The sequence below is a fragment of the Magnolia sinica genome, chromosome 10, assembly GCF_029962835.1.
Source record: "Magnolia sinica isolate HGM2019 chromosome 10, MsV1, whole genome shotgun sequence".
In the NCBI taxonomy this organism is placed as follows: domain Eukaryota; kingdom Viridiplantae; phylum Streptophyta; class Magnoliopsida; order Magnoliales; family Magnoliaceae; genus Magnolia; species Magnolia sinica.
The window spans coordinates 28,099,634-28,243,812 of record NC_080582.1 but is presented as its reverse complement, the minus strand read 5'-3'; the positions used below and the strand labels follow the sequence as shown (position 1 = coordinate 28,243,812).

Sequence of the window (144,179 nt, the reverse complement as noted above, 5' to 3'; positions counted from 1 at the left end):
TTGACTTCCCATTCCAGAGTGAAATGAGAAACAAAATCACCGGGATTGATCGTGAAATGCATAGAAATGACCTTGAAAATCTTTGAACTGGGGGTTATTTTAAAAATCCAAATATGATGGGACCTTGAAAATCTTGGAATTTTAGATAAGAAAAAAAAAATTAGAACATGATGGGACTCATGACAAGAACACATCATTATGGGCTATTGTGCTAAGCTCATAATGAGCGGGCCAAACTGGAAATTAAGCGGGCAAACATGGATATGAGCAGAAAAAACTAGAATTTCAGAGGGCCAAATTGGAAATTGAGCGCGACAAACTGAAAATTGAGCGGGCCAAATTGGAAATTGAGCGGGCCAAGCTGAAAATTGAGCGGGACAAACTGGAAATTGAGCGGGCCAAACTGGAAATTGAGTGGTCAAACATGGAAATAAGCGGGACAAACTAGAATTTTAGCGGGCCAAATTGAAAATTAAGTGGAACAAACTGGAAATTGAGAGGGCTAAACCGAAAATTGAGTGAGCGAACATGGAAATGAGTGAGACAAACTAGAATTTCAGCAAGCCGAATTGGAAATTGAGCGGGCCAAACTAGAAATTGAGCGGGCAAACATGGAAATGAGCGGGACAAACCAGAATTTTAGCCAGCCAAATTGGAAATTGAGCGGAACAAACTGGAAATTGGAGAGGGCCAAACTGAAAATTGAGTGGGCAAACATGGAAATGAGCGGGACAAACTATAATTTCAGCGGGCCAAATTGGAAATTGAGTGGGACAAACTGGAAATTGAGCGGGCCAAACTGAAAATTGAGCGGGATAAACTGGAAATTGAGCAGGCCAAACTAGAAATTGAGCGGGCCAAACTGGAAATTGAGCAGGCAAACATGGAAATAAGCGGGACAAACTAGAATTTCAGCGGGCCAAATTGGAAATTAAGCGGAACAAACTGGAAATTGGAGAGGGCCAAACTGAAAATTGAGCGGGCAAATATGGAAATGAGCGAGACAAACTAGAATTTTAGCTGGCCAAATTGGAAATTGAGCAGAACAAACTGGAAAATGGAGAGGGCCAAACTGAAAATTGAGCGGGCAAACATGGAAATGAGCGGGACAAACTAGAATTTCAGTGGGCCAAATTGGAAATTGAGTGGGACAAATTAGAAATTGAATGAGCCAAACTAGAAATTGAGTGGGACAAACTGGAAATTGAGCAGGCCAAATTCAAAATTGAGTGGGATAAACTGGAAATTGAGCGGGCAAAACTGAAAATTGAGCGGGCAAACATGGAAATGAGCGGGACGAACTAGAAATTGAGCGGGCCAAAATGGAAATTAAGCGGGACAAACTGAAAATTGAGTGGGCCAAACTGGAAATTGAGCGGGCCATACTGGAAATTGAGCGGGATAAACTGGAAATTGAGTGAACCTTGCTCAATTCTTCGGTTCCCTCGCTCAACTCCCAAGTTCCCTCGCTAAATTTCTAGGTTCCCTCGCTGAATTCCTAGGTTTCCTCGCTCATTTTCTAGGTTCCCTCGCTCAATTCCTCGGTTCCCTTGCTCAATTTATAAGTTGCCTCGCTCAATTACTATGTTCCCTCACTCTATTCCGAGGTTTCCTCGCTGAATTTTTAGGTTTCCCTCGCTAAATTTTTAGGCATGATAATTTGAGATATAAATGGCCTGTACAGCAGCTGCTTTCTTTGGTAGAAACTGCACCTATATAAGAAAAAAGAAAAGTGTAACAAGAAAAAGGATGAATCGGTGGATATAGGAAGCATACTAGAAGAATCACATTACTGCACTTCCTATTACTCATTGACTACAACTCAGCACTGTAACCTAGTTGCTGTTAGTACCTCACTGGTTTCAAATGGCTGATTTGAATTTAGAAGTATACCAAGGGCAATTTGACAATGAGCAAGTTACAACTTCCACAATCACAACACAGCAGGAATTCTGGTTAGGTTAGGTGAGGTTGGTACAATGGCTTCACTTTGGGCTATTTGGGGGGAAAGGAACAATTGTTGCTTTTGTAACCTCCATAGTTCAGTTAGTATAGTTGTAAGGAGAATCAAGATTGATTTAGCAGGTTGGACTTCCAGCTCTAAGTCAGTCGACGCTTGTAAAGTTTTTGCTTTATTAAAATTACAATTCTTTGTGCCTTCCTCACATAGGCCATTTATAAAAACATGAATCCTTCTTAGTACGACACTAATTACACGTTGAATGGCTAAAAGTCCCTCTCTGAAAACTTCCAAGAAAAAGCACCAAACCAATACCAACTTTTAGCAATTCAACTAACAACTTTCTTACACTTCTCGGAAAGTTCAAGTTTAGTACTTAACCACTAACAACTTCAAGTTCCATTCTCAAACCCAAGACTCATTGCTAACCAATTATAGACCATAATCTATCCCCAAATCTTCTAAAAGACGCCAACATGCAGGTTTCAACCACATTCTTCCAGTCATTCCCATTCACATAGATGATTGAGTAAGATAAACAATTACCACATACAATCCCCATGGTTAGCATTAAATCACCAACAACTTCAAATCTCATTCCTTAAATCCAAGACTCACTCCCAAACAAATTAAACAACGAATATTAAAATCCCATCTCTCAAAAAAATTTAAAAAAAAAAAACGTCCAAGAAAATGATGATTTCCAATTTCTAAAAGAAATCATTCAAAAACAAAATAACTACCAACTCAAAAGTCTCAAACAATTCTCGCGTTCAGTATTAAACGACAAAACAACATTGATTCCATTTTTGTTTAAACCGATACTCTCACCACCACACAAATGACACAACAATGCCAACAAGAACCATCTCCCAAAACTTACAAACAGTTACAAGTTCAAATCTTTAAAAGTACAATGGCCTCAAAAACCCCCATGACCACTACTAGCAACAACTTTTCCACTCCCAAATTCAATACTCTCACAACCAAAATAATTACAAACCAACCACCCAAAGATTTGAATGCGGGGTTCGGGGTCGACCAGGTAGGTTGGACAGGGGTTCAGGGTCGACCAGGTGGAAATGGCATTCACACCTCAATTGTAATGTGTTTTCTTTTATGTTTGTATTCTTTTGGCTTCGGCCTCTCTTTCAATACAATATTCCACAAAATTTTCTTTTTCATCTCATGCCTACGACAAGTATCATTTACAGGTTACAGACAAACAATCATACGCTATCAATTTCCTCCAATGTATAGTGAATTTTTACAGACAACCTATCAATTGAGCGAGAAAACCTAGGAATTGAGCGAGGGAAGCTAGAAATTGAGCGAGGGAACCTAGGAATTGAGCGAGGCAACGTAGGAATTCAGTGAAGTAACCTAGGAATTGAGCGAGGTAACCTAGAAATCGAGCAAGGGAACCTGGGAATTGAGTGAGGCAACCTAGGAATTCAGCGAGGTAACCTAAGAATTGAGCGAGGTAACCTAGAAATTGAGCGAGAGAAGCTAGAAATTGAGCAAGGCAACCTAGGAATTGAGCAAGGCAACATAGGAATTGAGCGAGGGAACCTAGAAATTCAGCGAGGTAACCTAGGATTTGAGCGAGGGAAGCTACAAATTGAGCGAGGGAACCTAGAAATTGAGTGAGGCAACCTAGGATTTGAGCGAGGCAACCTAGGAATTGAGCGAGGCAACGTACAAATTTAGCGAGGAATCCTAGGAATTGAGCGAGGGAACCTAGAAATTCAGCGTGGGAAAGCGAGACAACCTAGGAATTGAGCAAGGCAGCGTAGGGATTGAGCGAGGCAACGTAGAAATTCAGCGAGGAATCCTAAGAATTGAGCGAGGGAAGCTAGAAATTAAGTGAGGGAACCTAGAAATTCAGCGAGGCAACCTAGGATGAGTGAGGCAAGGGAAGCTACAAATTGTGTGTGGGAACCTAGAAATTGAGCGAGGCAACCTAGGATTTGAGCGAGGCAACCTAGGAATTGAACGGGGGAAGCTAGAAATTAAGCGAGGCAACCTAGGATTTGAGCGAGGCAACCTAAGAATTGAACGAGGGAAGCTAGAAATTGAATGAGGCGACCTAGGATTTGAGTGAGGGAAGCTAGAAATTGAGCGAGGGAACCTAGAAATTGAGCGAGGCAAGGTAGGAATTGAGCGAGGCAACCTAGGAATTGAGCGAGTGAAGGTAGGAACTCAGCAAGGCAACCTAGGAATTGAGAGAGGGAAGGTAGGAATTGAGCTAGGCAAGGTAGGAATTGAGCGAGGCTAGGAATTGAGCGAGGAAAGCTAGAAATCGAGCAAGGCAACCTAGAAATTGAGTGAGGGAACCTAGGAATTGAGTGAGGCAACCTTTGATTTGAGCGAGGCAACGTAGGAATTCAGCGAGGCAATGTAGTATTTGAGCGAGGCAATTGAGGGAACATAGGAATTGACGAAGAAAGCTTCAAATTGAGTGAGGGAACCTAGAAATTGAGCAAGGGAACCTAGAAATTGAGCAAGGCAACGTAGAAATTGGAGCGAGGCAACCTAGGAATTGAGCGAGAGAACCTAGAAATTCAGCAAGGAAACCTAGGATTTGAGCAAGGCAACCTAGGAATTGAGCGAGGGAAGTTAGAAATTGAGCGAGGAAAGCTAGAATTTGAGCAAGGGAACCTAGAAATTCAGCGAGGCAACCTAGGAATTGAGCGAGACAACGTGAAAATTCAGTAAGAAAACCTAGGAATTGAGCTAGGGAAGATAGAGGAAGCTGGAAATTAAGTAAGGGAAGCTAGAAATTGAGAGAGGGAACCTAGAAATTGAGCGAGGTAACTTATAAATTGAACGAGGCTATCTAGGAACTGAGGAAAGGAAGCTTGAAATTGAGCGAGGCAACCTAGAAATTGAGCGAGGGAACCTAGGAATTGAGTGAGGCAACGTAGAAATTTAGCGAGGCAACTTAAGAATTGAGCGAGGGAAGCTAGAAATTGAGCAAGGAACCTAGAAATTCAGCAAGGCAATGTACAAATTCAGCAAGGCAACCAACGGATTGAGCGCTAGTTAAATCATCAACAAAGATGAGAACGACTTTTTTGAGAGACTATCAATTCCCTTCACTTCATGGTCATTTCCATGCATTTCACGTTCAATTCTAGTGATTCTGTTTCATTTCACGGTTAATTCCCTTCACTTCACGATCATTTCCATGCATTTTTTTTCTAAACAAACAAGCTAAAATATAGGACAACTACTCCATTACAAGTCGTATTTTGTATCAAGCATTTTATTTGGGAGAGGGAAATCCAGCATATCTTGTTAGCTTGAGGGGAGGCATTGGAATTTCTTTTGCCTTCAACACAAATGATCTGCACTCAATTATAATTAATTTATAAGGAACTTATATATTAATCGGGTTCGTGTTGGGCCAGGCAACCTGAGACCTCAACCCGAGCCCAACCCAATTTTTATCGGGTTGGTGTTTGTTTGGCCCAACCCCAAGACCAAACTCGATACATCCTGCCCAAGCCCAACCCAATGTCGGGTCGGTCACAGGTTGGTCGGGTTGAGCCCGCCCAACTTTTAGCCCTAAAATCATATATAGTACGTTAAGTAACTAATTTTGGTTTAGAAGATATTCTTATTATATGAATAAAGAAAGAAATGAAAAAAAGAGATAATTTTTTTATATGCTTATATATACATATTTATATAAATGTGTTAGAGAAAAATGTAGGTAGAATAAAATTCTCCATATAAAAAAAAAGGATACGGATACGGTTATAGCTATAGTTATAATCCATAGCCATAGATCGGGGGTGGAATCGCTGAATCCGCGATTGATCGCCGATTGGGACAGCGACTTGTGGTGGAATCGCGGGAGCTGCGATGGATTGTCGATCTATGGGTATGGCTACGGTTATAATCCGTAGCCATAGAAAACCGTAGCCATAGGTTCTTTCCTCTCTCATTTTTTTTCCTTTTTTTTGTTGTTGTAATCCCTACCGCCTTTTATGAGTCCTATCATGAGGTCTGTGTTATATCCAAACCGTCCATCTATTTGACGAGCTCATATTAAGGCTTGAGACGAAAAATAAGATAGATCTAACTATCAAGTAGACCACACTGTAAAAGGCAATGGGGAATTGAACGTCTACCATTGAAACCTTTTTAGGGGTTATAGAAGATTTGGATCATTATGAAATTTGTTTTTCTTCTTCATCCAGGTCTTTGTGACCCTATGAATGAACTTAAACAGGGAGGATTTCTCACAAACATCACAGTGGGCCCCCAAAAAGTTTTTAATGGTCGACGCTCATTCAACACGCTCAGTTTCCAGTTTGTCCCGCTCAATTTCCAATTTGTCCCCCTCAATTTTCAGTTTGCAAAGCTCAATTTCCAGTTTGTCCTGCTCAATTTCCAATTCATGTCCCCCTCAATTTCTACTTTCCGAAATTCCTCCATTCTACAAATTCTCCAGATGCAAATAACTGAAAAATCATGAAAACATGTCATTTGACATAAATCACTATGCATGCTTCAAAAAATCAGTACAGTGCAAGGCTTGTCGATGGGATTAAAGGGTAAAAAATGTACTTTTGTGAGATTTGCTAGTCCCTGTAGGAAAAACAATTGCTTATAGTTTTTCTCTGAGTTATTGAATAAATGATTGTAATAAGATTAGTAGTGAAGTTAAAGTCTTATTTAGGTACGTTTTTCATGCATTTCTCGGTCATTTTCCTTCCCTTCATGGTTAATCCCGGCAATTCCATGCATTTCTAGTGACCTTACTGACCAAAAATGACCCATATATGGTTAGTATGAGAATATAAGTGTCCATTTACATCAAAACTGGAGTTATATATAACCCCATTTTCTCACACCTCTCTACCTTACACGAATTTTCTATGTTTTCCTAAGGCATTTCAAAAGGGAAAATAAGGAGAAGAGAAGAGGAAGCTCGAAGAAGTGGGATCCAACCAAGGAACATTGATCTCCTTTTCCTTGGGAAGACTTCGTGCGGCGACCGGGACCACAAACAGGTGAGATCCAACCCTCGACCTAGAAACCTAAACTATTGAAGCCCTTTTTTCACAATTGCTAATAGAATACGTCTATTGTAGAGATCCTTACGCCCTGCGTCGAACTCCTACTTCGAAACTGCCGACAAGTTTGAAACCTATATTACCATTTTATCGGCCCCAGAGGGCCTAGATAATGATCATGGGTTGCGATCTACGCTTAAGAACTTGTTGTGCTGTTTATTTGAAATGATTTGCAAATGCTATGTTTTATAAAATGCATTATAGTCTATGTATTCGATGAAATGCTTGATTCATTCTTGCTCATTTCTGCTCACTAATGCCTACAGTTCCTATTTCTCATGCTATGTGTTCGCTCAATCATTTATGCAATCCAAGTTGCTCAATCTAGAAGCTGCTATTTGGAATTGCAAAACTATTGTCATAGTGTACTTAAAACAAATTTGCAGATATTTGTTCCTCCTAGTGATTTTATTCCACTCTATAAACCACACTACCTCTTCCAGTGGTTCTGGGTCCCTACTCATGGCTTAGTGGTAGACTCACGCGAGTTTCAACACTAAGGTCATGGGTTCGAGTACCCATTGTGGTGTAGGAGATTGCACCGATCAAAGGATGTCTGGTCGACAGCAACGAGGAGGAGGTAACCAAGCAAGAACTCGATATTTTCGCCTAACAATGAAATGGTAATTTTCTCAGTCTGCTTTTGGGTACCCGTGTGACTTGAATTGCAAATGCTCTGTCTAAATCATGAGGAAATGGAAAAAGTTAGTAATGTTTGCTAGTATTCATGAAAAAGTAGTCTGCTGGCAATTCAGCTATATGCCTTTCAAAATTCAGTTATATGCCTTTCAAAATTCAGTTATTTGCATTTCATATGTTGCTTGCTGAAGTTATATCATCTTTGCTGAAATCTCCCAGGCTGGAAGATCCTAGCCTTTTTTTGTTGTTGTAGCCTGAAAATATCTTTGGAGGCTTCCTATCTCTTCATGGCATCCAACAATGAAATAATGACATTAAGTAAACATGGCAATTAGAAAACATTGGTTTGATGAGAGTAATTCAGCCTCTAGACGAATTGAATGTTTTTTTTAAAGACAAATTCATTACCAAAATGTTCCTAGATCTTTATTTTTATTGAACAATCGCTGCCCCTTTCTTGATGTATTTCAATTATTATGAATAAACGTGCCATTAAATGAAGGGGAAGTTTTTCCAAAGAATTGGACTGAAGTTGGTGGTGAGATCTTGTTAATTTGTATTATCATTATGTAGGGAGAAGTTTGCTTCAGTGCCTAATGGTTCAGTGGTGGTGGCTTTGCTGTGGCTGCAAGTGCCGGTGGTGGAGCTACTGAGGCCAAGAAAGAAGAGAAAGTGGAGGAGATGGAGAGATGCTCCATTGCTTTCAGAGTAATGTAAGTTATAGTTCACATAGTTGCTTTGGGATACCTAGTCCAATCCATTGATGTAGACTGTTCATCTTTAACCCTTACATATGATTCCAACGGATCACTCTTATTAGGCATTCATGACCATGCCATCCATCTTTAACAAATGCCAATTAAAGATGCCACTTTTGACTCCTGGGACAGTTTTTCCTTTTGTAATATGTTGATTTCTCTGTTTCTCCTGTGATTATGTGAATAGAGCTATTGTTACCAAACGGAAATAGTGTTGTGGCTCTATGGTAAAGTATTATCTCTACTCCATGAAACTAGAAAGTAGCTGGCTGATCTGCTTTGCAACTTAAGAAAATGGTAAGATGCTCTTTAGCTTTTGCTGGTTAGTGATGGTTTATTCGTTTCAAACAAGCAAATTAATGCATAACTCCTACTGTTGTAAATTTCCACAGGTCAAAGAGCTTTAGAAGGCAACAAGAACCATACAAACCCTCTATTCTGAGGCCAAGGTTAGCTCTGTCAATCAAATCTTGCTCCCTTGATTAAAATTTATGGAAAATAAGCGGGCTAAACTGGAAAATGAGCAGGCCAAACTGGAAAATGAGCGGGCCAAACTGGAAATTGAGCGGGACAAACTGAAAATTGAGCCGGCAAACATGGATAATAGAGATTTACTTAATAATGTATTGATATTTGTTGTACCATATATGCACAAAGCTATGATCAAGAGAGGAGACAAATGGTTCCAAATACTATCTGAAACTGAGTTAACTCGGTCAAGCTGGTTTCGATTCGCCACGCAATGAAATGAGCGGCCAAATCGAAATGGGACCGAAATGGAAGGAGCCGGGGCAACGCATACCAGTTTCAATCTCCAAGCAAGTCACCATTCCGAAACTGCTACCTAAAACCTACACAACATTGGGAAATCGAGTTAACTCGGCCATGTCGTTCTCAATTCAGTGGGCAATGAAAATGAGTTACTAAAAATTGAGCCGGACAAACTGAAAAATGCCACCTCCAGAGCCATGAACAGACCTGAACAAGGAGAGAAGGGCTAGCTTTGCCAACTTCAACTGCTCTTGGGAGTAGTTAATAAACTCTAAAAGATTGAAAATCCATTGTCCTTATACAAATGTGCAAGTCTTGAAACATGACAAATATCAAACTGATCATAGCATTTTTTTAGTTACATTAGAACGGTGCTTTGACATAATGAATACCCTGGGAAATAAGCCACTTTCAAGATACCCACCAATATAGCTTCTCCAATTTTACCAATTATAAATGGTAAGTCTTTAGAATTTTAAGAAACAAAACTATGTGAGATTACTTCATGATCATTTGAATTGGGGGCATCTAGATGCATTGGATATTTCAATTACCCGGCATTGCAATGCCTGGATGGTGTAACTGCTAGCAATTGAACATAAAACAATGAAAAGCTGAAAAGCTACAAACATAACCAAAAACAATGGCTCTTCGATATAAACACATAAAACTTGTAGTAGAAGACATAGAACATTGTGGGGATGTTCTATGCACAATGAAGCCAAAATGTGAACTATTTAGACCACCTAAGGTGGATCCCACATTTATAGGGCTAGGGTATATCCAAGATTCTTCATCAGTTATAGGGGATGCGTCTAATATAAGTTTCCAACAAACCAGGGTATATCTACCAGATTACTCAATTTTTATGAAAATGTTCATAAAACAAACATCCTAGCTTATCCTCTTGGGGCTGCATGCCTCCAGAATGCTAAAAATATCTCCTGATTGCTGAGAAACCAGTTCTGAATGGTCTCTCAGTTTGGTGTTGTATGTCTTGGAGGGACCAAACATCCAACCTTTTCTGATTCAAATCCTTTCAAATGGAAAATCAGAATAATATTGGGATACTCCATTATGAACCAACCCTATTGGTTCATCGATAAATCCGTGTCACTTCTTTGTTAATTGTGTAGTAAATTGGTTGTAGCATCTCCCGTGGAGGATTATTTTATATACATTGACGATCTCCCATGTCCTAATAAGACTCCTTAGCTCATTTGCCAGTGTTGTTTCCGCCCTTTTCTTAGGATTATATATCATATGTTGTAGGAAGAATTTCAATCCTTCTATGAATAAATTCCATCCTTGTTGGGAGTATTTGAAATTTTATTAGGGTGAGAAGTTGGGGTTCTCCATGTTCGAATTGGTTGTGTGAATAATAGTACAATACCTTATTTGCTTTTAGTGCTTGTATGTAACGGTTATGGGTTATCTACAAATGTGATGTGAAGAGTTAATCTAAATTACTTGTGTTCCTTTTTTAGCAACCAGCCAAGGAAAACGTACCTAAATAAGACTTTAATTTCACTACTAAATTATGGAGGTGTCCCAGAAGAATATTTTATGAATCTTCTGAGGAATGCTTTGAATGATGCTCAATTTCCAATTTGTCCCACTCAATTTTCCAATTTCCAGTTTGGCCCGCTCAATTTCCAGTTAGGCCCGCTCAATTTCCAGTTTGGCCTGCTCAATTTCCAATTTGGCTCGCTCATTTTCCAGTTTGGCCTGCTCAATTTCTACTTTCCGAAATTCGTCCATGCTACAAGTTCTCCAGATGCAAATAACTGAAAAATCATGAAAACATGTCCCTCATAATGTTGTTCAGTTTTCTCTGCCGCCCCACCCAACACTTACACATCTGCCATAGAAGCCCTGTCAACCGTGAATTTGGGAGTGCACTCAAGCACACCCAAAATAACCTTTTGATTCTGTATATGGTACATACGATGATCAATGTTCAGTATTTTGATTGTGTTGCGGTTTTTTAGGTTGTATTGTTCGAAGGTTGGATGCTTGGTTTCAAACCTCTACCAAATGAAGTCGTCAAAGCAGTTGACCCATAGGTTAGCCCTTGAAAAAGGGATCCAGCGCTCACATCTGTTTAATATTGTATGTGATGGTCCATGAATACTTTTGTGTTGTGCTGGTCCATGAATACTAAAATGAAGAAAAGGAAGGTTGTAAATTAGTGGAAATGTACTACACCAACGAAAGAACTATCATGAAGAGGTGGTTTGATTTTGTTCTCTGATAATCCAAGCAAGACTAAGAATGGTTATAATTTTTACTACTGATTACTTTTTGGTTTTTGTAGTTATTAAAAGACTAGAAATTTGTAGTTTTCTCAGTCTTCCATCAGACTCTTCTTAGAAATTTGTAAAAAGTTAGCTTTTATGATAAATACCAGCAATTAATGCTATTTAGAAGATTATTTCCATGCATATCACGGTCATTTCTCTTCACTTCACGGTCATTTTCATGCATTTCATGGTCAATCCCAGCGATTCCATTTCATTTCATGGTCATTTCCATGCATTTCACGGTCATTTCCCTTCATTTCACGGTCATTTCCATACATTTTATGGTCATTTCCATGCATTTTACGGTCATTTCCCTTCATTTCACGGTTATTTCCCTTCATTTCACGATCATTTCCATGCATTTCCTGGCAATTCCCGAGACCTCAACCCAAGCCCAACCCAAGTTTTATCGAGTTGCTGTTTGTATGGCCCAACCCCAAGACCAAACCCGATACATCCTGACCAAGCCCAACCCAATGTCGGGTTGATCACAGGTTGGTCGGGTTGAGCCCACCCAACTTTCAGCCCTAAAATTATATATGATACGTCAAGTAACTAATTTTGGTTTAGAAAACATTCTTGTTATATGAATAAAGAAAGAAATGAAAAAAAGAGAAAAAAAATTATATGCTTATATTTACATATTTATATAAATATGTGTTAGAAAAAAATGTAGGTAGAATAAAATTCTCCACGTAAAAATTAATAAAAATAAAAATAAATAAATAAGAAAAAAGAAAGTGCATAGGGATATGATTATAGTTACGATTATAATCCGTAGCAATAGATCGAGGTTGGTATTACGAAATCCGCGATTAATCGCCAATAGGGACAACGACTTGAGGTGGAATCGCGGGATTTATGATTGATCGCCAAATTACTGTTATGGCTACAAATTATAATCATAGCTATATCCATATCCATGTGCATATGCCATTACCATTCTGCTTGAATGTCTACCGTTGAAACCCTTTTAGGGGCCACACAAGCTTTGGATCATTATGAAATTTATTTTTCCTCTTCATCCAGGTCTTTGTAACCTTATGAATAGATTGGATGGAAAATAAATGTTATGGTGGGCCCTACAAAAGTTTCAACAATGAAAATCAATTTTCCACTGCTATGTGGTGTGGCCCAGTTGATCTTTGGATATGATTTTCCTTTTTTTGATAATTCTCCGAAATGATCTAGAAATATGGATGAACGTTGTGGATATAATAAATACATAGCTGTGGGGCCATGTAACTTTGATCTATTTTAAGCCGCTCGTACAACTCTCATTTGGAGGAGCGTCAGCGCTCGTCTTCGCAGTAAAAGTGAAAAGAAGGGGTAGTGTCGTCCTCAACGTCGCTGACGCAGTGAAAGTGAAAAGGAGTGGCGCAGTGAAAGTGAAAAGGAGGGGTAGTCTCGTCCTCAACGTTGCTGTCCGCACGTGCTAGTCTCAGTTGGTAACTTAGGTTTGTATTCCTTCGTGAAAACCGCTGGGTAAAAGGCTTTGTCTACAGTGGCCATTTTCTCTTTATAATATGAGTACAAAAATGAAGTTGATCCAAATCTCGAGTCACCGCAAAGTATTGATTGAAAGCCCACCGTTAAAAACTTCTTGGATCACAAGAGTTTTGGATAAGCTGATATATATTTTCTCACTTCTTCCAAGTTTGTACGACCTAATCAATAGGTTAGATGTCAAATAATGATTACAGAGGCCCTGGGAGGTTTTTAATGGTGGACGTTCAATCATTTTTTTTCCATGGTGATTTAGATCTACCTTAATTTTGGTATCAAGACATACAATTCTTCTAAAATGGATGGGCGTTGCAGATAAAACACATCCGTTATAGTGGGATCCACGTAGCACCGACCACTAGCCACCAGCCTAACTAGCCAAACTACGTCCAGAAATCCGCGTCTGGATTGGATTGGAAGTGGATTGCTGAGTAACTTAGTATCCTAAGCTTGCTAAGTAAAACCTGTGGGGCCTATTGTGATTTATTTATTTTATCTACTCCATCCACCTATTGTAACGTATAATTTTATTTCATAATCTCATAAATGAAGCTATAAAAATCTCAAGTGGACCACATCATAGAAAACAGTATGAGTTGAATGTTTACCATTGAAAAATTATGGGAGGCTCATAGAAGTTTTGGATCAAGTTGATATTTTACCATTCCCTTCATCTGTGTATTTGTGATCTTATGAACAGGTTGGATGGCAAATAAGCATCACCGTGGGCCATAGGAAGATTTCAACGGTAGAAATCATTATTCCCGTTGTTTCTTGTGGTATAGTATGCCTGAACTTTGGATGTGCTTCAATTTTAGGTTCAGCCACTGTAATGATATGGAAAAACGGATTGACTGTGTGGATAAACCAAATACATTCATTGTGGGCCCGACTGAGTTTACACGATAAGCGCATAGAAAGTAACTCAACACACAATCGGATTTCGTCTGGATTAGACTTTGTACCGCACACGAGGGGGGACGGATTGGCTACTCCCCCTGCCACTAGCCATGTGGGCCCCACTATAAAGTATGTCTTTTATCCATGCCGTTCATTCATTTTTACAGATCATTTTAGGGCTAAATACCAAAAATGAGACCGATATAAATCTCTGGTGGACCACACTATAGGAAAACAATAGCGATTGGATATCCACCATTAAAATCCTACTAAGGCCCACTCTACTGTTTATTTGACATCCAATCTGTTGATTAAGTCATACAGACCTAGATGAAGGAAAACAAAAACAAACAAACAAAGGTCAACTTATTCCAAAACTTTTATGGCCCCAAAAAGGTTTTTAATGGTCAACGTCCAATCAACACTATTTCAATCTCTTCCTATTGATTTTTTGTCACGAGGTCCACTCCAGCTTTCAATCTGCTCATTCTTTTTCTCATGTCCTAAAATAATCTCTAAAAGTGGATGGATAGTGTGGAAACAACAAATACATCAAGGTGGGCTTATAGAACTTGGTGATGTCACTTCAAGTCTCGCTACTCATCAACTTGGCAGTAGCTAATTCGCTTCCCTCGGCATGAGTGTAGGAGAGAGTCAATTTTTTTTGAAGACTTTCTCTCAATGCATTTTAGCCGTTGTCATCATCTCAGTCGTTAATTAACGAGATGGCCTGTCATTCAAAAACCGTACTAATGTATATGTTTTATCCACTGTCCATCCATGCGGTCAGCTTATCTTAAGGATATGAAACAGACAGCTAATTAATGAGATGCTCGTCATTCAAAAATAATAATCCATTCTTTCAGCTTATCTTAAGACATGAACCCAAAGATGAGGCAGATCCAAATCATATGTCGACCACACCACGGGAAAACAGTATTGATTTAACGTCCACCGTTAAAATCTTCCTTAGCCTACTGTAATGTTTATTTCCCATCTAACCTGTTGATGAGGTCGCGGAGACCTGAATGAAAGGAAAACACAGATATCAACTGATCCAAAACTTCCGTGGCTTCTAAATTTTTTTCACCGGTGATCATTCAATCTACATTTTTTCTTATGGTGGGGTCCACCTGAGAGTTGGATCTGCCTTATTTTTGGGCTCATGCTTTAAAATGAGTTGGAAAAATAGATGGACCGTGGGGATGAAACACATATCATGCTGGGGCCCACAGAGCACCGACCAATAGCCAGTAGCATCACTAGCCAATCCACGTCTGATCAACCATGGTGACGTTGATTAGTTTAAGGTCCTGTTTGATAAGAGCGAACAGTTTCCAGAAGTAATTGTTGATTTTTCATTACATATTTACAGTGTTTGATAGGGGTATGGAAAATGCAATGGATCTAACTCTCACATTCATCCCGGTGTTTGATACCTGGAAATATCTTGCCAGTGTCATTACAAGAGTTTCCTGAACATATATTTCCAGAGTGTTTGATAGGTTATGGAAAATGTTGGGACCCACCGAAGCACACCGAGATGAGTCAAACAAAGTACTATCAATCGCACAATCAAATCCAAACATAAACAATTAGAATTTTTCATGAAAAAAATTCTCATATAAAGCGCTAAGTATGCACTACGAAAGTAAAAATTATAAGAGAGTATTACCAATTCAAAGAAGCCCCAAATCCACTTTACAAGCTCTAAGAAATCCTTGAGAACGAATTAGAAAGCTCTACAACTCTTCTGCTTCTTCCCATATCCCGATTACAAATATATATATATATATATATATATATATATATATATATATATATATATATATATATATATAATATCACAATTGGAATAAGAAACATCCGGCACAACCAAGTCCAAACACAAATAATTGAATTTTACATGGAAAAACCCTTACGGGAAAAAAAACACGACATAAAGTGACGAGAATGCAGTATGAAAAGCATAAATTATAAAAAATAGAGTGTTACCGATTCAAACTAGCCTCAAATCCACTTCACAAGCCCTAGCTATTGTCACACCCCAAATCTAGAACCTAGACTCTACTACTTCCCAAGTCCCGAACTCAGGTCGTGACAACTTTCTCGCCACTCGCCGGACTTGGTGAACGGTTAACGAACTTCTCGAACGCCAAACCCAGCTTATGGCGGGGGATTTTATTTTTTATTTTTTTTAACGGTTAATCTAATTAGGCGGTTACATATTTTATACATGGTATCAAATCATATCCAATAAACGAACTTGTTCGACATAACACACATATAATGGTGCACCAGCTCAACAATGAGGGAGAAGATATAATAATTCCCCTATAGCTCCTGCACGCACAATGCTACTAAACATATCCTGAAAAAGTTAAATCATTTGTATAAGCAAACTACAGCTCGTGAGTCTACTACGTACCGGAAGTAAAACGCGACTTATCAGAACACTCCTGTAAAGACATCCAAAACAGCCACAGGCATATTATCAACCAAGTGTGTTATCATAGGTGAGCATGTTATCAACCAAACATAATATTGAAGTTCGTCAGGTTATCATAAATCATGTGATCAATTTTAGGCATACTACTCGGATGAACGATCATGAGTCATGAGAATAGCTAATCATCATGTACAAGATAATCAAATCTCATATTCCACCATAGAGCATACGATGGAAAAGGAACAATAAGGATGGTATGTGTAGTTGGGATGATAATACACTGCATCCCAAGTCATGGGGTTCATTACAAGGGACTTCTATCCAAACTAGTCCCATACCTGATTTGAATAGCTAGACTCAATTGGTAAACTCCTGATCTTAGGTTAGTTGCGTACCTAACCAAAATCATAGCCATTGCGAATGTGCACATAATGATTTAGTTATGTACCACCAGCCCGAGTGAATAGTGGATGCATGAATGCATGTCAAATGCTGAACATGAAAATCCCACTCAACAAGTCCACATCTCAGTACAGTTATCATCACTAAAATCATCACCTGAGTCTAGTACACTTCCAACACTGGTTGTCGCCCATCGCGTGCAAAACCAAGCGAGTGCAAAAGACTTCACTATCCACCTTGTCAGTTGTACATAAAAACCACTCGGTCTGTCGATAGCAAACCCATTTCACAAGCCGGTCAAACTTAACCTAGCATATAGCCCTCCGCACCTGGGTGGGTAAGATCAAACCCCCTTCCAAACAACTCTGACACAGATGGGAGACGCAACCTACCGCTATCCAGTCATCGTGCGCTCATGAATCAATTCAGTTTAAAAATTGGAGCATCCTACTGGTACCACAGGGTTTAGAGACTTTCACCCAAGGATGCCTGTGAAGCCCTGTAACCTCAGTAATTTCTGGTGTCCATCATCCGCCAACCACAACGAGGCTACAAGACTACCTTCTTACTGACTCTAGAGAGTAGATGTGTGTGTCACACACAGTGAAGAATGCATGAATTACACTATCCAAGGCATGCATCAAACCAGCGCGTACCGCACGAATCATGCCAGGCAACCCTGTCTCATATAGTCCCTTATGTGTCGCAAGTTGAGAGGCATATGCTGTAAACAATTGCCATCCACAACAGGTATACAAATGATGCATATGAGATATAATAATGTGCGATCATAAGCACTATGCATGAGATTTATAATACCGCATTAAGCCTAAAGTAGGGTTAAATCAATATAAAACAATGCTAACTTAAATGTAAAAGCAATGCTACCTCTAATATAAAATAAGTGTTGCGTCAACATAAAGGAAATGCTATAAGCAAACATCAGTCTAACCCTCGCACCAATCACTAATGTAATGCCACAAAGATCATTACGTGTCATACCAACATTTTATGCCAAATTATCCAAGTCATGCAAGCTTGTGCATGGAGTACATAGCATACAAGTATTCACATGCATCATCAATATCATGGCCATCATCCAACACTATCATCATACTGCCCTAGGCAGTAGGCTTCTATCATGCATGATGTTATCTTTACGTTCATAAGCATTATTTATTTATCATCATTCAAGCATAAAGTAAAACATAGTTATCTTATGCATGAGATCATCGTGACCATCAATGTGTGCATTATTGTCACTTGGATATCAATAGCATCTCCAATGTAATGATCATTAGGTAAAGCATGGTAAACAACTAACATATTTTGTCATCATATACATGTACATACTATCATCATCATTAGCATGAAGGTCACTTCTACTTCATGATTAACATAAGCAAATTCATAACTACCACAAACAACTACTCATTCATCATGAATGCATATGTCATCAATTCACCATATTTTAAATTATCACCGTAATCGATATTAACCCTACCATAATCACCATCAATTAGGTCATACCTGTCATAAAAACCAATAATTCACCATCATCATCTCAATCATTAATAGATGCGTCCCACCTAGTGTTACCCCCACATTAACCTTGCACTACGCGTAAGGTACATGATCTTATAGGTTAAGTGTGGGTCCCACGTGGTGGACCACTAAGCAAATTCCACATAGGATAAACATCCAACTATTGGGCTCTTTGATTATGTCGATCCAGTCCCATGGCTAAGTGAGCCCCACTAACTGAACGTGTAACTTCAACACATGATTGTGCCCCACATTTTACCACAAGTATGGTTAATGGGCTTTTCAATATTGATTTAACATTCATGTGGTATGGCCCACTTAGGTCTAGGTTTGGTTTATTAGTGGACAACGATCCCACACCAAGGGAAGTATATATGGATACATATCTCTAAGGTGGATCTTATAACACAACTAAGCCCCACAATTCTAACATCAAATAGGAGATAAAATTACCATCCCAAACATATAAGACTCACATGCCAACATTGCACAGATTCCACATCGTGTTCGACCCATGAACCTCATTCACACAGGGTCCTTGCTCTTGCTCCGATGGTAGACTCTTAGGAGTTTCAACACCTGGTCAAGGGTTCGAGTACCCATAGGTGGTGAAATCCCACTAAGGCGTGAGTGTGTAGTGGTGTCTGTGTGTTTAAAAAAAAAAAAACCCTCATTCACATGTAAAATATGAAGGCATTTCTATTATAACTTATATAAAACACATGGGCCCCTTTGAGTGTGGCCCAACTAACTAGTGGTAGTGTGCAAGGCACACTGCTCACTAGGCAATTGGCCTACCTAACGGCCCTAAGAAGATTTACCATGATGGGCTTTCTACTCCCATGTGTTTCTCTTGGGATTGGGCCCACTGGGCCTTGGTTTTACTTCATTTGGATTGGCCCAAGGCCGCATATGATCTATGGGAAGCAATTGGGCAGCAAGGTTGTCCAACACATGCTCCACCATGTAAAAAATCAAGTTTACACAATATACTAAGTGAGCCTTATTTGGCAGGGGTGCGGCTCATACAAGATAACCCACTTGGACCTTAATATTACTTCATTTAGGTTGGCCCAAGGACACCCATAACCCAATAGATGATATGTGGGCAGCAAGGATTGTCTACCACCTAAATTACGGGATTAAATAACACTCATTTACTAACAACACAAGGTAGGCCTTACTATATGGGGATATGACCCACACACAAAAGGCTCACTAGGATTTTGGGCCCACCACCATCTGAGAATTTATTTTCAGGGCCAAGATAATCCATCAGATAGCCTAAATTTAAACCACTTTGTCATTAATCAGAGTTAGCAACAAAAGTAGGCGGAGTAAACCATACATTGAATAAAAACATTTCAATCACCATAAAGATCCAAATGTAGCGCCTATATAGCACTTATACAATCCAAATAACAAAAGTTCATTAAATGAAAACATGAATCTATCATTTAATGGTGGAGCTCAATATGGGTCGCAAGGACCTCGTCTATCTCCTCAGCTACCCGATCTTCTCTAGCAACCCAGTGAACAGCATTGGCTCAATCTACACATGCATCAACTGATATGGTTTGATAGCGTCAATGGCAATAAGAAGCGCCCTCTAGGATTACACACTCATCATTCATAATCTAGGATAGATTGTAAGTCATGAGAATAGATATATTAAGCAGCGCAATTCATAATCATGATCATATACTCAAAAATTAAACCGATCAACATAATTTCAACATTAAAATAATAGCAATCGCAATGCAAGTGAATGTGTTTAGATAATCAAATAATCAATCATAGAAGTTTCTATTGCACCTGGAAAGCACATTGTGTATGAACTCCGTAAGATGGCTAGAAAATCAATAAGCGAACTCTCTCTACACCAGAAAATTAAAGTAACCTTCTCAAGATGAATAGAAAATCAACCTTTAAACATCTACTTCACCTGGAAATCATATCATACGTGAACTCCGCAACATGGATAGAAAACCGATAAGCGAATTTCAACTCCACTCGAAAATCATGGTACAACTGAATACCACAAGATGAGTAGAAAACTAACATACAAACCTCTACTTCACCTGGAAATTATATCGTACGTGAACTCCATAAGATGGCTAGAAAATCAATATGCAAACTTCAGCTCCACCCGAAAATCATAATACCACTGAACTCCATAAAATAAAGAGAGAATCATCATAGGAACTCCGACGTCATCCGGAAATCATATGAACTCCGCAAGATGGCTAAAAAATCGATAAATGAACTTCAGTTCCACTCAAAAATCATAACGAACTCCACATAATAACCGAAAATCAACAAGATATGTGAATATGATTAACAAGCCACAAGAGGGCATCAATATTTCATCAAAGCCATGAAGGGAAAATAAGTGATCCAAGTCACGTATGGTAAATATGCGATCCAAACCATGTAAGGTAGATGTGCGATCCAAACCGCATAAGTAAAATATGGACCATAAGGTGGTAAGCTCATGACAGGTTTCATTCATTCCATCGCTTAATAGCAAGTGGCACACATACAATTAATTAACAAATGTACAACTAAAGATAGCATGTTATCATCAAATAATTTATGCTTGTTATAATTAAAGAGAGATGTTTATCATTTAATGTAGGAAATAATTGCGCAACAAATTAACATATTCAATAATGAGGTAAGTAACTTAATGAGAGAAATCAAAGCATCATCTATGTCCAGATCGATGAATTTAAGTGGGAAGCTCAAAGGGTGAGTCCTCACCTTGGTCGCGTAACCTAATTGTGTGTCCTACTAGATAGCATGAATGCAACCCGATGGAGTCAAATCTACTCAATGATATATGACCACAACCTAAACAAAACATCAAGAAAAATAATTAGTACTTGGCTTCTAGGGTTAATACACCCAACGAAAACTCATTGAGTCAACTCTGCAACGAACAAAGGAAATGAGTTTTGATTTACTTTGACTTGATAATTTAATTTGGCAATTCGATGCAAACTCATCGCCAAGCGGCTACAAGGCTAGAGTAGGTCAGATCCAAACTCAGCCCAACAACTCCACCAAATTGACTTGGTAGGTGCACAACAGGTCAAACCTCTCACTTACCCCAGCTGGACCTAGGCCAGGCCCATCCCCAACTTGACCTTGCTGGACTCGATTTTAGCCGAGTTGACTTGGCAGCAATCACCACGAGTCCCCTCTCTCTTCTCGCTCCTCTTCCTCTCTCCCTTCTAGTTTTCTTTCTCTCACTCACTCTCTCTTTTCTTCTTCTTGTTTTCCTTCATTTCTCAGACAAGACCAGCAATGTCCAGACTCAGGCAGAGCTCGATAGCAGCTCCCCTCGACCCATCTTAGTGCGGCAGCAACAACCGCAACCCTTCATCTCTCTTTTTTCTTTTCCTTCCTCTCTTTCTCTCTTTTCTTGTTTCTCCTTCTCCTTTCTTTTTTTTTCCCAAGAAGATTTGTTGGACCGACCAACAAACTTGCAACACAATGAGTCAGTGGATCGCACTTGTTAATAGACCAGCTCGGTGCGACAACTTGCCGACAGCAAGAAAGAAGAAAATGGTCTCTTTCTTTTTCTCTTTCGCTCTCTATTTCTCGAGAGAGGGGTGCCCCAAAGGAGGCTATTTATAGTCCCCTTGACTATCTAGAGTGCTTATCAACTAACCGAGGTATTAGACATAACGCTACACTAATCTGGTTGAAATGGAAGTTGTTATCATTGGTCTCTTTTGCATTATCGAAATCCATCATTATGGATGACCACCTGATGTTATGGGCCACCTATCGAACGTCCAAGATCAACAAATGAGGCCCATCCTACGCTGATGGGTTTCTTGAGCTAAGTGGAGAAGATAATCTAGCCATTAATGGTGGATTATCAACGAGTGGTTAATCACATGATCCACAATGCGTGAATAGTGTGGATGGGTCCCATGATCACTGTGGGACCCACAAAAGGGACGGTGATCAACATGTTTGCTTGATAGACTTAAGTTTTGAGTTGCGGCGGTATCTTTAGGGTTTGCGAGATTTTTTTCCTCGGATGCGGACAAACCTCCTTGCTGCCATAGCTTGGACGACTGAGATCATCTTAAAAGAACTCTTGGAGCCAACGAATGGTGTAGATTTCTCCACAATCAAAAATGGAAAGATGCTTTCCGCATTCTCCTCTTGCCCTGACAGAGCTCCAAAACTGTTGGACATAGGCCATTGAGGCCCACTAGTGAGCAATCACTGGTGGGTGGGTCCCATAAGTTTAGGCCTCTTCCAGCCTCTTCCATTAAGAGATAGTTTTCAAATTCAAATTTGCATGAGGATGGGAGAAAGGGATAAGACCAGATAATATGGTCTCATCCAAACTCTCATTATTTCCTATATAAAGGATGAGGCTCTCTCTCGTAAATACATCATAACAAATACCGAGAGTATAAAGAAGAATAGTGGTTAGTACATAGTAATTTGTCCATTTAGCTTGTCCTTGGGATGATCTAAACCGTAGATCATGATCCAGGGCCATCTATACGATTGAATTAGAGGGGCGAATAGACCCATCTGCTCCAGTAGTAAATAGGCGGGCTGTTAGATCTAGAGCGCTAATCTTTGGCTTTGTGAAGGTTCCATATCGTGTAAACTATCAGATCTTGAGGGCTCACACTTCCGCACTTCCTATCAGTGGTATCAGAGCAACTCATCGGTGAATCTCCGATTTATTATTTTCATCACGAAAGGTAAGTACTAAAGGTGGTGCGTGCGTGCTTCGCTTTTACAGTTCCAACGTGGCACGTGTATCGAATCCCAGCAAATCATGACTTAACGGCCTGGATGATTGCAGTGGCCCATTGGATACAATCAAATGAACGGCCTGGATGGATGCAAGAATGCCACGTTGGCTTTAATCTCATTCACGTGACCATAAAACAGGATCTTTTTGTGTATGTATGAATAATGACCATTTTGACCCACACCATCGTGCTGGTGACCCACTGAAATGGATGGCGCATGTGCTGTGGGCGCAATGGACCATGCTCATAGCACATTGGAGTGTGCTTTTGAATCTTTAGAAGAAGAGAAATTTAGGACTGTGGACCCCACCTTTTAGCCATCTGTTTTTATGAAAGAAGACAAACCTTCTTTTGCAACTTAGACCTGCACGTGCGGATTACGAATTTCAGGACGAAAACACCCCTCGTTTTCACTACTGCTTTTCTTCTCCCTTTCAACTGTTTCCTTTTCCTTTCCCTTTCCACTACTACTTCACTGTCGTTGCTTTCACCCCTTTTCTTCGCACGGTTAGAAAGATTAAAAAAAACCCTTTTTGTGGGCCCCCCTTATCAACATTTGTCTTTTTCTGAAAATAGTCGGTCCAGCAAAGAAAGCACGCAGCACAGGTATATTTTAAACTCAGTTGGGCCCACATTGAATGTATGGGTATAGGAAACGGATTGGCTACTCCTCCGGTGCTCTGTGCGCCCCACCATGATCTACGTGGCTGGTGGTTGGTGCTCTGTGGGCCCCACTATGGTGTACGTGGCTGGTGGTCAGTGCTCTTTAGCCCCACCATGGTATACGTGGCTGGTGGTTGGTGCTCTTTGGCCCCACCATGGTGTACGTGACTGGTGGTCGTTACTCTGTGGGTCCCACCATGGTGTACGTGGCTAGTGGTCGGTGCTCTGTGGGCCCCACCATGGTATATATGTTTCATCCATTCCGTTCATCCATTTTGTCTGCTCAATTTCCATCTAATTTAAGGGGTTGAGACCCAAATTAGATGAAAATTTGGCTGGTGGCCCGCTAGAGGAAAACAATGGTGATTGGATATCCATCATTTAAATCCTCCTGAGGCCCACTGTACTGTTTGTCTAAAATCCAATCTGTTTTTTAGGTGATAAAGACCTAAATGAAGGCTAAAAACAAAGATCATCTTGACCCAATACTTTTATGGCCCCCAAAAAGTTTTTAATGGTCGATGTTCATTAAATACTATTTCCTATCATGTGGTCCAATTGAGATCAGGATATACTTCAATTTTTGTATAATATGATAAAATAATCTATAAAAATAGATGGACGACATGGATGAAACACATACATCATGATGGGGCCCACAGAGCACCGAACACTAGCCATTGGCTGGTGGTAGGGGGAGTAGCCAATCTGTTTCCTATAGTATATCCACGCTGTCCATCCGTTTTTCCATCTAATTTAAGGGGTTGAGCCCCAAATTGAAGCATATCAAAATATCAAGTGAATCATACCACGGGAAACAGTGGGCATAATGATTTTCTAGTTTGCCCCGCTGATTTCATGTTTCCCCGCTCAATTTCATGTTTGCCCCGCTGATTTTATAGTTTGCCCCACTCATTTCATGTTTGCCCCGCTGATTTTTCAGTTTATCTCGCTCAATTTCATGTTTGTCTCACTCAATTTCATGCTTGCCCCGCTCATTTCGGTGTTTGCCTCGCTCAATTTCATGTTTCCCTCGCTCAATTTCATGATTGCCTCGCTCATTTCCTAGTTTGCCCCGCTCAATTTCATGCTTGCCCCGCTTATTTCCTAGTTTGCCCCGTTCAACTTCATGTTTGCCCCGCTCAATTTCATGCCTGCCCCGCTCAAGTTCATGTTTCCCCTGCTCAATTTCATGTTTGCCCTACTGATTCTTTAGTTTGCCCCCACTCAATTTCATGTTTGCCCCCGCTCAAAACTTAAACCTAAACCTAAACCTAAAACCTAAATGTATTCTCAAATCCCTAAACCTAAACCTTAACTTATTCTTAATTCCCTAAACATTAACCTATAATCTAAATTAAACCTAAACCTATATTGTACACTTGTAACCTAAAATCTAAATGTATTCTCAAATTCCTAAATCTAAACCTTAACCTATTCTCAATTCCCTAAACTTTAACCTATAACCTAACTTAAACATAAACCTATAACCTACACTTATAACCTAAAACTTAAATGTATTCTCAAATCCCTGCACCTAATCCTAATCTCAACTCCTTAACCTAAACCTAAACTTGAAAACCCAAACCTAAACCCGGTCCCGAACCCGATTTCCTAAACCTAAACCTTAATCTATTATCAGTTCCCTAAGGGCCCGTTTGGCCGGTCGGATTGGAAGGGATTGAATGGCATTTGAAGGGATTGGAAGTCAAATCCCGGGATTGGCCTAGCGTGTCAAACAGAGTCGGTGATCTGAACCCAATCCCATGGATCTTAAGATAATCCATTGAGAACACCATCATTACATTTAAATCCCATCCAATCCACCCTAATCCTTTCAAATTTGCATGGGACGTGTTTGGTTTGAGGGATTGGAAGGGATGAGAAGGTTTAATCCCAGGATTGGCCGGGCATGCCAAACAACTGGATATAGCAATCCCATGGATCTCTAGACAATCCACCGACAACACCATCATTACCTAGAAATCCATGCCATCCACCCTAATACCATTCAATCCCTTCCAATCCGCCCAGCAAACGGGTCCTAAACCTTAACCCATAACCTAACTTAAACCTATACCTATAACCGACACTTAAAACCTAAACCTAAAACTTCTAACCTAAATGTATTCTCAAATACCTAAACCTAAACCTACACCTAATCCTAAACCTAAACCTAAACTTGAAAGCCCCAACCTAAACCCGATCCCGAACCCGATTTCCTAAACCTAAACTTAACCTATTCTCAGTTCCCTAACCCTTAACCTATAACCTAACTTAAACCTAAACCTATAACCGACACTTATAACCTAAACCTAAACCTGTAACCTAAATGTATTCTCAAATCCCTAAACCTAAACCTACACCTAATCCTAATCTCAACTCCTTAACCTAAACATAAACCCGGTCCTGAACCCGATTTCCTAAACCTAAACCTTAACCTATTCTCAGTTCCCTAAACCTATAACCGACACTTATAAAACCTGTAACCTAAATGTATTCTCAAATCCCTAAACCTAAACCTACACCTAATCCTAATCTCAACTCCTTAACCTAAACTCGGTCCCAAACCCGATTTCCTAAACCTAAACCTTAACCTATTCTCAGTTCCCTAAACCTTAACCTATAATCTAACTTAAACCTATACCTATAACCGACACTTATAACCTAAACTTAAACCTATAACCTAAATGTATTCTCAAATTCCTAAACCTAAACCTACACCTAATCCTAAAGCTAAACCTAAACTTGAAAACCCAAAGTTAAACCCAGTCCTGAACCCGATTTCCTAAACCTAAACCTTAACCTATTCTCAGTTCCCTAAACCTTAACCCATAACCTAACTTAAACCTATACCTATAACCGACACTTATAACCTAAACCTAAACCTGTAATTTAATGTATTCTCAAATCCCTAAACCTAAACCTACACCTAATCCTAATCTCAACTCCTTAACCTAAACCTAAACTTGAAAACCCAAACCTAAACCCAGTCCCGAACCCGATTTCCTAAACCTAAACCTTAACCTATTCTCAGTTCCCTAACCCTTAACCCATAACCTAACTTAAACCTAAACCTATAACCTACACTTAGATGGGCCTACATTGAATGTATGTAGTATATCCACGCCGTCCATCTAATTTTAGCGGTTGAGCCCCAAATTGAAGCATATCAAAATATCAAGTGAATCATACCACGGGAAACAGTGGGCATAATGATTTTCTAGTTTGCCCCGCTCAATTTCAAGTTTACCCCGCTGATTTTATAGTTTGCCCCGCTGATTTCATGTTTCCCCCGCTCAATTTCATATTTGCCCCGCTGATTTTCCAGTTTATCCCGCTCAATTTCATGTTTGCCCCGCTCAATTTCATGTTTGCCCTGCTCAATTTCATGCCTGCCCTGCTCATTTCCTAGTTTGCCCCGCTCAATTTCATGGTTGCCCTGCTTATTTCCTAGTTTGCCTCGCTCAAATTCATGCTTGTCCCGCTCATTTTCTAGTTTGCCCCACTCATTTCCTTTTGCCTAGCTCAATTTCATGCTTGCCCCGCTCATTTCCTAGTTTGCCCCGTTCAACTTCATGTTTGCCCCGCTCAATTTCTAGTTTACCCCACTCAATTTCATGTTTCCCCCGCTGATTGTCTAGTTTGCCCCCACTCAATTTCTTGTTTACCCCCCTTCAAAACCTAAACCTAAAACCTAAATGTATTCTCAAATTCCTAAACCTAAACCTTAACTTATTCTCAATTCCCTAAACCTTAACCTATAATCTAACTTAAATATAAACCTATATTGTACACTTGTAACCTAAAACCTAAATGTATTCTCAAATCCCTAAACCTAAACCTTAACCAATTTTCAATTCCCTAAATTTTAACTTATAACCTAACTTAAACCTAAACCTATGACCTACACTTATAACCTAAAACTTAAATGTATTCTCAAATCCCTAAACCTAAAGCTGCACCTAATCCTAATCTCAACTTCTTAACCAAACCTAAACTTGAAAATCCAAACTTAAACCTGGTCCCGAACCCGATTTCCTAAACCTAAACCTTAACCTATTATCAGTTCTCTAAACTTTAACCTATAACCTAACTTAAACTTAAACTTATAACTGACACTTATAACCTAAACCTAAACATGTAACCTAAATGTATTCTCAAATCCCTAAACCTAAACTTACACCTAAACTTAATCTCAACTCCTTAACCTAAACCTAAACTTGAAAACCCAAACCTAAACCCGGTCCCAAACCCGATTTCCTAAACCTAAACCTTAACCTATTCTTAGTTCCCTAACCCTTAACCCATAACCTAACTTAAACCTAAACCTATAACCTACACTTATAACCTAAACCTATGACCTACACTTAGATGGGCCCACATTGAATGTATGTAGTATATCCCGCTCAATTTCATGTTTGCCCCGCTCAATTTCATGCTTACCCCACTTAATTTCATGACTGCCCCACTCATTTTCTGGTTTGCTCCGCTCATTTCCTAGTCTGCCCCGCTCAATTTCATGCTTGCCCCGCTCATTTCCTAGTTTGCCCCGCTCAATTTCATGCTTGCCCTACCCATTTCCTAGTTTGCCCCACTCAATTTCATGCTTGCCCCTGCTCATTTCCTAGTTTGCCCCGCTCAATTTCATGCTTGCCTTGATCAATTTCATGTTTGCCCCGCTCAATCTCATGTTTGCCCTGCTAATTTTCCAGGTTGCCCTGCTGATTTTTTAGTTTGCCCTGCTGAATTCATAGTTTGCTCCGCTGAATTTCATGTTTGGCCCACTGATTTTCTAGTTTCCCCTGCGCAATTTCATGTTTGCCCTGCTGAGTTTCTAGTTTGCCCCGCTGAATTTGTAGTTTACCCCGCTCAATTTCATGTTTGCACTAGTTGATTACATGTACTTATTCAATCTAATACGAACCTAACCCATTTCATGAAGAAATTGTGACCAACTATGTTTGTTGAAGGTTTTCTGGAAGGGTGGAAACTGATCAACTTCAACAGGACTTTCACTTGTGCATGTATTATTATGGAAGTTGTCATACCTCGGCATAGAAATTCAAACGATATCAGAGGCTTTGCTTTTGTTCGCAGGAGTTCAAAGGATGAAATCGTGAAGGCAGTCCACGATCTAAACAAAGAGAGTTTTTGGGATAAAAAACTTAGGGTTCAAAAGGCAAAATTTAGGCCTGATAGGAAGAACAAAGAGGATATGGAATAGGAAAATCAAGGGACAATAATCCCAAAACAGAAGAAGGACGGCCAAAGCATAGAGGGAAAGGACATGGCGAATCCTTCGAGGGCAGTTACAACTCTAGAAAATGGTAGGTCTTTCAATGATATGCCATTTTAAACAAGGTAGGGCAAGCAATCAGTGTAGAAGAGGTAAAAGAAGGCTCTGGTGAGTGTGCAGCACGTTGCTACTGCAAAAGACCCACACATCTCATGTAACTATGCTGCAAAGAAACATTTCCAATTTGAACAATCACAAGCATGCATTCCTATAATTTGGCAATTGTATACGAACCCCTAGTGAAAAACTTGTATAGGTAACATTGTTACATACAAGTTTTCCTGTTAAGCTTATGCAAGTTTTTCCATTAAGCATTTGTATTGTCTAATTTTCTGTGGCATGGGTTATTTTTTACTATTTTTGCCACTTGCCATGCTGATATGCTAGTTGTAGACTTGCAGGCACCATTTATTTGCCTCTGATCTGAGTATATTATGCAGTATTTTCTTGTATTTTGCTTCAGCTATTCCTTTAATTTCGGAAATTTTGCAGAGGTATGAAATTGTGAATTGTGAATGGTGTTGTTGAAGTAGAAGGTGTCACCTACAGAGGATAAAGCTACAGAAGGTATTTAACAAACCTTGAGTGCTCCAATTTATTGGAAATACTTTGTTTAGGATGCTTATTATGTGTTGTTTTTTCAGAGAAAGGAGTACCAGATTTTTGGCTCACTGTAATAAAAACCAACGAAGTGGTTGGTGAGGAGGTAAATGACTCAAAAAATGATGTTTCACCAACTCGTGTTTTCTATTTCTTTTTCTTTTTCTTTCTTTCTAGTATGGTTCTTATGCTTTCCTTGTTTCTCATTTCAGATTTTTGAGCGCGATGAAGGGGCTCTCAAGTATCTCAAAGATATCAAGTGGTTCAGAATTAATGATCCCAAGGGCTTCAAGCTCGAATTCTTCTTTGATCCTAACCCATGATTGACGATGATGAACCTATTCTTGAGAAGGCCATAGGGTACTGTTATTGCTCATAACTTTCCATGACAAAGAAATTCTACTAGTTGGTCTTCTTCTTCCTATTGTATTTAATTTAGTTCAATTTTATTTCTTGCATGATGTGGAATTTGGTTGGGGTACTTATAGGACGGAGATTAAATGGTATCTTGAAAAGAGCCTGACACAGAAGGTTCTGAAAAAGAAGCCAAAGAAGGGATCAAAGAATGCCAAGCCCATCACAAAAACTGAACAATGGAATAGTTTCTTAAATTTCTTCAATCCACCACAAGTCCCGGATGATGATGATGATATTGATGAAGACACAGCAAGTTCAATGTCACTGCACGGAAGAGCAATTTGACTATTATTCCTTAGTTGCTTATCATCTCCTGTGATTTCTTTTTAACAGGCTGAGCAGCTTCAGAATCAAATGGAGCAGGATTATGATGTTGGGTACATGTTCTTTCCCTTGCATTATTCATATGTTTCTTGCCTACTTCACTCATTACAAAAGCCTCTTCCTTTCTAACTAATGATGGTGAATGCCTTTTAAATGATCAAAATGTACTTTTAGAGCCACGGGCCTTTGATCATTTTGGAGGGTGCAGGGTCTTCTCATCATTTACTTCGTGGAAACTGATGTGGATGGGTGTTTATTTATATATTTATTTATTTTTGCATCAGGTGTGAAGAAGAAAGTTGATAAAGTAATACTACTTGTGGGCAAAAGAGATGAGAAAATGACCGTAGACCTATAGCTACGGATTATAACCGTAGCCATAGATTATCGATAATATTGACCATAGTTCGATAATATCAAAAATGAATGTCAAATTGTCCAGCAACAAAACTCGAAAAATGGAAGAATTTTCGATATTATCAACATATGTTCGATAGTATCGAGCATAAGTTATTGATAATTTCGAGACATGATCAATAGTATCGATAACTAATATTGAGTAATGACCATAGACCTATTGCTACGGATTATAATCGTAGCAATAGGTCCCGTAGCCAATATATCGATATTATCTACAACATGTCGATATATCGATAATATCTCGATATATCGACATTTTATGGAAATGCAGCAAATCTTGCTGGACAATTGTCATCCAGATTCGATATTATCGACATATTGTCGATGACCAATGTCGATAATATCGATGATATGTAGATAATATCTACGTTTGCATATTTTGTAATTTTATTTTTTGTTGTGCTTTTTTTGTTTTATTTTATTTTATTTTATTTTGAGTTAGCTTGTTGTATACACCCATGTCAGTACACACCCTCCATGTTAGCCATCCCCACTAAGAATCGATACGAAGATGAATAAATTCCATCCTTGTTAGGAGTATTTGAAATTTTAATAGAGTGAGACGTTGGAGTTATGTGTTCTTGAATTTGCTTTGTGAATAATAGTACAGTACCTTGTTTGCTTTTAGTACTTGTATTTTTTAGCAATCAACCAAGTAAAATGTACCTAAATAAGACTTTAATTTCACTACTAAACTATGGAGGTGTTGCAAAGGAATAATTTATGGATCTTCTAAGGAATGCTTTGAATGATGCTCGAAATGTTCGTTCCAATAAGCACATTGCATTGAGAGGTATGTTTTGTACTTAAGACCTATTAGATGTGTTGTTGAAAGCGAGTTTAAATACACATACAACTGCCGTAAGTTTCTACCATCATAGATTTCTTAAAATTTAATAACTTCCGTAGAAATCTGATGTAGTATTTCCATATTGCTTCAACATGTTGTCATCCAATTGTTTCAGGTGAATAACCTAAAAAGTGTACTTTGGCCAATATATTCTTTAAAAACATATTTGTTCCATGCTTTATTTCTACTAATGATATTCTTGCTATTCTACTAATGCTACTCTGGTTGTCCTTATCATTCAAACATAGCATAAGAGAATTTCAACATTTTCTAAACATAGATCAGAAAAAGTATCCTGTGTAAACCAATATAAAAGTAGCAAACAATGCTTCTACACTACACATATGAAACAGCATGTTAACACTATACATATGGATAGAATTGTTAATGTTCTATAGCAATTCTCTCACAAGAAGATCCAAGTACAACATGGAAGCTCAGTTTTTCCATCTAATGCATGTGGTCCAATGTAAGATTCTGATATTAACAGCAGCAGTAGCAGCAACAGTGAGTGATACTGCAACTTTTTTCTTTCTTTCTATTTAGATAACTTATACTATACATACAGATGAAAAATCTACAGATGGAAAAATGGGGACCATTTTTTTTTTTCGAAGGGTAAGAAAAAATCCTAATAAAGATAAGTTTTTCTAAATTGTATTATATATGAATGGATGACATGAGGTGCTAAAAAATACCTTTTTGGTAAAGTTTGGCCAGTAACTCCTGGACTCCAAGGTCTTCAAAAATAACATTAACAGTTAGATGTACAACTTCCTGTCACCAAGAAACCAACAAAAGATACAACAATGGGGCTTGCAACCTTGAAGGTGGAAAAGTTATTCCATAACTTCTTTGAATGTTTCAATGTGACTTTCAAACTCAACATTTTAATTGGAAAAATAGAAACCACATTGGTGTGTTAGAGAAACATATATTATGAAATCTAAGATCGTCAGCAGGCCAAGTTGGGCTATGTCAAGTAAATCAACACTGTTTCCCGTGGTATGATTCACTTGATCTTTTGATATGCTTCAATTTGGGATTAAACCGCTAAACTTAGATGGAAAAACGGATGGACGCCGTGGATATACTACATACATTCAATGTGGGCTCATCTGAGTTTACTTAGTACAATGGGTGTGTACTGACTAACTCAGTACGCAATCCGATTACGCTTGTTACACCCCGCAATGATGTTTTATTTATAATACATCGGATTATGTATACACCAAAACCCCATATGTGGGAGGGAACTTAGACATTGAGGGAGGGAACCTAGACATTGAACGAGGCAAACATGAAATTGAACGGGGCAAACATGAAATTCAACGGGGGAAACATGAAATTCATCGGGGAAAACATGAAATTGAACAGGGCAAACTTGATTTTCAGCGGGGAAAACATGAAATTCAGCAGGGCAAATCATGAAATTCAACAGGGGAAATATGAAATTCAGCAAGAAAAACTGCAAATTGAGCAGGGCAAACATGAAATTCAGCGGGAAAAACTGAAAAATGAGTGGGGGAAACATGAAATTCAGCGGGGCAAAGTAAAAAACAGCGGGGCAACCTAGAAAATCAGCGGGGCAAACATGAAATTGAGTGGGCAAACTAGAAATTGAGCAGGGGAAACAAGAAATTGAGCGGGGGAAACATGAAATCAGCGGGGCAAACTCGAAAATCAGTGGGGCAAACTAGAAAATCATTATGCCCACTGTTTCCAGTGGTATGATCCAGTTGATATTTTGATATGCTTCAATTTGGGGCTCAACCCCTTATATTAGATGGAAAAACCGATGGACGGAGTAGATGTACTTGTTGGCCCCACTCAATTTCATGTTTGCCCCACTCAATTTTCAGTTTACCCTGCTGAATTTCGTGTTTGCCCCGCTGAATTTCTAGTTTGCCCAGCTCAATTTCATGTTTGCCTTGCTCAATTTCTAGTTTGCCTAGCTCAATTTCTCATTGGCCCCACTCAATTACATGTTTACCCCGCTCAATTTCATGTTTGCCACGCTTAATTTCTAGTTTGCCCCGCTCAATTTCTACTTTGCCTCACTCAATTTCTAATTTGTCCTGCTCAATTTTCATGTTCGCCCCGCTCAAAGGAGATCAAAGTTACATGGGCCCCACGATTTTGTATTTATTATATCCACAATGTTCATCCATATTTCGAGATCATTCGGGAGCATTATATAAAAAAAGATTCATATCTAAAGATTAACTGGACCACACTATAAAGAGCAACGGGAAAATTGATTTTCATCGTTAAAAATTGTGTAGGGCCCACCATAACAAAAATTGAGCGAGGCAAACTGAAAATTGAGCGGGGCAAACTAGAAATTGAGCGGGGCAAACTAGAAATTGAGCGGGGCAAACTAGAAATTGAGCGGGGCAAACTAGAAATTGAGCGGGGCAAACTAGAAATTGAGTGGGGCAAACTGAAAATTGAGCGGGGCAAACATAAAATTGATCGCGAAGTAAATGAAACTGACCACGAAGTGAATGAAATGGATTTTCGACCATCGACCTAATGGAATCTTGAAAAATAATTGGGTTGGTTGGCTACAGTAGCTTCTCCTACCCCAAAATCATATAAGGTACGTCAAGTAACTAATTTTGGTTTATAAGATATTCTTATTAAATGAATAAAGAAATAAATGAAAAAAATAGAGAAAATTTTTTTATATGCTTATATATACATATTTATATAAATATGTATTGGAGAATATTGTAGGTAGAATAAAGTTCTTCATGTAAAAAAATAAAAATAAAAAAATAAAATAAAAAATAAAAATAAAAATAAATTTTCCATAGAATCGCTATGGTTATAATCCGTAGCTATAGGTCCTTCGATATATCGCCAGGCTTTCGATATTATCGAAAAAGTCCAAAACTATCCAGCTGAGTTTGCCTAAAAAATTGTAATTTTCGATACACTATAGCTACAGATTATAATCGTAGCTACACTGCGCGGCCACGACCCCACAACAGCCTATGGTTTTTTATTTTTTTAATGTTGTGTTGCTTATGTGGGTCCCATCATGAGGTCTGTGTTATATCCAAACTGTTCATCTATTTGGCATGCTCATATTAAGTCTTGAGACGAAAAATAAGATAGATCTAACTATCAAGTGGACCACATTCTAAAAGGCAGTGGGGAATTGAACGTCTACCATTGAAACCCTTTTAGGGGTTATAGAAGTTTTGGATCATTATGAAAGTTGTTTTTCCTCTTCATCCAGGTCTTTGTGACACTATGAATGAACTTAGATGGGGAGGATTTCTCACAAACATCACAGTGGGCCCCCTAAATGTTTCTAATGGTTGACGCTCATTCAACACTGTTTCCTGTAATATGGTACACTTGAGATTTGGATATACCTCATTTTTGGTCGCATACCATAAAATGACCTGAAAAAGTATATGGACGCCATGGATGAAAATAATACATCATAGTGGGGCCCACAAATCATAGTGGGGCCCACAAACCACTGACCATCCGCCATTGGTGGGTGGCAGGCGGAGTACCCAATCCGCTTCCGTGAAAGGAGGGATATTTTCATCCTGAAATTCGATCCTTGCACGTGCACGTCTAAGTTGCGAAACAAAGTTTGTCTTCTTTCATAAAAACAGCTGGATAAAAGGTGGGGTCCACAGTCCTAAATTTCTCTTGGAAGAAACAAATGCGTTGATGCATGGACAAGGAGCATTGCCGCTACGGTATGAATTCACATGCTAATCGTGACACCTGTCATTAGATCCGTAAACGTGCCAATATGGCATATGTGTGAAAGATCCTTGCCATTCCAGTAAGGCCATGAATCAGACTGACATGATACATAACATACATCATGGTGGGACCCACATGAGTGAGTGACGTCACTTCGGTAAAGAGTCTCCCCACTCAACCTGTCAGTAACTAATCTGCGCCCGCTTCACATGTGCTGACGTGGTATATAATTAAGAAAGTAGAGGCATTCGTTAGATTGGTAGGATTGCTTGGTGAATGAATTATGGGCTAAAAATCCGGCTAACCCACTCATCAGGTGGGCCACACATAATTGGACGTGAGCTAAGCATTCTAACTTTTTCAAGGCTCTTTTCTATAGTTCACATGTGGTCGACCTGATGAATGGACTGGTCGGATTATATGGCTATGGTAGGATTTTCTGTGGGCCCCCCTGATGAATGGTCAAACTGGCACGTAAACATAGTCAAGCTGGCTATGCACCGCTTCAAATATCACTCAACATCGTCACTGCATGAAAACATCAAGTGAGGTGATCATAAGCTTAACCTACAAAGCTAGGTTTGGGGTACACCAAGATGAGTGCATGACATCAATACCTCCATTTTCATGCAAATAGATTTTTGGCATGTCCCACCAGCTGACATATTCTTAAAATCACGTGGTGTGCCCCACCTATTTTTTGGCATGTCCTGATTTTAAACATGTCCATTCATCCTGCTAGCGTACATTTCCTGAATGGATTGGATGGCATATAGAAACAGGGCGGGCCCCACACAACATATAGAAGATCTTTTATGGTGCCTTGTACGGGAGGTTTTTATTATTATTATTTTACACATCTCACGCCATGGTGGGATTTCGCCACCTATGGGTACTCGAACCATCAACCAGATGTTGAAACTCTTAAGAGTCTACCACCGGTGTAAGAGGAAGGACCCAATACGAGAGGTTAAAATCAATGTGTTGCGACATGTGCGCCATGTATCCTGTGCTGTGTCCATGTGCTGTGACATGTGAGCCCGTCTATCTTGTAAGGTCTAACCACAGATGATGCATCCGTGAGAATGCTCAGATCTAACTATCAGGATTCAGACGTTGAATGTGAGCAGTTAATGTATTTTCAAATCTGGACCGTTTATCAGTAACACAGAAATAATAAAATGTTTACGTCATTGGAAGCACGTGTCCATGGTCATTCACCGTGGGACACAATAGACCAATGGTCTGGATTAGAAACCTCGCAGTTTCCTGCCAAAGATATAAACGGGTGTAGATTATGTATGTGTATTACATCCAAACCCTTAAAATAGATGCACTCTACCATGATGATCTGGCAACATAATTCCTAACGGATCAAATCATAAGATGGTGTCCCACCATCCAAGTTATCCCCATCACATGGGCCCAAGTCAATGTTGGTCCACTCAATTTTTTATTTTTTTTATTTTTGCTTCAATCTTGAGCTCATGCCTAAAATGAGCTAGCAAAACAGATGGATGGTGTAAGATATAGTCTGCTTTGAGAAGTGTTGATCTAGAGATCATCAATAATTGAAACAATTATCAAACATAATAATCAATGTTGATGAAAGGATCCATCATTAACAATGATCATTAATGGTAATGATCGGATCTATCGCTAATGGACGTGATCACTAGTAATGATAGAACTCTCTTTATATCTACGTACTTTTTTTTTCCTGATGATAATGTTTATATGTGTGACATAATTGGGCTTGATATGATTAGATCTAAGTCCATTTTTCATTTGAAAATAGAATACTTAGTGCTTGAAAGCTCCCTTAATATAAAGGTTGTGCATAACTTGTGTGGGAGTTTATTCTCTTTCACCAAATGACGCATGTAACATGTAATGGAAGGTTACAAGTTATACAAATATATTCTTATAAAAGCATCAATTTCATCTTAAAAAGAGAACTTGATTGTGTTACACTGCTCATTCGGGTATGTGGACTTTTAGATCTCGTTAAGATGTGTTGACTACTTTTATACTTTAAAATTTTGAATAACACGTAGAAATGCTGATGATTAGTGTCAATACCTTACATCATAGCTAAGTAGTGATACTTGATGCAATATAGAAATGGCCACCAAAGTGTTAATTGCTGAACAACTCAAAGGACAACAATTCGACGGTAACAAATATGAAGACTGGTCCCACGTGGTGCGAAGCCTTTTGAACGAGGACGACATATTGCACACATTCGATGAGGTTCAAGATGAACTCATATTGGTTGAAAACGAAAATTTAGGAGAACATAGGGCTGCAATGACCAGCTACAATAAGTAGCGTAAACAGAAACGTTCAGCCCATAATGTCCTCATTAGCACTATGCACAAAGAACTCATACCAACGTATGAAGTGCATGACATCAATAAAGGTATCTGGGAAGCACTGACAAATGCTTATACGCAGAAATCAGATGTGAAAGTTCGGGCAATGGAATTAGAATTTCAGGAGTATAGGATGTTAGTCGGCTATCCCATCAAAGATCATATCCGTAAGTTAGAGTAGATGATTGGTACTCTTAGGAATATTGGGTGTAAATTGATGTTGGGTGTAAATTGACTGAAAATCAAAAGATAATAGCAATGCATCGTTCCTTGCCTGAATCTTGGACCCCAATCAAAAGAATTCTGAACTATACTAATTCTATTATTACGTTCAAAGACTTTTGTGGCCATTTGGTATGAGAGGTTGAAATAAATGCAATTCAGTCAGGATCGTCCAAGGCCTTTGTAGTAGAGACCCATAAGCAGAAAGTTAACAAGAAACGGTTGAAAGCATGCAAGAAGGTGAAAAATAATAACAAAAAACAAAAGTCCACAACACCTTCTCCAAATTTCAAGAAGGGGAATAGAAAGAAGAAGCAGAAAAAGACAAATATAATCTGCTTTGTCTGCGGAAATTTCGGCCATTATGCCCGATAGTGTGCCCATAAAAAGACAATAATTCATAGGTCACTAGATACTTTGTATGTATGTGTTTGTTCTGATATCCTTTCCATTGATACTATATCTAACGAGTGAATTTTGGATTTGGGCGCAACAAAGCATGTGACATGGAGTCGTCGAGGACTCGAGGAATTCCGACCTGTAGCTAAAGGAAGTTACGAGATGTATATGAGAAATAATGTTGTTGAAGACGTACTAGGGATTGACGTTTCCCATCTCCGTACGTGCATAGGACAAACAATAATCCTCCGTTATACTCTTTATGCACCAAGCATACGTCGGAATTTAATTTCTGTTTCTAAGTTATTATTTGATGGTTTTTATATTTATTTTTTGGGGACACAAGTTTCTTTGAGACTAAATAACGTCATCTTTACAAAGGAAAATTTAATTTCAGATTTATTTATTTTGGATATAAATAATGATAATGCATCTCTTGCTTTATCTGTTATGTCAAATGAAACTTTAGTATCTGAATCTCGAAAATCGCACGCGAGGTTAGGTCATATCGGAAAGGATCGTATGACAAGATTAGTACGCTCTTGTCTATTTGACTCCTTATCCAAAGTTGATTTGTCATTTTGTGAACATTGTGTGTCGGGAAAACCTCGAAGAAACCATTTCTTAAAGCAGCTAGGTTCAAGGGCCCACTAGAGATAATCCATTCAGATATCTGCGGACCCTTCAATGTACATGCTAAAAATAGATGTCAATACTTTGTCATTTTCATTGACGATTACTCGCGCTATGGATATGTGTATCTCATCTCACACAAATCTGAGGCTTTTGATTGTTTTCTTAAATTTAAAGCTGAGGTAGAAAATCAACTTGAGAAAAAGATTAAAATCCTTCAATCTGATAGAGGTGGCGAGTATACATCTGAAACGTTCAAATCATATTGTGAAAACGTTAGCATTATTCGATAATACACAATGGCTAACACTCCACAATAAAATGGTGTTGCAAAGAGAAGGAATAAGATACTATTAGACATGGTTGATCGATAATGACACAAGCCAATCTCTCTACCACATTCTGGGGAGACGCACTATTAACAGCCGTCTACGTCCTTAATAGAGACCCATTTAAATCCATTCCTAAGACCCCATATGAGATGTGGTCTGGGAGGATTTCTTCTCTAGCCAACCTACACCTTTGGGGATCTTTATAATATGTTTTGATGCCTGCTCCGCATAGAGGTAAACTTAATAATAAAACCATTGAATGCATATTCATAAGGTATCATATGTATTCAAAGGGATACGTTTTAGTTTATGAGGACCATGGACGATGGATTGAGATAGAATCTCGTGACGTGACATTCGTCGAAGATAGATACCTTGGCCGAATGAAGTAAAAAGTTTCAATAAAACTCTTTGAAATACCAGATGTATCTCAGGAGAGTGAGAGTTATACTTCTCAAAATGATGATACTCCTATAGTTCATCAGGACAGTGGGAGAACATCTTAGTAGGCTCCTGAGTTATGACGAAGCGAAAGAGGATTGATTCCCTGAAGATACTTCGATATTGAGGGGCAGACATTCTCTTACGTTGCGGTTGATAATGATAAACCTGATTCGTCTCAGGATGCATTATTATCTTCTAACTCGATCGATTGGGTGACTGTCATGGACGAAGAGATCGTATCCATGGAGAAGAATAAAGTCTGGGAACTTGTTGATTTGTCTTCCAATCGTAAAACAATAGGTAATAAGTGGGTACTAAATATCAAAGGAAAGGCATATGGTACAGTGGACAAGTACAAAGCACAATTAATTGCTAAAGGTTTCACACAAAAAGAAGGCATTAATTACGAGGAGACCTTTTCACCTGTTGCAAAGTTCTCGTCAATCCGTATGATCTTATTCATTGACGCAAGTTTAAACTTAGAGTTATATCAGATAGATATAAAGACCGTATTATTAAATAGTGACTTGGATGAAGAGATATACATGCAATAGCCCATGGGTTATGTGGACAAAAAGCATCCAAAGAAAGTCTACAAATTGTTGAAATCTATCTATGGACTGAAGCAATCTTCAAGATAGTGGTACATGAGGTTCTACTTAGCCATCACTACTTTTGGATTTACAATGAGTGAAGAAGATTATTGTGTATACATAAAACGGTCTGGAAGATCTTTTCTGATACTATCTCTATATGTAGACGATATCCTGCTAGCTAGTAATGACATGCAAGCTATTCTCGAACTTTGAGATAAAAGACTTCAATGAAGCCAACTTTATTCTTGGGGCAAAAATCATCAGGGATCGCCCGAAGAAATTTTTAAGCTTGTCTTAAGCCACCTATATACAAAAGATCTTAGAGTGGTTCAGGATGAAAAATTCAAAAGCTATTGAAACTCCTATGGATAAAGCTACCAAGTTAAATAGGAAATCGTGGCCCCAGACTGAAGCCGAGAAATTGGCTATGTCCTCAGTACCTTATATAAGCGTAGTAGGGAGCTTAATATATACTATGCTTTGCACCAGACCGGATATTAGCTATGTAGTTGGCATAGTCAGCCGTTATCAGAGTAACCTGAGACAGTCTCATTGGCAAGTCATCAAACATATATTCCGCTATCTCAGAGGAACAAAAGACCTAATGTCCTGTTGTGAAGGCACAAGCATCGAGCTCAAAGGATATTCTGATACTGCTTGGGGTAATAACGCCGGCGAGGGAAAGTCTACTTCAGGATATGTATTCTTACTCGAAGGAGGAGCTATCACAGCTCTTTCATCTATGGAGGTCGAGTACATTACATGTGCTGTACTTCAGGACTGTGTATGGGTTCGTAGATTTTTACTAGCTCTAGGTGTTGTACCGAGTCTTTTGAAGATAGACAATACTTCTGCCATTGACTTGGCAAAGGACCCTAAACACCACCAAAAGTCTAAGCACATTGAGATCAAGTATCATTACGTCCTTGATCAAGTGAGAGATAAGAAGGTCGCCCTCAGCTACATTCCTACTAAGGAGATGATGACTGATCCCATGACGAAACCTATAACCAGAGATCTATTTCAGGTTCACGTCAGGCAGATGAGATTAAGGAAAGCTTGAGCGATATACTTGTTTTTAAAACCCTTGGATCTTTCATTAATGAATAACACATTCCATCTATTCAGTATTGAACACTAATATCAACTAGATAAGTAGATCATCAGCATTTACCTTGAGATCATGTAGGATTTCTATTTTTGTCGGCAGGCCGATTACCCATTCGCACGGGTTAACCAACCTTGAATGTACAAGAGAGGTACATTTGGGATCATGTTCATACAATGAGGTATGGACTTCTCTTTATTGTGAATAATAAAGGATAAGGATATGAGTGAGTCGTATCCACCTACAATCTTTTAAGATTGAAGATGAAACTGATCAAGTCGAATAATATAATCGCACCATTCCTTTTTCATGCGATCAATATTATGGACTGAATTTATAGTCAGGTTATGAGGTTATGAGATGAGTCATACCTCATGTAGAATGACTTGCATATTGTAGACCCGACATACACTTAGTATTATCTACTTTACGACATGGATTGTAGCCATGTGCTGGGACCTTTTACCTACAGATTGCTTTGATTTGATTTAATCATTGCAACGTGCGAATAATCAATCCCGTATGTGACTCTTTATGTCTTTAGCTACCCTCCTCTTGTGTATAGGAGGATGAGAGTGAGTGTCACTACTTTAGCGTACTATGACGAAAAGTCCTTGATTGGACAGACTTAGTTACGTTAGGAAAGCGACTTTATTGATTCCAAATTACACGTCTGCATGAGGAAGATCCTGTGACAGTTACACCAAGTTTCTATAACTATAAATACGCACTTGAAGACTTATCTGCCGGCAGCATCGAGTTATTTTTATTAGACTTTTAAAAATAATATTTTTTCTTAAAAGCATATATATAAGTACTAGTTTAAATTGGTTTTAGTTGAAGTTTGTGAAAAAACGAGTTTTCAGAATAACTCGATAAGTTGGATAAGTACGTATGTTGGCAGAGTACTTCAGATCGGGAGTTAACTCCATTCGGTGTGGTCATGCAGACTAGGACAGACATTGCAAAGCTTGTGTTATTGAGTACTAATTAGATAGTCACTTAGTACTTTAACACCTGTGAGAAGATTGTGGTGATCCAACTGGTCCCACGCCTTTAATTCTTTTGATTGCAATGTTTGGTTTTGATTGTTATTAGGTAAGTTAAATGGAAAAATTCTTTGTGCCTATCCCACAATGTGATTGAGTGGGAGATGTTGGACATAGGACATTGGGGCCCACTGGTGAGCAATCACTAGTGGGTGGGTCCCATGAGTTTAGGCCTCTTCTGGACTCTTCCATTAAGAGATAGTTTTCAAATTCAAATTTCAATGAGGATGTGAGATGGGGATAAGACCGGATAATCTGGTCTCATCCAAACTCCCATCATTTCCTATATAAAGGATGAGGCTCTATCTCATAAATACATCATAACAAATACCGAGAGTACAAAGAGGAATAGTGGTTGGTACATAGTAATTTGTCCATTTAGCTTGTCCTTGGGATGATCTAAACCATAGATCGTGATTCGAGCCATTTATACCATTGACTTAAAGGGATGAATAGACCCATCTGTTCCAGTAGTAAATAGGCGGGTGCTAGATCTGGAACTCTAATCTTCAGCTTCGGGAAGGTTCCATATTGTATAGACCGTTAAATCTTGAGGGCTCACACTTCCGCACTTCTTATCAAAAACCACAACACATTAGTGGGCTAGTATGCACCTAATCGTGTGGTTGAGATAGGGAAAGGCTGCATTTCACAGATCGCCAGCTACACCACGGAAGGGATTTTCCATTTTCAAAAACAAGCCGCACGCAGCTCCTTTTGTGCTGGAGTTCCTGTACACACACGTGCACAGTTTCATGTGAGAACACCTAGGGTTGGCTCGGTGATCTCGTCTGATCATGATGGACGGTTCAGATCGTCCATTGGTCGTGATGATGGGCCACCTGACGAAGGCACGGTGATAGCTTGTTTTAAACGAGTGTGAGCGGGAAAGGAGGGAGGAAACCTTCCTTATGCGGATTTTGTCGAGTCAGCACTCGGTTTGACCGGGCTCTCTGTCTGGTGCTCAGCGACCACACATATGGTGTGTACACACGCGACACCAAAGTGGGGTCCATAGTGGTGTGTTACCCAATCCACTCCATCCATTAGATTCCTTGGGTCCAAATGGGACCTCAAGCCAAAGATCAGGGAGATCCAAGGTTTAGATGGGTCATACTCTATATAACGGAGTTATCTTACGATCTATGAAGATCTGACGGTCAGATCATTACTAAATGTGATCACTGATGATTCTTAGGGTTCTCAACCTAGTTTAAATGAAAATCATTGGCAAGTTTAGTAATCCAGTAGCCTAATCATAATGATTAAGTGATGTACATATATGGGAGTTTTTGGAGCTAGATGAACGATGGATCTGTTGATTCAGGCCTTAGAACTTAGGATAGATGGTTTGATTGGCTTACTCTATGAACGAAGACAATTTCCAATGTGTGGATTAGTTGGCTCAGGTCTTGAAGGTGGCTATGTACAGTTTAATTGTTCAAATAGATCATTATGCAATTAGTGTGATCTGATTCCCCATAATTCAGGCCCTATAGTAGTGGTATCGCAGTGGCGCGATGGTTCATATCACAGGCCAATGGATGGATGGTTGATTAATGGGAGACTGGTCTTGAATCAGAAGCTTAAGATGGGTGAACCGTGGGCAATCGAGCGACACGCTTATGCTAAGTTTGATTTAACTGGAAGCACCCGAGTACTGAAAAGTGTGGGGTATTATAATTTGGTAGCCTTATATATGGGCTTGAAAAATCACAAGATATACCTCGTTAATCATACATGTACAATTTTCTGTGAAGGATCAAACTTGGGTGCTTGGGAGAGTTTTACAGAAAAATCATGCAAAAATGACTTTTGGCCATTTTTGGGTGTGTCCAACAAACAAGTGGGGCCACCTTTCTGCAAGATATTAGGTGCCCTTGGTATTCCTATATATGGACTTCAAAACATATAAGATGAGAACAACTGATTATGTACACATAATATTTGGTGTATGGCCAAACATAGGTATTTTAATTTTTTACACAGTTTTCTACACAACCATGCTTGGCCCTATTTTTCAAATCCACTCCCTGATCATGTGGGGTCCTCTTTGGCCCAAGTAAAATAATATATCTTCATTCATTGGTATAGGTTAAAAGTTCCAAGTGGTGGCCTACTCATATCTTCTGCGTGGGGTCCACTACAAAGGCCCAAAGTTAGTACAAAACACAAATAATCATATGGTTTTTAGCAATGGGATTTGTTCCTACTTAAGACCCATTTTCCAAACACTTGGGGATCATTTCCGACAAAAAGGTGGGACATCCCATCTCACTGATATAAGAATTAAACATCCCTCATAGTGGGACCCTTAACTATAGAGTCTGAGGCCCACCACAAGGTGTCAAAGAGGCCTACATGCAATGCAGTTAGGTACTTAGAAAATTTTCAGCAAACAGAAAGTGCAAAGGAAATGAAATAGATCCAATGGCAAGTGGGGCCCACACACTATCAAACCATAGATTAGAGACACATAACAATGTGCATGGGGGTCCAAATTAGATGAACTAATAAAATGTATAAATCACAAGTGGTCTCACACCCAAGTGGGTCAATAAGAGGATGAATGTCACATCCAACATACACATCAAGTAGCACATGAAATGTATTAATCAAATCTCTATGTTCAAATTCTCTATTGAAAAATTCGATCCAATGGAGGGTTTGGGAATAAGTCATTTATACTATATATAGGATTCCAACCATACAGAGTCTTAGATTCATCTGGACTATATAAAACAATTCAAGGTATATCCTTACAGAAGTATCTATCAGTCCAGAATTTTTTAAATTTTATCTTGAAAGAATCTGATCATGGAGACCATACATATGATTATTAACTATATTAAGTTAATAAAAAAAATATCAAATGCATCTGACCGTTGGAATCACGGATATGGCTCACACAAGAATAGTCATAACAAGCTCTCAAATACATTTTTATATAAGGCCAAGACCCAGTCATCCAAACTCCGATCAAGGTTTATTATATATCATTGGAAAGCTACTTCAATTTTTTACAAATTCAACATGGTAAATATTTCTAATGTATTCATTAAATGAAGTAAAAAGGGTCCGCTTTTGGAAAATCGGAATCCTTCATGTTCTACTAGATAGCAGCTAAGTAAAGTTGATGCCACAGATGATTTTACCGTTAGATAGATATAAAATTTGGTCTAGAGTTAGCGCATATTATGGTTCATATTATCACCAAGTTTTAACTCAGATCTTAGTATATTTTTTATTTTATATGATTTTTACAAATTATCATCCAGATACAAAAACAGGATTATACATACATGTGAAGGGTGTTGATATAATGTTCATCGTGATGGACCATACTGACATGGGCCACCTTGCTAACCACCATAGCTAGTAATATATGCACCCATGGGGCCCCACACTAGTGGGCTCCACACATATTAAGAAAAAAAAAAGGAGGATGAGGATGGAAGGAGGGGTGTAGACTCACCTCAAATGGATGGAAGGCTTGATGATGATGTGTGGTGCACTCAGTCTAGGTTTGATGATGGGCCACACTTTGGCCCTACTCTCTCTCTCTCTCTCTCTCTCTCTCTCTCTCTCTCTCTTAAAATCTCATAATTTTTCTAACTATAGCAAAAGAATGAGTGTAAGAGAGTTCCTACTCTTATATAGGGAATTGAGGGTTGAGACGGGGCAAGATGATGTGGCAAGTTTATGGGGTCTCATTGGTGCTAAAAGTAAGGTGAAAGGTAGTGTATTCCATGGGTAGTGGATGTATGAGGTGGATAATGCTAAGCATACATTGGTCAAAGTGGAAGAAATTTAGGCATGCATTGGCTAATGAATGGATAAGGATTGTAGGTTGTAGGTGATGCATGGTAGATGATGAAGTGTAGTGTTGCAATTGGTTGTTTGAGTTGATGTGGCACAAAATAACACATGCATTGGATGCATGCGTAGGATGAGTAGACATGGGCAATGATTAGTTTCTAAGGCATGAGGAGAGGGGTAATGATGAATTTTGGGGTAAAACTCATTTTTATCTCATAGTGCATTGTCTTATATGTGTCAGCTCATTTTTTGTCATGTAGTAATTGTTCTATTTTGTGATCATTTCTATGTTATAGAAAGTAAGGTTTAAGCCCACATGGGGCCTAAGTCTAATGGGCCTAGCACAATAAAGGTTGCTCATGTTACAGGATGCACAATTTAGGCAATGGATTTGATGGTCGTCTCTCACTAATAGAGCGTCGGATTGACGCACGGTTTTTGCTATGGCGACCACAACAACGACACGGTTCACGTGACAGAAGCATCAAGGTCATCCAGAAAAAATCACTCAGGTGGGGTTTTTGGGTGCACTAGGGTGCAATGTATGGTCTGTCTATGGTGTAGGTTGAGACATGTGTGCGCACGAGCGGTGTGACAAAGGACCGGGATCTTACAACTATGCCCTTGAAACCCTTAGGAACGAATTAAAAAGCCATGCAATTCTTCTACTTCTTCCCAAATCTCAATTACAACCGATACACACACACACACACACATATACATATATATAGAGAGAGAGAGTATCATATAGTATCACAATCAAAATAAGAAACAAATCCCATACTTATGCAATTCTGCGCACATGCTCGATGGGACTTCGATTGCATCGATGATCTGTCAATGGCATCAAACACCTTCGATGGCATTGAGTAAGAACACCAAAACATTCAAGCAACCAACATGAATTTTTTTTGAATTTTTCTAATGGCATAGACCTTTGCTCGATGGGATCGAGTGGTCTGTTGATGGCATCGACATGCCTTGTTGCTTACAGATTTAAGACATCAACAACAATCTCTACTATGTCTTCAATATTCATTATTTATAGCTAATTATCCTCATCTCTAATTCTATCTTGCATCATAGCTCAACCACTGCTTCTCGTGTACACTTCATCTTCCATTTACACCTTCGCTAAGCCTAAATAAGTTGCATAGAACTTGAATTTCTCTGTGGGAACCACCTTTGTAAGCATGTCAGCCGGATTCACGCTCTTGTGAATCTTCTCTAGTGTCACGCCTCCTTCCTCAAGGACCTATCAGATAAAATTGCGATGCACATCAACATGTTTAGTACGTGAGTAATAAATAAAAATTTTAGCCAAATTGATCGCACTTTCATTGTCACAATTAACTGGCGGTCTCCTGCTGAAGCCCTAACTAATTTATCATCCCTCTCAACTAAAGACTTTCATTGAATGCTTCTATCACTGCTATGTGTTTTTAGTATAATAAAAGCTAAGGTGATTCCATGATTATATCCTTCATCCTAAGCCTCGAAATCAATGAGTTTTAAGTCAACTTCCTTGAGATCAACACTCTAATGAGGATTCCAACCTTCACTTTTAAGATGAGCTTGAATTTCACTACTTTTTAGAGATTAGACTCAACCTCTATAGATATATTATTATCTAAATCCTCTAGAAGACCTATCTAGGTGAATCCCTTAGAAATTATAACTTCCCATCAGTTGTAGGATATTCAACCAACCTCCCATCACCTTGGTCACTTCAAATGAGCACTACATGTAAGGTATTTGATCTTGGAGTTGAAGCTTTGCCAAAGCATCGGCATTACAATTGGGAGAGCAAACAAAAGATGATTAAAGCACGAGAGAGCATTGATCAAGTAACCCGAGACGAAGCTACAAAAGGGGCTCAATCTGATAAGTTGTCAATTATGAGAGTCCGTATACTCTCTTTTCTTATGTAGGATTGAGGGTAAGGGTTTATGAGCCAAACTCAACTAGGTTTAAGTGTAGGCATTGGCTCTTGTGTAGGGCCTAAATTTAAATTCTTGTGTAAGGCCTAAATCAAGTCCCTATGAAGGTATAACACCCCTTACTTTTCAGTACTCGGGTGTTACCATGAGGATCTAACTTAATATAAAGACAAACCCGATTTACGTGAACATTCACATATTATAACCTAAATTTGACCATTGGGGGTGATTTAGGACCATAAATTAATGCATCCATCCATCGATTTTTGAGATGGACCATCACACCACCAGATGGACATACGTTTGAGGTTTTAACCTCCTTGATAATAAAATCAAACCATCTATTGTCAACATTAAACTCTAAATCGTAAGATCCACCGTTCATTGTGTTCTTGACAGCCTAATGATCAAACCACACCTAAACCATACAAGCTAACTAATTAGTGCTCAACCAGCCATTAAATTCCCTTTAGAGTTGACTAGGAAGCCTGAATACCACATCTAGAGCCAATTAATTTGACTGTCCATGTAACATCCCGAATTATCACAGCTCTAGTACATACTTGTTCCCAAGAATTTCGAGTGTTAATAAAGTAAGGATTTGGATGTTTCAAAGTCTCATCTTAATTTTCTTTCCATTTAGATCACATCCAGTTATATTTACAAAGGTAATCATTTATGAGAGTAAAATCAATTGTATTTATCATTACATAATAGTAAGAGAATTAAATAAATTGTCAAATGCCCTCTAAATGGGAGCTTATTACATTGTCAAAGTATGCAGTGAAAATCAAATAAGCTAAATCATAAAAACTATCTTCTTATTCATACAGTATAATCTTCCACAGGGAGATTGTCCTCTAAGTCCTCATCCTGTACATTACCTGCATCATTTATACAGTTGGAGAGGGTCAATACCCTACTCGTAATGATAGTTATCCTTTAAGATTAATAATAATTCAAGAGGTTCATAAAAGTGAAATAAAAGTTCTGATACGTCTCGTACTCCGCTACTACGGGGGTATTAGTATGCACAACCAATGTATATATGATTACATGCCTAGCAAATTGTGTGTGGTTCATCATATGTAGTGATCATCACAATATGAAATATAATTCATAGAAAATTCATCTAGCCCCGCATTCTTATACTACGGAGATTCGTCGGCATGTCCAACGCTACCGTAGATTTACGTGAACACTTCGAGACGACACAACACATGAGTCGAATAAATTACGTAATACGATTTGTTCATGGAACAACTATTTACAACATCCAATCCCGAAAGTGATGTAACATGCATTGCAAATTACTTATATCGATTCGTGTACCACTATCCAAACCCATGGAATTACACGTCGACCAAGAGGGTCACCTATCCAGAGCACATTACGTTGATGATAAATATTTGAATCACTAGTTGTGATACCTCTAACACATTACTTGCACAAAAAGAAAATAAATTGAATCATGCGAGTTTTAAAATTGCAAGGCACATGCCCAAGCCTTAAAGAGGGTAGCATAAGGCTAACATAATAAAAGAAAAGAGTAGCAATAAGCTAAAGGGAAGAGTAGCAATAACTAACTCAACAAAAGAAGAGAGTAGCAAGGGCTAACTCAAAAGAGGAGAGTAGCAAGAGCTAACTCAACAAAATTGGTAAAAACACGGGCAAGGCTTGTATTCATCACCCCACATAAATTAATGAAGATCACACATAATTAAAATCATGCCTTAACCATCATTCCCAAAGGATAAATAATTGTTAGCGATAAATTAAACAATTGCAGGGAAAGAATCATAGTAACATGAAAGCGTGTAAAAGGCAAGATAATTTATATCAACTCAAATTAACGTAAGCTTAAAGGAATCCCTCACCTTAGGTCGTTGGATCATCTTCTACTAAGTTAACTGCTCATACATGTACTTTAGGACCAAATTCTACTCTAATTCACCTGGTTTGGATTGTTTAAGTTAGTTTTTAATTAGATCTAGTAAGTCTTAGGAAACTGGATTTAGATCATATTATACTCTAGACAAGTTGTGCATCGATAAGTTTCAACTTACCATGTTCAGATCCATCCTACCACCGAGTCGACCCGATTTGGTGTATTGGATTTGAAAGAAAAGGGAGAAGGAAAAAGAAAGAGAATTAGGAGAAGGTTAGATTTGAACCATACCCAACTCAGGTAGCAGCTTGGTGGGTCGTTACTCTCTGACTTCACCTTCCCTTTGCTGCCTGGCGATTGCTTGGACGCGCACCGAACTGCTTCAGCGATCCAGCAAATTTCGGCGATTTTTCAGCGTCCGTCCTTCTCTCCCTCTTCTTCTCTTTCTCGTTCCTATCTCTCTCTCTCTTTCTTTGGCCGTGTATATTCTCCCCCGTGTGTGTGAGGAGAATTATACACGGCTAGGCGATCGGATTCTCCCGTGCGTAATCTTTACGCTGCCTGTATGCATGAGGACATAACGCTGGAGTGCAATCCGCGTTTCCGCTACTTCTTGATTTCTCTCGATTTCCCTTTCTTCTTTTTATTTTTTTCTAGAGGTCGGATCGTAAGTGGTTGGGCCACCATCTGGACAACTCAAATCTCCCGATGGTGCAGGTTTACATCATCTGGAACTGTTAGCTTGTATGTGGGAGGTGGTCCCCGTTTCAATGGTGGATTAAAGTTTGGCCCATCTTCTCTCAAAGTAAGGTTTCTGGATGGTTCAGATCTTCCATCCGATGCGTCCTGGACCATCAGATTGATGGTCGGTGCAAGATTTGTCGGGCCTATTGCGATCACAAGATTTCTCCGCATGGTGCGGTGCGGCGTGAAAACCGGTGGAATGGCAAGGTTGCTGGAAGCGGCGAGTGGTCTGACTTCTCCCTGTGCATGGTCCACCTTAATCGGAATCTAGAGGGGTGGCCGATGGACGGCCCTGATTTCCCATCTTTCTATGATGGTGGCCTACTTCCAATCCGCACAGAGACGTTTTGTTTGAACATCGCAAGCGGGAAAGACAGAGAAGAGGATTCTTCCTCTTCAGGATTAGTCGGGTCAAACATGGTTTAATCAGCTTTATCCCATGGTACTCAGCAACTGCACACACTCTGTGTACGTGCACCCTCCTTGTGGTGTCTACCGGAGTGTTTCTGGTTAATCCGCTCCGACCATTAGGCTCTTTGATATACGTGGGGCCTTTGGGTTCCATGGGTATGTCTGCTCCAACGCTCAGGTCGGCCATGCTTCACAATGTTTGGATTTAATCTTGGGTTTTCTCTAACCTGACGTTCAGATTTCTCTAAATCTGGTCACCAATACTCCTATTTGTTCGTGATTGGTTTTATAGTGATCTTGACACCTATTCTTATCCGTAGTCAATTGGGTAGGTTGGCCTATGGATGAGGATTGGTCCGAGGGGAAAGTGCCCCGGTTGAATGAATGTGTGATCCCATTTATTAGGTACTTACGATGGTGTTTGGGTATTAAAAGTTCAGGGTGTTATAGTCCAATTAATAGAAATTCATGATAAAACCCAAAAAAAGGCAAACGTTGTATGACTTATTCATGTAAGATGACATCAATCTAAAATAGGTAGTGGCCCTGATTGGCTCACTAGTTGGATGAACGGTTCTGGTCGCAGGATTAGACCACAAATAGTCATCAGATCAACGATGATTGGCACTCAAAGGCCATATGTCAACTGATATGGCCCACCTGAGCTACGAATCTACCCCATCCTTGGTCTAGTGCCCCAACAAGAACAACGGAGGCCAATCAACAGAGTAGATCCATCACAAACATCCCTGTGGGGCACACATTGATGTGTGCATGTACCAGGGATGGTGCACCTATGGTACACTAGCGATAAAAACTCGATCAACTCGAGGTTGACAGAGTTTTGCCCAAAGAAGGAGGGATTCTCCTCCCTTTCTCTCTTTTTTCCCACCAACGACAAACGCTATCCGTTCGTTTGAAAACTGGGCTACCCTCTCCACTTGGATGACTGATCTGGGCCGTCCATCAGGTCCACCTGATGGAGCCGACCAAAACCACGGTGGTTTCACCTGATGGATCACGTGCATGTACTCACAAACACCAGTGCAAGAGGATGGTGTATGCAACATTTTTTAAAAATGGAAGATCCGTATCACGACAGCCTGACATTCCGCGTACATTGCCTCCTACGTCATCTCAGCCCTCCATTTGGGCATATCTTAACCCTCCAAGTTAGGGCTTCCCTCCGCTATGCTTGAGGTTTTCTCCCGTTGCCGCAAGTTGAAACCGAGCCCGTTAAGCAAAAATACTAATCACCGTTCATTTTGAGGGTCCCACAGCAATCATGGGACCTATCCACATTGTCCAAATGCACTAGATCATCAAATTGCCCATCCATTGAAAATTTGCCATGACCGAGGAGGTCATCTTCTTCGTTGGATCAGAAAACCCATTAGCTGATGATGGGGGACCATTTGTTGATCTAAGTTGTCCATTTGGTGGCCTGGGGTCCTAGGAATCCACCCCTGGTGTCTAATACAAACCATACAAGTAGTTTAAGACTGTCAAACTTAAATCATGAGGATTTACTCACTACACCGCCACTAATCAATGGATTAGCAGCCAATGATTTTAGGTGTTGTGAGAGCTATAACAGCTCATTTCCTTTCTAGGAAAGATGCCTCAAAACCCTAGAGAAAAAAAAAGGGAAACGAGAGAAGAAAGAGAAAAGAGGAGTGGAACGCCGCCCGCCATTACCGCACTAGCTCGGGTCGGGCCGACTTAGTCCAAGTGTTGTTGGAAGTGGGAGAGGGAGAACGAGGAAGAGGAAAAGGGGGATAAAGAGGGTGAGAGAGGGAATAGGTAGGGAGAGAGAGGAAGAAAGCAAAATGAGAGAGAGAGAGAGGCATTGTCTTCCTACTATCCGCTGTCGCGCCGAGTTGCAGCTCGGTCTGTCTGAGTTGGACTCTAGTTTAGGCTAAGTCTAGCTCTGTCTTGGGCAGTTGATGAGGCAAGGAAAGAAAAATGAATAAAGTAGAAGCGAGAGAGAAGAGAGAGAGAGAGAGAGAGAGAGAGAGAGGTCAGGCCCAAATCCTGCACCTAGCTGCTAACTTGCTGCACCAAATCGTCAGGTGGTTGTGCACCAATCTGACTCGACTTAGTTGTGCACGAGTTCGGTTTGGACCTGGTTTGGGTTGGAGACTTGTTGGAATTCCAGCGGGAAAGAAAGAAAAAGAGAAGAAGAAGAAGAAGAGAGAGAGAGAGAGGGAAACAGGAAAGAAGGAAGGAAGAGAGGAAGTAAACATGAGAGAGAAAGGGAGAGTTTGGTTTTGGCTGAATTCGTGTCAGGTCGTCGAGATAGGTTATTAAGTCGAGGTAAATCACAACTCACTTCATTTATTTTCACTGAGTATACTGACCGTAGAAGCCAAGTATTAACTATTTTCCTTGGTGCATGTTTTGATTGGGTCGTGGTCGCATGTTTATCAACTAGATTTGACTCTATCAGACTGTAGTCATGCTATTTAGCGGGCCACGCAACTAGATTGCTTGATCGAGGTGAGGACTCACCCTTTAAGGTTCCTACTTAAATTCGTCAATCTGAATATAGATGATGCTTTGATTTCTCTCATTTTATATCTCCTAAGCTACCTGATTGAGTTATCTTACTATGTGAATATGTTAATCTGTTGCGAAATTGATTCTTGTGTTAGATAATGGACATGTCTCTTTAATTTTAGCAAGTATAGATGATTTGATGTTCACATGTTATTTCCAGTTGTACAACCTACTAATTAATTAGATGTTTGCTACTTACAATTATTTGATGGATTGAATGGAACTTCTTGTGGACTTACCATCTTGCGGTCCATATTTGACCTATGTGGCCTTGATCGCATATTTGCCTTATGTGGATTGGACCATATATTTGACCTATTCGGCTTTGATCACATATTTGCCTTACATGGCTTAGGCCGCATATTTTCCATATGCGGCTTGGATCGCATATTTGCCCTTCGCAGCTTTGATAGAATATTGATACCCTTTTGTGGCTTTGTTGGTTATATTTGTATAAACTTGTTAATTTTGGATCATTATTCAGAGTTCATATAATTTTCGAATGACGGCAGAGTTCCTATGTTGATTCTCTTTTCATCTTGCGGTGTTCAGTCATATTGTGATTTTCGGATGGAGTTAAAGTTCGCTTATCAATTTTTTAACCATCTTGCGGTGTTCACATACGATATGATTTCCAAGTGAAGTAGAGGTTTGAATGTTGATTTTCTCTTAATCTTTTGGTGTTTAGTCATATTGTGATTTTCGGATGAAGCTGAAGTTCGCTTATTGATTTTCTAGCCATCTTGCGGTGTTCACATACAATATAATTTTTCAGGTGAAGTATAGCTTTGAATGTTAATTATCTCTTCATCTTGCTGTATTCGGCCGTATTGTGATTTTCAGGTGGAGTTGAAGTTCACTTATCGATTTTTTAGTCATCTTGTGGTGTTCACATACGATATGATTTCTAGGTGGAGCTGAAATTCATTTATCTATTTTTTATTCATCTTGCGATGTTCACATACAATATAATTTTCGGGTTAAGTAAAGGTTTAAATGTTGATTTTATAGTCATGTTGCGATGTTTAGTCATATTGTGATTTTCGGGTGAGTCATTTTATGATTTCCGAGTGGAGTTAAAGTTTGCTTGTCGATTTTCTAGCCATCTTACGGTGTTCACATACGATATGATTTTTAGGTGGTATAGAGATTTGAATGTTGATTTTTTATTCATATTGCGATATTCAGTCGTATTATCATTTTCGGGCGGAGCTGAAGTTCGCTTATTGATTTTCTAGCCATCTTACGGTGTTCACATTCGATATGATTTTTGGTTGGTCTAGAGATTTGAATGTTGATTTTCTATTCATCTTGCTATGTTCAATCACATTGTAATTTCTATGTAGAGATAAAGTTCACTTATCGATTTTCTAGCCATCTTACGGTGTTAATGTACGATATGATTTTCGGGTGTAATAAAAGGTCGAATGTTGATTATTTGACTATTTGGACATATTCACTTACATTGTGATTGCTGTTACATTTTCCTAATAATGAAACTATGTTGATTGGCTTCATTTCTGAGTATATGATCATGATTTTGAATTGTGCTGTTTAATATATATTTTCTCATGTCTTGTGATCTATATTGGATTATAAATGATGAGTGTGCAATCTTGGAGGATACTCATCACCATGATAGCCATTGACGCTATCAAAACATATCAATTGATGTATGTGCAGAACGAGCCGATGCTTTTCACTTGGTTGCTGGAGCAGATCGGGCAGCTGAGGAGTTAAACGAGGTTCCTATGGCCCATATTGAGCTCCATCATTAAATGATAGATTTCTGTTTTTGTTTAATAAACTTTGCTAAGTTTTATAAGTCCTGTATAGGCACTACATTATGAATATTTATGGTGATTAAAATGTTTTTATTCAATGCATGGTTTACTCCGCGTATAATTATTGATAACTCTGATTGATGATAAAATGCTTTAAATTTAAACCGAAAATTTAAAGGCTAAAACTCAGGTTTTTAGAAAACGAGTGGTATACTCAGGCTTCGAAAATCAAGACATTACAGTAGGCCACCAGACATGGGTGCATACGTGTTAGTTTCCATGGGAGTCCCCAACGAGAGTAAACGTAGGTCCTTGGATTAGGACCGAAGTTGTTGGTTAGCCTAAGAAAAATCAACTAAAGCCTCTTGTGAGAGCATCTGACAGGAGTGTACATCAGTAGGTTCTTCTGTAGGACTGAGGTTCGTGGCGAGCCTATAGAAAGCCTCTTGAGAGAGGCAATCCTTATGTAATATTGTAAAGGTTAGAGGTCAACCTGATTTAAAATCTCTAATAGTGAAATCTGGTACACTCATAGGCTGAGTGTGTCAACCGGGAGTGGAGTAGGGAAGCTGAACCACTATACATGCGTGTGTTTGGAATCGTATTTGGACACTTGTTTAATTATGCTTATGTGATTGAATGTTTAGTTATATATGCATGATTAGATGAATGCTAGGAATTGATAGTTAACATATCCTACACACATATATACACTATCATGTTTATAGATTAATTGTTTAATCATCATATCATTTGTAATCTATGTGATTGGACTCTCTATTAACTTGCAAGCCTTAAACTTAATTATTTTTCTTAGCTTAATTGCATGATAGCTTAAGTAAGTAATTTGGTATTAAAAGAAGGAAAATTTTAATTGATCATAATCACCCCCATAGGATATAACCTTCATTCCTTAGCTCTGTCAAGCTTATATATACGTAGTCATTGTAATCCCATTACACCATATGTGAATTTTCAAAAACATCATATTTATGTCTCATAAAAATAAAGCTAAACTTTTCTAGAGAAGCTGTCAATGAATGTGACAAAGTATAACGATCATCGTCCATAAATAATGGGCGATGACCCCCACATATCCGAGTGCACATAATCAAGCTGGCTTTTACTAACATATTTTTCATGTTTAAAAGATAACCTTGATTGTTTACCATATATGCAATTCTTACATATATTTAAATCAATACTTTTAAAGATATAAATTAAACCACAATCAAGAAGTACCTTTATACCACACTCGCTCATGTAGCCTAGGCGTGCATGTGACACGCGTTCTGACATGAATCTCAACACAGACACTACAACTCCACCTAATATAGTACTCTCGATTAACCTGTAAAGTTTTTCACTTCATCGTGTGTTCATAATAGTGAGTGTCTCTTTATAAATTTTCAGGACACCTTTGTAACCGGTGAATTTATATCTGAGTGCCTCAAGAGCTCCAAGATATATCAGATTCTTTTTTAAGTTCGGAATGTGCCTCACATCAATAAGAATATGCTCCACCTCATCATACATTCTAATGCGCACCAAGCCAATTCTAATGATCTTACCAACACAATCGTTGCCTATATGAACTAGGCCACCATTATACTTGTTGTATGTGACTACTAACTTTGATGAAGACACATGTGATATGATGCCCCATATCCAAAATCCATTCGTTACATAAGGGCCTATTTGATTTTCCGGCTCAACTGCAATTACCATGTAAATGGGTAATAATTATTTACCTAGGTAATTACCACATATTTCCCAATGCAGATGTGACAACTCACTTTTTTAACACTTAAATCGAGAAATTTACAAAATCAATGTGGGGCCCATCGTGATGTATGTGACTTATCCACACCGCTCATTTATTATGTCAGCTAAATTTAGGGCATGAACACAAAAATGAGGCAAATCCAAAGCTTAAGTGGACCACACCACAGGAAACAGTGGAAATCAAACACCTACCATTAAAAACTTCTTGGGGCCTTTAAATGTTTAGAATCAAGTTGATATTTGTGTTTTCACCTTATACATGTCTATGTGACCCTATGCACGAGTTAGATGATGAAAAAACCTCAACGTGGGCCCAGTGAAGGAAACAACTTTTAATGGTGGATGAATTAAGGCCACTGTTTCCTTTTGCGTGGGCTATTTGAGTGTTGGATCTTCCTCAGTTTTTGGCTCATGCCCCAAAATGTTCTAATAAAATAGATGGATGGTGCGGATATATCATATACATTACGTGGTGTCTATAGATTTAAGTCAACACTTCTATATCGATTTTCGAAGCAAAATTACTCTCACATTTTTAAATAAGATGAAAAAGTAATAATTACTTATTTACCAGGATTTACCTGTATCATGGAAAATCAAATAGGTCCTAAGTGTCTGACCTTAAATACGGACGTTACGTCACAACCACTCGCTCCTTCCCTGGATTCTGTTGAATTGGCCTTCCTGTAAGACCCGTGTCCTAGTCCGTACTGTTCCGTTGGCTTCCGCGGTCCTTCCGGTCAAATTTCGGCAACTTTCGCACCGTATCCGACATTTGCACGTGATCCGAAGCCAGATCCCGCACACCGACATCAGCTTGATCCGAAACTTGTATCATAGCGACCGCGTCGTTGCCGCAGTTCCAACGCCGTGACTTGCGTACCGAACCGATACCCAGACAAGAAGATGTCGATCTGCGTTTATTCCGAAGAAACACCGCGCGTTGCGGATTTCGAGGGAATCTCTACAATTAGTCCCATCAATCAACCATTAATGCAAGCCTTACCCAAGTACAACAACCCATTTCCTCCTTTTTCAAAAGTCTACCCTCTTTTCACCTCATCACTCCTCTTTTTCCTATTTTCAACAACAACCATACCCCTTTTTCAAAAAAATTCAACCCAACCCATCACCCATCACACCTCACCCATCCATATCACCTCTCTCTCTCTCTCTCTCTCATTTCTCAAATCTCCAAGCAACTCAAGCCTCTCAAACGTCCAAGCTTTCCTCTCCCTCCCAAGTGTGGTCCACCTTCTTATCTTCCATCTCAACCATCTAAACCCCATCAACCTCCATAAAAGATGAAGCTAAGGAGCATTGGAGTCTAAGGGATCAAGAAGAAGGAAGATAAGGTGGGTGATTTGCCATTATTTTAAATTTTAGGGCCCACTTGTTGGTGGGACCCATTTGGATGTATGTGATTTAATCAAGAGGGCCCATAGTGGCGGGGTTCCTCTATCTCACCGTATATCTCTCTCTATCTCTCTCTTTCTTTGTAATGGTGTGGATCCCACCAATATGTGTTACATCTACCCCGTCCATCTACATCAGACGGTGTGGCCCACTCTATTACAGGTGATGATCCATACCATCCACTGTTTAGATGGGCCCAATGCATTTTTTTTGTATATTTATATATATGTTATATTTTATAATATATATATATATATATATATATTATATATAACATAATATGTATTATATATATAATATAATATATATATTATATGTATATATTTGGTGGGCCACGTCCATGTGGGACCCACCACAAGGCATGTGTTTATCCACACCGTCCAGCGTCACTGGACGCTGGACGGGCGAGCCCCTCATAGAATGGGTATACTGGCATGGGTGTGTACTTTAAAAAAAAAGGGAATGGAGTGGTGGGCCTCTCATGCAGGCCCCACCTTGATGTATATGCATAATCCAAGCTGTCCATTTTGTTCCCCAGATCATTTTAGGCGTTGAGCCGAAAAATGAAACCGATCCCTTTTCTTGGTGGGCCATACCATAGGAAACAAGTTTCCTACCTTTGATTTACTCCATGATGCTCCTGTATATTTGAAACAGCCCAATATTGGACTCTATGGGTTTGTATCGAGCCACAGGGACTAATGGCTGGTGTGGATCTTACTGAAGCGGGCCCCGCCTGGGAAAAACCGCAGAAAAATAACTTTTCAAAAAAAAAAAAAAAACAAAGAAGCAACAGCAGCAGCAACTGCTGCCACTGACGACAGGCGCAGGCAGCGCCTGCGCTGGACGCTGGACGTCCTGACGGACGGACGAGGCAGGGCCTCACGGCCCAACTGCGGGCCCCACCTTGATGCGTTTCGACGATCAACACCGTGCATTTGATGGGTCCCCACAAACCGGACGTTCACTTCAAAAATCAGCCTTATACGGAACTTAGGTGGGCCACACCATCTAAAATCATGTAAAGACATGTCTAAACATATAAAAACACTTGGTGGGGCCTACTTGAAATTTGGATGCGGTTGAAACTTGGTCTGTACCCTCAGCCAAGTGGGGCACACATAATGAGCGGGCTGGATTTGTGGACCACATCACGGTGGGCCCCCTGTCCATGTGATATATAAATATATATTTATACATATATAAATAAATAAAATAAAATAAAATAAAATAAAATCATCACGGTGGGCTCTTGACCATCCTACAGATTGGATGTAAATAAATGGTGGGCCCAACCCACGGTACTTTGGGTGGAAAATAAACATTCCAGTGGCCCCAGTCCAGTGGGCCCTACCCTGGTCCACTTGGCCTTATGAGCAGTCGGATGGCAATAAACATTACTGTGGGCCCCAGGTCTGGGTGACCTTATCAATAAGTTGGGTGGAAAATAAACATTATGTTGGGCCCTAAGTTGGGTGGAAAATAAACATTATGTTGGGCCTTAAGTTGGGTGGAAAATAAACATTATATTGGGCCCTAGGCTGGGTGGAGAATAAGCATTATGGTGAGCCCTACTTAGAACTCACCTATGTATGTATTGTAAACCACGCCCTCTATTAGTGTGGGCTCCATCATGATGTATGTGTTTCATCCAACTGTCCAACTGTTTTGGAGATAATTTAAGGCCCATTGTGGATGCCCATCTTCATGTATTGGTGGTCTTTGTTGAGGCCCACCTTGATTTATATTAGGCCCATATTATGAGGCCCATTTGATGTACTGGAGGTCCACGGGTCAAGGCCCAATAGGACATACATAAGGCCCAATGTAGTGTAATTCCACCATGGTATATGTATTGATTTTGTAACGGGCCACGCCTTGGGAGCAATGCTGGTTTGACGTCCACATTGAATGGATAATGTTGGTTAAATGTCCGCATTATAACTCTCCCTAAGGCCCACTGATAGGCCCATACTTGTGTTAAGTAGGCCGTCTAGGCCCATCTCCATTATACACAAAGCTCATCTCTTTAAATATGTTTAGTATAGATCTATGATTCATGGTCATCCGCATCATATGTATGCCTGATGTGAGGAGTGACTGATCATATCATATGCCTTCGGGCGGACTGATTGTGGGCTCCCCTGATAGGCGGAGTTGCCTTACATGAGCACACGGTACACGCAAGATTGTTGCATGTCTGATAATATAATTCATGCACTTGCATGAGTGTGATTGTGATTACTATATGCCCTAGTGGCATCAGGGCCATAGCCTCCACAGACACATCGTAGGTGGCTGGATTGGATACCAGAAATGTTGTTACTAAGCATCGGGGGGCCATAGATGTCCCTAGGTGAAAATTCCTAAACCTGATGGTACTAGAGGATGACTCCAACGTCGAGACCGAGTAGATATATGAGCGCATGAGGTCCGAATACCAGGAGGCCGCGTCTCCCACTATGTCGTGGTCGGTTGGAAAGGAGTGTGGCCTTACTCGCCCGAGGGTAGGGGGCAATACTAGGCTGAGTTTGACCAGCTCGCGAATGGGTTCGCTATCGACATGCCGGATAGGTATTGGCAGACTATTGATCAGGCGGATAGTGAGGTTTCTTACGCTCACTTGGACTGTGCGGCTAGGAGAGCGACAGTGCCATTTGGAGTGTATTGAACCCCGGTGATTATCCAAAATGAGAACTGTACTGATACATGATGAGAATTAGCATGCTTGAGTTGCATCTCGCATCGTATGGCTGTGTTATGGTCGATAGCATTTATTTCTTGTACCGCATAACCTTGGTACGACTGATTGCATTCATGTGCTCATCACCATGATTTCGCATTACTCTTACCTTGCATTTTGAGCACGCTTATATTGCGCACATACTTACACCACCCTCTAAGCTTTCTATAAGCTTATGCACGATTGATGCATGCAGGTGACGCCAGGACGCAGTCGCAGCCATAGTCTCGCCGTAGTTGGACCGTGCAGACGAGCTTTGGAGTTTCTATCTTTTGCACTACATTGTATTTTCCCTTTCTGTCGCATTGTACTAGAAAGTTTTTGATCATAGTGGATTTTGTGGTGGTGTTCTTGTGGTTATTGTTTGTGCGTTATGCTTTTGTTATGCTCATTATAAATCAGACTGATGATTTGAAACCCTCCTTGTAGTATTCCAGGATCGGAACCTGGTGAATGGTGCCGGGATCCGAGAATGGGGTTCTCGGAGGCTGTCGGCGCCGGATTCGGTGATCAAAAATTTTGTGAGCCCGGTTTCCGAGTTCGGAGCGTGACACTTCCTAAGTAAATAATTTTATTTCTTATTTTTATAAATTTTGAAATTTGTACAATCCTTCTTCATATGTCCCATACTGCCACAATTCCAATGCTTCAACTTTCCCTTACTCTTCGACTTGGACATCAATTGTGACTTCCCCTTCTCTTACTCAGATTGTCTTCTCCTAACAACCATTATTCATTCTCAATTGCTTCGACTATAGAGATGATATAAATATATCAAAGGATAAGGTATCCTTACCATAACATTGAGTATTCATCAGATATTTATAAGAATTTAGAAGAGACGTCAATAAAATTAAGACACTGTCTTCTTCATCAATCTTCACCTCCACACTTGTCAATTTGCAAATTAGTTTGTCCAATGCGTTAATGTGTTCAGAGAGCTCCAATCCTTTTGTTATTTTCAAATTGTACAACTGTTTCTTCATGTATAAACGATTAAGAACGACTTTGTCATGTAAATGCTCTCTAACTTTGGTTATAGGCTTGCGGTAATCGTCTCATTGATGACATTATAAAAGACTTCATCAGCCAAGCACAATTAAATTGCACTAATCGCCATCTGATCAAGTTCATCACAATCTTCTTCTTTTATTGATTCAAGACGTTTCACTTTACCATTGAATGCATATTGTAATCATTGTTGAATTAGGAGGGCTTTTATCTTTAACTTATAGAATTCAAAGTTATTTTTACCTGTGAATTTCTTTGTTTTGAACTTCACATTCGATCTCTTTGAACCCATGTCTTAGATTCAATTTATTATTATTATTATTATTTTTAAATATAAAGCCTATGCTCTAATACTACTTGTTGTGCGTAGCTGCCACATGTTAGACGTGTAAGCAACCTTGGAATGAATCAAACATGTAATAGAGAAAATAAAAAAATTGAGTAATTCTAGAGAACGCAAAGATTTTACATAGACAACCCTTGTGGGAAAAAATCACGGTACCAAGTGACAACGAATTCACTATTAATCGAAAGTTACAAGAGATGGACAACTTAAATATTTGAAACCCGCATATCTACATATGAATTCCCCTTTTAAAAATCTACCTCTCCAGAAGCGCGTAGTTAAATACCCCTTACAAGATTAGGAAACAAATTATGCACTTATGCAAACCCGATGTGAACTGTTGATTGAACCATTGATCAATCAATTTCGATAAATGATCTTCGATCGATCGACACTCCATGTTCGATCAAATTGAACATGCCCCAAAGTGTCCAAAGAGAAAATTGATTAATTTGGGATTTTCCTGATTGATCGACAACCTGTTTGATAATATCAAAAACTATGTATCTGTATCAGATTGAAGGCACTTAATCAATAATTTTTGGTGTTGTGGTCCTTATAGAGCTTTAAATATACTTCAATTTTGCATTTATGCCTTAAAAGTAGTCGGAAAACAGATGGATAGCAAGGATAAAACGCATACAACACGATTGGTCTAAAGTGATCTGAAAAATGAAAAGACGGTATAGATGAAAACACATACATCATAGTGGGGCCACAAAGTTTTGCCGCGAACACCCTATCGGGTAAAAACACGGCTAGGCATGGACTAATAATTAATAGACTAGATTTACAATTGATATCAGTTACCAGTCATGTCACGTAACGAAGGCTTGGATAAAATACATGCATCAGTGTGGGGTCCATAGATAGATATAGTGGATGTCAGAGCCACCCAGAAATAAGAACAAATATAATTCTATCCCACTAAATCCCAATTCTTCCATAAATTGAATTTGCATGGACCAATGCAACGCCATACCACGGACCCGTTGTACTAAACAGGACCGAGCGAAACACCACCAAGTGTGTTACTGCAGCAACACCTAATCCACTCCCCGCGACCAAGCGCGGGGCGCGTCTTCGCAAAAGGGCAGTTTGGTAATTTTCACGTCGATAGGGAAGCTGCAAAAAGTGCAGCCAGAGTTCTATAGATTCAACGCGAAGAGCTCCAGTGCAGTGCGTAGCCGGAGGGAAAGAGATGGAAGAAGATGCGCAGAATATGGAAACCACAATATCGTGCGCCATGCGCGCACGCATCAGAGATTTCAAGGACCAGGCCCAGTAAGTACACCCACATCCCTCATCTCATCTCTCTCCCTTCATCTCGCCCTTTTCCTCTCCCATAAAGATCGAAAAACGCTGTAAAAGATCATCTCCAAAAGGGTCTCTTCGTAAATTTCACCTGCAACTAGGGTTAGGGTTTCATATTCTACAGATCGCGCCTTCATATTTTCTGTTGTTGTTGCAGTTATTTGACTCTTAGAAGGGTTAGAAGGTCATTAGAAAAGGACATGGGATTGAAGAAATTTACACTGGATGCCCATAAGAGTTTCATCAAGCAATGCTTGCATGAGGTAACCTTAAGAATCCCGCAACTCCTTAGTTTATATTACTCTGCTAGAAACTTCGATTTTTCCTCAAGTTTTAGGCCAGGGCTTCTGCACGGTGGGGCCCACCTAACAGGCGGCTTGGATGTTTTTATTCCCAACATGTGCGCCCGTGTGTAGATGGGTTTTACTAAACATTTCCAAGCATGATTGTAGTCAAGTGTTTGTATAAGCTGGGGTTGAGCTACAAGAAAAGAGCTTGATACTCTGGCAGTGTATGAGCGTCCACACACACCGATACACAACACTACAGGTCGGCTATGTGTTCCCAATCCAAGCTGTTCAAATTGTGGGTCCCACCATAGATGGGTCATAACCCAACATTCACACTAGAATATATTACAACTGTCTGATTGGGTCTGGTACTCACATTGTTAAAATGAGAGATAGTTAACTGTCTAAAATCAACAGAAGAATATCCACTTGCAAGAGGTTTCAGTTGTCTGATCAATCTGAATTTAGGGATATGGCCCATCTCCTTGGGGCCCCTTGATTTGGACGGATTGGATTGTGGCACACGCATACCATGTTTACAGTGACGGCATGCATGTGCATTAGCTGTCCTACTCTGCCAGTTCATCAAATAATTCCTCTGTGAATTGGACATGTTTACATGAAAAGAGTTATGCTTGGGTCTTTTAGCAACTTAGTCGGGTGTGGTTATGCCTTTCATTTTTTTTTTTGAAAGATACTTTAATTTATTAAAAGCCATCAGTGCAACAAGAAAAGAAAGAAACAACAAGACAACATAAAAGAGAACGAAAAAATTGCGAAGGCACCATTTTAGGGTCCCAATCGCTGACATACAGCTGAACTTGATAAACAACCCCACATATTGAGCCTCTACTATTATGAAAACAATGGCTATTTCTATCACCCCCAAATTGCCAAGAGAATAGCAAGCTTCCAAAGCAGCACTTGCCTCCTACCAATCCTAGCAGCATGCAAAGATTGGAAGAGGCTTTCTATCGAGCCAGGCATCGCCAAGGACATATCAAAAGCATATAGGACCTCATTCCAGACGTTGGAAGCGAAAGGATAGTGGATAAAAACGCGATCCACCATTTCCTCATTCCCAAGGCACATAATGCAAACGTTTGAAAGAACCAAGGTCCTTTTGTGTAAATTGTCAACAATGAGGATGCGATACCTACCCATGAGCCAAGTGAAAGCAACCACTTTCGCAGGAGCACCATATTACCAAATCGGTCCTGTGTGGTAATTGGCAGCCAAGAAGGTAGGTGGCATCAAAAGGCCGAATAATGATTTCACCGAAAAGATCCTAGAATTATCAAACAGCCACACTTGGGAATCATCTGAACTCGAGGAAGGAGAAAGGCCCTGCAAATGGGAGAGTAGCAAGAGCAATTCATCTAACTCAAACTCTGACAGATTGCGATGACAAGGAATCCAGCTCCCTCTTAATCCTTCAAACTTTCAACATTCAAAATCCAAATATAAGTGCAAATTTTGTTTTGTTTTTTATTATTATTATTATTATTATTATTATTATTATTATTATTATTTATTTTTAAAGATTTTAGCGATCTGGGTGCCCCTGGAATGCTAGGATGCAATTCTGCACAAACCGATGTACATCAGATATCTGGCAGGACTGATATGCCATCTTGAGTCAATGCACTTGACAGGACCATCTTGTTCAATTTTTTAATTTTGTCTTGTATTGTGTTTGGATACGCTATTTAATTTCATTGCAATTTTTGCTTGTTGGTACTCTGCCACACACACACACACAGTGTATACATACATACATATATAGTGTGCTCACACACACAAAAGTTTTTGTTGGAGTATCATCATAGCCTATCATCATCATCATCATGATAACCTTGTCCTAGCTATTCAAGGTCAGCTTCTTTTTCTTCTTCTTCTTCTTCTTCTTCTTTTTCTTTTTGTTGATGACTGGGTGTCCTCGTCCCTTTAAAGTAAGACTATTTCCTGCAGATGTACACAATCACCCATCAACCATGTGCATCGGGTAATCCATAAGAAGGGGAATTGAACTCGTGTATGTGGGGAGCAAACCCATGACCGAAGCCGTTCGCGTAAACCCATGACGGGTATTCGGGGTTAGCTTCACCAACCATATTTTGACAATCGTTCCTTTTTAATGCCCAATCCCTCAATAAGTGAACAAGCCTTCGTATCTGTTCTCACCACCTCGGTCGAAGTCTGTTTGGGTCTCTGTCTCATCCTCCTTTTTGGACCCTCCACTCTAATCAGTTGGTGAAGCTGACCCCTTGTTGGAGCCATCTGAAGCCATTACTGCACCTGACAGTGCCATCTCGATCAACAACTCTTCATTTTGTCTCTTTTTGTGTTTGGATGCCTTATTTAAACTTAAATTGCAATAATTAGATCGATAGAGGAAATGATCAAGTCGCACTTACCTTTTTTGGTTTTCATAATGATGAAGTAGCCATCAAACTGTAACGTTAAACTCTTTTCATTTCCAACTGGAAAGTAACATCATTCAGTTTGGAGCCTAAGAATGTAAATGTTCTTTGGGCATCTTCTCTTTATTAGGCTAACTATCACCTTGCAATCAATCCTACATCCAAATGCATCTTTAATCAACAAATTCACTTCTATGTTCCAGTTCTTGATAATTCCTTTATAACTGCCAATGTTCTTGGTATCGCCGATATTATCAATGATATTGGCTGATATTACTCGTACCTTACTCTTAAACCAAAAAAAAAAAAAAAAGCCCGTATCTTGGATCAACGATACATATTTTTTAGGGATGGAATAGAATTTTCAAGATATCACGATAATATTGACAATTTCTTCGATATCATCGTATGCATCAATGATATCACGACATATCGACAACATCCCCTTGAACAAATACACTGTATCTTAGATATCATGGGGTATCATCCATATTATTGATGATACTAGCATTAATACCTGCATTATTAAAAAACCCCAAAACCCTATTTTTTCATAAAATTTTTGGAGGGAATCTTTCCTAGGGGTGGTTTACATTAGCTTATTATATGCATTGAATTAATGCAATGTGTTGAATTATTGCATCATTTCTTAAAAATTAGTGCATTATCATCATGTTTATTATCTAAATATTTTGTATGACACTGCATAATTTGGGCTCTTGTACAACATAAACTTATTGTGTTTAATTTTATATTCTTTTCTTTATTTCTTGATTATTTATTATTATTATTATTATAAATATTTTTAGTTATAAGTGTGTAATCATGTGTGTTTCTTTTAACATCTTCTGAAAATTCACTAAAAATTGCACTAATTTTTTAACGTTTCCCTAATATTTCCTCAAAAAGCAATAAATTCCCGTTATCTATGATATTATTAGAATTTTAGTAAGACAACAAAATCATAAACTTTTCAAATGGCCTTCACTGTAGGTTTGCTCCCTATAGGCGTGGGTTCGATTCCCCTCCTTGGCTTTACCCGATACACGTGGTTGTGGGTGATTGCGTGTATCCGCAGGGATTAGACTCACTTCAAAAAGAGGTGGGGGCACCCTGTGTCTTCAAAAAATAAAAAATAAAAAAAAAACTTTTCAAAACTTAATGTTCAAAATAAAAACAAAAATAAATTAAACTTTTCAAAACTTTTATTTTATTTAGAATAATGGATCCCCATCAAGATATAATAAAATCCGAGAGCATAATCATAAACCATGTCTCCACAATGGTGATTGATGCCACAAAAAAATTATATTACCTCTTGATGCCGATCTTCCAATCAGGAAGTCTTCTCCCTGATCTATCACAGATGAGAAGTGAAGAAAACCTCTCACACACTCCTATAGTAAGGCTAGGGGTGCACGATGGGAGCTGTCCACTGGTTGGATTGTACATGTGTGGACGTGTAGATGGAAGGGAAGGAGTGAGGAAATGGGTTCTCCTCTCTTTTCTTCTCTTCTTCTTCTTCTTCTTCTTCTTCTTCTCTCTCTCTCTCTCTCTCTCTCTCCTTGAAGTTGGTGATGCTCGAGGGGTAGGGACATCTGAGGCTCTTTCACTTCCTTCGGGATATGATCAATATATAAGGAGTTAGGGTTTTAGGGAGAGACACCTAGTATAGTACTCCACCTTATATACTTTGGTATGGCCTGCTACATCTAAAGTTTCCAATCCAGCCTATTCATGTACCCATATTGACCGAATCCCTCTACTCTCATAGCCACCATCCCTAGTGCAATATCCCATGCATGTCTCAAAGATGGATGAACAAATCTTAACGATTGGATGTCCATCAAGATTGATTTAAAACAAATCAACTGTTAAAATTGAATTTCAATGGTTGAAGAACCTTAGTTAACCCTAAGAAAACATTAGATGCGATGGCTAGCTAGGAAAACATTTGGTAGACAATCTAAACCACAAGATCGGTCCATAAACATGCCTTGGGAAAAGTGGATCTCATGTAGTATCGTGTAAGCCTTAATTGGACCTTTATGCATGTGCCTAACACAACCCACATGTCAACCACTAATGTAACATTGTAAATTGAGCCATGACACATCACTTGGACCTTGAACTCACACATCCTCGATTAGATTTGTCAACGCTAGTACATTCACAAGTTAATCTAGTCTAGGCATGATGCGTGTCCCGGTCTAGAGACTTGAATTGATCCACTATTGCAAGTGCTCAATAGGTTCAATCAAGGTATTCAATAATGACAATGGTAGCCATTACGATACGAGTTATAATGACCTTATAATGGTCAAAGTATTTTAAAGGAAGAAACTCTATTGACCTGTTAGGGGCCATTTTTTTCTTCCAAAACAGCCGTTATGGTTATATTGCGTAAGTGTCCAAATTTTAGCTGTTACGTAACAGCCATTGCGTAAGCGTTTTTTAATACCATAGGTCCAATGCGAGGAGCCTATTCCCATGGTGCACTCACGCTTCTATGTCAGGTACGTCAATGGCACTCCGACTCATCGTCTTGCTTAATGGTGGAGAATTTCCATCCTGACTTGTCATCACTCCCCTCACAGGATTACCATATCAAGTATGAATAACCACAGGTTCGTCCCAAAACTTGCTAGGTGGTGTAGTTAATAATCTTTGGTTGAATCGTAAGTTCATGGTCAAACATGGCACTGAGATCCAAGTCCTACAACTCTCACTTGGCCTGTGGCTGTTGTGTCTAATCTCAAGTTCCCAAGGACAACCAGAAGAATCATTCTCTTTAACCCATCTAGATATCACATCAGATCAAGTCTCACACATATTAATGGGGCGAATGAATGAACCATAGTAAGATGAAAACGAGGTCTAGAACATTAGTATTGGTTTTGTAGGGCACAACACTAACAAATATCAATACATGCTTTAGTATCCCAAGTCATCAATACATTTTTAACAATAACGGTACTTTGAACACTACTTATTGGTATCAATTTTTATTATGTATGTGCTATCCAAGGGAGCTCATTTAGGGACCTCACACATGACACGCCTTACGAAAGTGACAAATGATTGTCATTTGTCAAATCTGTCCATCCTAAATCCAAGCGTCATGGTGGCAATGAAGGGCATTATGTGTTCTAGCTATTGCTTGAGTAGCATGTAGAAGGAACCTTTCAAAAGACTATGAGGATTTTTTGAAGCTCTAGAGCTTAGTTTAGAGTTGCGGAATGGGGAGAGCAAGATAGAATGGTGCGGAATTGGGAAATTTTGGACTGTTTCTCAGTTTGTTTTCTAGTACATGTGATGCAGGACAACTAACCACTTGCTCTAAAAGCTTGAACCGATAGAGCATGACGAATTAATCCATTTATCTCATAGCCTAGGCCCCATATCTCATAGGTGAGGACCTCGGCCGAACCACCCTCATGGGCTTCAAATCATATGGGTACCGCCTCACACGAGCCAGCCGCCTCACACGGGTGGGGTCCACCTCACACGAGCCACCCGCCTCACATGGGCCGCCCACCCCGAGTGTGCCTCTGCATCCCACAGGCAACCCCACTTGAGCCCGGTGTGAAAATGCTCCTGCATTAATCACCCTCGTTGAGGAGTCTCGAATACGAGACCTCCCGCTCTGATACCAATTTGATGCATGACAATTAACCACTTGCTCTTAAAGCTCAAATTGATAGATCATAACGAATTAATCCATTTATCTCATAGCCCAGGCTCCACATCTCATGGGTTAGGACCTCAGTCGAACCCCCCTAATGGGCCCCAAATCACATGGGTACTACCTCACATGAGCCACTTGCCTCACACGGGCCGCCCACCCCGAGTGTGCCCCTGCATCCCACAGGCAACCCCACTCGATTCCGGTGTGAAAATGCCCCTGCATTAATCACCTCCGCCGCTCTGATACCAATTTGATGCAGGACAATTAACCGCTTGCTCTAAAAGCTTAAACTGTTAGAGCATGGCGAATTAATCCATTTATCTCATAGCTCATGTCCCTCATCTCATGGGTTAGGACCTCGGTTGAACCCCCCTCGTGGGCCCCAAATCACATGGGTATCGTCTTATACGAGCCACCCGCCTCACATGGGCCGCCCACCCTGAGTGTGCCCTTGCATCCCGCAGGCAACCCCAGTCGAGCTCGGTGTGAAAATGCCCCTGCATTAACATGCTTTGGCCGTCAAAAATAGGAGAGAGTCGTGCGCTTGCGTAGTTAGTGGGGATGAAAAGGGTTCTAATCGTGGACAACCTTTCGGAAAAAGTTTTATGATGCTTCCTAATATTTGTGTGATGTGTACCTTAAAAAAAAATTAGATGGCAAAACACTTTATTGAAAAAGCTCACGAAAAGCAAGAAAAGAAAACAACACCAAGGACAAAACAAAAAAGGCCAAAAAGCAGCCTACATGGCCAAAGCATGCCTCACCAAATCTACTAAAAGGCCTTAACTTTCCTAATGACCTCATCCTCCCCCACCTGAATATCCCTAAAGCAACACCCATTTCTAGCTCCCAAGATGACCCAAAATATTGCCATAATGCGCAGCCGCAAGCTAACTTTCCCTGCCTTCCCGACGCCTTCACCGTGCCAAGCCCACAGGATGTCCCCTACTGACGCTGGCATCACCCAATCCATGTGAAACATTGATAAACGAATGCACAATGAACGAAAAGATGATTAATGGACTCCTCTATAACCATACACATCAAGCAAATATTAGGAATGATCATGGCCATTTTCTGTAAGTTATCAATGGTCAAAATCCATTAGCGACAGGCTAACCACAAAAAACTACAACCCAAGTATCGGGGCCATAAAACCAATGATGGAATGGATGAAGGGGGAGACGTCTCGACGACTTTGCAATGATGACAAAAAGTGACTTGACGGTGAATTTTCAGGGTGGACTGTAAGATCACATGATAGAATTAGCCTCCTGGATGTCAACCTTGGCGTTTTGCAAGACTACGAGAAGGGCAACATATTCATCAAACTTTGCTTCCGATAGATTCCTTTTGCAAGGAGGGGCCCAAACCACCACTCCACTAACAATAGAAAAGCAATCCGCGACAATGACGAAGCAATGTAGAGCAAGCCACACAATTCTTGGGAATAAGACTTGAAGCACCGAGTCGATGCACCAAACATTGACCCAAAAACGAATACGAAGCCCATTCTCAATGACGAAATAAATACCCTTCTGAACGAAGTGCTTAGTAGCCTCAATCGCTTTCCAAATAGTGGAAGCCCTATACAACGATGGCCCCCTCACGTACTACCCACTATCTTGGTTGCCATATTTAGCAGCGACTAACTCCCTCCAAAGTCTTCCCCCTTCTACTCTGAATCTCCATATCCACTTTCCTAGCAATGCCGTGTTCATTGCCCCCATAGGTCTAATTCCCACCTCTCCTCTAAAAGGTCTGCACACTTCATCCCACTTAAGAAGACGGAATTTTCTGCCTTCATTTGCGCCCTTCCACAAAAAATCACACTTAGATTTTTCAAGCCTAGACAACACTGAGATGGGACATTTGAAAGAGACAGTAAATGGGCATGTTGGAGAACGCCGTCTTGATAAGAGTTAAGCGACCTCCCAAGGAGAAATAATGGCATTGCTAAGTCACTAGTCTCCTCTCAATCCTTTCTATCACCCTATCCCAAAGATGAGTAGCCGACTTCTCGATACAAAGTGGAAGACCAAGATAAGAGGAAGGAAAAACCCCTGACTACACCAAAAAATGCTAGCAAAATTCTGAAGCCCTTCTTCCTCCACATGAATGCCAAGCAATTTTGATTTCAAAACATTCACCTTTAACCCTGAAACCGCCTTGAAGCAAACTGTTAATTTACGAAGATTATCAATTGTTGTCGCCTCTGCCTCGCAAAAAAGTAAGGCGTAATTTGTCACGCTCCACACTTTTGATACAGAGTGTGCACCCTTAGACTCAAGTTACGGTCCATGACTCGTATACCAAGTGTACATAAATCTACTTATCAAACAGTTGCTACGAGGCGCATTTTAATGTATTCTAGGTTCTCACCATATAAACATACAAATATCTACACCATTACGTGTTCTTTGTTGATACTCATCCCATCACATTCTCAAACACAAAGTAAAACTCCAAAATTAACTGTCCACCCATTTGGGACTTTATTTAAATAGAATATCAAACACCATCTTTAATAAAATCATAAGCCATGAACAATGTAATATCAATTCTAACATCAGTAATTGAAAGAATAGAAAACAAATCCTTATCAATTAATTGTATGAACAAAATTATCCATCTAATGTGGCAAGTTCATCTTCCACCAAATATGGCCACTGGTCCCGAGTCTCATCTGCTAACCCGGCCTCATTCTTCAATACCTGATTTGATTGTCCTGCTTCGTTCATCTTTGTATGGTTATCAATTCGCAACGTTAGTTGGCTAAGCTAGTGAGTGAACCCAGCATGGTTCATACATAGCACAATATAAGATAGCACAAACAAAAATGAATTGATATGTATGCAGTATGGGTATGGATGCAAAGATGTCATGAGATGCATGTCAAGTGGGATGATTGTCCACCTGCTTGGGTTGGATATCCGTCAACTTGAAAATTGTACTCAACAGACATATACCGTAGGTAGGCATGGGCAATCATACATCTACTCTGTGAGTAGGCTTCCACTAACATGGGCATCTGGCAAGGAATCTACCAAGCATAACCATCCAGGGAGATCTCATAGGAACCTAAGCACGAGGTGTGCATGTAATTGCAAGGGATGCATGTAGTGTATGCTCCATGTCTATGTATCAACATGTGTAGTCAATAGGTACATCTCTCTGCGAGGAATAACGACTTCATGATATCAATGATTGGCATGTTCATATATTCAATATACATTAGGGAATCTTTCAATACATATATCATAAAACAAGAATCATGCTAGCACAAGAATAATAACATGGCAACCATGTCAATCATAACAATTACGACAATCACATCATCTATTTTAATCGTATAGGCATGAGACACATTGGGATTCACTCACTTATTTGTGGTAAAGTCAAATTCGTCGAATAATCGGACACTTTGTAATTTAAACTTCGAATCCCTATTAAGACAGTTTAACATATTACAGTTCATTTAGATTATTCCATCAAGTGTGGTCCACCTTTGATCAAGTTAAGATGACCAACATTACTCCTTTAAATTAAATTTGGAAATTAATAGGGATTGTCAATCAATGCAGTTGATTGATCGAGCCAGCTCGATGGGCTTCGATCGATCTCTCGATCGCTCGGCTATTGATCGATGAGATTCGAAATTTAGGGTCTCAAATCTCTGGACAAAATTGGCACCTTTGATTGATCAAGGAGACCCTCGATTGATCAATCTTGGACTTTGATCAATCGAAATTCAACATGATTTTTAACTTTGGTCATTGGACAAAAATCGACACGTTCGATTAATCGAACACTGACTTTGATTGATCGACCGAAGTTGGCCGGGTTCTGTTGCACGATCCAAATTTCCAAAAATTCTAAGGTTCATTCTCTTCTTCCCTAACTTAGATGAACTCCATTGATCTCGGGATTGGTCCAACCCATCCAATGGTTTTTCTTATTGTCAAATTTGGAATAACCAAAGGATCGACTGAATTCAAAATATCCGGAAATCTATGACTGGTGGTTGAAAAACTGTTTTTTGACATAGGCTATCGTCATCTACACAATTCGCAGATCGCTGTAGAAAATCTCCCAATCGAATCACTCTAGAATTCGTGGTCCTAACTTGATTCGGCTTTAGGATCTTTCGGTTCGAATCTTCTTAGACTGATGCGGCTGGATTTCTCAAAGCTGAGACGTCCTTTTTCCTTCAAAATTTCTCCATAGATTAAAACGATGGATGTAGGGTTAATCCATCGCGATCATTGGTTAGATCCAGGGTTTTTTAGATAGAGAAAATAGAAAACTAAAGGAAAAAGACTGAAATTCTTACCAATAGAAGCCTCTCTCCCACAAACTCTCTCTCTCTCTTTCTCTTTCTCTTTCTCTCTCTCTCTCTCTCTCTCTCTCTCTCCCATTTTTGGCGGCTCTTTAGGCCTTAGGGTTTTTCATAGAAATTCCCGTAGTTTCCCCCTTTATATAGAGAGGGCCCTAGATCTAGAAGATTCCACTAGGGTTCTGTGGAATTTGGCAAAAAATAAAAAAATAAAATCCTACAATGTTAGGAGTTGATCCCCTGACCTATCCTTCCATCGAGAGTGCTCCTACCGACTAGGTTAAGTGCTTGGTTTTGTTAATGACCACAAAGTTAAATTATTATTTCGGGTTATTCCGGTTTTCATATGGCTTAAAAATCAGGGTCATTACATCATCCGCGTAGTGTAGGTGGGTGATTTGAGTGTCCTCACCGGCAACCTTGAAACCCTCGAACAAACCATGATCCACACTCCTCTGGAGTCACACTAAGAGCTTATCCAATCACCACAAATAAATAAGGGGATAAGGGATCCCCCTGCCTTAGCCCTTTAGAGGATTTTAAAAAACCTTTAGGAGAGCTGTTGATAAGAATGGAGTAGGACGAGGATTGGACACAAGCCGTAATCCACCCCCTCCACTTCTGACTAGAGGTGGGCATCGAGTTGAGTCTGACCGAGTTAGGGCTGACTCGACTTGATCCGGTTTTGAAATAGGCCTGACCTGAACTCGATTCGACTCGATACCGAGTCCAGCATGCCTGACTTGATCTGAGTCCGGTCTGGCCTAGACTGATCCGGATCGAGTCCAATCCGGTCAGAAGTACCAGGTCGGGTCGAGTTGGCATCGAGTCGGATTGAGAGATGAGGGAGGGAGAGACCGAGAGAGTGGAGAGGAGAGAGAGGAGGAGGGTGATGGTGGTGGGTGGTTGCCGGGCTTGGAAGATGTTGAGGGAGAGAGAGAGAGAGAGAGAGAGAGAGGTCGGGCTTGGAAGATGAGGAGGATGAGGGAGGAAGAGAGATTTTGGGATCCGGTCGGGGTAGGGTGCGGCGGGTAAGGTTAGAGAGTCAGGTTTTGGATCGAGTTAGGTCTAACCAGATTGAGTTTCGGGTCGAGTTACTAGGTAAATCGAACTTGACTCGGTTTGAGTTCGGATTGGGTGAAGCCTACTCGGTTCGGACTAACTCACCCATTCGGTTCGGGTCAAGTCGGATCTGAACGAGTCGGACAAGTCGAGTTAGCTGGATCAAGTCGTCTGGTGCCCACCTCTACTTCTGACCACAACCCAATCTTTGAAGCATATAATCCAAGAAGCCCCAATCGACACGATCATATGCCTTCTCAATGTCGAGCATGCAAATGAAGCCGCTTTTCTTCTCTCTGTGCCTCGAGTCGATGCATTCATGGGCCATCAAAGCACTATTTAGAATTTGCCTACCTATAACAAACGCCCCTTGATTTTTTTAAGATCACTTTGGGAAGAACTTCATTGAACCCGTCTGGAGGATCTTTGCGAGAGTCTTGAAAGGCGCCCCTAAGACTGATCGGCCTAAAATCTTTAATTTTCTTGGCCCCTTCCACCTTAGGAAGCAGGACAATGAAAGATGCCCCAAGATCAATTAATAACCGCCCCCTCTTGAAAAACTCCGAAATGAACTCTATAACATCTTTCTTAACGATATGCCAGAATCTTTGAAAAAAGAGAATAGGGAAACCGTCTGGCCCAGGGGCCTTTTCCCCACACAGATTTCGAATAATTGCGTGAACTTCTTCCTCCAGGATCGGCTTTTTGAGCAGTAAGGCTTCATTGTCGGAGAACATATTGAATTGAAGATTATCAAGCCTATGCCTTCCCCATTTACCTGCGGACAAGAAGAAATAGAATCACAAATTTGTTGTTTGTCCAAAATAGGAGCGTTGTCGATCATAAGACTACAATCCTATTACCATGAGCTCGAGCACTAGCACCACTATGGAAGTATCGGGTGTTCTTATCACCCTCCTTGAGCAAAAGAGCCCTAGATCTCTGTTGTCATTGAATCTCCTCTTCATTAGCCTTTTGTGCTTAAGATAGAGACAAGGCATCTCTCCTTTGCTCTACCCCCTATGAGAGGTTGCCGCTCTTTTAGAAGATTCAGCTCGTGCATCTCTTCTGCAATCTTCTCGAATTCAGCCTCCCTCTTCCTAAGGAAGTCTTTTTCCAACACTTGATAATTTTCTTTTAATAGCTCAAGTTTCTTGAATAATCTGAAACCCGCAAACCTTGCTACTGAGAAAGAACCTCACCAATAAGACACTAGGAGCTCGAACCCTTCAATTTCCAACCAAGCCGCCTTAAATCTAAAAGGCCAAGGACCCTAGTTATCTTTTAGAACTTCTAGCATGATGGGGCAATGATCCAAACCCACACTCGGAAGACCATGTTGACACACCAACGGATAATTTTCTACCCAACCTATAGAGACTAAAAATTTGTCCAAATGCGACATAGAGGCATTCTCCTCCGCATTCGACCACATAAATCATGCCCTCTCAGGCAAGTCGAGCAACTGATGCTTGTTAATCCAATCCGAAGAGGATACCATACTCATAATAAGATTACACCCTTTTGACTTTTCATAGGAAAAACTAACGGAGTTGAGGTCACCATCAACACTCCACGGAAACCCCCACAACTGGTTGACCGCATTGAGCTTCTCCTAAAAGAGTTTGCCTAGACTTTTTTGCATTTACCATAAACCGAAGATATGACCCATCACAGCCTGGGCAATTTATCTCACAACAAAACGGAAATGGTAAAAGATCCAGAAAAAGCATCCATCTTTTTCCATTTGTTAGAATTTCAAGCTAAAAGAATCCCACCCATAGACCCCACAATGTTAACATGCGCCCAATCGTTTTTTTTTTTTTTTTTTTTGAGGTGAGAAAGACACTCTTACACCCCACGCATATATGCTCGAACCCATGACCTCAAAGATGAGGTACACTGTCTACCATCGAGCCAAGAGTAGAGACCCCTAACATGCACCCAATCTTTTTTCTTAATACCCCAAATTGAATCAAGGATACCTGAAGATAGGGTCCCCACGCACGCATGGGTTCTCGAACCCATGACCTCAGAGATGAGACACACAGTGTCTACCACTGAGCCAAGAGTAGAGACCCCAAACATGCACCCAATCTTTTTTTAATACCCCAAATTGACTCAAGCGTACCTAAAGATAGGGTCTGAAGCTTAGTTTCTTACAACGCAGTGATGTCAGCCTACATTTTCTTGCAAACCGACCTGACTTGAGCCCTCTTTACTCTGCACCCAAACCCCCTAATATTCCATGAGAAGATTAACATTGATCACCTACTTTCCCTGATCGTGTGCCCTCTTACCGTCGCTGCCTCTCATCGCCGTTTCATAATTAATGGAGCATTCTAAGCTTAACTTCCTCATGCCTTTAGGAGACTTTTTCGATCTCATCCCCTAACATCGTTGTTGCTGAAGAATAGCATTGGCTTGCACAAACTGAAAAAAAAAACTTCAACATCTTCATCTGTGGCTCTATATGATAAATCAACTAGTGCCCCAATCCTTTCTAGAACATCCTTAGTCCATTAAAATTGTTCTTTAGAAATATTCCTTTTTTTAGGGCTAACTGGAGTGTCATCTTTGGGCGCTGCCAAGACCGAATAGCATCTATCATCTTCACATCGGACCTTCTTAGCACACAATGATGTGACCACTAGAGTCGCCTTAAGAAGATCTTCTTCCGGTCCCAACTTAACAAGTTGCAAGTCTCCTTCGTCTTTGTCAAATAACGAGACTACACATCCACAGAGACAATGTCTTGCTCCTTGTCTCCGACTTTGTCTTGGATGAGCACGATGCTTCCTTCGTTGAAACTCTGATATCAAGTCTTACAGGTGCCTCTTGAAGACTCAATGGCTCTAAAAAACCCGTCACTGCCTTTCAGAGGGATAACCTCTTGATCGTCAAAGGCTCTTTCTGAAATTAGGTGTGGAAAGCACAACGACATGGCTCGTGGCAACTTTCAGCAACGATCCGGGAATTCCACCACATCTGTCATCTCTTGGCACATGTTGACATGTGTAATAGCCATAAACATTCATCAAACGAGTCTTCCCCTTCCTCCGATGATGTGTCGACAGAAGAATCCTCTCTCGTGCGACCATTGGAAGAGGAGCCCCGAGGTGACACGGAAACCGTCTCCCCCCGACAGCTGTCCCAAGCCTCTCTCATGTCATCCCTGAAAGCAATAGGTTCAACTCCATCATGCAGGTTTGGAGTGGGTTCAGATCCTGAGCGTTTTTCAAAAAGTAGCTTCGAAGCGAGTTTGGATCTCGAGACTATTCCAAAATGCAGCTTCGAAGCGGGGCACATAGCCTCCGATGCTCCCATAACTGAAAGAGATCCATGTGTCGTGCTTTGAGAGGCATCAACGCCACCCATCAGCTAAGAGATTGTTAGGAGTGGACACGTCGTCTTCTCCGTTTCCAATGTTCCAGTGACACACCTCAGTCGTATACCATCATCTCCATCTCCTTGATCATCGCAGGAACCATGTGCATGAGTTTCCTCCCGAGCTCGCCATAGGCCACCCCACCGCAAGAGGACAATGTCGGTCGACTCCCTTTGGAACCAAATTGTGAACCTCCTATCACTGACATCACCGATACTGCTGCAGACACCTTTACTCCTTTCCCTTGATGAATACACGCTCTAACCACGCTCAATTCCTCCCCCTTCTCCGTCTCCGCGTCGATCTAAATGACTTCTCTCACACAGGAAGCAATTGCCGAGAAGAATTCAAGGATCCAAAACTTGAGAGGAACGCCCCAAAACAAGTACCAGGAGTCATCCACCCCGAAAATAAACTCGCCACCCCATCCTTCACTCCCCTCTCCTGGTTCTTTTGTCTCGCCCTCATCGGTTAGCTTCACCCCAACTTTCTCATGAGTGAGAACATCACGATATGAAAGATTTCTGGAAGCCACCTTTGATTCTCCTTTGGGTAGGATCTCCTCATTAGAAGCCTTCAAACGTGGTAATCCCAAAGATTAAGCTCCCGACTCACCCTTCACTGACTTTTTCCCTTGGATCGTGCTTCTCATTTCCGGTCCTAACTGTGCTCATTGCACCTTCATCTTCCTGCCCCTGAAGCTTTCCCCATGTAGCATCTCGACAGCTCGCGCTAGCTCCTTCGCTGAACTCATCCTTATAAAGGCAAAGCCATGAAGTGCGGTCATGGTTCTGTCCCTAGAAATAACGACTTCCATTACTACTCCTGCCTTGCCAAAGACCCTAGAGGAGTTGATTGGAAGCCATCCTTCCGGGGAACCCTCAACATATAGCGTCGTGTAACCGGAGAGATTGGAGCTCTTCCTGTCTTGTTTCTCCATGCACTGCCTTCTCCTCCTAGGTACTACCCAAGAACTTCATCATCTTTCTTCACTTCTCCCTCCCGCTTCTTCAGATCCCGTTTTCATGGTGGCTAGATTCTTCCCCTTGTCAGCCTTGGAAACATTCTCTCACCCCCTTTGCATCGCCACATTCTCACCCCCTTGAATCGAATTCCCTCAGATCTCAGATCTCCCATTCAATAGAAGGAACTTCAGAAAAGAAGATTAATGTCACAAAGGGTGCATTTGGAATTAGGTGCACTATCAGGTTGAATTGCAATTGTTAGTTCAACCAAAGGGTGCCTTTGGAAATAACCAAAATGTAGTTTCTTTTCTTAGCATTCGTATTGAAGCCCTATGCTCTAAATTTGGATTATCTTACTTTCAAGTTGGGATTGAAGCCCTATGTGATGTGTTATGAAGATGCAGAAACAGTAGATGACCTCTTTCTACACGGCCGTTATTCCTAGAAGATGTGGATTACTTTCCTAAACATTTTTACTATCCAGTGGGTGGTGTCGAAATCAATAGGGGACTTCTTGGCTGGCCTTTGGACATTGTGTGGTGAGAGAAATGGTAGATATTTCCGGTACTCGCACATGTCCGAAAATGAGGTGTCAGCCAAGGCAAGCTTCTAGTGGTGGAATGTGCTTAGTATTACTTATATTGTGACAATAGAAAATTGTAATTTTGCTTTTATTCTTGGCTTGTAATTTGCTATTGTGTTTCTAGCTTTTGCACTATCTTGGCGCTTTCTTTAATAAATTGGTTGTTACCGTTCCAAAGAAGAAGAAGAAGAAGAAGAAAAAGATCACAATCTTTATTGACATCAAACATCGAGTGATTTACATCAGGCCACTTGATTTTATTGATTGAGCTTAATATATTTGAAGAGAAATACGCTATTGACGTGGTGATGGAATCAGCTCCTACGGGGATAATTTCTTACATCTACAGTAGTGCTAAACTAACACTATTCGTGACCTTAGCTTGGCTAGGAAGTTCCTTAATTAGATAAGTGTTCTAGTTGGTTTGGTTTGTTGTGCAAGTTATTTAAGGTGGTATATTCTTTTATTAGCAGTGGTATGCAATTAGTATTGGTTGTTTTTGAACAAACAGGAATTAGTTTACGCTCCATAGGGATTTCTAAGTCATCATCCAAACCTTACCCCACTTAGTAGGGGTTGGCTTCACGAATCTTCTTCCCCTATTGCTGCATTGCTCCTCCCATTGCATCAGTTGCGGGGTTTCTATTGTGTCACGTTATCAATGTTATGGGCTCCATTATCAATCTCGAAAGGAGGTTTTTCATTAATTTGATCTTTGCAAAAAGTTAAGTAGCTAAATTCAGATTTCCTCTTTCGATTTGGCCATGTCGCTCGATTTGGCCATGCCGCATAGAAAGGCCTTGTCTTATGAGCACATGGGATTGCTGAGTGCAGCAAGGTGTCACTTTGATTGCCAAGAGTTGAACTAAAACTATGAAGAAATGCCGAAAAATGATCTTCTACTCAATAATGGATGTACAATTTTTTTAAATCAAATTTTAGTCTGTGCCTAATGTGTTAGTGAATAATGCAAAATCTAGTGGTTGATCATTCTATGTGTTAGAAAAAAGTTTCTTTCTTTCTTAGGTTTGATTATGTTAGCCCTTTTTCCAAGCTGGGCCTAATTAGGATGCTCCAGCTTGAGGATGAGTGTTGAACGGTTGATAGTTGAATAAGGCCCATTCGGCCAAGTCCTTGTAATAAAGTTCATAGGCCCCATTCATGTTTTTGTTTTGGTTTGGATAAGGTTTGCTGATTTTTCTATTAGGGCATAATTTTGGGTATTTTTTTGTATTTTCCTTCCTAATCCTCGGTGGTTCCCTTCTCTTCCTTCCTTTTTCTTCTTCTTCTACTTCTTTCTTTCTTTCTTTCTTTCTTTCTTTCTTTCTTTTTCCTCTTAATTCTATGAGTGTTATTCTTCTAATCTTTCTCAACAAGTGGTATTTCCTTTCATTCCCTTCCTAATCTTTGGCAGTTCCTTCATTTCCTAATTTTTTTGTTCTTTCTTTCCTCTTTTCTTTCCCCTCCCCTTCTTTCCTTTCCTACACAATGATAGCTTCTTATTAACCCTTTTTCCTTCGCCCTTCATTATTCAACAAGTGGTTGTTCCTTTCCTTCCCCACACTTCTCATTAACTCTTTTCATTTTTTTTTTTTTTTTTCATTCTTCTTCTTCTTCTTCTTTTTATTTATTTATTTATTTAAATTTTTTGAGTCGTGAGGGTTGGCTTGCAACTATATTTTTTAGGGTTTTACATCATGTGTTGTTGGATTTGAAGTGTCTTTGATATACAGTTGCAGCCCTTAACTGATTTTTCTATTTTTAAATTGAAGATGTTAGAAATTCTTATTCTATTCCTTTAAAAAAAAAAAGAAGAATTTTTCTGAGGGATTTGTTATTTCTCGTTGAATGGTTAGAGGTATTGTTGGACTTCCATGTTGGAGGTATTTGACTAGATTTTCTTGTTGTGTGATGTCTGCTCGCCTCTTCTCCACCATCTCCTTTAACAACTTAACAACTTCATTTCAGGCTCTCCTTGCCAATATATGTGATTTGATCAGTATTTATACCGAGTAGTTGGTCAGACTCGTTTATGTGTCAGACAAATGGTTTGAACTTGTTTGGATTGGGTGATTGTCCAAACCTTGGCTCAGACTTATGATTGTATTGGGCTTGTTTACTATGTAGTTGTTTATATTGGATAGTTTTTTTTGAAAGATAACTTATATTAAGAAAGAAGAAGGAACAACAAACAAAAGAAAGCACTGCTGAGGTAGCAGAAAAGAAAACAGAAAACAAAAGCTAAGCCTCCAGGAAGGCTAGATCAACATCAAACCCATCCATATGGGACACCCATTCCGCGATCATGCACTTAACAGCGGAAGTAACTGAGAGAGAGGACTTCGATTCGTTGCGAAAGCAACGGTTGTTTCGTTCTGTCCAGAACGCCCACCATATCGCCAAGATCGCCAAGATTGCCATCCGCCAATGGCGAGAATACAACTTGCCTATTCTAACACCATGCTAAGGCTTTAAGAGCATTTCAACATCCCTAGGGAAACACCAGCTGATACTAAAACTTGAGATGATGTCTGACCAAATGGAGCGAGCAAACCGGCAGTGGATCAAAAGGTGGTCTACAGATTCTTCCGCTTTCAAACAACAGACACAAGCATTGGTTAAAGCCATGCCTTTTCTTCTGAGGTTATCAATAGTGAGGATTTTCCTGTTTGCTGCCAACCATCCAAAGACAATTAATTTGGGAGGGGCGTCATATTTCCAAAGGAAGTGGATACCCTGCGACGGGGAAGAACCGTGTCTCAGAGAGAATTCCTTTAGTTTATATTGGATAGTTGGTTCATCCTTATTAGTTAGGAATAGTTGTTTCGACTTATGATTGTGTTGGGCAGTTAGCCTAGCCTTGGTTGAGCTAGGTAGTTGATCTAGGTCCATTCTTATTTGTCTTGGATATGTTATTAAAAACGGTTATGTAATGGTAACAGCCATAACCATTACGCGTTATTGTGCCGAAATGGCCATTACAGAAAAAAAATGCCCATAACGGACCCGTAATGGACTGTAACAGTCTTGAAACAGGTTAAAAAAACACTAAAAAGGCCTTAACGGCCTGTATTGTATTGGTAATGGCGGTGGCCATAACCGTTATCGTTATGGAAAACCTTGGTTCCGCATAGTTGTTGAAACTTATGATTGATTGTTTTGGGTAGTTAACAGTCTTGGTTGAGCGAGATGGTTGATCCAGGCTCTTTTTTGCTGGATGGTTGTTCCAATGGCTTACATCATTGAAGTTGCAGAAGTGCCTATTCATCTAAAAGTATTGGGTATCTCATCACCTCCACTTCTCATCTGCATGTTAGTCTCTCATTTCAACCAGTGCTACTCATCTCTACAGCCGTGCTATTTCATTTTTCGCTTTTACGAAATCTTTTGTCTCCCCAAACTCAAGGTACTTTTGAGGGGTTGAATTTCCTAGGTTTGATCATGTTAGCCCTTGTTCCAAGCTGGGCCTCATTAGGATGGTCCAGCTCGAGGCGGAGTGTTGAAAGGTTGATAGTTGAATAACGCCCGCTGGACCCAAGTCCATGTAATAAGGCCCAAAAGCTCCATTCATGTTTTTTACTATTATAAATAAGAGTAGAGGGCGGGGTTTTAATAGATCCTAAGTATCTCATGTTCTTGCTATTGCTCTCCTCTCTCTCTCTCTCTCTCTCTCTCTCTCTCTCTCCTCTCTTCTCCTTTCTTCTTCTCATTGTAACTTCTCATAGGTCTTCAAGATTAGCACAATATAGCTGTTTAACACTATGAAACATTCATTACTTTGTTCATAAACAGCCCTATAATACTCTTTTACTATAATGCTCTTTTCTTTGTTCACTAACACCATTAAGTTGTTTTACAATTAAAGTCATTTTATAGTTGGCATATCATGTATAAAAAATTTTGATTTATTTTTTATTTGCTATTGTTATTGATTTGTTTTTTTTAAAATTTTTTTTTTTTAAAATTTAATTTTTCACTGACACTTGATTGCTTGCATCAGGAGCTCATATCAGGAGCTTGTCGACTTTTGGAGGGTGTTGAGGAACAGCCGGTCAGACTAAAAAAGCAAGCTGTGAAAAAAGTAGCAGCAAGGAATACTAAAGGATGGAAAAAGCGCAAAAGATCTACACAAGAAAGAAAGCCATGTAGCAATCAGAAGAACAAACCAGTGAAGTTGGCAATAGAGAAAGGCAGCAATACTGATGAAGGTGGAAATTCCTTTGAAGAAGGCAAATCTCAATCATCTGCTGAAGAACCTGTCAAGGTCATTCCATACCTTCTTCTGTTTATTTCTCTCAGGAGCCTCACTGTGAACCTGAACTAAATGGAAGTTCATCATGTAAATCATCTTGTTTAATTGCAGAAGAAAAGAGAAACTTCCACTCAGGTTTATGGAAAACGTGTAGAACACCTAAAGTCAATAATTAAAGCCTGCGGTATGAGGTACACCGTCCTCCTGCAACCTCCTATTTATGATATTGACAGTACTTAATTTTAAAGGTGATGGAATTTTAGCTTATTTGTTCCCTATGTATTGAAGTATCCCTCCATCAGTTTACAAGAGGGCCAAGCAGGCTCCTAAGAATAAACGTGAGGCGCGTTTGATAAAGGAGTTGGAGGAGATTCTTGGAAAGGAGGGGTTGTCTTCAAATCCTTTTGAAAAAGGTGAACATCGAACAACAAACCTCAATTTCCATGGTTTAATATTTTAAAGACTGAGAACATGCTCTATTCTGTATTATATTGATAGTTATTTGTGTATTCATAAACTCAATGAATATTGGTTTGAGCGTATCCAATTTGATTATTTTGATTCACAAAAATAGGCGACATGTCAAAGTGTTCCAGATGATGTAACCACTTAGAAGTGTCAGTGTTTAAGACTTCTAATAAAGGTTTTTCTGGATTATCTTTGGTGTCGAAATATCTTCAATAGGATGGTTTTATAACCCTATTTTCAGGGCATTTATTGTCTTAATGCTTTAGTTAAAAATGCTATAAAAATCGTGTCATTGGTTGAAAGGACACATTTGCAAACCCTAGAGCTGGGTGAGGAAACCCTTGTATCATTCAACTATTTTTCCTTGTAATTGGATGGGGTTGACCTCACCTCGCATATTCTCTTAATCTATTTTGACTAGCGGCAACCTTTTGACCTCCTCCCTATGCTAATTATTGCGCCCAGGGTTGCCCCATTTTCTTTCCTTTCAAATGAATGCAGTCTCCAGGATCTCCACTCCCAAAGGTGTTCTCTTAAGAGAGTTGCGAAATAGGTGTGGCACGAAACTTGGAAGTTTTGTTGTTTTTATTCTACAAAGGGCTATGAAGGACACAACACATGAGTTGTTTGGGAACTCATCAATTTGATGCTTCCTGCAGAGTATTGTCAGGGGTTGTAGAGGTCTTGTGGACAGGGTTGGTAGCAAGCTTCAGTAAATTAGCACTGGGATTTGTTTCTTTCAATAGTTGGCCTAGAGTACTCTATCCTTATTGAAGAGTAGTTGATTGAGAGGAGGTTACCTTTGGATACATGCCCCTAGTTCCCCTGATCATTTTATCAGAGGAAGTGTAAACGTTTAGTTTTTGTTTAATAAAAGAGAAAGGGTGAATCTTTTTTGGAGATGTTCTTATTCTTGAAGGTGCTTGTAGATTTATTTATTTATCCTTTCCAGTTGATCTTAATTAATGACCACTGCTTGGATGGTATCCTACAACTCGCAAAGTACCCCCAAAAAAAAAAAAAAAAAAACCAAAAAAAGGAAGAAGAAGAAGAAGGGTTTCAGCTACACGAATTAGGAAGTTTTTTCCCCGTTCACCTTGACTGTTTCCTCTTCTCTTTTATACTTGTCAAGAACCAATTCAGTTTCTGTTTTCCCTTGTTTGGTACAGTGTGATGTATTTAGATTGTTGATATTTTTGCATATTGGGTTTTCGAAGTCTATAATATCGAAGATATTTTCTTATTTATCTGTCCTTGATAGAGTGGAATGACAAAGCAGAATTTATGTAGTCAACCCCAATTAGTTGGGACAAGACTGAAATGGAGATGATGATATTCTTATTCATCTCCATATATCTTGGTGTCTGGAATTTTGTCTTTTATGTCTGCAATGGCCAATTCTTGTCAACCAAATAATCTAACAAATTTGAAGTTCCAGAGGAATTATACAATATTGTTTCCACATTTCAACAACAGTATGTTATTCTTGTGTTGTTTCCTCAGTTCCAAGTAGGAGCTGCTAGAAAATCCCCACTGGTATATTTTCAGCAGCAAGGCTGGCAAATGGAAAATGTCTTGTTCCCTGAATTATTATATTATTATTATTTTGTGACCTGTATTAAGTTCCCTGAAGAAGTTATTATTATTATTATTTTGTGACCTATATTAAGTAGTAATAGAGATTTCACCACTCATTTCCTCAGCCTCAAATAAAGAATATCGGAAAAGAATCAGGCATCTCAGAATGTTTTCCTCTTCTTTTTTTTTTTCCCGTTTTATTTCATGTGGTTCAAACTTTTTTTTTTAAAAGGTAGCAATGATTCTATCAAGAAAAGCGCCAAGATAGCACAAACTATTTACGAGCTAAAAAGGAAAAGAGCAATCTTTAAGCCTATTAATGCTCGAAGCCCATTCAACAACATGACCTGCTCCACACGATTGCACATATTTCTATACAACTCCCATTTCTTTCTTCCCATATCACCCATAGGACTGCCAATATGCTCAAGGCTCCATATAGCCTTGTTCTGCTTCCTAATTCACATGCCATGCTAAACCAAAAGAAGACTATTGACTGACCTTTGGCATAGCCTAGGAAATGTTAAAGCTCCTTAGAAATCCCCTCCATACCCAATGTGCAAGCGGACATTGAATAAAAAGACGGTTGATTGGTTCACCATTTGCAATAAACATAAGGCAAATATTTGGAATCATCATAACTTGTTTATGAAGATTATCCATGGTCAAGAGCCTTTCCCTCCCAACTAGCCACCCGAAAGCCGTGATCTCTGGAGGGGCCCCATGGGACCACACATACCGTGTTTGTTCGGACATTCACCCCTCCCGTGCTCTAGGAGTGCATTTTAGAAGGATCAGATAGAAAAGAACCTTGATTTCTCCATATGCCACGCCATCCTATCCTATACCCTAATCACCTGGTAATACAAATAGATGTGATCAAGCAGCTCCGCAAACTCCTTACTCTTCTTCACTCGTGAAATCGTACCATGGGGGAGAAACATTGCATCATTGGAATATTACCCATGGATAGTCCGGCCATTCTCGAAAATGTAGATTAAAATGGTGCTTCATTGACCCAAGCGTCCTCCCAAGAGCAAATCTTCTCCCCATTCCCAACGGAAAAACCGATCTCTTAAAAAAAAATCACTTCACTTAGGCAATCCCTTTCCAAATCACCGAGGCTCTATATACATGAAGAATTCCTTGGTACACCACCCTCCCTCGGAACACCCATACTTGTTACTAATAGTTTCTCTCCACAAGGTACCCTCCTCCATCGTGAACCTCGGTAGCCACTTACGAGCAAAGCACTATTCATCAAACCCAAATCTCTAATGCTTATTCCTACCTCTTTGTTGGGCTTACATAGCTGCCCTCAACTCAACGAATGGAACATTTTCTTCTCTTTTGAACCTTGCCATAAAAATTCTTGCTTAGTCTTTCCAATCTAGCCAACATCGACTTTGAGCACTTGAAAATAGACAAAATATAATGGCAAATTTGACAAACTTGCTTTTATGAGAGTCATTTGGCTTCCAAAAGAATGGTATCAACTCTTCCACCTAGCTTTCTTTTAAATCTTTCCATAACAACATCCCATAGATATTTAGCCAGCTTCCCTATACAAAGAGGCCACCTGAGGGTTGCTTCATGGTGGAATGGAAAGAGCCGCCTTGCACCCAAAGATGCCGGCCAAATGCTCGGTCTCCTCTCTAGACAGGCAAACCCCTAACATCACACTGTTACAAATATTTACCATCAACCCTAACACAACTTCGAAACATATAATTATCATCCTCAGCTTTCCACCATGGATTCCTTAGCAGGACAAAAAATTAGTGGATCACTAGCAGACTGTAGCTACCACCACAGAGAAGTGGAGAAAGCGGATCACCTTGCTTAATGTCTCTTGAACTCTTAAAAAATCCTGTTGGGAAGCGATTAACCAGAACTGAAAACCAGGCTACAATAATGCATTCCTACACCCACCATCTTCATTTTTTCCCACATCCAATACGGCCTAACATGTATTCTAGAAAACCCCAATCCACGTGGTCATATGCTTCCTCAATATCTTGCTTACAAACAACACCTTTCATATCGTACTTAGATCTTGATTCAATGCACTCATGAGTTATAAGTGCGCCATCTAATATTTAATGACCTTCAATAAAAGCTCATTAGAACTTAGAAAACCCCGGAACCCAGATGTCAACACTTTAGTCAAAACCTTTGATTGGCCTATAGTCTTTCAAACTCTCCCCACAACTACCTTCTGGATGATAGCTATAAATGATGCACCAAACTCCAATATCCGCCCCTGCTCAAAGAATTCCTTCATGAAGCTCACCACATCCCATTTCAATACTTCCCAAGACGCTTGGAAAAAAGCCAAGGGGTAACCGTCCGGATTGGGAGCCTTATCCCTCCTTAAAGCATCCACGGCTAGGGCTGTAATGAGCCAAGCTAGCTCGCTTGGCTTGGCTCATTCTAGCTCGACTTGACTCGACTCGACTGACGACTCGAGGCGAGCCAAGCTTCAGATGACCCAGCTTGTTTTGAAAACGAGCTGAGTGTTCACAACCCCAAGTGTAGGGTCGTGATGTAGTAATAACTCGGTGAGACCGAGGTCAAATCCACAGGGACTAAACTTGTACGTATTCTGAAAGTATCTAAAAGTAGAACTAGAAGAACTAAATTTGAATTTTGAATAAAAGAGAGTAGTTATGAATAATGTTTAAACTATCAATTGAAAGGTGGGAACTAGGGTTCTAAGGATCCACTGATAGCTATCAAGATGCTACCTTACTTGATCCAAGAAACACAACTGGAATCAGAGTCCTATCTTATCCAGTTGGAAGACGAGATAATCAAATCTCTAAACTCTTCATTGAACTAGCCCTCAATGGATGAGAATTGTGATGATTGGAAGGGATTCCATCACCCTACCATGCCCAAGAGACGATGGTGAACAACAGGATTTACCAATCCCACAATTTCGAATAGGAAAAGAAGATATTCAAAGCTATCGCAGCGTCTACTGTAATTTGAGTCACAATAAACCATAGAAAACGGAAAATATTCCTTAAAAATCTAATTGGAAATCAATGGAGTTGAACATAAACAAGAATTAAAGCAAGATAAACATCCCAACACGCTACAAGCTTCACCTCTTAGCCCTAGCTAAGAGGTTTAGTTAACCATAGACATGATTAAACCGAAATATCTTAAATAAAGCATGAAAATAAACTAGACATGATTAAACCAAAATATCTTAAACAAAACATGAAAATAAACTAAGGAAGAAGAAAAACTCTTGGGAGGCTACTCCACCCTTCGGCTCCACTCTTTGAACCTTAGAAGATACCTAGGAACATCCTAGGGACTCTTATTTATAGTTGTGAAGCTCCATCTTACGCGCCGCCTTGTACTGCAATCCGATCTTGAAACTGCCTCAATTTACACAGCCGCGTTACGCATCCGTCGGATCGAAGTCACCTTTGGTCGGACCGAGCTTGGGTATGGTCGGACCGAACTTAAGTTTCGGTTGGACCAAATTAGTCATCAGTCGAACTGAATTAACTCCTTTCAGCGCTGGAGATTTTTGTACACTTTCGGATGGATCGAATTAACTCTGAATTTCATCGTTGGCCGTTGGACTGTTTTACGCGATTTCGTTCGGTCGGACTGAACTTGTCTGTTTTTCTCCTGCGGGTTCTAAAGTCTTTCAGGTCCTTTCTCCATCCTTTGTACTTGGTTTCCTTGGATCTTTGGCATTTGGATTCTTCATTCTTGGTCTCCTAAGATCCATCCTTTGCCTTGGTGATTTTTTTTTTCAAGTAATCGGGGGGGGGGGGCAATACAAAGAGGGAGGACCTTCCTGCTGAGTTAGCGAGAAAAAGAACCTCCGATAGAAAACAGATTACAATCTTTAATAAAGAGAAAATTATGGGCCCAGTCTGCTAAATACTGCTGCACTTTCTGAAGAGAGAAATCCATGGGGTTGGAAATATTGTTGAAGCATCTCCCATTTCTTTCTTCCCAAACCGCCATCAAGTAGATTTTCCAAATCTTGTTTCTTTGGATACCCAAATTGGAGCCTAGCAAGGCTTTGAAGAAATCTTCCATAGAATAGGGGGTGCAACAAGATAAATTAAAAAACCTGAGAACTGAGGTCCAGAATTGAGAAAAAAATATGCAGTGAACCAATACATGGTTTACTGATTCTTCAGATTTCATACAACAAAGGCATATGTTAGGAATAATCATTCCCCCTTTCCTCAGGTTATCCACTGTCAGCACTTTCTGTTTAGCAACTAGCCAGCCAAACACAGATATCTTGGGGGGAACTTTGAGCTTGAAGCAATAAAGTCATATAGGGATTTAACTGAAAAAGGGAGCTGACTGATCACGCCTCCAGACTAAAGAGTCTGGAGGACCTTCCCGCTGAGTTAGCGAGAAAAAGAACCTCTGATAGAAAACAGATTACAATCTTTAATAAAGAGAAAATTATGGGCCCAGTCTGCTAAATACTGCTGCACTTTCTGAAGAGAGAAATCCACGGGGTTGGAAATATTGTTGAAGCATCTCCCATTTCTTTCTTCCCAAACCGCCATCAAGCAGATTTTCCAAATCTTGTTTCTTTGGATACCCAAATTGGAGCCTAGCGAGGCTTTGAAGAAATCTTCCGTAGAATAGGGGGCGCACCAAGATAAATTAAAAAACCTGAGAACTGAGGTCCAGATTTGAGAAAAAAATATGCAGTGAACGAATAAATGGTTTACTGATTCTTCAGATTTCATACAACAAAGGCATATGTTAGGAATAATCATTGCCCTTTTCCTCAGGTTATCCACTGTCAGCACTTTCTGTTGAGCAACTAGCCAGCCAAACACAGATATCTTGGGGGGAACTTTGAGCTTGAAGCAATAAAGTCATATAGGGATTTAACTGAAAAGGGTGCTGACTGATCACACCTCCAGACTAAAGAGTCTTCATGAGATTGGTCAGGTTTACAGCTAGAAAGACGACTTTGAAGGGACACAAATTCCTCTCTCTCCAACCTCCCACTGAGGACCCGCATTTACTTTTAATGATTCTATTCCACAAGCTGGCTCGATCTGAACCCAATCTCCACATCCATTTACCTAGCAGGGCCCTGTTCATGATTTTCAGATCTCTGATCCCGGTACCTCGTTGATGCTGTTGCTTGCAAACTACCTCCCATTTGACGAGGTGAAATTTCCTATCCTCCTTTCCATGCCATAGAAAATCTCTTCTAATTTTTTCAAGGGAAGATAAGATAACTCCCAGGCATTTAAATAAAGACATGAAGTAAATGGGGAGGTTAGATAAAGCTGACTTGATTAGAGTAAGACGACCGCCCAGAGATAGGTATCGACACTTCCATTTGGCAAGATAGAACTCGAATCTTTTGATGACTCCGTCCCAAAAGTGAAGAGGGGGATTTCCAACGCAAAGAGGGAGGCCTACAAAAGTGGTAGGAAGGTTACCTATCGGGCAATCAAGACTATTGGCATGGATTTGAATTTCTTCTTCTGTCAGATTGACACCAAACATCTTAGATTTTGCCAAGTTAATTTTAAGGCCCAAAACAGCTTCAAAACATAAAATGATAGTTCTCAAGATGCTAACATTTCCATCTTCTGCTTGACAGAAAATCAGTGAATCATCTGCCAACTGAATATGGGATATTGGCGTATGCATACCTTTCACTTTGAAGCCGGTGAAAAGGTTTTCTTCCTGCCCCTTGATCACCATTTTATAAAGCGCCTCACCTACGATCAGGAAGAGAAAGGGAGATAAAGGATCTCCCTGTTGAAGACCTCTGGACCCACTGAAAAATCCTTTAGGAGAGCCGTTTAGAAGAATGGAAAAGGACGTAGAACGGACACATTCCCCCATCCAACCTATCCATTTGTCACCGAATCCCATACGGCCCATCATGTCAGAAAGAGAACTCCAATCGACATATCGTAAGCTTTTTCGATATCGAGCTTACAAATGAGACCCTTTGAACTTGATTTGTGACAAGCAGTGTTTTAAGTATCGATACTATCGGCCGATATTATTGTTATCGGCCCCCATTGAGACGAAACCCGTCCGATAACCCCCGAAAGATACAAAAAAAACCAAAAATACAGATCTCGCACGATATATCGTCGATATCGCACGATGTATTGGCGATATCGCACGATATACACAAAATATCGTGAGATATCGCCGATATATTGCACAATAATGCTTGATATGACAGATTTTTGCATAGGACTTAATCCGCACGACATACCACGACATTTTATCTGCATCAATTCCAAAAATATATAGAAAAAAATCTATTACTTGTTCAATATGCCTAAGAGTGGAGCTTTCTACTGAATTTGGTGGGCTGTGGTCGACATTTCCGGGTCACAAGAGAGAAATCTGTCAACGTCCAAAGAAATCCAAGCGAAATCCTGTCCGAAATCTCGAGAAATCATCGTGAGATCTGAAATTTTCTGGATTTGGGTGAGATTTTAGGGTTCCGGAAGGTCGGAACCCTCTCTGCGTCAAAAAAAAGGGCGTCGAAGCCCTCTTTAAGTGTTTTTGGGTTGGGTGGTGTACCGCACACCATCAAACTTATGTGTTGACTTCATCAAGTTTTGTGGGTCCCATCATAAGGTATGCATTATATCCAAACCGTTCGTCCATTTGGCGAGCTCGTCGTAAGGCTTGAGTCAAAAAATAAGAGAGATCCAGAGATCAAGTGGACCACACTGCAAACAAAAGACAACAGTGGGAGATTGAACGTCTACCATTGAAACCCTTTTGAGGTCAGAAGTTTTGGATAAATATGATATTTATTTTTCCTCTTCATCCAGGTCTGTGTGACCTCATGAACAGATTGGATGGAAAATAAAAGTTATGGTGGGGCCTACGAATGTTTTAACAGTGAGAATCACTGTCCCACTGCTATTTGTGGTGTGGTTCACTTGAGCTTTGGATATTACTTATTTTTGGGCTCATGATCTCTCCAAATGGTTGAACGATGTGGATATAATAAATATATTATTGTGGACCCATATAACTTTGAATCTTGTCCAAGAGGAAGTGGATTGGCTGGTGTACCACACATCAACTATGCAGCTGGCGGACGCGGATTGCATACTACCCCCGCCCGTCCCTAGCTCCGAACGGGCAGGTCTGTGGGCGGGCCCACCGTGATGTATTTGTACATCCAAATCGTCAATCCCTTTTCTCATATTATTTTAAGGCATGAACACGAAAATGAGGCATATCCAACGCTCAAGTGGACCACACCAAATAATAAGCTTGGTTGCATTAAAATGCACTAAGCATTAAATGTCAGTTGGATTAAATGCAAGAGTCATCTGTGGTTATAGAGAATGCTAGTGTATTGTGTATGTGGTTAGTGACCCCTGTTAGTGTAAGTGCATGTGCACACTTCCCTCTTCTTCTGCGGTGTACTATACACTTTATTATAATAAAATATTGTGTTATGGCAAGCAAACATAACACAACATCTCTCCCAAACTCTGCTTCTTCTTCTTCTCTCTCAATATTCTCCTCTCTTCTTCACATTATCATCATCAATCATTCTCTACTTGGTATCAGAGCTTAGATCAAAGTATTCCGCATCTAACAAATCGAGAGGCGACACGTCACCTTGCTGATGTTAGCAGCTGTACGGCTGACGTCAGCGTTGTACGGACACATGGACTCCGTTTGAGTTAAAAGTTTAGGGGTTAGATAGATCTTGATTTTAGAAGGTTTGTCATGATTTTTTCAGAATTTATTGGACCTTCTTTGATGGTATTTTGGGCTAAATAGAGAAATTCGAAGATCAGGCCCATCTTTCGTTTTTCTTCGATCTACCTCAAATCGGTAAGCTTTTCTTTGATTTCTTTGCTCAAAATGGACCGAAATCTTCCTCCCAAGCTACCCATGGAGGATTTTTGTTTACTTAAGATCAATGTTTGAGAGGTTTTTAACCTCAAACGGACGTGCGGCTGGGCCGTTTTTCACTCGGTTAGGCATTTTTTGACTGCGTTTCATGGTATTTTGGATGATTGATATTTGTTTGAGGTTTATCTCTTCTAATCTTGAAGGATTGAGTGAGATAGAGTTGTTTGAATCAATCTTTCTTGGCGTAGGGGCTCTCTTGGCATAGGTTTATCTCTCTTGGACCCTCCAATGGCTGGCAAAGGGCCCTCATCTCTTGGCATAGGGTATCTTGAATCCAACCCCTTGCAGATTACCTCCACTAAGTTGAATGGTGACAACTATCTTCAATGGGCACAATCTGTAAAAGTATTTTTAGGAGCCCGTGACAAGTTGTCGTATATTTTGGATGATCCCCTAAGCTCTACACATGTTACCTACAAGTCTTGGACAAAGGAGAATTATCAAGTTATTGTATGGTTGTTGAATAGTATGGATTCCACGATTAGCCACTCAGTGATGTTTTTATCCTCGGCTAAAGACATTTGGGATACGCTTCATGATATGTTCTTAGAATCTTAGAATTTTTCATGGGTATTCCAGCTTATTCAAGAAATTGGTCGGTTCCAACAAAACTCCAGATCTTTAAAAGATTACTATTTGATGCTTCGGGGTATGTGGGATGAGTTGGATATGTATCAGCCTCTTCCTTCCAAATGTAAAGAGGATCATGAACATGCTCATAAGTAGCGGGATGATACTCGTATCATGCAATTCTTACCTAGGTTGAGTTCTGATTATTTTCATGTTCAACATCAGGTTGTTATACAGGATTCTCTTCCCCCATTGACGACAGTCTATGCCATGTGTCAGCATGCTACTGTCTTTACTCTTCCTTCTCATTCATTTGTGCCACCCGAGCATTCGGCACATCTTGTTGGCGATTAGTCCTCTCTTGGTCTTTGGGTACCATCCTTGAGTTTAGGGCGCATTTCCGGTTTTGGTAGTCGTGGTAGAGGCCGCGAGGGAGATGCAGTCGTGGCAGCCGTAGTCTTCGTGGTCGTGGTGGACGTGGATGAGGACGTGATGGTTCTCGCATTTGTTCACATTGCGGGGGAACTAATCACACTGTTGATTATTGCTGGCAAATACATGGTCGTCTTACGTATGCCGCTGCTTCTGTTGCATCTACTGTTGCTTCTGAGATAGTCTTCCACCCCGACAGCTGAGCAGTCTACTTCAGGGGAGTCTTTTATCATTTCTTCGGCTGCATATGATGCCCTTATGCAGCTTCACATTCGTGATATTCCTAAGCCTTCTCACGCAGCTTCAGCCCAGTCAGGTACTGCCCTTCTTGCGTCATCCTCTCCTACCGCCTAAGTCATTGACTCTGGAGCTTCCTCCCACATGATTGATAAGTTTCAATTCTTTTCTTGTTATTCTCATTCTCCTCGCACTCAGTATGTCATAGTCGCAGATGGAACCCAATCTCCCATCTTTGGGATTGGTTCCATCCCTCTCTTCTTCCTTGTCTATCCTTAGTTTTGCATGTGCCTCGTTTTCCATTAAACTTATTGTCTGTTAGCTCTCTTACTAAATCATTCAATTGTTCCATTACCTTCTTCCCTTTTTATTGTTTGTTTTAGGACCTACAGACGAAGAGAGTGATTGGTGGGGGGCATGAGTGAGGAGGCGTTTATCTTCTCGATGATACACCCGTTGCCGCTTCTAGTACCCTTTCTCTAGATCGAGAGTCCATGACTCAGTGGCATTGCCGCTTAGGCCACCTATCCATAGCTAGATTGAGACTTTTGTTTCCCTCCTTATCTATCACTAAACCATTATGCTGTGATATTTGTGAATTGTCTAAACATCATCGTGCTACGTTTCCTCCTAGCTCTTCTGGGAGGAAATCTCAACCTTTTCCTCTCGTTTACTCGGATGTCTGGGGACCAGCTCCGGTTACCTCGACTTTTGGATTTCGATATTTTGTTACCTTTATTGATGATTATTCATGTATGACTTGGATTTATCTTTTGAAATCTAAACGTGAAGTGTTTGATGCGTTTAAAGTGCTTTATCATGAAGTGTGCACTCAATTTCATTGTTCCATCAAATCCCTCCATTCTGATAATAGGGGCGAATACATGTCTACTACCTTTCTGTCCTTCTTGCAGGAACATGGTATTTTGTATAGGACGTCATGTGCTTGCACACCTCAACAAAATGGTGTTGCAGAACGAAAGAATCGTCATCTTCTTGAAGTTGCTCGCACCCTTCTGCTTGGTATGCATCTACCTAAACATTTTTGGGGCGATTCTCTTCTAACTGCTACTTTTCTTATTAATCGTATACCCTCACGTATCCTATCTTACAGATCTTCATTTACTATATTGTATTCTCATAATAATCCATTTCCTCTACCACCTAAAGTTTTTGGTTGTACATGCTTTGTTCAAATTTGGGTTGGGAGTAATGATAAACTTAGCCCTAGGGTAATTAAATGTGTCTTTCTAGGGTATACTCGGAGTCAGAAAGGGTATAAATGCTTTGACCCATTGATTCGCAAGAAATATGTCTTTGCCGATGTAACCTTCTTTGAGGATTTCTTTTTTCTCTGCTCCAGGCTGATCCTTTTGTGATCCTCTTGCGAGTCAGGGGGAGTATGACTCTTATCCTCTTTCCACTAGTGATCATGGGAAAACTCCTCTCCCCTCTATTCAGCATCCTGTTGGTGATATGGGTGACGAGTGTACCATCATCGAGATAAATCTTCACATGCTCAACCATCCACCCTTCCGCTCACTTTGGATGTTGGCTTAGGTGACTCTCCTATCTCGAGTTTATATTTTCCCATTGCCTTGCGCAAAGGGTCACGATCGTGTACTCAACACCCCATTAGTAATTTCGTTTCATATAATCATCTTTCACCGTCTTTTTAGTCGTTTGTAGCTTCCCTTTCATCACAGACTATTCCTAGATCTCTCTCACATGCTCTTTAGAGTCCTGATTGGACGAATGCGATGATAGAAGAAATGTCTGCTCTTGAGAAGAATCATACTTGGAACCTTGTGCCACTTCCTTTAGGCCATAAAATTATTGGCTATCGATGGGTTTATACGATCAAGTTTCTTCCAGACGGCTCAATTGATCGCTATAAAGCCCGTCTTGTTGCTAAGGGTTACACACAGACTCATGGTGTAGATTACTTCGAGACATTCTCTCCGGTGGCTAAGCTTAATTCGATTCGTGTTGTGCTCTCTTTGGCCATTAATTTATCATGGCCCTTGTTTCAGCTTGATGTTAAGAATGCATTTCTCCATGGGGATCTTGCAGAGGAAGTTTACATGCATCAACCTCCTGGCTTTGTTACTTCTCACAACCCTGCACTTGTATGTCGGTTGAAGAAGGCTCTTTATGGATTCAAACAATCCCCACGTGCATGGTTTGAAAAATTTAGTTAGCCTCTCTTGGAGTTTGGCTTTGTTCGTAGTCATGCCGATCATTCTCTCTTTATATGTCGTTGATCGACGGGCATCATGGTTCTTATTGTCTATGTGGATGCTATTGTTCTGTCCGATAGTGATTTTGCTAGAATGAGGGAGGTCAAAGATTTTTTTAAGACCAAGTTTTAGATCAAGGATCTTGGTCCTCTTCGTTACTTCCTTGGATTTGAAGTTGCTCGCTCATCATCCAGATTGGTCTTGTCACAACGAAAATATGCGCTCGATCTTCTCATGGAGACCGGCATGTTAGGGTGCAAGCCTACTACCACTCCCATGGATACTTCACAGAAGCTTCGACCAGATGATGGTGCTCTCCTTACTGATCCCGAGATGTATCGATGACTTGTAGGCCGGCTTATTTACCTGACTATTACTCGCCCAGATCTCTCCTTTGCAGTGGGGGTTGTTAGCCAATTCATGCAATCTCCCCATACTTCCCATCTCACGGCTATCTACCGCATACTTCGGTAATTAAAATTAGCCTCGGGTCTTGGTCTCCGCTTTCAGTTGCATGGTCATCTTCATCTTTCTGGCTATTCCGATGTTGATTATGCAGGTAGTACTTTTGATCGCCGCTCTACATCTAGCTTCTGTACCTTCCTAGGTGGCAATCTTATAACCTGGAAAAGTAAAAAGCAGCCAGTTGTTGCCCGGTCCTCGGCTGAAGCAGAATATCGTGCTATGGCTCACGTGACGAGTGAACTCATGTGGCTTCGCAATCGTCTTGAGGAATTTGGCTATCCTCCTTCGGATCCTGTTCCTCTTCACTGTAATAACCAAGCGGCCATCCAAATTGCTCGTAACCTTTTTTTCACGAGCGAACCAAGCATATTGAGGTCGACTATTACTTTATTCGGGAGAAAGTCGCTTCTAAGGAAATCGTCACTCATTTTGTTCGATTTGGGGATCAACTTGCTGATGTTCTTACAAAGTCCTTGAGTCGAGATGCTCTTCATTGTGTTCGTGACAAGTTGGGCATGATTAACATCTATGCTCCAACTTGAGGGGGAGTATAGAGAATGCTAGTGTATTGTGTATGTGGTTAGTGGCCCCTTTAGGTGTAAGTGCATGTGCACACTTCCCTCCTCCTGCGGTGTACTATATACTTTATTATAATAAAATATTATGTGTTAGGGCAAGCAAGCCTAACACAACATCTCTCCTAAGCTCTCCTTCTTCTCTCTCAATATTCTCCTCTCTTCTTCACATTATCATCATCAATCATTCTCTACTGTGGTGTGGTCCATTTGATCGTTGGATCTGCCTTATTTTTGTTTTGATGCCTTAAAATAATTTGAGAAAAGGAATAGACGGTTTGGATGTAGAGATACATCACGGTGGGCCCGCTCGCCCACAAACTTGCCCGTTCGGAGCTAGGGATGGGCAGGGGTAGTACGCAATCCGCGTCCGTAGCTAGAGTGGGTACGTTTCGTGCGAAGATGAGCGTTGACGCTCCTCTAGCTCCAAGTTGTACGAACCGTTCAAAGGAGATCAAAGGTACATGGCCCCACAATTATGTATTTATTATATCCACACCGTTTATCCATTTTTAGAGATCATTTTAGAGTACTAATCAAAAAATGAATCATATCCAAAGATCAACTGGACCACACCACTAATAGTAGTGGAGATAATGATTTTCACCTTAAAAAATTTTGTAGGGCCCACCATAACGTTTATTTTCCATCCAATCTGTAAGGTCACAAAGACCTGGATGAAGAGGAAAAACAAATTTTATATTGATCCAAAACTTCCGTGAACCCTTAAAGGGTTTCAATGGCAGACGTTCAATCCCCCCACTGCTTTTTTCATTGTGGTCCACTTGATCGTTAGATCTATCTTATTTTTCATCTCAAGTGGACTATACTCAAGGAAACAATGGTGGTTGAACACGGTACTATTAAAAACTTTTTAGGGTGCACCTTGATTTTCCCTATATTTTATTAGGCACTTAATTTATTGATAACTTCACATTAGTTTGAATGAAGAGAAAAAACAATTATCAGCTTAATCTAACCTTTTGTGGCCCACTAATGGTCAATCATCATTGTTTCCTATGGTATGGTCCACCTGATTATTGGATCTGCTTCATTTTTTTTTTTTTTTTGGATTATGTCCTAAAATGATATGAAAAAACGGATGGATGGGGTGGATACTGAATATAGTTGTCTTAGTTCAATTGCACAACGCATATCTTAGTACAATATACAAAGGTAACCTATTATGTCCATTTCTTTTTTGAGATTTTATGATTTAAAAGTGTGTATTAGGGTCTTTTTAAATAATCCCTGAAGTTTCATTGAAAAATTCAACAATTTTACCAATGTTTCCCCATGTTTCCCAAAAGTGCGATAAATTATGCGATACAAATGATATATCCTGTGCGATAACCGATACGTATCTGTATCCCAAGGGTGCGATACATTGCGCGATATCGATATTTCGAACACTGGTGACAAGAATCCAAGCATTCAAGAGCTATGAGAGCACTGTCGGGGATTTGCCTACCAGGGATGAAAGCATTTTGATTGTCGGAGATGATTTTGCCAATAATTGCTTTGAGGCAGATTGCCAGAACTTTCACCAATAACTTGTAGGGGCTAGCAAGGAGACTGATGGGTCTGAAGTCGGACATCTTATTTGCTCCCGCTCTTTTAGGAATTAAGGCGATGAAGGAAGCTCCTAAATCTTTGGATAAACACCCTCTATCATGGAATTCAGAAAGGAAATCCATAATATCTCCCTTAAGGACATCCCAGAAAGAATGAAATAAACTGATTGGAAAACCATCTGGGCTAGGAGCCTTATCACCTTCCAAAGAGTCCAGCGCACCTTTAACTTTGTCATAAGAAAAATCTACTTCCAAAGAAGCTGCTTCCTCTTCTGAGATTTGGTCAAACTGCAGGTTATCGAGCCTGGGTCTATTCCAGGCTTCCTTTTGGTGCAAATTGCTGAAATATCGAATTGAAGCTTCTGCTATTTTGACTTTGTCCTCTGTGCGAACCCCGTTGACGGATAAACTGGAGATTTTATTCTGTCTAGCACGGGCCAAGGCTATAGCGTGAAAATATCTTGTATTCTTGTCGCCTTCTTTTAGCCATTTGCATCTCGACTTAAGTCTTCAAACTATTTCTTCCTTGAGAATCCTTTTTGAGTAATTGTGAGATAGCTGAAATCTTCTAGCCCTCTGATCAAGAGACAACTGATTGGATTCAGCCAAGAGATCTAAGGCTTGAATTTCTGCAATGATGTTTCTGCTCTCCGAGTCCCTCTGATGAAGCACGATCGATTTCCATTCCTTAATCTTGATTTTCAGAAGTCTCAACTTTTTGCAAATTCTAAAGCCTGCATAACCTTTGACTTTAAGATTTGCCCACCAGTCTTGAACTAGCTGCTTAAATCCTACAATTTGCAACCGCGCCATATCGAACCTGAAAGGTTTTGGGCCCCAATTATCTTCATCGATAGAAGGGAGAAGGGGGCAGTGATCAGAAGTGGGTCTGGGAAGAGTGGATTGAGAAACCGAGGGGAAGGATTCAATCCAATCAGCGGACACTAGAAATCTGTCGAGCCTTGCTAGCAAAGGGGTGGATCTTTCGTTGGACTAGGTAAATCTAAAGCCAAGCAGAGGCAGATCCACAAGGGCCTGATCGTCGATCCAAGAAGAAAACTTCCTCATAGCTGCAGAGACGGGGCCCCTTTTTTTATCTTTCTTCCACGCAGCGAGTGATATTGAAGTAGCCCCCTTAAGATCCTGCCAAAACGCATTTCTTCTATCTTCTCTGTTAGGCCCATAAACTGAAGAAATGAGACAAGAAAAATCAGAACTAACCTCTTTAAGAATTATCGAAACTGAAAATTCTCCAAGACGGTTGTCCTAAAGGGTCCATTTGGACGATCTCCAAGCAATCAGGATGCCTCCAACGCTGCTAGAGGCATTGAGGACCAACCACTTCACATCTTTTGGCTTCCAGATTGAACCCATCAATTTATCGGAAAAGTTGGGAATCTTTGTTTCTTGGAGACAGATAACATCTGCCTTGCTTCTATCGCAGGTTTCTCTGATAAGGATCCTCTTCTGCCTGGATCCCAAACCTCTGACGTTCTAGGAAAGGACTTTCATTTAAGAAACTGATCTACCCCGCAGCCTTCCTTTGGCATCACCCGATTTTACCTCTCTGGAGGGAGAGGGACTTGAGTGGAGGATCCGAGAGCCCCTAATACCACCTGACTTGTTTGATTGTTTTCTTGGAAGGGAGTTCCCAACCAGAGGTCTACCACGCGATTCAATGCATTGGAATAACGCCACAAAATCTTCTGGATGATCACTGAAAGATAACCCTATTGATCTTCCAGCGCGGCCCATGGCTTCCCTAACCCATCGTATCTTTTGGATGATATCAATCATCCTTTTTCTTTGAGCTTCCATATCTGGACTGTCTATAGAATTCGCCCTCGTAATCGCTGAAAGACCGCCCACCCGAAATTGTAGAGGTTCCGCTACTATAACGCCAGCTTCATTCTCTTCCTGAAATAAAAGAGACGAGAGCCCTGTCTGGAAAGTCCTCCTTATAGAGGAAAGAAAGAGGGGAGGAGGAGGACGGGGTGGAGGGATCCTCTGAAGGAGAGAGGTCTCTATCTGAGTCCAAAAACGACTCTAAACTCAGTTGAAGAGGAGCGAAAGAGTCTGGACTTGCAGGGATTGAGCTGAAAGGGATGAGATCGGCCCGAGGGGAAGGGCTGTTGGAGGGACTCGACTCGATGTCCCCGGCACCAGGGCTGAAAAGGGGTGCATGGTACTGGCTCGGATTAACTAGAGGGTAAAGAGGTAGAGGGTTAGAAAGGAGGGGACCCTTGTGCGATATCTTGGGGAGAATCCGATTAATCTCCTCAATCCCCTGAATCGAGGGGGAACGAATTTCGCGAGAAGGAATGATATTTTGGGGAGAGTGGATGGGTTGGGCAATCGAGGTGGGTTGGATCTCCCCCGTCCGCGTGGCAAGATCTGGGCTGGGGTGTCTCTGAGGAAAGGGGCATGTGGCGTCGGAGGGATGCGATGTGACACGTCCCTGCCAACGACGGCTTGAAGAGACCTCTAAGGCTCTACTTTTGATATGGGTCCAACATGTGGAGGGCGTCAGGTTCGGAACTCCTACGGAGACATCTATTTTGTGGGTGTGCACTATTGGTGCTCCAATGGACCACTGAGGCTGTACTCCTTTTGCTGCATCTCCGGACTCAGTGCGAGTAGCAGACTGAGACTTTGGGGATCTGGCTCTCCAGATATCCCCCCATCGAGCAGAGGGGAAATGTTTCGCTTCCTGTTGGATAGGCATGGCCATGAACAGATTTCTGCCTGAGGCCTTAACCTGAATGAACTCAGGCAACGACTTTCCCTTTCTTATGCTAACCCTCACCCTAATGACCCCCGTTTCTTCGCCATTAATGGTTTTGGGATCAAATTCGATAAGATTTCCTAGAATCGATGCCGCTTTGCGGAAGAAAGCTTCATTCCACAGTTCCAACGGGACCGACCATATCAGAACCCAGACTTCCTTGTTCCCAAAAGCCGAGAAGGAGTTCCAGTGCTGGATTTCGGATATTGGCCCATCCTTGAACAACACCCCCGCCATGATCAGAAGGTCTAGATTAGAATATAGGGGTTTCTGGATCCAAAGTGCATTGAGACCGATAAGTTCGATGGAAAGCTTAACAACCGAGATTCTGCATACTTCATCAATCCAACATTTAACCTCTTCAATCGTTACCCCATCTCTGGTTATCGCCACCACACCGAGTCTTCAAGAAATTTGGAGGAGCAATCAAAGAGGTCTTGATTTATATGAATCACATTGTTATCTATTTCATTTGAGGTTTCTTCCAATTTGTTTATACCAGCCTTCTTGCTGGTATCTACTAAGGAAGAGGTGCAGTTCTTCCGATTGAGAAGGACTTCCTTATATGATGTAGATCCCTGCTAATGGAATCGGGAGCTCTCGTCTTGCCATTGCAGACCGCTAGAAGGCTTTTGATTTCCTGGCTTTATGATTTTGCGTTTCCTTTCTGGACCATATCTCGCTTGCTGGATAAGCATCTTGATTCCACCAAAGCTTTCACCATTAAGTTGTATTGCTTTACCCAGTTCTGTTTCCGACCTCATTCTGACTAGGGCGAAATCTCTATATTGTCCGTTTGCTTTGTTTCTTGGTCGGACCACGTCCATAACAAAACCTACCCTACCAAAAACTCTGGAGAAGTTTATCGGGACCCATCCATTCGGGAAACCTTTTACAAATAATGTTGGATGGCTTGCCGGATCGCGACCTCTGACCCTATTGGAGGTGTGATCCTTTGTTTTCCTTGCAACAAGCTTCCACTCTTCTTACCGATGTTCGTTCGTGTATCATCTAGCGCTAGCATTTGTCGGTGATTTGTGGTCCCTGTATATTGTCTCGCCTTTCTTAGAGCTCACTATCGATTGGTCTTTCCGAAGTCACTCATCTTCATTCATCGTTATCATTAGCACACGCTGTCGTTGTCTTGTTTGATGAAAACCTGTGTCTTCTCAAGAAAAGAATATACATTTAAACTTAAGCATTATCATGTATAAACTTGAGCATCAAATTCATGCTTTTAGCATTCTTTTCAATCCAAGCTCTCAGATTCACCTCGCAATACAAAAATTTATAAAATATACCATTAAGCATTATCATGTTAATAAAACCAAGATATAAATAGGAGGAAATATGCAATATTTGACACTTAACATACCCCCCAACTAGCATTTTGCTAGTCCTGAGCAAAACATTTGTGACATAATTTTCAATTCTCAAAGCTCAAAACCTCTTTCAGAAAACAATCTTTTGTGCAATCAAGTATGAATGAGTAGAATTAAGACGAGAAAGTGGGATTTTGAAAACCTAGAGTCGAATCACATAAGCAATCAATCAAATAGGTTCTTTATCAATCATCTAAGAGCATAAGTTCATATACCAAGTTTTTTCCAATGTGCTTAGTGAATATCAACTTACTTTCCATAAGAATACTATCATTTCATAATGTTAGTCATGTTCATCATTTCGCAATTAGTTGAAAACTCAAGTACTGATTTCGAATTTATTCCCTTTTCCTTCTTTTTTCAGTTTTTGATTTTATATCAACGGTCGTTATTTATTCTTTTCAGACTTCTTCATTCTTTTTCATCATACATGACCTTTTTGTCGATCTCACTATTTTTTAACTGGTTCTTTTCATCTTTTTAAGGTGGATAAAATTCTCCAGACTCTATTCTCAATATCTTTCAATGATGCACATGCGAACCATTAGAAATTCTAGCATTATTAAAACAAACCAAATTGAACGTGTCTTCGTGATTTGGATCAACATGATATTCAAACTTCCTCTTAATCAATTGAGTGAAAGAACTTAGGTGGTAGTTTATTTAGTTGATCAAACTCCAACAATTCAAAATTCAATCTCTGTTTCATCATCATACTCAAAACATTCTTAAATGCACAAACTATCGTTTTCCAAACAGGTTTTTAATTTGAAAAATTGAAAATTTCCAAAATTTTTGCTTGCTCGAAGACTATAGAATACTTATTAGTTTACCTAATCCACACCCCCATCCCAAAATCTACATTGTCCTCAATGTAAAGGATATAAGCATGCAATGCATATGAGACAACGAAAAGAAAGGAGTAGTGGTGGAAAGTTAGTACCTGATGAAGGCGAATTGCAGCTTTTCCAAAGTTTTCAACATGAAGATGGGTTAGCATGAAGACCAAACTAACTGAAAAACAAACTATCTTAATCCTATGAAAGCAATAAATAGTACACCTCCATCAAACTAGGAGGTCAATCCTGATACACAGGATCAATCAGAGGCATGGACATGTCTTCTAAATTAAACTTCTCAACAAATGGCTTGAGAAGATATCCGTTCTCTTTAAAAACATTGCCATTCGTCATATTCTTTATTTCGACGGAGGCCCCATTAGAGCTGGGCATCGGTTTGGGTCGGACCGGATTCGGCCTAACCTGGTCAGATCCGAAATTCTAATAGGCTGAGCCGAAATCGATCCGATCCGAGACCGAGTCCAGGTCACTTGACTCGGACAGATCCGATGCTTGATTTATTTGACCCGATCCGAGTCTGACTCGGTGAGGGAAACCAAGTCGGATCGGGTTGGACACTATTCGGATCATTTCATATGGTGTGGTCCACTTCAATCTTCAATGTATCATAATTTTTTGTTCAACGCCTAAATTGATATGTCAAAATGGATGAACGGCTTAGATAACATATATACATCAAGGTGGGCCCCACATGACTATAAAAAATTTGTATCAACGCTTGCTGCTTGTGTTGTCCCATCGGGCAGGCTACTGAAGTAACGTCACCAAGTTCTGTGGGCCCCACTACGCTGTATGTGTTATATCCACACCGTCCATCAATTTTGAGATATCATTTTAGGGCATGAGCCAAATAATGATGTAGATAAAAATCTGTAGTAGACCACATCACAGAAAAAAGTGGGGAGAATGATTCCCACCGTTGAAACTATCCTAAGGCCCACCATAATGTTTATTTGAAATCCAACCTGTTCAAAAGTTGAAAAATAAAGAAATAAGGGTAAACACAAATACCAAGTTGATTTAAAACTTTTGTAGCCTTTAAAAGTTTTTAATGGTGGGCGTCACTGTCCATAGAACTTTCTATGTTGGGGTCCATCGGAGCTTTGGATTTCATTCATTCTTTGGATATTGCCCTGAAATGATCTCTCCAAATGGATGGAAGGTTGGATATAAAACATACATCATGGTGGGCCCCAAGTAACTTGGTTAAGCCACTTTAATACATACTCTCACAACCTACCGTGTTTACGTGCAAAGCAAGTAATACACAGTATCCAGCTGTTGCTCGCCTATTGACGTGCCGTGCAAGTAACTCATTCTCATATGTGAGTGAACTCTGTTGGGGCCCACCGTGAATGCATGTGGTGTATCCATGCCGTCCATTTGTTTTTTCAGATCATTTTAGCTGTTGAACCCAAAATTGATGAATATTCAAAGCTCAAGTGGACCACACCATAAGAAAAAGTAAAAATATTGATTTTTACTCCGAATTTGGCCGGATCGGAACGGTCCGGATCTATTTGGATCGGGTTTTCGGATTGGAATGGTCCGGATTAACCACTATCCGATCTCGATCCGAAAACTAGTCGGATCTAAATGATCTTAACCGATCCTACCTGATCTAGGCCGTCGGTTTGGTTCGGAACGGGTCGGATCGGGTCAAAAATGCCCACCTCTAGGCCCCATGATGATAGACATTAGTAACAATGAAAGGGCCGGTCCAACGAGATCGAAGTTTACCCAAAAAAAGATGTAATCGAGAATTATACAAATGAACTTTTTGACCAGTTATGAATGATTTCCGAAGGATGTTCCTGTTGTAGAATACCTTCATCCTGTCCTTGTAAATTCTCGAGTTTTCATAAGCGTCGTTCCAAATTTCCTTGAGTTCATTCAATTGAAGTTTGCGCAGCGAGCCAGCGTTGTCCAAGTTAAAATTCAGATTTTTGATGGCCCAGTAGGCTCTATGCTCCAGTTCCACAGGCAAGTAGCAAGCTTTCCCATAGACAAGTCTAAAGGGAGACATTCCAATTGGGGTCTTAAAAACTGTACGATAAGCCCATAAAGCATCGGTCAAAAGGATTGACCAATCCTTACGGTTAGGGTTAACCATTTTTTTCAGAATTTATTTAATTTCCCTATTGGAAATCTCGGCTTGGCTGTTTGTCTGTGGGTGGAATGGAGTGCTCACTTTTTGAGAGATGCCATATTTCTTCATTATGTTCGCAAATGGCCTATTACAAAAATGTGAACCTCCATCACTAATGATGGCCCGAGGCATTCTGAATCAGGAAATGATGTTTTCTTTTAAGAATCTAATGACCGTTCTATGATCATTGTTCTGGTACGGGATCACTTCGACCCATTTAGTGAGATAGTTTACTGTTAACAAAATGTAAATATTCCCAAAGGATTGGGGGAATGGTCACATGAAATCGATGCCCCAACAATCAAATGCTTCAATGATAAGAATGGGGTTCAGAGGCATCATATTTCGATGAGACAATCCTCCCAATTTCTGACAACGCTCGCAGGCTTTGCAAAACTCACTAGTATCTCTGAACATTGTGGGCCAGTAAAAGCTGCATCGCAGGATTTTGGCCGTGGTCTTTTTAGCAGAAAGGTGACCACCACAGGCCTGAGAATGACAAAAGGAGATGACAGTTTGGTGTTCGTTGTCTGGCACACCTCTTTAGAATTTGGTCTGGGCAATATTTAAATAAATATGGATCGTCCCAGAAGAACTTATATACCTCGGTGAAGAATTTTTTCTTATGTTGCGCAGTCCAATGTGTCAGCGTGAAACCTGTAGCAAGATAATTTGCAATGTCAGTAAACCGAGGTAATTGGGAGTCTAAACAATTGTTCGTCAGGGAACATATCGTTTATCGGTGTCGGCTTTAGGGAATTAAGGAGGTCAAGTCGAGAAAGGTGGTTGGCCACTACGTTTTCTACTCATTTTTTGTCTCGTATTTCAATATCAAATTCTTAGAGTAGGAGGATCTATCTTATCAGGCGAGTCTTAGCATCCGTCTTAGAAAGTAGATACTTTAGCGCCACATGGTCAATGTAGATGATGATCTTGGATCCGATTAAGTAGGACCTGGATTTGTCCAAAGCGAACACTACGACTAAGAGTTCCTTCTTCGTAGTAGAGTAGTTTACTTGTGTAGAATTTAGAGTTCTACTCGCATAATGAATCACATAGGGCTTCTTCTCTTTTCTCTGGCCTAACACCGCCCTAATAGCATAGTCAGACGCATCGCACATAATCTCAAAAGGGATGCTCCAGTTGGGTGCCTGCATGATAGGAGCGGTAGTCAACATGCCCTTGAGATTAGTGAAAGCTTTTTGGCATTATTCAGTCCACTTGTATGGTACATCCTTTTGAAGTAGATTGCATAAAGGACGAGAGAGATGACTAAAGTCCTTTATGAATCGCTTGTAGAATCCAGTGTCCTAAGAAGGATCGCACGTCGCGTATGCTTTTAGGTGGAGGTAGGTTAGAGATAAGATCGATTTTGGCCTTATTCACCTCAATTCCCTTGGACGAAATTATGTGTCTAAGAACTATTCCCTTAGGGACCATGAAATGACACTTCTTCTAATTCAGAACCAGATTCTTTTCCTCACATCGCTTCAGCACATTTTAAAGATTTTTCAAACACTCGTTGAAGGATGGACCAAAGATTGAGAAGTTGTCCATGAAGACCTCTAAATATTGCCCCATCATGTCAGAAAATATACTTAACATGCATCCCTGAAAAGTGGCGGGGGCATTACACAATCCAAATGATATCCTTCGGTAAGCAAAGGTGCCAAAGGGACGTGAACATTGTCTTTTTTTTTTGTTTTTCAAGGGCTATCTCTATCTGATTGTAGCCCGAATATTCGTCAAGGAAGCAGTAGTAAGAATGACTAGCTAGGCCTTCCAAAATTTGATCAATGAAGGGCAAAGGAAAGTGGTCCTTGTGACGGTATTCAACTTTCTGTAGTCAATGCACATTCTCCAACTAGTGGTGACTCTAGTTGGCACGAGTTCATTGTCGGCATTGGATATTGACGCAGGACATCCCTAATTATGATGCATGCTCATGGACACAATTAAACAGCGGAAATAAAAGGAATAAATGATCTAAAATTCTAACAGTAATCATCGTAACTGAGAAAATCATAAAGGAAACATGCAATGGAGCGGGCCATCACTACAACCATGGGTTATGGAATTCAATTACTACTTGGGTTGGATCCGGCGAGGGATGAGACCTCCCGATCTTGTATGGTCATACCCAATCGATCAATGAAGATCACTAGTCCGAAGAACCAAGAAGTTTCTCGGATTAGGGATTTGAGAATTTGGGGATTTAGGGTTTAGATCGGTTCTCAAGATTTTGATCGAAGAAGGATTAGCCAAAACTAGAAAATAGATGGAAGAAAATTATTATCTTGAAGAAGTTGGAGGGGCACAAGAAGAAATTAGAAGAAGAAGATCAAGGGGAGAGAAGAAGCACCATTAGAGAGAAGAGAGGAAGGAGGCAACCAAAGGGTTTGCTTTTCATTAATCAATAGTTGAAATTCGAGTTTAGGGTTTTATCCCACTTAAATAAGCAAATAAAGACATAAAATTACTAAAATACCCCTAGGATAAGCAAATAAAGATATAAGATTACTAAAAGACCCCTAAGTAAGTCAAAAAACGTGCAAATAACATAAGTATGGGAAAGTTTGGGCGCTCGGTCTTCTTTCTCCAATCTTCCTTCACATGTGTCTTCCCTAAGTGGGGTCTTCTATATGTCCAATCACATGTAAAAGGTCTTCAGCTCCTCAATATTCGCCTATCCACAAGGACGACACTTGTGGTTGGCGCTTTCTTCGTTGGTACACCTTGAATGCACTTGTGTCCGCATCAATTCCCCTCGGGTGAGAAAAACTCGACTCCGACGAGTTGAAACTTTTGTAGCGCTCGAGTAGATCTGGATCAATACCCTGCAATGCGTCGCCCGACAGCCACGTAGATTCAGACGATGGTTTGTTTTTCCACTTGACAAGATACCTTTGGAAACCCCCATCTCTCGTGGATACTATCTCGTCATCCAAGATTTCCTCAATTGCTTCTTTATGGGTAATGGGTGGAGGAGGGGGTGGAAGGGGTTGGGTAGCAAACTCAGAAAAAGGTCATGAAAGGGACGATGTATCAACAATGGGAGTATGGGCATGGACTAGATCTTCCACATTAAAAGTTGAATTAATGCTCGTTTCAGGTAGAAGGTCAACTCGATACGCGTTGGACCCAACCTTTTGTAATATCTTGAATGGTCCAGCACTACGTGCTTGTAATTTCTTTGCAGATCCTTGAGAGAATCGCTCTGGCCTTATTCGCACCATTACATAGTCTCCTTCTTGAAATTCTTGCACTCTATGATGAGAATCAGCTGAAACTTTATAATCATCATTGCTCTTATTTAACCGCTGTCTAATATGTGTATGCAAATCATGAATATGGCGTGCGAATGCATCGGCTGACTCAGAAGACCTTTGGGTAACAGACATAGGTAAGAGATCTATGGGCATTCTAGGTTTATAACCACTTACAATTTCAAAAGGACTCAACCCTGTAGATCTATTAACTGACCCATTATAAGCAAGTTCAGCAGTTGGTAAAATTAGGTCCCAAGTCTTAACATGTTCACCCACTAGACAACGTAGAAGATTTCCAAGGCTACGGTTTACCACTTCAGTTTGACCATCTGTTTGTGGGTGGTAAGCAGTAGAAAATTGCAAACGAGTTCCCATAATGTGCCACAGTGTCTTCCAAAAATAGCTAGTAAATCGAACATCACGATCAGACACTATGGTTTTAGGTAACCCATGGAGACGCACCACACCATAAAAAAAAAGACGAGCAACATGAGACGCATCTGACGTCTTCGAACATGGGAGGAAATGCGCCATTTTAGAAAAACGGTCCACAACGACAAAAACGGAATCGTGCTTTTTTATAGTCTTGGGAAGCCCGAGCACGAAGTCCATACTAATGTCCTGCCACGGAGCATGTGGCACTGGCAATAGCGTGTACAGCCCGGTATTTTGCTTTCTTTGCTTTGCCACCTGACATGTTTGACACTGCCCTAAAACTTTGGCTACGTCTCGCTTGAGGCTTGTCCAATAGAAACGATCTTCCACGAGGGCAATGGTCTTATCACGACCAAAATGGCCAGCTATCCCTCCTGAATGAAGCTCCCAGATGAGGAATTCACGAAGGGACATACGGGGAATACAAAGTCTCTCCCTTGAAAAGAAAGCCATCTTTAAGAACATATTCACCCATAATATGCTGGTCACTAGAGAGCGACGCGTGAGTACCCCCAAAATCAGGACATATGGGGTATTCATCTTTCAGTTGCTCAAATCCGACTACCTCTACACTCAAGGAGTTGAGCAACGCCACTCTCCTACTAAGGGCATCTGCTGGTTTGTTTTCAACCCCGGCCTTATGTTTCAAAACAAACGAATATTCCTGAAGAACGCTACCCACTTGGCATGCCTTGGGTTGAGTTTCTTCTGAGAATGCAAATATCTCAACGCCTCATGGTCAGAAAACAAAACGAATTCTTGCGGTAGGAGGTAGTGTCGCCAATGTCTCAGGGATTGCACTACCGCATAAAATTCTTTGTCGTAAGTGGAGTATTTTTGTTTTGCCTCATTCAGTTTCTCACTGAAATAGGCCACTGGGTGTCCTTCTTGACTCAACACTCCACCTATACCGACACCAGACGCATCGCACGCTACTACAAAGACTGTAGAAAAGTCAGGTAGACGCATGACAGGAGCTTCCACTATCTTGCCCTTAATTTCTTTAAAAGCCTTGATGGCGGCTTTAAACCACACGAACTCTCCCTTTTTCATGCACTCGGTAATGGGAGCCATGATCGTGCTAAAACCCCTAATGAACCGACGATAAAAAGTTGCTAGGCCGTGAAAACTTCGCACCTCATGAATGTTCCTTGGTTCTGGCTACTCAACTATGGCCCTGACTTTTTCAGGGTCTGCACGCATCCCTTCAGATGACACTATAAATCCTAAGAACACAACCTGGTTAGACATGAATGCACATTTCTTAAGATTAGCGTACAACTTTTCCTTCCTAAGGACACTACAGACCTTCTTTAAATGCTCAAGGTGTGATTCCTTAGTGGTACTATAAATAAGAATATCGTCAAAGTACACCACTAGGAATTTTTCCATGAACGGCCTCAAAGTTTGTGTCATCACCCGCATGAAAGTACTGGGTGCGTTAGTCAAGCCGAAGGGCATGACCAACTACTCATACAGCCCATCTTTCGTCTTAAACGCCGTCTTCCACTCATCTCCTGGGCGTATACGAATTTGGTGATATCCACTTTTGAGGTCTATCTTAGAGAATATAGTGGACCTGGCCATCATGTCAAGCATATCATCAAGTCTAGGTATAGGGAACCTATACTTGACAGTAATTTTGTTTATGGAACGACTGTCCACACACATGCGCCACGTGCCGTCTTTCTTTGGCGTCAACAATGCAGGCACGGCACACGGGCTCATACTCTCTTGGATGAAACCCTTTTGCAGAAGCTCATCAACTTGCTTCTTCAACTCTGCATGCGCTGCAGGGTTCATCCTATAGTGAGGAAGGTTCGGTAGAGTAGACCCTAGGACAAGATCAATGGCATGCTGTATGTCCCTCATAGGTGGCAACTCATTTGGTAAGTCTTCAGGAAATACATCACTGTATTCCTTCAGGACCGAGGTCACCTCACAAGGCAACTCTGATGGAACCTCAGGTGTAATTTCTCTAGCCACAAGGGCATACACCATAGAATCCTCCTTAGCCTCTTTTTCAAACTCTCTTGCGCTGAATATATGTAAAGACTTAGGTTTGGATTTCCCCATTTCTCTAGGCTCACTTGCCTTCTCATCCTTCTTCCCTAGTGTATTCTCAGGTGGCATGGGATTAAGCTTAATCTTTTTACCATTATACATAAAAGTACACGCATTCGAACGGCCAAAGATCGTGACATCATTATCGAATAGCCACGGTCTACCTAGGATAACATGTCCCACATCCATAGGTAAAACATCACACCACAGGGACTCTTTGTATGACCCAAACTCGATGGGGACTAGATATTGCTGGGTGACAGGTAGGGATGTCTTGTCAACCTAAGAAACTTTATACAGGTCTGGATGAGGTGTGGATTTCAGTTTTAAGCGATCTAAGGTGCTAGTGGAAATCACATTCTGACAACTTCCACTGTCCACTATCACCTTACAATTCTTTTCACCACACTTGGCAATAGTGTAGAAGATAGTGCTTCGACACCAGTCAGCACTACTTCTAGACTGAGCTAACACACGCCTGACTACTGCAAGCGTTGCTTCTCAATCCACTTCTTCATCAGTAAGTCCTCCTTTAGGGTGATACTCTTCAACTTCATAATCACCCTGGTCATCTCCACCCTCGTGGGGCTCGCCTATAACTAAGGCTCTCCCACGGCTCTTCGTAGGACACTGATTAGACATGTAGCCAAGGTTGCCACACTCATAGCACCTCACTTGGCTCATGTTACTAGGACCGGCACTAAGAACCCCTTTGCCCTTGTCCTCCCTAGGCCTAGGCGGAATGGTCGCCTGTGCCCTAGGTTGACTACCAATGTTAGGTCTAGTTCCTTGGGAACTAGATCTAGCACTGGAGTCTCGAGACTCAAAACGACGAACGACAGGAGCCTTCAGATATTGCTCTAACTCCTGCACGACTTGATATGCTTCATCTAAGTCCGTTAAGGGCCGAGTAATAAGCTCGCGCTGAAGATCCGCACAAAGGCCCGTCTTGAAACGCGAGAGCGTTACTAGAGGGTCTTCTCGGATATCACATCGCATCACATACTCTTCAAATTTAGCGATGTAGTCAGCGGCAGGCATTGACCCTTGGCGTAAGGATTGCCATTGGTCAAGGAGCTTCTGATGGTATGAGAGAGGAAGGTACTTCTCCTTCAACTTCTCTCTCATCTCATACCAATGTGTGATAGGGGCTCTACCAACTCTCTCTATCCTACGCTCGGTGTTGGTCCAGAAGAGCTTGGCTTGACCCACAAGCTTCATCTTAGCAAACCGCATTTGACGGTTTTCCAACATGCCATACCACTCAAAGTAGTGGTCCATGTCAGCAACCCAGTCAAGGAACGTCGTGGGATCCAAGCGCCCATCAAAACTCGGGGCCTCAACTCTCACACTCTTCATCGCACGCTCATCTGGATCATAGCGGTCTTGATGACCACATGTGGCTCGTGCCTCTCGCACCACACCACGACCGTTACCACGATCTCTATCATCACTACCACCACGTGTGGCAGTGCGTTCTTCAATGATTCCTTCCACTTGGGAGTGCGCATCTTCCCCTACAACGGGGTTTTCCTTTTGGGACGCCTCTAGTTGCTCCACCTTAGTCATAGTAGTGGTAATTTGGTTCTCAAGGCGGGCAAACTCATGCCTTTGACCCGCTTCTAGGGCGGTTATCTTTTGTATCAATTGAGCAAGTTGCTCAGATAACTGCTCGTTATTCATGGTAGGTTGAAGTCCGAAACCTTTACCTCTTCTCGTGGGCATACAATGAAGACTTGAACCAAACTCTACCTAACTAGACTACTAGGTGTTATGACTTTCAAGATGAATGAGATGAATGCAAAACTACTATGAACTGACACAATTAAGTTGAAACAGGAAACAACTCAAATCTGGAAATTTTCCAGATTAGGAACTTTCTAAAATTGGAAAGTTTCTAAAATTGAAAACTTTCTAAACCTGGAACTTTCCTAAGTTAAACCTAAAAATCAAAACCCTAATTTGATAACTCGATCTAGACCAAAACCATGCAAGCCTAGGCTCTGATACCAAATTTGACACAGGATAGCCCTAATTATGATGCATGCTCATGGACACAATTAAACAGCGGAAATAAAAGGAATAAATGATCTAAAATTCTAACAGTAATCATCATAACTGAGAAAATCATAAAGGAAACATGCAATGGAGCGGGCCATCACTACAACCATGGGTTATGGAATTCAATTACTACTTGGGTTGGATCCGGCGAGGGATGAGACCTCCCGATCTTGCATGGTCACACTCAATCGATCAATGAAGATCACTAGTCCGAAGAACCAAGAAGTTTCTCTGATTTGGGATTTGAGAATTTGAGGATTTAGGGTTTAGATCGGTTCTCAAGATTTTGATCGAAGAAGGATTAGCCAAAACTAGAAAATAGAAGGAAGAAAATTATTACCTTGAAGAAGTTGGAGGGGCACAAGAAGAAATTAGAAGAAGAACAAGGGGAGAGAAGAAGCACCATTAGAGAGAAGAGAGGAAGGAGGCAACCAAAGGGTTTGCTTTTCATTAATCAATAGTTGAAATTCGAGTTTAGGGCTTTACCCCACTTAAATAAGCAAATAAAGACATAAAATTACTAAAATACCCCTAGGATAAGCAAATAAAGATATAAGATTACTAAAAGACCCCTAAGTCAAAAAACGCGCAAATAACATAAGTATGGGAAAGTTTGGGCGCTCGGTCTTTTTTCTCCAATCTTCCTTCACATGTGTCTTCCCTAAGTGGGGTCTTTTATATGTCCAATCACATGTGAAAGGTCTTCAGCTCCTCAATATTCGCCTATCCACAAGGACGACACTTGTGGTTGGTGCTTTCTTCGTTGGTACACCTTGAATGCACTTGTGTCCGCATCAGATATGATGGTGATTCCGGACTTCTTAGGAACCACCTGAGTTAGACTCACCCATCGACTGTCGGATATAGGGTATATGATACCCACATCCAACAACTTAAGTACCTCTCCTTTAACCACTTCATGTTTGGATTTAATTGACGCTGTGGTTGTCGGGAGGTCTTCGCATTATCCTCAAGATGAATGCGGTGAGTACAAATCAAATGATCAATTCCCTTGAGGTTCGTAATTGACTATCCAAGGGCTCCTTTATGCTTAATGAGAGTAGAGATAAGCATACTCTCCTGTTCTTGCTCAAGGTAGGAAGATATCACCATTGGGTATGTCTCATCTTGACCTAAGTAGACATATTTAAGATCGGTGGGCAAAAGTTTTAGGTCAAGCTTCGGTGCCTGGAGACTAGACGATAGATGCACTACGTCGGTTTGGGGCAATTTTTCAAATTGTGGCCTCCACCGGCTAATTTCAAGTATCAGCGCAACATCAAGCAAGACATCGATCTCCCTAATCATATCATCATCTAAATCAGGGGAGTGAGCCAAGCACGTCTTTAGAGGATCAAAGTATAGAGTCAAGAGTGCTCTATCTTCCACGAAAGAATCGATCATGTTAATATTGTGGGTATCGTCATCATTCTCTATCTGTTTGCTCATATTGAAAAAGATGTTGAGCTCCAATCTCATATTTTCGAAAGATAAATTCATAATTCCATTCCTACAATTAATGAAAGCATTTGATGTAGCAAGGAATGGGCGACCAAGAATGATGGGTATCTGAGTGCTCACATCTACGATGGGTTGAGTATCTAGAACAATAAAATCCATTGGATAATAGAATTTATCAACCTGGACCAACACATCTTCAATCATTTCTCTTGGTACACGAACTGAGCGATCAGCAAGTTGTAATGTGGTCCGGGTAAGTTTTAATTCACCAAGATCCAGTTGTTCGTAGACCGAGTAAGGAATCAGATTTACTCTCACCCCCAAGTCAAGAAGTGCGTGCTCAATCCGGTAGTTACCAATTACACAAGTGATGGTTGGGCTACCGGGATCTTTGTGTTTTTATGGCACATCTTGCTTGAGGATGACACTCACTTTTTCTGTCAAAAAGATTTTCTTTTGAATATTTTACTTTCTTTTGGTCGTACATAAATCTTTCAGAAGTTTGGCATATGAAAGGATTTCTTTAACGACATCTAGTAGAGGGATGTTGACCTTCACTTGTTTAAGCACTTCTAGAATATCCTAGGAGTTAGAAGTTTTGGTGCAATTAACCGTTGAGGGAACGGCGCAATCGGCTTACTTTGAGGTTCCGATACTAATCCATGTTGGGCAATGCTAGGTCTTATCATTCTCATCTTCTTCCGGGTCCTTAAGCTTTTCAGCCCTTATCGGGATGGATTTGTCAATTGTCTTTCCACTCCTAAGAGTGGTGATAGACTTATCTTGCTCTATTTGATTTGAAGAGCTTGGGTCACTTATTTCATATCGTGGCTTTGGATTGGGGAGAGGTTGGGTTGGAAGAGTTCCTTTCTCTCCAATCGTTAAGTGTGACTCAATCCGTTGATTGACCTTAGTAAGGTCTTGAAAGGCTTATAATGTGCCTTGATTGAAAAGCTCTTGGTTTTGGATGTGTTTTAAAACCGGATCCTCTCGAGGCTTCTTTTGATTTAGGAATTGCGTAAAGACCTCTTGTGGATTAACCATTTGTCCATTCTTCCAACTGAAATTTGGATGGTTCCTCTAGCTAGAGTTGTATGTGTTCGAGGTGAGTCTTTTGAAAGGTCTTTGGTCGTTGTTCATGGCATTTGACTGCTCATTCAATATCTCTTGAAAAACAGGAATAGTAGGACAATTTTCAGTTGTGTGTATGTTGCAAGCACAAAAACCACAAACAACTTTCTTAGCCTTCCTGGGTTTGATAGATTCTGCCTTCATAAGTTCCATGGCCTCAACTTTCCTTGTGAGATTGGCCACCCTTGCACTCATATCATCTTCTTCTTTTAAGGCATAAATTCCTCCCATTTCCTTTGATTGAGTAGGCTTAGAAATGGTGGGTCTTGGGGAGGTGTCTCATGATTGCGCATTTTCTGCTAATTGATTATGGTAATCCCATGCATCTTCGGCCTCCTTATTCATAAATTCACCATTACACATCATCTTTACGAACTGGCGTATTGGTGAAATTAATCCGTTATATAAGAAACTAATTGTTCGCCATATTTCATAGCCATGGTGTGGACAGGAATTCGTGAGATCTTTGAACCTTTCCCAGTATTGGAAGAAGGTCTCTTCTTCTTTCTAGGCAAAGTTCATGATTGCCTTAAAATATTAGTCTTATGAAACGGGGTGCATCCACATCTTTGTCTTCTCCTTCAATGAGAAGGGAAATAATTTTAGCCGCACTATGTTCTCAGACACGTTTGGAAAGTGTAGTGTCGCAATAATCTTACCAAATCTATGATGTGCAAGTATGGACTTTTAGAATCTAGTCCATGGAATTTAGGAAGGAGTTGTATCACTCTAGGTTTGATATCCACTTTTCTTGCATTAAGTGGAAAGACCATGCAGGAAGGTGCCCCCGCCAGTTGTAAATAATCTCATAGAGTACGCGGCGAGGGTGCATTATGCACCTCGTTTTCATCTTGGATTTCCTCAACTGGAGGTTGAGGTTGATTTGCAGCCATCACTTCAATTGACTCTGAGGATCTTAAGTGGTGTCTAATCTGGTGATAGATAGGCAACCCTTCGACTAATCCTCCTTCACTCAAAAAGACGGAGAGTGTTGTCACGGACCCACTTGGGCATAAAACACTCTCAGCCCTCAAATAACTAAAAACTAAACCTAAGAAAAAGAAAACTAAAGCAAATAAGAAATCTAGGAAAGAAAAGAAAGAGAGAGAATTGGAAAGAAGTTACTAGATTGAAGTTGCTAGATTAGGATCTTACAAAATAGAAAACAATGTTAGTTTCTAGAAAATTCTAACCTAAAAACAAAAACTTAACCCTAATCCTAAACTAATTCTAATACCAATTAATCTTAGAAAAACGTAGCCATAGTCCCAGCAACGGTGCCAAAAACTTGTTCGCAACCCCAAGTGTAGGGTTGCGATGTAGTAATAACTTGGTGAGACTGAGGTCGAATCCATAAGAACTAAACTTATACGTATTCTGAAAGTAACTAGAAGTAAAACTAGAAGAAGATCTAAATCTGAATTTTGAATAAAAGGGAGTAATTATGAATAATGTTTAAACTATCAATTGAAAGGTGGAAACTAGGGTGCCAAGGATCCACTTGTAGCTATCAAGATGCTACCTTACTTGATTCAAGAAACACAACTGGAATCAGAGTCCTATCTTATGTAGTTGGAAGATGAGATAGCCAAATCTCTAAACTCTTCATTGAACTAGCCCTCAATGGATGAGAATTGTGATGATTGGAAGGGATTCCATCACCCTACCATGCCCAGGAGACGATGGTGAACAACAAGATTTACCAATCCCACAATGTCGAATAGGAAAAGAAAACTTTCAAAGCTAACGTAGCGTCTATTGTAATTTGAGTCACAATAAACCATAGAAAATAGATAATATTCCTTAAAATCAAGCTAGAAATCAATGAAGTTCAACATAAACAAGAATCAAAGCAAGATAAACATCCCAACACGCTGTAAGCTTCACCTCTTAGCCCTAGCTAAGAGGTTTAGTTAACTATAGACATGATTAAACCAAAATATCTTAAACAAAGCATGCAAATAAACTAAGGAAGAAGAAGAAAAACTCTTGGGAGGCTGCTCCACCCTTCGGCTCTACTCCTTGAACCTTAAAAGATACCTAGGAACATCCGAGGGACTCCTATTTATAGTTTTGAAGCTCCATCTTACGCATCGCCTTGGAATTTCCGCAATCCGATCTTGAAACCACCTCAATTTACGCAGCCGCGTTACGCATCGGTCGGACTAAAGTCACCTTTGGTCGGACCGAAGTCGATTCCGAATCGAGACATGATTTTGTTTCAGCAGTTGCCCAATTTTGGTTGGACCAAGCTTGAGTTTGGTCGGACCAAGCTTAAGTTTCGGTCGGACCAAATCAGTCATCAATCGAACTGAATTAACTCCTTTCAACGTTGAAGCTTTTTGTTTCGGTCGCACCGAACTGGGTTTCGGTTGGACCGAATTAGCTATGAATTTCCGTTGGACTGTTTTGTGCGATTTCGATTGGACCGAACTTGTCTGTTTTTCTGTTGCGGGTTCTAAAGTCTTTGAGGTCCTTTCTCTATCCCATGTACTTGGTTTCCTTGGATCTTTGGCATGTGGATTCTTTATTCTTGGTCTCCTAAGATCCATCCTTTGCCTTGGTGATTCTTGAGCATCAAATCCATGCTTTCAGCATTCTTTTCAATCTAAGCTCTTAGATTCACCTCGCAATACAAACACGTATAAAATATACCATTAAGCATTATCATTTTCATAAAACCAAGATATAAACAAGGGAAATATGCAATATTTGATACTCAACACTGAGTTCAAACATAGGAGCTTGACTCGACTTGACTCGAACCCGGCTCGGCTATTACACACACACATACACACACACACACACACACACACACCCGTCCGTCCTTTTCTTACCATTTCCCTTCCTTTCCTAACCCGCCATGCTCGAGCTCGTCTCTCTCTCTCTCTCTCTCTCTCTCTCTCTCTCTCTCTTTGAGCACCAACAATAAGGTATCCTCTATGGCTCTATCTAATATTATATATACTAATATTTGATTTGGGGGTTGGGTTGGGTCGGGTGTAGGTTGGGTCGGGTTGCTGGGTTGGGTCGGGTGCGGGTTGCGTGCTGGGTTGGGTCGAGTTAGGAGCAGGCTCGACTCGACTCGAGATAAGCTCTCCTCAACTCGATCCACTAGCTTGCCTTGAGCTCGGCTCGAAAGGTTTGACAAACAAGCCAAGCTCCAATGGTAATCTCGAGTTGAGCTCGATCTCGAGGAGAGCACGGACGAGCCAAGCCAAGCTTGGCCCACCTCGACTTGACTCGATGTACAACCCTATCCACGACCTTTTTGGCTTCTTCTCAGAAATAATTCTCAACCAGCTCTGGTTCTTCCCCAGAAAGGCTTCTAAAGGGAAAATTCTCTAGTTTTGGCCTTTATCTAACCTTCTTCAGTCAATAGCTTTTTGTAGAACTGGACCACTGCACTACACTATCTTTTTCTTCAATCCTCTCATCCTCGACCGTAATGCTGAAAATCTTGTTGCATCTAGCTTGGCCACTTGCGAATTTGTGGCTGAAGCTTGTGTTTTTATCACTTTCCTTGAGCCACGTGGCACATGAGCGTTGCCTCCACTTGATGTCTTACTCCCTTGGGTGTCTTGAGTAATCTTGCCCTAGCTTATGGGGAGTCAATTTTTCTTCTTCTGACTGCTCTCTCTTCTGCCATGATGTCGAGCTCCTGAATCTTGCTAGGATATTTTCTTTTTTCCATCTCTCCTCCCAAACACTTCCCTCCTTCAAGCTAAGATTTTACCTTTTTGACGCTTCAATTTCTGGCTTAATATGAAGCCCGCAAATCCTGTTACTCAAAGGACCCCCACCAGTCGTTAATCAAGTTTGAAAATCCTTCCATCTCCAGCCACATCACTTCAAACCTGAAAGATAGCCCCAATTTTCTTCATCGACCTCTAGGAAAATTGGGCAATGATAGGATAGAGGCTTCGGTGGCCCACGCTGGGTAACCAACGGAAATTTATGGTGGTTGGAATGTTTGCTTCCACATATTTTTAAAAAAGCGCCACTGTTAAGCATGGTGTCTTCCAGTTGCAAATGTATAGAATCTGGGATTCTGGTTACCCCTGACTGAAGAAAAATATCTAGAAGGAAAAAGGGTGACCGGGTTTTTATGGACATGTTCTTTCACGTAAGTCCCAAAGCTGTTCAATAAAAGTGAAACTCTGTAGGTATGTGTTGCTATTGGAAACCTATGGATGTGGGGAATCTGGGTGCTCCTAGCTGTAGGGGAAAGTGAGAAAATGGGGGCTGACCATCTCGACCGTTCAAGGTTTTGTAATTTGTGTGCCCTTAGGGGGTGTTTGTTTTTCACTTGCATATGTAAATCTGGGTAAATAGCTAATAATGACTTTTGAAAGGTGTTTGTTTGAGAGGAAAATAACTACGTAATTACGCCTCGAAAATAGCATCAAATGCATGAAATCAAAGAGGGATTGGGTACTGTTAAAATCTGTGGGTCCCACAGTGATGTGTGTGTGTGATCCACGCTGTCCATCCGTTTTACCATCTCATTTTGGGGCACAAACCAAAAAATGAGTCAGATTGGAAGCCTAGTGGACCACATCACAGGAAACAAGGGGGGTTAATGACGTTCACCATTCAAAATTGAAACCTTCTTAGGGCCCACTGGGATGTGTATCTAATCATCCAACCTGTTCATAAGATCACACTGACATATATGAAGGGTCTACACAAATATCATCTTGATCCAAAACTTTTGTGGCTCCCAAGAAGTTTTCAATGTTAGGTGTTCAATTCCCACCATTTCCTATGGTGTGGTCCACTTGAGCTTCAGATCTGCCTTATTTTTGGGCCCATACCCAAAAATGAGCTGGCGGAATGGATGGACGGCATGGATAAGATAACATACATCATGGTGGGCCCCACAAATTTTACATGTGGAAATTGTACCAAAGTAATCTATGAAGTCGGAAACTTTGCAAACAAGCTCCTTGTCAATGTCAATCTTGGGACTGCTGCTGCAAATACATGGGTAAATAATCGTTATTCATTTACCATGAATTATACTGGTAAATGAAAATCTAACACCCCCTTAGAACTCTAGCATTGGGATAATACTCGGTACACAGGCTTGTTGTCCCACTACCCTTCTATTATTGTCTTTCTTTTTCCTACTACTACTTTTCCTTGTTTTCAAATTTCCATAATTTAAAAGCATTTTTAATTACATTTCATTATTTAATCTACCAATCTCATATCATGGAACCACTCGACTCCTTGCTTCAATATGTCAACCTTTTTTCCTCTCAACTGACTGCTCTTCCTGATTATGCAAACCATGTTTGGGAACATTGAATTGGTTTCTTCTATAGTAGCTTGTGGTTTTATTCACTAAGTTCTGCATTTTGTGCTGGATAGGTTTCTTGCATCCAGAGTAATCTGTTAAGTGACTAATAATTCTGGACTATGGAAGTCCATTTGCATGATTTTTGCTGTTTCCATGGTAAATACTGCTAGATGGAGACCATATCTGGGAAGCTTCAATTGTTAATTTATATGTGATGAGCAATCCTATTTTTTTGGCTTGATATTGCAACATTGATTACCAATAATATTTGGATGCTACTAGTCCAGGGAAGCAAATTGGGTTTTCAGAACAAATATTTTAACTATTCTTACTTTTAAATGTTGCAGTTGAAAACTTGTTCATCAAACTTCAATGCCATCGGTTTCCAATTTCTTCATTCTTTTTTGTCTATTTTGTCATATTTTGATGTGGGTTTGAATGGAAGTTATGGCATAAGTTTGACGTTGGCTGCCAACCTAATGCAACCCTCTACGTGCTTGGGACCGGCAATTAGTGTGCAAACCTCACACACGCGTGATGTAATAGACTATTACATAGGTTGATTACAATCATGTGCTATCAAATAGTCTAGTACATAGGTCGATTACAATCAACGAGTGCAACATAGACCAAGGAGTGAGTTGGCACAATTTGAAGGCTCTAAAAGGGTAAGGTGAATGCCCAAAGAATGTGGATGGAGGTGGTAAGAATATTCTTGATGACATATGGTCTAACTGAAGGTCTGGCCCTTGATAGATTGGAATAGGGGAATAAGATTCATGTAGCTGACATCAATTAATTGGGATAGGCTTAGATGATGATGATGATTTGATGTGGGCTTGGCTCTTAGCATTAAGCATTAGTAAATGAAGCTAGCTTATATTTATTTATTTTTTCACATTAATGTGAAATAAGTCCATGCCTTTTGTTTTCCATCTTTAGAAATCAAAGAGGCCAAGAAGCGAAAGGAAAGAGGAAAAGAGCTAGCGGACATTGACATGAGTAACATTGTCTCAAGTTCTCGCCGAAGGTCCACATCCAATTTCATTATTCCTCCCCCAAAGCCCAGGCTGGCGGCGGAAAAAAATGATGGTGGTGGTGGTGATGAGGAGGAAGATACTGATGATGAGGAGAGTGAAAGCGAAGGCGCGAGTGAAGGTAACTTTATCGGGTTTTGTAAGGTTTCTTTATTAATCGTTTTCATGAGTTAATTTGAAATAAGTCCGTGCCTTGTGTTTTCCATCTTCAGACATCAAAGATGTCAAAGAGCAGAAGAAAAGAGCAAAGCTGGGCATTGACATGAGTAACATTGTCTCAAGTTCTCACCGAAAGTCCACATCCAATTTCATTATTCCTCCCCCAAAGTCCAGGTTGGCAATTGAAAAAAATGATGGTGTTGGTGGTGGTGATGATGATGATGATGACGATGAGGAAGATACTGATGATGAAGAGAGTGAAAGCGAAGGCGCGTGTGAAGGTAACTTTATCGGGTTTGTAAGGTTGCTTTATTATTTGTTTTCATGAGTTATAAAATATTTGTTGGTCCTTTTCTTTATTTATTTTTTCCTTCTTAAGCTTCCTTTTGTGTTTACTATGTCGAATCAATATGCTTCCTCAAGTCTTCTCCAAAGAATTCTCAACAAATTGGACTCTGATAATACTTTGTAATCACCTGCATATATAATGATTGTGGTGATGTCTTCACATGGAAATAAGTCCATGCCTTGTGTTTGCCATCTTCAGAAATCAAAGAGACCAAGAAGCGAAAGGAAAGAGGAAAAGAGCTAGCGGACATTGACATGAGTAACATTGTCTCAAGTTCTCACCGAAGGTCCACATCCAATTTCATTATTCCTCCCCCAAAGCCCAGGTTGGCAGTGGAAAAAAATGATGGTGGTGGTGGTAGTGGTGATGAGGAGGAAGATACTAATGATGAAGAAAGTGAAAGCGAAGGTGCGAGTGAAGGTAACTTTATTGGGTTTTGTAACCTTGCTTTATTAATCGTTTTCATGAGTTAATTTGAAATAAGTCCATGCCTTGTGTTTTCCATCTTCAGAAATCAAAGATGTCAAAAAGCAGAAGAAAAGAGAAAAGCTGGGCATTGACATGAGTAACATTGTCTCAAGTTCTCACCGAAAGTCCACATCCAATTTCATTACTCCTCCCCCAAAGTCCAGGTTGGCAATTGAAAAAAATGATGGTGTTGGTGGTGGTGGTGGTGGTGATGACGACGACGACGAGGAATATACTGATGATGAAGAGAGTGAAAGCAAAGGCGCGTGTGAAGGTAACTTTATCGGGTTTGTAAAGTTGCTTTATTATTTGTTTTCATGAGTTATGAAATATTTGTTGGTCCTTTTCTTTATTTTTTTCCTTCTTAAGCTTCCTTTTGTGTTTACTATGTCGAATCAATCTGCTTCCTCAAGTATTCCATGGGTACGTGGGAGTCTCAACTCCAAAGAATTCTCAACAAATTGGACTCTGATAATACTTTGTAATCACCTGCATATATAATGATTGTGGTGATGTCTTCACATGGAAAAGTATTCAATTGCAATTTAGTGATGTGACACGTAGATGTTGGTAATTGCCATCCTTGAGCTCTAGAAAGACCACAAGATGATAAAAATGGACATCCTTGGTAAAATTTATTTGCAGATCAAAAAAAAAAATGTCCTATCTTCTGTTTGCTGTGTTGATGGCATACTACCATTCACATTTTTTTAATCGTTATATGGGTGTTTAAGTTAACACCACCCCCTGTTAGTATGAGCTGGTTCGTTCACAATTTTAAATCAATATCATAGGATTTTGACACCTGTAAATGCATTAGAGGCATTTTATGCACTCAAGGGCAATTTGGTCACTTGCAGAAAGAAGGACACTTTGGCACTACTCTCACTATATTTGTCATCTATAATCAATATCTCTGCCTGCATGAATTCATCTTTAAATATTACCATATGGTTTGAGAGCATCCCACTCATTATTGGATTTGATTTGATCTGAACATGGAGCTTATCCTTTGTTGGTTTTGCTCTTGGTCATATTGATACCTATTGACATAAGATCTGTTGACAATTTTGTCCTCATCTTTAAGGACAACTCATAAAAGATCTTTGCAACTTCCCTCATGCATGCTGACCCAAACTCATCAAAACACTCATTATGTCAGCTTTTTTCTTGGGCCAGCGAGTCCTACATCAATCAAATGAGGATATGTAGCCTCGCTTTCTCAAAATCATTGAGTGTGAAGTTATTGTTGCTTTGGAAGTGGTGCTTCTCAAGATGTGCTTTAGCTATGGATCGGATATTTGGGCCCTTTACTATTCATACATTGCACACTCTTCTTCCTCTAAAAATCGTACTGGAATGTCAATTACATAATAATGAGATGCTGTTTTGTAAAAACTCCTATTACTAACTATTAGATTTATTTAAAATCCATAGCAACATATTAAATGACTAATGGTTTGAAAAAAATTTCAGGAATTTTGTTGCATGTAGGAGCTTCTTCGACTTCTGCCCAAGGTAGCAACACAAGGAAGCAAGTTGAATTCAATCAAGTTGGGCAGCCGGTTGGAGAAAACGCAGCTTCATTCTCCACATTTTTAGGGCAACTGACCAGGACATACTGTCCAATTAGATACGTTGATTGGCGCAGTATACCTGCTGCAGTTAAGGATAATATATGGTCTATGATTAGGGTGAGCATGGAAATCTTTTTAGTTTACTTTATAATTTTTACAAAGTAATTCATGTTGCCTGATAATTTATAAAAAACAATAAACTTGACTGATTGTCCATAATGAAATAGGATACGTATGAGATCGATGTGAAGTACAGATCGAAGGTCCTTCAGAAAGTAAACAAATCGTTGAGGAATTGGAAGTGGGAATTGAGAAAACATTATGATAGGTTTGATCAAGATGCCGAGAGAAAAAGAAATTGTCCTAAAGGTGTGAAGCAAGAAGAGTGGGACAGTTTCGTTGATGTAGAGTCTATGGAACAGTCAATCAGTCGTCGTGAAAATGGAAAGGCTTCCAGAAAAGAGATGAAACGCCCTCACACGACTGGTAGACGAGGAGCTGCTAGGACGGCAGAGAAAATGGTAATTTGTATCCAGCTTCATTTTTTTTTTACAATTCAATTGAAGAATAAGAATTGTGTCAGCTGATTTGCTTATACAATTACAGCAAAAGGAAAATCCAAATACTATCATCACCAGAACAGACTTGTATGTGGCCACCCATACTAGATCCGATGGGTCTTACCCTACACAAGAGCTGAGCACCACAATGGTGAGAACAATTATTCATTTATTAACCAGTTTTTGCATTCAAGTATAACAAAGGATTTATTGAAACAACTATTTCTTTCATAGGAAAAAATAAAATCAATAATTGCTAGTGACCCTGCCAGTACACAAAGGGATTTAGACCATGACCCGGTTGCACAGGTTTTTCATTCATCCTCCTCACTTTATATACACAGTTTTTTTTTGTTTGTTTTTGTGTTTTTTTTTCCATGTAATATACATGCATCGCTAATCCCAAAAAAAATATTGTATAGGTTTGTGGTCGTGATAGCAGGGGAATTATTAGGGGCATGGGTGAGGGTATTTCTAAGACCACTATTATGGCTTCCATTCCCTACATGGAAGAAGCTCAAACTGAGAGGAGAGCACGTATGTCCGTTGAGTCCAGAATGGAAGCAGCAATGGCCGAAATGCTAAAGAGGTTGGATGAGGAAAAGGCATTTCGTATGAGTGTGGAGCAACAGTTGGCTGACATTAGGCAGCAGATTGCTCGTCAAGGTCAACAAGCAGACTGCTCCCCGACACAATCGCATCTCAGGTATCGCATTTGCCACAATAAAGTGACATCATTAATATTAAAAAAAGAAGATAAAATAGCATCTTTAGTTACTTCACTAAAACAATAATTTTATTTGTAGGCCTACCATCGATCCGGTGATGCCTGGAGTCTTTAAGAAGACTCGGTCCCAATTCCACAAACAAAAGAAATTTGCCATTTGACAGATATTCGTGGTCGGGTTGTTGCTAGTGGGTGATTGATGAGAGACAATATGGGCATCTCTCCAGAGCATATCAGGGTCGTAATAGATGGTATCGAGATTCCCACTTGGGAGTTGTTTGGTGATGACAAAACATTTGGAGATGTGATGCTGGGTGAAATTCTTGGTTGGCCCTAAAGTGTTGACGGAAACTTGATTGTTCAGTTGTTTTGTTATTATTATTTTTTAAACTTCTAGACCAGGCTATAGGATTAAGGATCGTTAGATTATGAAGTTGTGTTTTCTAATTGCAGGTGGTGCCTCTTTGTTTCATTTAATCTTTAGCATCGTTTTTTCCATTGATTGCGGATTGTTTGTGTATTTCTTAATCAAATATTTGCATGCCAGTAATCTACACAGGTTTCTGGTGTAATTTGGTTCGAGTTTTCCTCCGATTGTGTGTAAAATGTTTTGATTTGAATATCAAAAGAACCATGTAGTTACTTGATCTCAATTCCTATATTGGGTACATAGGCAGCCATTTTAAAAGTATTATACCATATCAGTGCATCCACAAATCTATTATTTTTTTCCTTCTTGCAGTGTGGATTCTCATTATATGTTGTTTTCAGAAGATTTCCAAAGAAAAAAGACACTTATCAGGTCATTTGGGAAGGTAACATAAGCTTTTTTTGTTTTCATTTGTCTTCAATTAATCAAGTCACTGAAGGACCCAAATTTCATAGGCATGAAGTATCACCAGAACACTGTTGCTACTTTTACGGTAGATAACAATTTAGAAAATTCTCTGTAATCAGTGTACACGCCTCTTCCAGGAATATACATTGAATGCAAATAATTTCAAATTTCCTAAAGCGCTACCTATTTGTGATTAGAGATAATGTTCACTGATACTTTGTTGAGTATGAAAATTAGTTCCTTTAGTAACTTCATTAATTGAAAATAATTACAGTGTTTTTATCACAATTCGCCTTTTTGGTTATGTAGGCAGCCATTCGTAATGTACTAGATCATATCGGTGTGGCCATAAATGTTTTTCTTTTTTTTTTCTCTGTTGTACTATTAAATCTTAGATTGGGTTTCTCTCTCTCTCTCTCTCTCACATTGGTGGCGAAATGTCGAACACACATGCCATAGGGACCATTATTAGTTTGTGTAAGATTCTTGTTGCTATGTTCTTTTGGGGTCTAAGCAGAGTTATAGAACTCCGAGTCGGGTTGAATTTCGAGGTTAAGTCACTTTGCAGGCTCAGTTTGAATTCCTGGTCAATCTGCAATTTATTTATTTGTTTATTTTTTTGAACCTTAAGGTGCAAAACAAACATGGAATATGTAGGAAATGGAAAACTATGTATTCCGAAGATCATAGTTTTTCATGGAAGGAAACCTAATTGCAATTCAGAGTGCATTCCTGTGACTTCAATGTTAAGGTAATAATAGTTCAATCATTTCCTTTTTACCAGACTAACTACTGCAATCCAATTCGACATTGCTTCCAAATGCATCCATTAGAGTTCTTTTGACACCCAAATCAACACATCAACATTGTAAGAGATTTTCAAGTACCAAAGTTTGTTTTTTGAAACCTTATTGCATGCCTATTTCAGAATAGAGAAATTGGAATTAGAAAGCAGAGGGAGTTAAAATTGTTGAAAGCATTTTGAGTTGCTGGAGCTTTAACCATTAATCTCTATAAAGGAAAGCCATTGCATGTGGACTTTTCATGTGCATAATTGTCAAAAAATTTCATGAAAAAGAGGACATCCGGTGAGATGGCATGCGGCGTGGGTCGTTAATGTTGGTCGGATGTTGCTTAAGTACTGCTATTTGGTATATTGTACATGTATACTTATTGAGGTGTTATATGATGCCTGTATTCACTTTGTGCTAGTAGACTACTCATTTATATACTGTGCCCCACTGTGGACGGCCCATGCATAAACAATCCTAGAGGATATCTAGGAGATTTTTCGCATGTGGTCATTGAAATTCATAAGAGTAACTCTCATGTTATTTCGAATTCATACCTTTTAATTAACACTAATTTTTCTCTAATGCTCTCATGGTTGGCAGGTTGCATCCAATAAGCAATTATGGGACTAGCAGTGAATAGTTTACTCAAATGTGTTTTTTAATTTTAATTATCTTACTAAATAATTTTATTTATTAAATTTTAAATGAGAAATAAAAATCAAAATGTTTAAGCTAGTCATTATGCTACCTAAATGTATTATCAGACACCCTAGTGGTAATATAAGCTGGAATTTTATTTTTATTTTTATTTTTTAAATACCTGTAAGAACATTAGCGACGGCCAAAATATTGAAAATTAGCGATATTACAAACTCTTGTTTAGTGAGATGGCATGCAACTTCCTAACCGTCGTTTAGTGGGATGGCATACAACTTCCTAACCGTTGTTTAGTGAGATGGCATGCAACTTCTTCCTAACAGTCATTATTAAGAGACGGTTAACAACCATCAAAATAGTGGCATGGCAAAATGTAATGCAATATGTGACGGTTGAAAACTGTTGCTAAGTTCGATTAACGACAATTTTAGGCAATTGTTTTTCTAATGTTTTGGCATATACCCCAACTTGAAGCTCACCGACAAGCAAGTTGGATTGAAAGTGGAGCTATGTCGCGTACGAGTCTAGAGTAATGAAAGCAAAGGTGCAACTTTCATGGAGTCACATTCAATAACCCATCTATTATTAGACATACATAATGAAAGGTACCCACGGTGAATTGTTGTAGTAACCATCATGTGCATGCACTTGTACACAATGACCATGACCATCAATTCCATGGGTCATCATATTAATTGGCTTAGGTTCTGACTTGGGAAAACGAAGAAGGTAGGGGGGCTTTGTCTTGCAATCTTTCCAGCTCCAACGCAGGTGCTCCACTCTCCTCTAGCGAAGAACCACCTATCCTTCCAGTCCTTTTGTAGCTACCCTACCCAGGCTAGCAACTTGATAAAGTATGGATGATCCTTAAGAACTAAACCTAAACCCTAAGCTCCATCTGAAATTTCAGCCGTTTCCAAGCCTAAGCCAAACCCCAGTTGAACCTAAGCCACTACCTAAGTTGAACCATATCCAAACTACTACCTAAGTCGAGCCATACCTAAGCCGTTTCCAAGCCAAAGCCTTAAACCCAAGCCTTGAGCCACACTCTCTAGGCACAATGAGCCAGTTGGATAAATTGTAGTAATGAACAATAAACAACAGTAATCAGATTATTGTCGATAGTAATTCGATTACCGCCTCTTCTCGGAAAATGTACCTCGAGTTAAAACTATTGATCCCCTGAAAGTCAACTATGCTGGGATTTACTTAACTTCATAATTCTTATTATTTACCATTTTACCAAGCTATTTAACCAATAAGAAAGCATCATGTGGCATCTTCCTTCCATCTACCAATTATAGGCTACCACATTATCATTTACCCTCCATAATCTCTAAAATTGCTTTAAAAAAATCATCCCAAAGGGTTATAAATACCCCCTCATCTCTTCATTTCACCAACCAACCAACTCTCACCGAGAGAGAGAGAGAGAGAGAGAGAGAGAGAGAGAGAGAGAGAGAGAGTGCTTGAGTCTTCAAGCTCCCACACGTTAGCCTCCTCCAACCATCTCTTAGCCTCCACCCACTTAGGTCAACCCGTCCAACCATGGTGCACCTAAGCATCCAAGCCATTTCAAGTGCAAGTCAAAGAGCGTGTCGTCATCCATAGCATTCATACTTCATTAATCACATCATTACTTCCCTTCTTAACCCTACTACTCCTCTAGGTTTTCATTGAACATATGCTCTGTGACTTATCGAAACTCCGGATCCTATCGCATCAGAAACTCATGGTAACCCAGTCCTCTCACATAACAATCTAGCATCATTACTCTTCTTAAATCTCATTTCTAGACATTCTTTGGACGTATGCTCTGTGGTTTGCCGGAATTCCGAACCTTGCCACATCAGAAATATGAGAATGTCCAATCTCATTATAATACTTTACGTCATATTATTTTATCCCCTAAGATCAGTTTACCAAATGAAGTAGAAACCGCACACCCATACGGGCAGAGATAGTGCCTAACACCTTCCTTCTCTATAATTGAGGTCCCTTACTTAAAATCCTAGGTCGCAAATCAGGAGTCAACTTAAAGGAAGATAGTCTTCGGATTCTCTAGCTTTTACAGATTTTGCAGGCTCTAACTGACTGAGGGATTTTGAGGTAATTGGCTAGTGGCGACTTTGTCTACAACATCATCGATCAAAATTAGCCCATATGGCCTCAAACCAAAGATAAAAGCATGGACGTCGATTTCCAGCGTTCACAGAATGGTGTCTCTGCTGAGGAATTGCTAGTCGATGCTACCTGAGACCCGACTCCGAAAAGTGTGGTAATCAAATCTTAGGGAATATTCTACATACAAACATTTACATTCATACTTTGTATTAAAAAAATGAGCACCAGTCTTTAGCTTGCACCCATTAAAGGCTTTTGCTTCCCCCATGCTTACCTGATCTAGAGCCGCCATAGCAAATCAAAAAGAAGAAACCATTACACCTAAAAGGCACCTTCAGATCACCCGAGCTCAGGATTGGTAAAATTGCAAACACTACATCCATGGAGGACGTGGCCTAAAATCTCAAGGTTTTGCATGACCTTCTTGTCTAATATATTCAGAGAGGGGCTACCCAAACTATATAGGTATCATTGCCTAATGCCTCACTCATCTCAACCGTAAGACCCGTGTCCTAGTCCGTACCATTCTGTTGGCTTCCGCAGTCCTTTCGGTCAAATTCCAGCAACCTTCGCACCGTATCCGACGTTTGCGCGCAATCCTAAGCCAGGTCCCGCACACCAACGTCGGCTCGATCCGAAACTTGTATCATAGCGACCGCGTCGTCGCTGCGGTTCCAATGCCGTGACTTACGCACCGAACCGATACTCAGGCAAGAAGATATCGATCTGCGTTTATTCTGAAGAAACACCGCGCGTTGCGGATTTCGAGGGAATCTCTACAATTAGTCCCATCAATCAACCATTAATGCAAGCCTTACCTCAAGTACAACAACCCATCCCTCTTTCTCCACAAAGTCAACTCTCTCTCTCTTCACCCATCCCTCTTTTACTCACTTTTCAAACCAACCCATGCTTCATTAATTACACCCATCACTCCATCACCTCACCTCACCCATCCATATCTTCTCTCTCTCCCTCATTTCTCTAAAAAAAATCTCTCCAAGCAACTCAAGCCTCTCACGTCCAAGCTTTCCTCTCCCTCCCAAGTGTGGTCCACCTTCTCATCTTCCATCTCAACCATCAAAAGTCCATCAACCTCCATCAAAAGGCAAGCTAAGGAGCATTGGAGTCTAAGGGACCAAGAAGAAGGAAGATAAGGTGGGTGACTTACCATTAATTTAAATTTTAGGGCCCACTTGTTGGTGGGACCCATTTGGATGTATGTGATTTAATCAAGAGGGCCCATAGTGGCGGGGTTCCTCCTCTCCATCACCGTCTCTCTAATTTCTCTCTCTCTCTCTCTCTCTCTCTCTCTCTCTCTCTCTCAAGATCCACACCATCCACTGTTAAAATGGGCCCAATGCCCTTCTTATTATATGATATATTTTATATAATATATATATGATATATAATATAATATATATTATATATATATAATATAGGATATATATATATATATATATATATATATATATATGTGTATATATATATATATATTATGTGTATACAGGTGTTGGTGGGCCACATCCACTTGGGACCCACCACAATGAACTGTCTTCCTATGCCGTCCAGCGTCCCTGGACGCTGGAAGTGCTATTGGTGGCCGAACAGTGGAGTGTATGCTGACATGGGAGGTAGTACCGAGCTAGCCAAAAATGGCGGGCTACTTATGCAGGCCTCACCTTGATGTATGCATATAATCTAAACCGTCTATCCCGCTGCCCAAATCATTTTACCCATTGAGCCAAAATTTGGGACCAATCTGAAAATCAAGCGGGCCATACCATAGGAAACAACGATCCTACCTTCGATTCACTCCATGATGCTCCTGTATATCGAAAACAGCCCAACTTTTGACTCTACGGGTTTGTATCGAGCCATAGGGACCCATGGCTGGAGTGGATCTTGCGGATGCGGGCCCCATCTACTAAAATCCATAGAAAACGTAAAAAAAAAAAACGAGCAGCGGTGCTACTGCTGCTGTCAGCGCACATGCAGGCGCTACCTGCGCTAGCCGCTGACGGACGGACGGGCTGGGGCTCACGGCCCCAGCTGTGGGCCCCACTTTGATGCGTTTCGACCATCAAAACCGTGCATTTGATGGGTCCCCACGGACCAACCGTCCATCCCAAAAATCAGCCTTATACGGAACTCATGTGGGCCATACCATTTAAAATCATGTGAAGACATGCCAAAACATATAAAATCACTTGGTGGGGCCCACCTGAAATTTGGATGAAGCTGAAACTTAGTCTGAACGGTCAGCCAAGTGGGACGCACCCAATGAGTGGGCTGGATCTGTGGACCGCATCGCGGTGGGCCCCTGACTGTGACCTTATGTCAGTTGGATGTCAAATAAACATCACAGTGGGCACATTTGGACGGAAAATAAATATCACAGTGGGCCCTATCTAGGCCCACGTGACCTCCTCAACAGTTGGATGGCAAACAAATATCACTGTGGGCTCTACTCAAGGTCCACATGACCTTATGAATAAATTGGATGGCAAATAAATATCACTGGGGGCCTACTCAAGGTCCACGTGACCATATGAATAGATTGGATTGCAAACAAGTATCACAGTGGGTCCTACCTTGGTCCATGTGGCTTTATGAACAGTTGGGTGGAAAATAAACATTATATTGGGCCCTAGGCTGGGTGGAAAATAAGCATTATGGTGGGCCCCACTTATGTATGTATTGTAAACCACACCCTCCATTAGTGTGGGCTCCATCATGATGCACGTGTTTCATCCAGCTGTCCAACCGTTTTGGAGATAATTTAAGGCCCATTGTGGAGGCCCATCTTCATGTATTGGTGGTCCTTGTTGAGGCCCACCTTGAATTGTATTAGGCCCATATTATGGGGGCCCATTTGATGTACTGGAGGCCCATGGGTCAAGGCCCAATAGGACCTACATAAGGCCCATTGTAGTGTGATTCCACCATGATATATATATTGATTTTATAATGGGTTATACCTTGGGAGCAATGATGGTTTGATGTCCACATTACAAGGACGATGTTGGTTAAATGTTCGCATTGTCACTCTCTCCCTAGGGCCCATTAATAGGCCCATACCTATACCATATAGTCCGTCTAGGCCCATATTCGTTTTGATCAGAACCCATCACCACGTAACATGCTTAGTATAGATTCATGATTCATGATCATACGCATCATATGTATGCCTGATATGAGAAGTGATTGATCATAGTATATGCCTTTGGGCAAATCGTTTATGGGCTCTTGGATAGGCGGAGGTGCCCTACATGAGCGCTCGATACGCGCAGGATTGTTGCATGTTTGGTAGGGTGATTCATGCACTTGCATTTGTGTGATCATGATCATTGTATGCCCTAGCAACATCAGGGCCATAGCCTCCACAGACACATCGTGGGTGGCTGAGTTGGATACCGAAAATGTTTGGTTCTAGTATACGGGCGCCATAGATGTCCCTGGGTGAAAATCTCTAAACCCGATGGTATCAGAGGATGACTCCAGCGTCGAGACCGAGTGGATATATGAGCGCACGAGGGCCGAATACCAGGAGGCCGCGTCTCCCACTGTGTCGTGGTCGGTTGGAAAGGAATGTGGCCTTACTCGCCGGAGAGTAGGGGGCAATACTAGGCTGAGTTTGACCTGCTCGTGAATGGGTCCCTATCGATGTGCCGGATAAGTATTGACAGACTATTGGCCAGGCGGATAGTGGGGTTTCTTACGCTCACTTGGACTGTACGGCTAGGAGAGCGACAGTGCCATTTGGAGTGTATTGAGCCCTGGTGATTATCCAGAATGAGAACTGTACTAATATATGATGAGGTTTGGCATGCTTGAGTTGCATCTCGCATTGCATGGTCGTGTTATGGCCGATAGCATTCATATCTTGCACCGCATAACCTTGGTACGGCTGATTGCATTCATGTGCTCATCACTATGATTCCGCATTACTCTGACCTTGCATTTTGAGCACGCTTATATTGCGCACATACTTACACCACCCTTTAAGCTTTCTATAAGCTTATGCACGATTGATGCGTGCAGGTGACGCCAAGACGCAGTCGCAGCCTTAGTCTCGCCGTAGTTGGAGCGTGCAGCCGAGCTTCTGGAGTCTTGCTTCTTTCGTTACATTGTATTTTCCCTTTCTGTCGCATTGTACAAATTTTTTTTGATCATAGTGGATTTTGTGGTGGTGTTCTTGTGATTATTGTTCGTGGGTTATGCTTTTGGTTATGCTCATTATGAATCAGACTGATGATTATAAATCTTCCTTGTAGTATCCGAGGATCGGAACCTGGTGAATGGGTGTCGGGAACTGAGAATGGGGTTCTACGGAGGCTGTCGGCGCCGGATTCGGCAATCAGAAATTTCGTGAGCCCGGTTTCTGAGTTCGGGGCGTGATAGAAGTTGGTATCAGAGAATAACTCGGGAATAACCAAGAATAACATTACATGTCTGCTATGAATGATTAAGTCCTAAGTTCGGATAGTCTAGTGATTTTTTTATTACCGACCCTTAACGAGCGTGCCTTCGAGAGTTTTCAAAGTTGATAGGCACCTTCGCTCTTTCCTGTAGGACATGGCGCGTAGGAGAGTGACCCGATCGACTCCCGCACCACCACCTGAGACTCCGGTTCCACCACCTGCGGCTCCCGCACTACCACCTACGATTCCTGCTCCACCACCAGAGATTCCTACTGCCCAGCCTGAGGATGTCGCTCCTCTACCAGAGATTCATACCGCCCATCCTGAGGATGCTGTTCCTCCATAAGAGACCGGTGCGGATCCGACCGTATCTGTGAGTGCTTCCCAGTTACAGCAGATGCTGCAGGCTGTGACGGCCGCACTTCAGGGGCAGAGCAAACACCCAGTTGTTTCACTGGCCCAGGCAGAGCAGGAGCGCGCGAGTGCCCTCCTTCGAGAGTTCCAACAGCTTGATCCTCCGCGTTTTCAGGGCGAGCCAGACCCGACAGCAGCTGAGAGGTGGCGCTCCGATGTGGAGAAGATCTTCGATACTTTGTCATGCACGACCGAGCAGCGAGTTCGGTTGGCAGTGTTTCTTTTCCAGGGCGAGGCCGAGCACTGGTGGACCTCGGTTACCCCCGTCGCAGGACCTGACTATATCTGGACATGGGAGGACTTTATCGATCGATTCGAGGAGCAGTACTTCCCTGACCACATTCGACGCCAGAGGGCACTGGAGTTCGAGACTCTGGTGCAGGGGGATATGACCGTGGCACAGTACGCGGCTCGTTTCGTAGCGCTATCGAGGTTTGCGCCTTATATGGTTGATGATGAGGGGCGGAAGGCTCGCCGTTTCGAGAACGGCTTACGTTACGGCCTTCGGGGCCGTGTGATTCGGCACGAGCTTCCGACCTTTCAGGCAGTAGTGCGGAGGGCTCAAATCTACGAGACGGAGTAGGTAGGAACGCAGGCCGACAGAGATCATAGGAGGGGTCAGAAGAGGCAGACCCCCTCCAGTAGCTCCCAGCAGCAGTGACGACCATAGAGGTATAGGAGCCACCCACCTGCTAGAGCACCAGCAGCCCCAGCAGCACCTCCAGCGCCACCCCAGCAGCCGTTTAAAGGGACTTGTTTTGGATGTGGTGGGACAGGGCACCGCTTGTCTGAGTGCCCTCGCCCTCATCTGCAGCAGTCGAGAGGGTCACAACAGCCTCACTTACATCCGCCGAGAGCACCACAGCAGCCTCCAGCATAGCAGCGACCTCAGCAGCAGCCTCCAGCACAGCAGCGACCCCATCAGCAGCGACCACAACCACCTCAGCCGCCGAGACCCCAGCAGCAGCAAAGGCAGTAGTATAGGCCACAACAGAGGCAGCAACAGCACCACGGACCTCAGAGGGGACAGGCACCTCCCCAGCCAGCTCAGGCTAGATTTTACGTGGCTCAGCAGGACCCGCAATCATCCGGAGGAGTCGTCGAGGGTATACTTCATGTCTCTTCATGCATCGCCCGAGTATTATTTGATTCTGGTGCTCTTACTCATTCATGTCCGAGGATTTCTGCCGATCGACTGGATTGCCGACATAGTCTGCTCGCGAGGAGTTGACCGTATCGACGCCCTTGGGGAGGACCACAGTATTGGGCCGCATCTGTTCATCTTGCCCAGTTCTAGTTGGTGATATCTTTTTGCCCGCTGACTTATTTGTGCTGCCGATGACAGATTTCGACGTTATCTTGGGCATGGATTGGCTTGCCGAGTACCACGTCGTGATGGACTGTTCCACGAGGACGGTCACGTTCTGCATACCAGGCTTGCCGCAGTTTCAGTTCGTTGTAGAGCCCCGAGGAGAGCCGTTATCTTGCTTGATGTCCTGCGCCATTGAGGAGCCTGTTGCCATTTGTATTGATCAGTGGCCGGTTGTCTGCGACTTCCCCGACGTGTTCCAGGAGATTCCAGGATTGCCTCCGCGCCGTCATATTGAGTTTCAGATAGACCTTGTGCCCGGTACCGCGCCTATCTCGAAGGCCCCATACCGTATGACATCGATGGAGTTGCGTGAGCTGCATTGTCAGTTGGACGAGTTACGTGAGTTGGGATTTATTCGTCCAAGCAGTTCTCTGTGGGGAGCGCTGGTACTCTTCGTTAGGAAGAAGGATGGCTTGTTGAGGCTCTGCGTAGATTACCGTGAGCTCAACCGGGTCACAGTCAAGAACAAGTACCCGCTCCCGAGGATAGACGATTTATTTGATCAGCTGCAGGGTGCACAGTTCTTTTCGAAGATTGACCTGCGTTCTGGTTATCATCAGATTCGTATCCAAGAGGAGGACATCCCGAAGACAGCTTTCAGGACGCGTTATGGTCATTTTGAGTTTCAGGTCATGTCCTTTGGACTGACCAATACACCTGCGGTCTTCATGCAGTTGATGAACGAGGTCTTTCATCCATATCTCGATCAGTTTGTTGTGGTCTTCATCTACGACATTCTGATATATTCGAGGACCAGCATCTAGAGATTGTCTTGCAGACCCTTCATGCCCACCAGCTATATGCGAAACTGGAGAAGTGTGAGTTCTGGCAGGAGGAGGTGAGATTCCTCGGTCACGTGGTGACAAGGGAGGGTGTCGCAGTGGACCCCTCGAAGGTTGAGGCAGTGCGTCAGTGGGGCCAGCCCATGACTGCGTCCGAGATCCGCAGTTTCCTTGGTTTAACGGGATATTATCGGCGTTTCATTGAGGGCTTCTCCCGTATTGTAGCCCCGTTGACCAGGTTGACTCGGAAGGGCGCAGAGTTTATTTGGAGTGACGCCTGTGAGAGAGCATTTACGGAGCTGAAGGACCGTCTGACGTCCGCTCCTGTCCTCACTCTTCCCTCTGAGAGTGATGGATTCGTGATATTTACTGATGCTTCGCGTATTGGATTAGGTGCTGTCCTGATGCAGCATGGCAGACCTGTAGCATTTGCGTCTCATCAGCTCAAGGTTCATGAGCTGAACTACCCCACGCACGATTTGGAGCTGGCAGCAGTTGTCTTCGCACTGAAGGTGTGGAGACACTATCTCTATGGGGTTAGGTTCGAGCTCTTCTCTGACCATAAGAGCTTGAAGTATCTATTTTCTCAGTCTGAGCTGAACATGAGACAAAGACGCTAGATGGAGCTTCTGAAGGATTACGATTTCGACCTTTAGTACCACCCAGGCAAGGCGAATGTGGTGGCAGATGCCCTCAGTCGTCAGCCACGAGGCCTGGTGGCACATATGATGATTCAGGAGTGAAAGATGCTCAAAGATATAGCAGAGTACGACTTTGATTTTAGTCTGCAGTCTTCTATCGTTCAGCTATCGAGTCTATCGATTCAACCTTCTCTTGTCGCAAGGGTAATCGAGCAGACAGATGAGTCGTTACAGGATTATCGAGCAGAAGCGGCATCTGAGAGTCAGACAGATTGGCAGATTGGTTCTGATGGTGGACTTCACTTCAGAGGTCGATTGTGTGTCCCGGATATTCCTGATTGCGCAGAGATCTTATGACTGAGGCACATCGATCGCGATTTTCCATCCACCCTCGCTCGACGAAGATGTACCGTGATATGAGGAGACAGTATTTTTGGGCGGGGATGAAGCGCCAGATTGCCAGTTTTGTGGCTGAGTGTGACACATGCCAGCGTGTCAAGGCCGATCATCAGAGACCCCCTGGTCTATTGCAGCCGTTGAGTGTCCTGACGTGGAAGTGGGAGCACGTATCCACAGATTTCATTATGGGTTTGCCGATGACTTAGAGTGGTCATGACGCCATCTGGGTTGTCGTGGATCGCCTGACGAAGTCGGCACACTTTCTTGCAATTCGTGCGACTTGGCCTTTAGACCGGCTTGCGAGGTTATTCATTGAGGAGATTGTGAGATGCACGGCGTCCCAGTCTCGATCGTTTTTGACCGAGATCCGAGATTCAAGTCTCAGTTTTGGAGGAGCTTTCAGAGAGCTATGGGCACTGATTTGCAGCTCAGTACCGCGTATCATCCGCAGACCGATGGCCAGACCGAAAGGGTCAACCAGATCCTTGAGGATATGCTTCGGGCCTGCGTGATTGACTTCGGTGGTAGCTGGGATGAGCATCTGCGATTGGCTGAGTTCGCATACAACAGCAACTATTAGGCGACCATTGGCATGGCTCCTTTTGAGGCATTACATGGCAGACCGTGCAGATCTCCGAGTTGTTGGACCGAGGTTGGAGAGCGGCGTCTCCTAGGTCCCAAGCTTGTGTAAGAGACATCAGAGGTTATTGATATCATCAGGCAGAGGATGCGCACAGCTCAGAGCCGGCAGAAGAGTTTTACTGATCACCGGCGTCGTCCCTTGGAGTTTGATGTAAGGGACCACGTGTATCTCAAGGTCTCGCCCATGAAGGGTGTAGTTCGATTTGGAGCGAAGGGGAAGCTTGCCCCGAGATTCATAAGACCTTTCGAGATCACTGAGCGCATTGGTGCTGTGGCCTATCGGCTTACCTTATCATCTCAGTTGTCTGGCGTCCACAACATTTTCCACGTTTCTATGTTGAGGAAGCGTGGGTCAGACATAGTTCCTGTTATCGATTGGCAATCGTTGGATGTTCGTGAGGACGCTTCTTACATCGAGCAGCCAGTTCGTATCCTTGATCGGAAGGAGCAAGTCCTCCGAACCAAGGTCATCCCCTTGGTGAAGGTTCAGTGGGGTCACCATTCTGTTGATGAGACATCTTGGGAGCGCGAGGTTGAGATTCGAGAGCATTATCCCCATCTCTTTGATGATTGATTACATGTTGTATCTTGTATGTTGTCTTCGATTTGATATGACGATGCCTTGCTTCCTCTTCTATTATGATTTATGTTTTCTTGTGTTGATTGTGTAAATTTTGAGGACGAAATTTTTATTTGGAGGGGAGAGCTGTAAGACCCGTGTCTTAGTCCGTACCATTCCATTGGCTTCCGCGGTCCTTTCGGTTGAATTCCGACAATCCTCGACCCGTATCTGACGTTTGTGCACAATCCTAAGCCAAGTCCTACATACCAAGGTCGTCTTGATTTAAAACTTGAATCTAAATGACCGCGCCGTCATCGCGGTTCTAACACCGCGACTTGCGCATCGAACCGATACCCAGGTAAGAAGATGTCGATTTACATTTATTCCGAAGAAACACCGCGCGTTACGGATTTCGAGGGAATCTTTACAATTAGTCCCATCAATCAACCATTAATGCAAGCCTTACCTCAAGTACAACAACCCATCCCTCTTTCTCCACAAAGTCAACTCTCTCTCTCTCTTCACCCATCCCTCTTTTACTCACTTTTCAAACCAACCCATGCTTCATTAATTACACCCATCACTCCATCACCTTACCTCACTCATCCATATCTTCTCTCTCTCCCTCATTTCTTCAAAAAAAATCTCTCCAAGCAACTCAAGCCTCTCACGTCCAAGCTTTCCTCTCCCTCCCAAGTGTGGTCCACCTTCTCATCTTCCATCTCAACCATCAAAAGTCCATCAACCTCCATCAAAAGGCAAGCTAAGGAGCATTGGAGTCTAAGGGACCAAGAAGAAGGAAGATAAGGTGGGTGATTTACCATTAATTTAAATTTTAGGGCCCACTTGTTGGTGGGACTCATTTGGATGTATGTGATTTAATCAAGAGGGCCCATAGTGGCGGGGTTCCTCCTCTCCATCACCGTCTCTCTAATTTCTCTCTCTCTCTCTCTCTCTCTCTCTCTCTCTCTCTCTCTCTCTCCCTTTTCATTGTGATGGTGAAGATCCACACCATCCACTGTTAAAATGGGCCCAATGCCTTTCTTATTATATGATATATTTTATATAATATATATATGATATATAATATAATATTATATATATATATATATATATATATTATGTGTATACAGGTGTTGGTGGGCCACATCCACGTGGGACCCACCACAATGAACTGTCTTCCTATGCCATCCAGCGTCCCTGGACGCTGGACGTGCTATTGGTGGCCGAACAGTGGAGTGTATACTGACATGGGAGGTAGTATTGAGCTAGCCAAAAATGGTGGGCCACTCATGCAGGCCCCACCTTGATGTATGCATATAATCTAAGCCGTCTATCCCGTTGCCTAGATCATTTT

General features: G+C 40.9%; 1 protein-coding gene and 1 long non-coding RNA gene across 7 annotated transcripts; both read left to right on the top strand.

The window, feature by feature from the left end:
* Positions 1-29,607: 29,607 nt before the first annotated feature.
* On the top strand, positions 29,608-30,337 carry LOC131257414 (uncharacterized). The gene is made up of 4 exons (XR_009177376.1): positions 29,608-29,642; positions 29,720-29,781; positions 29,888-30,035; positions 30,164-30,337. It is a non-coding gene; the product is annotated as an uncharacterized LOC131257414 (long non-coding RNA).
* Positions 30,338-64,071: 33,734 nt separating this feature from the next.
* On the top strand, positions 64,072-129,826 carry LOC131258227 (uncharacterized). 6 transcript variants are annotated; one of them, XM_058259386.1, is made up of 15 exons: positions 64,072-64,309; positions 64,497-64,602; positions 85,075-85,338; positions 85,438-85,517; positions 85,615-85,739; positions 125,239-125,454; positions 125,546-125,773; positions 126,040-126,249; positions 126,353-126,583; positions 127,786-128,003; positions 128,114-128,407; positions 128,493-128,597; positions 128,681-128,755; positions 128,869-129,152; positions 129,253-129,826. In XM_058259386.1, exons 1-15 carry the CDS (start codon positions 64,227-64,229, stop codon positions 129,332-129,334), a joined length of 2,601 nt encoding a protein of 866 aa, XP_058115369.1. In that variant the 5' UTR covers positions 64,072-64,226; the 3' UTR covers positions 129,335-129,826. The 6 variants fall into 6 exon arrangements, with proteins under 6 accessions (XP_058115369.1, XP_058115372.1, XP_058115371.1 ...); XM_058259385.1 differs by having other exon boundaries at positions 64,075-64,309; positions 126,040-126,261; XM_058259389.1 differs by lacking the exon at positions 126,040-126,249.
* Positions 129,827-144,179: the final 14,353 nt, after the last annotated feature.

What these genes read in the sequence shown, in the direction of transcription:
- LOC131258227 (XM_058259385.1), top strand. Translation starts at nt 64,227, where the DNA reads ATGGAAGAAGATGCGCAGAATATGGAAACCACAATATCGTGCGCCATG. An exon ending in AAGCGAAGGTGCGAGTGAAG is followed by an intron (nt 126,262 to 126,352) that starts GTAACTTTATTG and finishes TTCCATCTTCAG; the next exon opens with AAATCAAAGATGTCAAAAAG. An exon ending in CTAGGACGGCAGAGAAAATG is followed by an intron (nt 128,408 to 128,492) that starts GTAATTTGTATC and finishes ATACAATTACAG; the next exon opens with CAAAAGGAAAATCCAAATAC.